This window comes from Carcharhinus amblyrhynchos, chromosome 7, assembly GCF_965287045.1.
Source record: "Carcharhinus amblyrhynchos chromosome 7, sCarAmb.v2.hapA, whole genome shotgun sequence".
NCBI classification, from domain to species: Eukaryota; Metazoa; Chordata; class Chondrichthyes; order Carcharhiniformes; family Carcharhinidae; genus Carcharhinus; species Carcharhinus amblyrhynchos.
Window position 1 is genome coordinate 33,893,624 of NC_137330.1, and position 105,056 is coordinate 33,998,679.

Consider the following 105,056-nt stretch of genomic DNA (forward strand, 5'->3'; position numbering starts at 1 on the left):
GACTGCACTAAAAACAATCCCACCCAGACCCTATCCCCACGTATTTACTCTGCTAATCCCCCTGACACTAAGGGGCAATCCACCTAACCCGCACATCTTTGGAGTGTGGGAGGAAACTGGGGCATCCAGAGGAAACCCAAGCAGACACAAGGAGAAGGTGCAAACTCCACACAGACAGTGACTCGAGGCCGGAATTGAACCCGGGTCCCTGGCGATGTGAAGCAGGGACCCAGGTTCAAACAGGACCTTGAGAAATGTCCCGTTTCACCACAAGTAAAACATTTAGCAAATGGGAATTCTAGTGCTAGCCACCTTGCCACCCTTAAGTCATTAAGCCTGCTGGATAAAATGAAAGAGTAGAAGCTATGATAAGAGAGATGACATCAGTAACTATTTTCCAAGATAGAAACCAACAACATATCCATTGCGGTATTTCATTAATTCAATACATTTCAGAATTGTAATCGTACTGTTTGTTATGAGACATAAAAGACTTGAAGGGTGAGACATGACTCAGGAGACATAATTTGTGTGGGGGGGAAAGACCAGTAGTCAGGATTGACAAGTCTATCTTATAATCAGCAAAAAATACCAAAATGAAGAACAACGGGAGCAAGGTAATCACAAGAACAGAAATTCATGTAAAAGGTCAGCCTGGGCAGTGGTTGGAACAAAGGAGCGCTGGTTATGTAAGCAGTTGGAAGGATGAATATGCAACTTTTGTAAACAAACGTAGCTCCCAATCTCCTGTACCTTGAGAACAATCTTGAGTGCTTCACCCCTGTTTGCAAGCTTGAATAAACCACCTTGTTTGAAAAATCGTCCAGCATCAAGTCCATTGTCTAATCCTCCTTCAGTTTGGCACTAAGAGCAGGGTGCCATCCTGGGAGTCAACACCGACCGAGGTCTAAGGATAGGTGAGTATCTTTATTTACCATCCCATTAGTTTGGTGGGAGAATTCAGGCAGTGGACTCCATAAGTGATGGTACCAAAGAACTATAGGTGAAGGAGTCTGGACCGGTGAAGGGACGATACTCAAACAACTGCAACACGCAAATTACATCCACCATGTTCTTGTGGTGGGTGGGAGAGGAAAAATGAAAGTATAAAAAGGCAGTGATTGTTGCCAGTACCTTATGAAAACAAATATTATAAAGATCGGAGATTAGCAACAGTACATGAACAGCACAAAAATTTGAATAAAACAGAGGTGATTTTGGATGGCTTGGTGATCCGAACTGGAAGTTTAAAAACTCCAGCACTTTTTAGATGGCAAGTGAGGCTGAGAGAGCCACACAAAGGGAGACTAATCCGTGCAAAACTTGGGTTTAGGAATGGGTCGGCAATCCAAACCGGAAGTTTAAATTACGAGCAGGGCCAAGGCAGCCACGCAAATAGGTAGAAATAAATTGCGTTTGATGGTGATTTGCGCCTAGAAGTTATAAATTCCCATTGAATAAGGCCATAAAGTACATAGGTCTAAGAAACAAGGCAATAAGGAAAACACAGGAAGGACAACCAAAATGGGGAAAGGAAGGACGTATAGTACAGACAATAGTGGATAACAACAAAGATTTGATTAAAAAGGTGACAATGAAGAGATTTAATCCAGATATGCCACAGGAGCAAATGTTCTTATATTTCTGAAATGAAAGTATGAAAAGGCAGTGATTGTCACCGCCATCTTATGAAAACAGAAATATGATACAGATCAAAGAATAGCAGCATAAACACCACAAAATTTGAATAAACCACAAGGGTGATTTGTCCCCACAAGAAAGGAGATGATAGCAATCTACCTGGGGAAGAATATAACTATGGAGAGGGAGAATTATAGGCGGCACGGAGGAGATAGCCAGCCCCCACCTTATGATAACAACCCAACGCCGCAGAAAATGTTACTGGTTAAAATTGTTGCAAAAACAGACCCACAAAGCAATACCTCTGTTTGTTAGGAGGAACAATCCTTATTAGACTCCAGCAAACAGACTTTGTTGGACTCCCTGCCCAGACTTGAACTTAAAAGTGTGAGCACTGAGTTTGGGAATAAGATGCAACAACTTAAGGAAATCTATTGCCTGACCCTGGACAATTTTGTTCTCTTAGTTAAGGCAAAGGCATCTAAGGGGTCTTTGACCAACTTCCTCCCATGCATCAAGATAGGCAGTGGAGAATGAGGAGGGGTCAGACTAATGACCAGAAATTATGGAACCATAGGCAGTCATGGGAGAAGGCCATAGGAAGACCCCAGACCAACTGGGTTTGAGTTACGCTGATCAAGCAGAAGCTGGGAGAAAAGGCTCATGATTATGCAAAGGGGAAGTGGAACACATACTGGGTGCATGGGAGAATTTCTGATCCCTCTAAGGATGATGATGCATTCGTCAAACAGATGCATTTGGGGGGACATCTTCAGAGGATTATAGCTCTTGGTATCTCGATAGCAGGGACTTTCGACAAAGTATGAATGGGGCTATGTCAGCAGAATTTCAGGAGAAACAGCAGCAGGGAACTAAGAACCCATAACTGCTGTAGAAGATGCTGCTGATGTAGCAACAGTTATATGTTATAACTGTGGCAGGAAGGTTACACCTGGTTCGGGAATGTAACCAGACTGTGGCACCAAACCCAAAGACCCATTGTGGTAATTGTAGAAAATTGGAATACGTCAGAAATTATTCCTGGGTGAAGGGCGGAGGAAAGGAAGGTCAGGGACCCAAACAGCAGAAGAACAACACCATTAAAGCCCCTGCTAGCGGCCCCAAGTCCAACAAAACACCAACACAGACGGAGAGAGTATAGTTCAGATCATAACCTCCGAGCTCAAGAAACTTCTTGAACAATGATGGGTAGTGGCCCTCAGGAATATTTGTGGCAGCACTGTTAAGGGGCTGGCAGTGTCAGTTTTTAGTTGAAACTTGGGCATCCATATCTATCACTTCTATGGACTGACTCCTGACCCCCAAAACTTGTAGATTATAGGGAGATGGGGAAGCTCGAAAATATTTTGCCAACCTGTTGCACAAGGGATTGGGTGGGTGGGGGGGGAAATAAAGTAATTGTACAGCTTTGGGTTTGTAAAACACATGAGGATAATATATTAGACATTGATATTTTGGAACAATTAGAGGCAATTATTAATATTACCACAGGGGACATCCGGTGGAACACAGAACACAGATACATATAGGAAAGGATGAGGCATTGGAGCGGCTATGACAACACTCAGAAAGTGGGACACTGGGAATAAGTGAGAGAAATTGGCCCTCTTGCACTGTAACGTATGGTCCACACAAAGAGGACTGTACCAACATGTCTGTCACCCCAGTTGAAATCTTGGGGGACATACATCCCCCACACGGGCAATATCCTATTAAAAGGAAAGCGCTGGAAGTGCTGAAACGGATAGTTCAGACCTTAGTGAAAGGCAGTTAACTGTGCTGCTTGGGCTATAACCCAAATGGGACAGACTATCCTTCACTCACCCCATTGTATTGTTGAGCTTCTGGAGGCAGGAAGGCTGAAGGGTGTTACTGCTGCCAGGCTGATTAAGTGGGAGGCAGCCCTATTACCAGCTGTCAAGTCTGCCCAGGGGTTGTGAGATTCCAACCTGAAACTGGCCAGCCTCATTCCCATGGAAGATGATGTGCACGAGTGCGAACATCTGATGGAGAAAGAGGGGGAGGGTGGTATGAAAGAGGAGCCCATAGAAAGCCCAAATGTAACCCTCTATGCGAATGGTTCCAGAAGGTGCTTTGATAGAGTCCATAGGACAGCATGGGCCGTGGTTAACCAGGAAGGCACCCTCACCAAGGGAGATAGATTGGACAACAGTCAGTCAGCCCAATTGATTGAATTGAAGGTCTTCAAGGAAGCACTCTTCCTATCTAAGAACTAACGAGTCAACATCTATCTAGACAGTCATTATGTCTTTGGGGTAAGACACGATTACAGCAGGTGAGGGCAAAGCAAGGATACGTTAACTCTTTCAGAGAAAACATATAGCATGGGAATCTCATCAAGAAGCTGGTGGAAGCTGCCAAGAGCCCTGAGGAAGCAGCACTCATTAAGATTAAAGCTCATAGGAAAATTGTAATCCCCGAACAACAGGAAAGACATGGGTGAATGCAGCTGCCAAAGCTCTCCTTGAAAGTGAGGAGCCTGAGTTACGGGCAGCACCCACCAACAAAAGGAGGAATAGATTACTGAATGGGATCTTAGGCAAGTGCAAGAAAGTGTAGAGAATGCTGAAAGACAGGAATGGGAGAAGCAGGGAGCTATAAGAGGAAAAGATGGAATGTGGAAAAAGAATGACAAAATTATGGCTCCACTGCACATCCTCAGGATTCTCTATGAGGTGTGTCATGGAAATAGCCATACTGGAAGGGACAAGGGTCTGGTATTAAAAGGGAATGGGATGCCACATGGCTACATTTTGCCAGGATTGCATCCCAGGTGCCCAGACCAATCCAGGGGAGGTCTATAAGATAAAAATGAAACACTGAGCCAGACACAAAAGGTCCAGATAGACTTTATCGTTCCCCAGTGGAATGCCGGAGGGAAGCAGTTTTGTTTGGTCTTGATATGCCAGGTCGTTCACCGGATAGGAGTCTATCCACCAGAAACTGTTCCACTACCACAGGAGCCAAGATTCCAGCAGAAGAAATAATCCCAAGGTGAGGTGTCCTGAGCCACCTGGAGAGCGATAAAGGAATGCACTTTATTGAGAAGGTCCTTAAGGACACCCATAGGCTCCTCAGTATTAAACAAAAGTTCTGCATCCATTATCACTCACAGAGCTCAACTTTGTTGAAAGATGCAAGCAAAGCCTCTAGACAGCCCCTACTAGGGCCATTCTCAAGCAAGGATGGAAAGGGGTGCAACATCTCTCCTTCATGGGCAGCACGGTGGTTAGCACTGCAGCTTCACAGTGCCAGGGACCTGGGTTCAATTCTGGCCTCATGTCACTCTGTGGAGTTTTCACATTCTACCCGTGTCTGCGTGGACTTCCTCCAGGTGCTCCGGTTTCCTCCCACAGTCCAAAAATGTGCAGGGTAGGTTAGTAGGCCATGGCAAATTGACCCTACTGTCAGAGATTAGCAGGGTAAGTATGTGGGGTTACAGGAATAAGGTCTGGGCGGGATTGTGGTCAGAGCAGACTTAATGGGCTAAATGGCCTCCTTCTGTACTGTAGGGATTCTATGATTCCATGTCATCCTCACGAGAATGAGGGCCACCAATAGTGAAGAGATTAGATTCCCCCCATTTGAGCTGATGACGGGCAGAGTTATGCAGCTGCCAGAAGGAGTTATTACAGGAAGTACAGACCTGAGCTGTGTCAAAGGGGTAATCTGGGACTACATCAGGGAAGTTAGCAAACACTGCACGACCTTAAGGGACAAATTGCTGCCCAGCAAAAAGTTAGGGATTTGGAACTAGAACAGGCAGAGGTCAAAGGAACAATGCCAAAACCTGGAACAAAGGTTATGGTCAGTCGACAGACCAAAGGCCATGGACTGACCCCGATTTGGGACAGACCCTACACAGTAATAACCGTTCAGGATGCATGTGTTTTAATTGATGAAAATGGTGAAGGGAAATGGAGAGATTTGACGCAGTTAAAACCATATTCTAACTGATCTATTTTCTCTCTCTTTGCAGTATTATTTTCTTAACTTACTCATAGTCCGGTGGTGCACCCGATACATTTCTTTTCACAGAACATGGGCTCCCAACACTTAATTCTACACCATCTCATGAGGGACTTCATCCTCCACGTCGCAAGTGCAATGACCAACCACATTGCTCCTGATACCCTCAGTGCTATTGTCAATACTATTGCTTATTAAATGTTTTTTGTTGGTCTGTTCCACGGGAGAATGTCACATGGAATGGATTGTTATGGGTTCAAAACCTTTTTGTGTTAAAACTCCAAGTAGATGTGAGTTGTATGTCTCTGTATATGCCTTTGTGTTTATGCTCAGCATTCTAATGTTTCTAGTTGTTGGGACTGTTCTCCTGTTCCAACTCAGTCTGAGGATGCTCCCCATTAAGGCCTGTAGCCCTTTTAACCAAACAGACAGTACACTGGTAGGGGAGGCAGTGGTGCAGGGGTATTGTCACTAGAATAGCACCCAGAGACCCAGGGTAATACTCTGAAGGATCCAAGTTCAAGTCCCACCACCTCAAATGGTGAATTCAGTAAGACGTCTGGAATTAAAAGTCTAACGATGACCATGAAATCATTGTTGTAAAAGCCATCCGGATCACAAATGTCCTTTAGGAAAGGAAATCTTCCAGCCTTCCCTGGTCTGGCCTGCATGTGACTCCACAACCACAGAATGTAGTTGTCTCTCAAATGCCCTCTGAAATGGAGGCTAGCTAGGGATGGGCAATAAACGCTGAGTACAGCCAGTGACGCTCACATCCCATAGAAATGAATAAATAAAATATGTAGGTAAAATTCCTACCCATTATTTTCAGACATGCTTAATTGCCTTTACTGATAAGCCACAAAGGTGGGCACAGTAAGTAGTCTCACAACACCAGGTTAAAGTCCAACAGGTCTATTTGGTGGCACGAGCTTTCAGAGCATTGCTCCTTCATCAGGTGAGCATTCATCACCTGATGAAGGGGCAATGTTCCTAAAGCTCGTGCTACCAAATAAACGTGTTGGACTTTAACCTGGTGTTGTGAGACTACTTACTGTGCCTACTCCAGTCCAACGCCGGCAACTCCACATCAAAAGGTGGGAGTCAACAGGATATTTTTTGCCCGCCTTCATATCCTGGTTCCAACTTCTTTACAATGTCTCTCACTTTCCACCAGCTATCCACCTAACTTCCACTCCAAATGGCAGTATTTATTTTCTCAATAGCTCCCTGGTCCCCAGTCGAGGATAGTGGGATGGAGCCGTTGGAATAGGACATCCGATCTTTCACACAGTAAACGGCCCTGTCCTTGGGTCTTTTGTTAACCTCTGTCACACCACCCTTTGATTGATACGACGTCTCCAAGCCACCCATATGGTATGGTTTAAGGGCCTATAATGACACGTACTTTATCTGTGGCCATAAAGACTACTTTTCTCTGCCCAAGGCTGGCAGGGATCCTGTTACCTGGGTTTCGTGAGCCCCTAGGTCTACCATTCGCATGTGCTCCCCTGCAGACCAATTAGGCTCAAATACTCCGTTTCAGAGATGAGGGGAAGCCATCGCTTTCCCCTCATATGGTGCAGGCATCCCAACTGGCGAAATGATCAACCTCTATCCTGGAGAAGGTGGCTAAGGAAACAGCAAACGGTTTATCAGATATCAATGACAAACTTGCGGCCATCATGACACTTGTCCTGCAGAACTGTATGGCCTTGGATTACCTTTTGGCCAAAAAAGGGGGCACATGAGCGTTAATTGGTTCTGAGGGCTGCATTTACATAACTGACAGTTCGGAGTCAATTGCTAACTTGGCAGATTACATTAAGGAGGAAGCTAAGAAACACCATCAGGATCCCCCTTTCACCCTCTAGGGTGAGCCACAGGTGGCTGGGCTCATTGTGGACCAAATCCTCCAAGATTTTATTGCCATTGTCTTGGTGCTTGCCCTCATTCTCATCCTTTTCAATTGCTTTAAATGTTCTTGTGCCCGATTCTGCTCCCCGCCCCCTGTTGTTCCTGTTATGGCTTATGGTGATGTCTTTGTCAGCCGGGTGTAGGTGTTGGCCTACCTTGGGCTTAGCCAAGGACCAAGGGGGGGATTTGTTCGGGAACATAAAAAACTTTAATGGTTAAAGGGGAGACATAATTGCGTTAGGAGACAGACCAGTAGTCAGATGTGACAAGTCTATCTCATAATCAGGAAAAGGTACCAAAATAAAGAACAATGTGGGAGAAATGTAGTCTCAAGAACAGAAAGTCATGTAAAGGGTCAGCCTGTGTCGTGCTTGGAGCAAAGGAGAACTGGTTATGTAAGGAGTTGGGAGAATGAGTATGCAACTTCTGTAAACATATAAATGTGGCTCACAAACTCATGTACTTTGAAAAGTACCTTGAGAAAAGTTTTGAGTGCTACTCCCCTGCTTGCAATCTTGAATAAACCGTCTCATTCGAGAAGCCACCCTGGAAATCTGGCTCCTGTAAACTCATGCTAAACAGTGGCCTGCAGGTTCCCAGCAGGACCATTTTTCTCCGGCTGGGAGATGCGCGCGGGTTGTAAAAACTGTCAGGGAACCTGCAAAATGGCTGACACGTGCATCTCAAGGCCTGACCCACCAGAAAAGTTGTGGGTCACAATGGGAGAATCGTGAACTTAATTTCCTCACAGCAGCTATGTGCCGCCAATTTTGGTGGCAGAAATGAAGCCTGAGCTGCCCTTATTAAATTCCTCCCACTGTATCTCATTAATAGATCAGCAAGATTCAATTCCTCCTGAATTAACATATTGTGAATATCTACAATAAAGTTTGTCTTGAGGCAATGATCTGTGTGGGAAGTTCTATGTTATGATGCAAGGGGAAAGTGTTTGCTTTGAGGTTTGAAATTGTGACCTGTTTTGGTCAACACTTTCCGAAGGGAAACCTTTGCAGAAATGAAATAAGATCTCCATCTTCCAATTTCTATTGAAAATGAACGGTATAAAAGAGGTTGGTTTTGCGATCCTGCTGCTGGCACCACAGCGACAAGTTCCACTGTTTCTCGAAGGTTCTACAATTGAGAAATGGGAAAGGCCAGCAGGATGTGAATTAGAAATAGGGGAAGGGCAAGCCAGTTTCTGGGGCAATGTTTAGACAACAGAGCAGGATGAGACAAACATCAGCACAGGATATTCTTTAGCTACATAGGAAATTGATCTGGGCCAGGGCAGAGAGATTCTGTTGGACTACAGGGGAGATGATGGTGGAAGGAAAGTATTGGAGCAGAATAGTGAGCCTGATGGTGTTGAAGGCTGTGGAACTACTGAGAAAAGGAAAAGGGATATCACATCATTAATAGAAGAATGATAGTCATAGAATCCCTTCGCTGAACAAAGAGGCCGTTTGACCCATCAAGCCTGCAACGACAATCCCCCTCAGATCCTATCCCTGTCAGCCCACATATTTACCCTGCTAAACCCCCTGACACTAAGCAGCAATTCAGCATGTCCAATCAACCAAATCCACATTTCTTTGCACTCAGGGAGGAAACCGAAGCATCAGGAGGAAACCCACACAGACACTTGGAGAATGTGCAAACTCCACACACACGCTGACTTGAGACCAGAATTGAATCCTGATCCCTGGAGCTGTGAGGCAGCAATGCTAACCACTGTGCCACCGTGCTGGCCATTCTACAGAGTGTGACAATATTAAGTTGTTTTCTCTTCATGCTTGAGCTCACTCTGATTTATACAATCTATCAAGCTAATCTGAACAATAATAGAATGTAGAATCATTTGACCTATAGAATGTGATGATGGAATTGTTTTCTTTTCAATGCAGTTACCTTGATTCAGATCAGTTGCTGACACAGCAGTGAAGGCTCCACCTTTATCTCGGATTCAGGAGGTACACAGTATTTACAGTTAAAATTAACTTCTTGTAGATCTATTAATTATATTTCATTAATGATCAGCAAAATTAAAGTGTTAATTGATCAATGTTTTAAACGTTTACACTAGAGTTAGTTTGTTTTGGCATGAAAACTTGTTCATTAATATTGTATTCTGATGAGAAGGGTGATTCTTTTCATTGCCAGATTTGACAGAGCTTTTTGAGTGAAATTTAAGCAAAAATGGAATAAAGCACAATACTGCCATCACCCTCACCTCCACAGCCTCATCCCACCCCGATTCCCGCCCCCACCTAATCTCATTTGTGATTGAAAAAAACTACTATAATAGGGAAGGTTGTGTTGTTCGAACATTGTTTCTCAGAAATATATCATAGTGATGGCTTACGCTGTTACTCCGAGGTTCTCAAGAAGGGAAATGGGGAAAGCTCTTCAGGACTTAGATGAAAAATAGTCAGCCGAGCAAAGATCCGTGGGGGACTCCAGAGGTAACAGCTCAGGGTGGACGAGAAGAGAAACTATTGTAGGAGATTCTCTGGCTACAAGTATATTAGTAGTAGATTAGGACAGAGAGATTTTCCTAGACCACAACGAGTGGTGCTGGAGGAGGATGGTGTAGTCAAGAAAGCGTGTCAAAGGCAGAAGGTCAAGAGAATGAGGAGGACTGTAATTGGGGAAACAAACAGGAAGAGCCTGAAAGTATAATTGTTCTTGATTTTGAGTAATCCATCAAGTTAATTTGAACAACAATAGATTATAGAATCTCTTGACCTGCAGAATGAGGTGGTGGAATTGTTTTCTTTTGAACGTACAGGTAGTTTTCAAACCAATTATTGATCACCTCAAACCAGTGATCAGCTCCAACTCAATCTTAATATGTAGTTACCAGGAATGTATAGTTATCATAGAAATCATAGAACCATTTGGCCTATCGAGTCTGCACCAACCACAATCCCACCCAGACCGTACCCCCGTATCCATACATATTCATCCATTAATCCCTCTAACCTACACATCTCAGGACAGTAAGGGGCAATTTTAGCATGGCCAATCAACCTAACCTGCACATCTTTGGATTGTGGGAGGAAACCAGAGCACCCGGAGGAAACCCATGCAGACATGAGGAGAATGTGCAGACTCCACACAAACAGTGACCCAAGACGGGAATTGAACCCATGTCCCTGGCGCTGTGAAGCAGCAGTGCTAACCACTGTGCCAACTTGCCTCCCAAAATTACGTCTTTATATATCTACTTTATTTTGTTACTGGTATTTCATTAAAAGGTCAACGAAAGTCAATTCTTTAGTACTTAATATATGTTTACAATGAATTTTGTCTTGGAGTGAAAATAGATGTAGAAAGATACATATGATGATGTGCGGAGAGATTGCTTCCTTTGGTTTGAAAGCATGACTGATTTTCATTGGTCCCCCGTGTCAAATATGCTCAAAAATGGAGCAAAACCTTCAGTTACAAAATCCCGACCCATTGCTCTGGAAAATAACCACAATAATAGGATTGGCTGTCTTGTATCACTGCAGCTATGCAGAGAACACTACAGAAAATACTCTGATGCGCATTTACACCATTATCCGAGCACTTTGGCAGGAAATCAGGGATATGTTGTGCAAGTTCCCGGCTGCACACTGGCACTGAAAAAGGTTGAGACTGGGGCTGTTCCCTCACATTTCGCTGTCACTGCCAGCAGCGAGCTGTTGGTTTGGGAGCTTTCTCTGTAACTTTCATCACCCACCATTCTCTGGTGATGACCACCAAAACCCACAACAGCTAAGAATGACCACCAGGAACCCGTGCACAGCAAACATCATCTATTTATCAGGTACTGAGCTTGCAATTGAGGGAAGTTCTGCCTTTCAGATGGTGCAGGTTGCCATTTGTTTCCTCGTCTCCCCTCTGATACCAAGTTTTGCTTTTTGCTGATCAGTCTAGGAAAAGCACTAACAGTCACAACAAAAACCTGTAATGTGGCTGTAGGTGATACCGCACTTATAGTGAGATGCAAACCCAAGAAGGAGGCCCAATCTAGTTCACCAGAGCCCAGCTCATGGCCCGCGATTACCATGGCAATAAACAGCTTCATGCGTCTTTCTGATGTCACAATGGCAAGGTGCATGTTCCTATGTCATAATGGCAAAGTGCAAAGATTCTGTTTTAGAACTCGCAATGTATCCAGTACCAGATAATCAGAAACTTGGGGAAACTTAAGCTGTTGTCTTTAGTCCTCACTACAAACGTCTTTCCTTAGCTACTGACTTTAGCCATCTCCCGGCCAACACATGAGACTGTTTGCAGTTTGGGTGTCTTATTTGATCCTGAGGTGAGTCACTGACCACATAACTGTGCCATTATTGAGATGATCTATTTCTATTTTCCATCTCAGCAGCAAAGATTACCCCTATCACCCTTCCAAATTTCAACCAGAATTCAACATAAATTTGCAATGAAAAGTCTAAGAATGACCACAAAACCATTGTCAACTGTCGTAAAATCCCGTATGATTCACTAATGCCCTTTAGGGAAGGAAATCTGCAATCCTTATCTGGTCTGGCCTACCTGTGACTCCAGATCCATAGTGATGGCTTGACTGTTAAGTGCCCTCTGGACTGGCCTAGCAAGCCAGTTAGTTCAGGGCAATTAGGGATGGGCAATAAACGCTGACTCAGTCAGCGATGCCCACATCCCATGAACAAAAAAAGGCTCTGCTGCCTGTGTGATAAATTGTTCACTCATTACCCTGAGCTCACTGACATACAGAGCTTTCCAGCTCAGCAATGTCTCAATTTTACGGTTCTCAACATTGTTTTCAAATCCCTCCATGTGCTGCCTCTACCCAGCTCTATAATCTCCAACAGCTCTCTTCCAGATATCTGTGCTCATCAATTATGGCTACCTGAGCAACTCCAATTCAAATAGCTCCATCATTGGTAACTGTGCTTCCAGAGCTTAGGCTGGGGCCCATTTGATAAGAGGGAGGCTGCAGGGTGGGGACATTGCTACCGTCCTCTGATTAAGTATGAGCAGAAATGTTTGCAGGTGGACTTTTCCCCAGGAAGCCAGGAGTCTCAGCGAGCGGGTTACCACTGTGAATTAGAGACTTAGGCTGTGATTCTCCCAAAAGTGCTGAATTGGCCAGAAAACTGTTCTAACTCCCGACTGTTTTCTCAGTTCAGCTTCTCACCCAAATCTCCACAGAGCTTCAGTCGTGAAAATCATTAAACACTCGGGATGGGGCCAAAGAGCCTGAAATTGGTGGGATGAGTGGGAAGACGCACGTGCGCACATCGCTGGGAGATCGTGGAAAAGACATCCCAGCATCCAGATCACTGTCATCCAAACCCCACACACATCGCTGGCCTCATCACTGGCTCCCACAAGCTGCCCCCCCGCAGCCCCCTCCCCAACCACACACACACACATCGCTGGCGTCATCGCAACCCTCCCATCTCACCTCACACACTGACATGGCTGCCAGCTCACTTCATGCCCCCATGGATCCAGGTAAAGCGGGAACACAATCCCTCCATCCCTTGAACATACTGTCCTCACTGCTGCCCTGCAGAGAACTAGCATTGTGCTGACATGCACAATCCCAGCTTGTGATCATTCCCTGTCTTGAATGGGAGCTCTAAGTATTGCACCCCGCTGGACACAGCCATGTATTGAATGACATCCAATCAGTATCCTGAGGGATGAATGACACTCAAATGAATGCAGTCTTCAAAAACTTTCACAGTTTCCAACTGGCTCTTGACTAGCCACACTCACTGCACCTGCACTCTCCTAATAAGCCAGAGCTGTATATAAGCTGCAGGAATGGATGTACAGACAGTCACACCACAAAGATGGCTGCACGGAAACCGGCTCCCAGATTTTCGGAGGCAGACCAGGAGCACCCGCTAGATGCTGTGGAAAGAAGCATCATAGTCTGTTTCCTGGGCAGGGCCATAACGCAAGGGGTGCATCGTGGTGAACATCAGGACCCTGACACCGTGTTCTGGCCAGCAGAGTCAGAAAAATATGTACAACCTTCTGCGAGCAGCAAGGGTGAGTGAGCATTCCTCTTGGAGTCACTCTCACGCTTGGCATGGATCTCAAACACTGCTCTTCAGGTGTCTAAGCAGTGTTTGAGATCCATGCCAAGTGTGAGCGTGATTCCAAGAGGAATGCTCACACCCTTGCTGCTCGCAGAAGGTTGTACTTATTTTTCTGACTCTGCTGGCCAGAACACAGTGCTTAGGCACCTGAAGAGCATGCAACAAGTTACCCTTCCCCCAGGAACAAAAACGAACCCCTTCGCCTCATGCCTGAGCGAGCACCACTAAAGTGTCACTGGCATGTACACAACGCACCAACACAGAGACAATCATAGTGGTGGGTACCTTTGGTGTTGATGCTTCTGGGTCATGATCTGGTGAGCACATCACAGCTGCAGATGCACATCGGATGGAGGCAGCCACTTCCGAAGGCTCAAGCACTCGGAGGTCTGCTGGAGGCCAGGATTCAGCTGTCCCCAAGCCAGCTGCTGGACCTCTGGATTTGCTCCTCGCAAGGCTGGTGGAAATGGATTAGGAAACCTGGGGAGTTGTGGAAGGGCTGTCAGCAACCATGTTGCAACTGCAAAGCTGTTAGGGGAGTCAAACAGAGTGCCGTTGGAGGAGGTGGTGCCGACACCATGAGACCCAGGCCAACTCAGCAAGGATGGCGACTGCAGTGGAAAATCTGGCTCAGGGATCTGTTCTCATGGGTGATAGGCTCCAGACCACCCTGGAGACACTATGGACCACAGGCGAGTGTGTTTCTGGCATCCAGGAGGTACAGCTTTCGATGGCTACGTGTGTCAGGGGCACGTGGGAGACACTGCTAGTCATGCTGCGTCTCTCACTGGCAGTCCAGAGACGCAGCAGGCCTTGGCTGTGAGCCTTGACAACTTAGCCCCGGCTCAGAAGGCTACTGCTGACGGCCTGCAGAGCCTGCCTTGCTCACAAAATGCTTTATCGGAGGGGCTCCCAAGCTTGGCCCAGTCTCAGAGGGCCAGGGCTGAGGGATCACACACCATGGGTAGACACATCTGGGCCTCCAGGACTGGCAGAGCCAAGTGATGCCAGAGCTTCTGGAGCTCAGTCCAGCTGCCCTGGCATCCCATGGAGTGCCCCAGGCATCCCAAGGGAGGAGGAAGGGTTTGAGGCCATGTCACAGCCTTCCACCGAGGAGATCCCAGACCTCGGATGTCCAGAGTCCTTCGATTCTCCCCTTCCTCACACCAGGGCATCTCAGGGCCAGCGAGATGAACAGGGAGGCACCAAAACAGTGCTGTCTGCAAACCACCCAGGGGATACCCACCAAGGGTATCACAGGCAACGGGGCGTCCTCTACTTCTGATGTGCATCCTGGGGTCGCACCTAGAAGAAGCAGTAGACAGCACAAAGTTAGAAAGTTGTATTTCATCAGAGGGGGCACGGGTGAAGGTCAGCATTAATCAGGGTTTGGTAATCATTTATGTTAACAGCACGATAAACTGTTAATTGCACATCATGCTATGACTATGTCTCTGATTTCCCAGCTCAGCGTTACTGATTCCCAAACACAGAGGTGCTGTCTGTTGAGCCTTGCCTACTCAGCCCATGTTTCAGAGTGCCTGTGCTACCTTCCCCAACTCCACCATGCCCTTGTTGCAAGCATCCCCACCATTAATCCCCCACATCTCTTGGTCAAAATACATGTATCCCCAGTGCTAACAGCTAGCTGGACCAGGATGGCAGTGTGCATTCGGAGTACAGGTAGGAGTCTGACTTGAATTGCACCAGAGGCAAGATCCCAGTGTGCACAATAGAGAGTCGTCGTCATCCTCCAGCCTTCAACCGAGACTCACAACCATTGCCAGCCCAAGGCACATTAATAATGTTGGATGCTCCTGGGGGAAAGGGTGGTGGGATGACAGTAGCAGGGGAAGAGTGATGTGGGGATTTGAGAGCCCAGGTTGGTTTGGAGGTCGAATAGTGGCTGCACTTGCTCATGGGGTGCGGTGGGTGTGGGTTGGTTGCCGCCCCCTGACAGCTCAGCACCAGCTAGGTGAAGCGGGCTGCAATCAAAGCGTCTCTCACTGCCCTTCCCTGCCAAACACCTGCCATTGCCACCCGCTGTCTTTCCTCCAGCTCTCCATGTGGTGGAGTGCCCTTCTCGACCTCTCGCTCCTCCTCCTCCTGCTCCTTCTCCTCCTGCTGCGGCTGGTCTCCCCGCTGCTCGGTGATGTTGTGCAGAGAGCAGCAAACAATGCTGATGCATAAAGCTCGCACAGGATCATACTGGAGGGCTCCCCCAGAGCAGTCCAAGCAGCGGAACCGCAACTTCAGCAGGCCAATGCGCCGTTCAACGATGGGGCAGGTGGCTCCATGGGTCTCATTGTCACGCACTGCGGCCTCGGTCTCAGGCCGCCGCACAGGCGTCATCAGCTATGATCTTAAACACCACGGAAAATATCCGAATGATCATTTACGCCTTGACTCTTTGGCAGGAAATCAGCGATATGTTGTGCAAGTTCCCGGCTGCATGCTGGCATAGAAAAAGATTGAGACTGGGGCTGTTCCCTCCCAACTCGCCATCACCGCCAGCAGTGAGCTGTTGGTTTGGGAGCTTTCTCTGTAACTTTCATCACCCATCATTCTCTGGTGATGACCACCAAAACCTACAGCTAAAAATGACCACCAGGAACCCGTGCACAGCAACCATTTTCTATTTGTCAGGTACTGAACTTGCAGTTGAGGGAAGTTCTGTCTTTCAGATGATCCAGGTTGACACTTGTTTCCTCTCTCCCCTCTGATACCAAGTCTTGCTTTTTGCTGATCAGTCTAACAAAAGCACTAACAGTCATGACAAAAGCCCATGTTGTGACTGTAGAAGATACCACACTTACACTGAGAGGCGAACCCGAGAAGGAAGGCCAATCTGGGTCACCAGAGCCCAGCTCTTGGCCCACTATCACCGTGGTAACGGACAGATCCACACCTGTTTCCTGTGGCATTATGCAAGGTGTACAGATTCTGTCCCTGGCGCTGTGAAGCAGGAATTAACCACTGTGCCACCATACAACCCTAACTATGCTCCCAGCCATTGATTCTCTCTCTCCCTCTCTTTCTCTCTCTCTCTCTCTCTCCCTCCCCCTCCTCCCTCCCTCCCTCTCCCTGCCACCACCACCTTTTGCTGGGAAAAGCTTTTTTCTGTCTATCCATTCCCCTCATAATTTTATACATCTCAATCATGCCCCCCCTCACCTCTGTTCCAAGGGAAGCAACACCTATCTATCCAATCCCTCTTCATAACTAAAGGTATCCAGCCCAGGCAATGTCCTGGTAAATCTCCTCTGCACCCTTTCCAATGCTAACACTTCCCTCCTCTAATGTGGAATGCAGAATGCACAGTACTCTTGCTGTGGCTTAATCAATGTTTTATACAACTCCAGCATAACCTCCCTGCTCTTAAATTCCGTGCTTGGTTAATAAAGGCAAGAATACCGTATGCCTTCTTAACCACATTACCCTCTTGTCCTGCTACCTTAAGGGATTGGTGTACGTGCACACCAAGGTCTGTCTGATCCTTGGTGCTTCCAGGGTCCTGCCGTTCATTTTTTAGTATTTTTCAGTAATTATTTTTAGAGCTCAGCATTTTTTAAAGTGTGTAATTATAGATAATACCACCCTGCCACCATCAGAGTTTGTGTTAAGTTGATAAACAATCAATCAACATGGAAACTAAATATTCCCTTGCTGTGGACTTGAATGCTGGCATCAACTATTTTACTTTACAGCAATAGAGACTGAGTGATTCACTCATTTTTCATTTTGTCTGTCGTAATTAGGCCTTCCCATTCAATTAGCTATAGTAAATTCTATTCAATGCTGACTGTAAATGCATTTGACTAGGGGCCACGACAGGCAGTTCAGAGAACGTGCAAGCAATGATGGCAAAAATGGAGAATGAGTAGATAAAGGTCAGCAGTCACATAACTGAGTATAAACAAAGCGGTGACAAGACAGGAGAAATAGAAGCATGGGCACAGTGAAAGGAAAAGGATGGGAAAGCAAATCGAAAAATGGCATTGTCCTTGTGGATTCACACTTTTCATGTCCATATTAATATGGATTCACAAATAATAATATCACTATAGTATTTTAATAACCATCTAGCCTGGTCCAGGGAGCCTGCATTGTATCAGGGTTCTGCATTTGACAAACTAGTTGAGAGGAAGTAGGCGTGGAGGGGTGATTGTGGGTGTGGGCTAACCCCAAACAAAACAAAATGCTGTAAGAAGAATGTGCAACAATTCTGCAAAGATGCCCGCTAAACACAAATGTTCACTGATTTCCTCTTTGGAGATAGTGTGCAAAATGATCTTATCATTTTCTTGACAAGACAAGACCCTTCAATATCTTAGTGGAAAGCACATTAGAGAAAGCAATTTTTGCACCTGTACTACATACGTTTTGATAACCTTTATTCCTCGGTGAAACAAAAATGAGTTCTTCAATTAAACAACAGCCTAGTCCATTTACTTAGTCCCAAAAGCCTGTCTACATTCGTAGAAAGGAAGTTCGATCTATATTTTCATTTGGAATCCGTGGGGATTTTTCCTCTGGGCACAATGCATTGCTGGGCGGGATCAATGGTAATGTTCCATCACAGTCTGAAGATTCATATCTGTATTTAGTGTTCAAGTCAATGAACATGCCTGTACAATATAAATGTTCTTGTGGTTAGATTAAGAAGGCAGTGTTTTTCAATTATCTGTCTTTCTCTCTCTGCTTTATAATTTGGCAATGGAACTCCAATCTGTAACAAATTGTAATAAGTAACCTTGTTTCTCCTATATTGTATAGAATAAAGTAAGAAGTCTCACAACACCAGGTTAAAGTCCAACAGATTAATTTGGTATTACAAGCTTTCGGAGTGAGGACCTGAAGGAGCAGCGCTCTTAAAGCTCGTGATTCCAAGTAAACCTGTTGGATTTTAACCTGGTGTTGTGAGAATTCTTACCGTGCCCACCCCAATCTAATGCTGGTATCTCTGCATCATGTACAGAATAGAAGCAGAGGACAAAAAAAATGATGTTGTGAATTATTTACTTAACGCGAGCCACCAAAATGTTGGTGGGAAAAGGGAAAGGAGTTGTCATCATTCGAATTAATATATCTTAATTATAAGCTGTATATTTACCTGACCTTTAGTTATCAGGGAGACTACAGCCAGAATTCTCCATTTTGCCTGCGGTCTGTTGCTGTAAACAGAGATTTGGCTGAGCGCCAAATTCTGTGTTCTCACTGGCAGCAGTGAGGGATGTGCAAGACTGGAGAATTGTGGCTTGCATATTTTTTAATCCATTTCTTTTATTTGGCCTCCCCCCACCCCCACTTGATTTAGATTTTGTAACCAATGTGCCAACTATAGTCACTAGCTCTTACCCATCTTCAATGCAGCTTCTGGAAGATATGTATTCCAAAACATGAATTGTGCCCCAGTCCATTAAATTTATAATTTGACATCGGCAAATTGGCTCTCAATGCTAAAGTTGCGTTCATTCAGATAATATGCCTGTAAAAATGAGCGTTAGTTATTCCATAGGATTCTTGCTTTGGCCAATTACTGCAGGTACATAACTGATCCAGACATGTTAAACAAGAATAAATGCTTCCTTGAGTAGTTGACTGTGCAAAGATAGAATCACTGCAGTGCAGAAGGAGGCTATTTGACCAATCGACTCTGCACCGACTCTTGACATAATACCTTACCCAGGCCCACCCTCATTTCTTGGGGCAGTAGCAGTGGTGTAGGTACTATGGTAGAGACAGCTTGATTCTTTGCAGAGCAGCCTTTGACAACTGAATAATGATAATCCACCCATACCACTGGTTACCTCGTGGCAGAGGACACAAACAACTGGAAACCCCATTGACAGAAATGGGAAGAGAAGATCCTGCTGCCAGATAATGGCGAGCTGCCACAAAACACATAGAAGGGGTGTGCAAATGCCCATCCAACGTTTATGTAACAGTTCGATGAAAAACAAAGATAGTTAAGAATCAATTATATTGCAGTGGGTCTGGAATTATGTTGATTTGATTTATTATTGTGACGTATTATTTCACAATGAAATGTATTGTTTGTTGTGCACTGTAAAGACAAAGCATACTGTTCATAGAGAAGGAAAGGAGAGTGCAGAATGTGATGTAGAGAAAGATCAACTTAGTGCGAATTACATATATACCAAGCAAGGTCAGCTAATTTTCTTTCTGAAAGGGCATTAGGGAACAAGATAGGCTTTTAGCTCCATTTTGCTTATCTTTTAATCACCATTATTGATACTGTCTTTTTATTCAAAATGTATTTAATTAACTTAAATTCTTAGCTGTCATTGTTGCATTTGAACTTGTGCACTCTAATTCATTCATCCATATCTCTGGATTACCAATCCAGTAACATAACCATTATGCCATCACCCTCTCAATTGTGTTTCTCTGGAAAATGTTTGTGAGTAAAATGCCGCTAAATATAAGGTATAAAGAATGTCATCTCACTATATTTCTCTGAATTTTCCATTGCAGATCCAATCAAAAGTACCTATTAAATAAAATGTCTACTTGTCAAAATCTTGAACCTGTAAGTAACCTTTTACCATTGCATACATAGATCTCTTGCATTGTTAACTGCTGCCCTAAAAATAATGTGCTTGGTGTTAGGAACAGTTGTTGGAGATATTACTGCTAGCAGGTCCAGTTATTAACCACAATGAACTTAGTTCATTGAGCTAACATTCAATTTTACTGGGGCAAAATTCTCAAACACAAGGAAATAAAACTGAAAATATTCTCATCTTCATTTCTGACCATGTTCTTTTCTGACACTGCATAAATTTCAGTAAAAGAATGGATATTTAAGTTTCATCCATAAGGTGCTGTGAAGTTTTGTTTCTTGCCATTTCTCCAGCCTTCCACTCTGAATCTTCATGAAAGCTATCACGTTACAGTATTAGAATGAATTCTGGTAAACCTTACGGACACAAGGGTGCATTGAATCTAATGCAGGTTAAAAATGGTGAATTGCTGTAGTACTCTAATGATTGTGCCTGCCGGTGATAGTGTGAACATTTGTGTAGGGCTTCTAATTCTGTGAGTGAGTTTATAAACCCTTCATGTCAATTCTAATTGCAGCAATAACATTTGACCCTGGGCGATCCCAAAGCATTGCATTTCCCAGAGAACAACAGACATCATGGCAAAAATTGGTCTGTTGCACAAGGACTTGGAAGAGCACAGAAATACATCTCTAGCCCCTGTGTTTTGCCTGTTGCCGTTTGTTTAGTAGCAGTATTGTGATTTGTTCTAGGCATCTCTTTCCACCAGTAATTGATAAATGGCTGCTTTAGCCAAAGAGCCATTCTGTGTGCCACTGTTTAGCAACTCTTGATCCACTTCCATGACCTTTTAGCACTGCAGCCCAACAGCTGTGTTCTAATAGCCCTAAAATTACTAGCAGTTAAAGCCAATTATGACTCTGTTTCTTTTTAGTTTCACTCATCAGTCTCATGGCAGCCATGTCACAATTTATTCCAAGGATGTTTCAAATGTAATTTACTTTTTTAATGGAACAACTGCAGCACTGTCAATGCGAGCATTTATTTCCATCCGTAATTGTTCTTGAGAAGGTTGTAATTAGCCACCATTGTAAATACAACTGAATGACTTGCTAGGCCATGTCAGACGGCAGTTGAAAGTGAACCACAATTGCTGTTATTCTGAAGTCACATATCGACCAGATCAGGCAATGAGTTCCCTAAAGGACATTTGCGAAGAGATGATATCTTTATGATGACCAGTAGTCACCATTACTAGTATTAACTTTATCAGGTTTCTTTCCTTCTTTCTCCTCCAACATCTACAGGTGTACAAGGCAGACCTTCACCTGTTCCGATAGTGCATTTTACCTGGAACAGATCATGAATCTGTCACCAGCAGCTTTTAGTTTGAGAGGCACCACTCCACACCAAGCACTGCAGGATTCCAGGAGTCAGTCCCATTTTTACTGCCTGCCATTCACACATTGGAAGGAGTTTGCTGGTTAATGCTTAACCTGTTGGCCATGTTGCAACACACCTTCCTTGGCCATTAAATCCTGGATTGTGACACAAACTTAGAGCTTCTGGCTCAGAGATAGGGATGCCACCCATAGTACCTCATGATCTCCTCTCAAGATTTGTTTAGTTGAATTGCTCACTTTCCTTTCCAGGGTTTAATTTTCTCGTCTCTGTATCAGGTCACTTTAAATTCATGGATAATTTGTTTTCAATTCATATAGTTTTTACATCTGAAAGCTCTGTCCTTCCCTCTCTCTCATCTCTCCTCCTATTCTTGTCACACTACAACACAGGATCAAGCCTTTCGGCCCACCAAGCCTGTTCCGATCACATAATCCTATCTAGACCCACTGCTTGTGTCTCTCTATTCCTCACCTGTTCATGTCTCTATCCAGATAACTCTTAAATGTCGCTAATGTAACTGCCTCCACCACCTCACTTGGCAGTGCATTCTAGGCCCCCTCCTCCCTCTGTGAAAAACATCCACTGCACATCTCAACTGAACCTTTCCCCCCTTACCTTAAACTTGTGCTCCCTTGTAATTGTTGTTTCTGCCCCCCAGAATTTTATAAACTTCGATCAGGTCGGCCCTCAGCCGCCTTCTTTCTAGGGAGAACAATCCCAGTTTATCAATCTCTCCTCATAGCTAATACCCTCTATACCAGACAACATCCTGGTAAACCTTTTCTGTACTCCCTCCAAAGCCTCCACGTCCTTCTGGTAGCGTTGCGACCAGATTGGACACAGTATTCCAAATATGGACTCATCAACGTTTTATACAACATAACTTTTATACTTGATTCCCTGGCTGATGAAGGCAAACATGCCATATGCTTTCTTCACCACCTTTTCCAGCTGTGCTGCCACTTTTAAGGATCTGTGGACCTGTACTCCCAGATCTCTCTGTGTGTCTATGCTCCTGATGGTACTGCAATTTATTTTATAGCTCTCACCTGAATTGGATCTACCAAGATACATCACCTTGCATTTGCCCGGATTAAATTCCATCTGCCATTTCTCCACCCAATTTTCCAGCCTATCTATATCCTGCTGTATTCTCTGACAAACTTCATCACTATCCACAAGTCCAGCAAACTGGTCCAGCAAACAGTTTGGGTACACTGAGGGAGAATTTAGCATGGCCAACGTACCTATACAGGGCTATGGGAAAAATGCAGGAGAAGGAAGGTTTAATGGAATGCTGGTACAAGCCTCATTTTGGGCTCTATCATTTGATGATTATGTGATTGTCAGCATAGCAAGAGGATTCAGTTTGGACAAAAAGCAAAATACACTGAAGCTTGAAGTCTGAAATCACAGAAAGTGCTGCAAAACATCATAGAGAGAGAACACAGTCCTGTCAATGATCTTTCATTACAATGGAGAGATATTAGAAATGAACTACTTTTAAGAAAATAAAGAACGAAGGAAAAGATGGGTCACAAAAGAACAAAAGAGAAGGATGTGAGTGTAGGGCAGAGGACATAGTGCTTAAATAACAAAGGGGATGGTGATGCAAGACATGTGGAAATGAAAGAAATATAGATACAAATGATGAAGTTGTTAGCAACAACGGCAGTAGCAGAATTGAATTCTGGACAACAGGCAGTTGACACCAAGACTTAAGTCAGAAACAAAGGAATTTATAATGTGGGAACAAAGAAATAGCTGACCAACTAAATACATACTTTGGTTCTGTCTTCACAAAGGAGGACACAAATTACATACCAGAAATGTTGGAAAACACAGGGTTTGGTGAGATGGAGGAAGTGAAGGAAATCAGGATTAGTAGAGAAAAGATGTTAGGGAAATTGATGGGAGTGAAGGTAAATAAAGCCTCCGGGCCTGATAATCTACAACTCAGAGTACTTAACAAAGTGCCCTGAGAAATAGTGGATGATTTGGTGGTCACCTTCCAAGATTCTAGAGACTGTGGAACAGCTCCTACAGATTGGAGGGTAGCTAATATAACCTCGCTATTTAAAAAGGGAGGTTGAAAGAAAGCAAAGAATTATAGACCAGTCAGCCTGACGTCGATAGTGGGGAAAAATTCTAGGGTCCATTATAAAAGATATGGTAGCAAACTGTTTGGAAAACAGTGGCAGGATCAGAAAATGTCAATATGAATGTACAAAAGGAAAATCATGCTTGGCAAATCGACTGGAACTCAACAAGAATGCAGCTAGTAGAGTTGATGAGGGGGAGCCAGTGAATATGGTGCAGTTGGACTTTCAAAACTCTTTTGACAAGTTCCCGCGTAAGAGATTAGCGTGTAAAATTAAAGCACATGGGATTAGGGGCAGTGTATTGAGATGGGTAGAAAACTGGTTGACAGACAAGGAATAAAGATTAGGAATAAATGGATATTTTTCCAAGTGGCAGGCACCAAGTGGAGGTGTGGCAGGGATCAGTGCCAGGAACCCAGCCAGTCAGAATGTACTGCATGATCTAGATGAGTGAATTAAATGCAGTATCTCCAAATTTGCAAATAGCACACAAAGCTGGACGGGAGGATGAGCTCCGAGGAGGGCTTAAAGATGCTTCAGTTATCCACCTAACTTCTAAGGAATGGCAAATGCAGTATAATGTGGATAAATGTGAGGCTATCTACTTTGGTAGCAAAAACAGGAAAACAGATTATTATCTGAATGGTTATAGTTTGGGAAAAGGGAATGTGCAATGAGAACTGGGTGTGCTTGTACACTAGTCATCGAAAGTAACCGTGCAGGTGCTGCAGGTGGTGAAGAAGGCAAATGGTATGTTGGCCTTCATAGTGAGAAGGTTTGAGTATAGGAGGGGTGTCTTGATGCAATTATACAAGACCTTACCTGGAATATTGTGTGAAATTTTGGTGGTCTTATCTGAGGAAGGGTGCTCTCGCTATGGAGGCAGCACAGCAAAGGTTTACAAGAGTGATTCCTGGGATGGCAGGACTGACGTTAAGAGGAGAATTTGAGTCTGTTGGGATTATATTCACTAGAGTTTCAAAGAATATGGGGGGATCTCACGAAAACCTATAAAATTCTTACAGATCTATACAGGGTAGAAGCTGGAAGGATGTTCCCAATGATGGAAGAGTCCAGAACCAGGGGTCACAGACTAAGGATATGGGATAGACCATTTAGAGCTGAGATTAGGAGGAATTTCTTCACCCAAAGAGTGGTCAGCCCATGTGCAATAATTCTTGTTCACATGTGAAGAATAATACTTTTTATGGGTAAAGTCTGCACTGAAAGTTGCAGCCTCAAAGCTGCAGTCAGCTCCCGAGAAAGTTCCAGAACAGTAAACAAAGCTCACAAGTGATCCCCACCATTCTCCCTTCTCGGTTTCCCAGGTCATGTGACTCTTACACTCTGCACTTGGATCCTTAAAGGGACAATTAGCCCACTGTTGAATTCATTATCACAGAAAACAATTGAGGCCAAAGCACTCTATGTTTTCAAGAAGTAGTTAGATATAGCTCTTGGGGAAAAAGGGATCAAATGATACTGGGGGGAAAGCAGGAACAGGTTGCTGAGTTGGATATTCAGCCATGGTCATAATGAATGGTGGAACAGGCTTGAAGGGCTGAATGACCTCCCCCTGCTATTTTTTATGTTTCTATGTTTATTTTACAAGATGAAATTTTGGGGAGAATCCATTTTCTTCACATGTAGTTTCCTTCAAGCTCAGGAGATGCCAAGAGCTTGGCCGAAATTTTTCAACTGTTGTCACTCGTGGAATCTTCCGATCCTGCTGATGCCAAATTCCCACTCTGGGTTTCCTGGTGGTGGGGCTGCATAGAACGGGAAACCCCATTGACAGCGATGGGATCAGAAGATCCTGCTGCCGGCCAATGATAGGCCATCTCTGCAGCCACGAAACATGTGGCATGGATGTTGGAAAATCCCATCCCCATGTCTGTCCAGGAGGCCGGGCTGGTTTGTTGTCACTGATTCTTTGTTGTTCCCTGACACTTCAACAGTCACGGGCATTCAGCCTCTGATCTTTGGGTAAGTGTTCTCCAAGGCAGCATTCACGACACACGACAATGCAGAGTTGCTGAGCAGTGACTGATAGCCAAGTTCCGCAACATGAGGACGGCTTCAACCCAGATCTTGGGTTCATGTCACACTATCTGTAACCCCTACGACTTGCCTGGGCTTGCAAAATCTCACAAACTGCCGTGGCTGGAGACAATACACACTTCTTTAACGTGCTTGGCCCTCCACTCACATTGTCTGTACCTTTAAGACTTGATTACCTGTAAGGACTCGCATTCCAACCATTACCTTGAAATTTGTGTTTGTGTCTGTCGATGCCCTGTTTGTGAACACAAGTCCTCCTCACCTGATGAAGGAGTGAGATTCCGAAAGCTTGTGCTGCCAAATAAACCTGTTGGACCTGGTGTTGTGAGACTTCTTACTGTGCTTACCTCTGAAGAGCCAGAGACAGGAAGACTTGGGCCATGGATATTCCAGCTTACTTGCTGTGAACATACTTTATAGAATGAATTAACAGAAACTAAAACATTTCCATTTTTCAATGCAAATTGAAAATGAGAAAATTATGTGAAAAAAAATTACACAAATGTAGGAAATGTCACTGAGGAACTGAAAGCTGTGATATGCAACACTTTTCAGAATTTCTGGCCATACGTACACAGGAACAAGGCTGTAATATATAGCATAATCATATATAGCATAATAATAATGTATAGCATGGCTACCGTTAACTTAAACCTACACCTCAAGGAATTATGTTCACTGGACAGTAGAATAGGAGATGGGTTTAGCACTTAGAAGTGGTGTCCAAGTCAACATGGCAGAGGCAGTGCAACCTCATCCTATCCTCTAGCAAATGTTCACACTCCTCGTTGACATGACAAGTCTATCTACTTGTACTCAGCTGGAGCCATTGTCAAGTTAGTCTGGTGAATTTGGCTCTCTGGTAAGAAGTTTGTCAAACTGACATTGAAATATAACAGAAAAAAGAGAAGGCAGTAGTTTACCATAACCTATTTCCAAGAAACTGGGTATTGTATCTTTGACTTTAACCAAGATCTGCACTCCCTCTCTCTGCAGCAGCCTGTAATAATTAAGAACACACAACTTGGTCAATCCAGCTGTGTGAAAAAGGGTAACAATTTAATTATTTCCCTCGAGGAAACAAAGTGAATCCGAGTGTACTAAATGAATTTTGATGAACTGAGCTTTCCTACTGAGTGCAGAAACAGTATTGCCTAATAATTCTAACTTCACCTTATCAAGTTTGTAAGTTTGTACTCCTTATAACTTCGGAAAGACTCAAGAGGCACGTAAGAACACATGTAAACATACTAATATTTGCTTCATGTCACAAGGTGGGAAATGTAGCTGAACCATGTTATTGAGCACTGTCAGTTAAGTAGCACTGACTCAGAGAATTGTTACAGCGCAAAAGGAGGCCATTTGTGTCTGCTTTGGCGACTCCACCAAACCTGAGAAGTAATCAAAATGAATATTGCCCCGTGTTAATTCCATCTAATTAGTTTAAAAGCTCTGACTATTTCTGTTCCTATTAACTTGTGTATTAATTGTATTCACTTGTTGCTCTTGCATAGATTGATGCCAGCCTTTTGGAGAATATTCTTCCTAGGTGTGATTCGTACTAGAGGGCAATAATAACCCTGGCCAACAATTCCAAAAAGTCCACACCAGAAGTTGTGAGTATAGCAAATAGATGTAGCCATAGAATTTAGAGGCTAGTGTTGAAATTTGTTAGCGAAACTAAGGGAATATGGACTGAATATGAATATGGACAAGATGAAAGAGAATAAAACTTGTTTGTATATCACAAGTCCCAAATGTTGAATCATGAAAATTATTCCATTTTAGTTTGATTCTCTTATTTTAAGAATGAGCATCACACCTAAACAATACCAGCCAGAGAGTGATGTAGGACTGACACCATTTCAATGGACTCTAGAGAAATATTGAATTTTCATGATTCAATATTTGGGACTTGTGATATACAAACAAGTTTTATTATCTTTCATCTTGTAATCAGTCCATATTCCCTTGGTTCAGCTAACAAATTTCAACACTAGCCTCTAAATTCTATGGCTACATCTATTTGCTGTACTCACAACTTCTGGTGTGGACTTTTTGAAATCGTTGGCCATGGTTATTATTGCCGTCTTGTACAAATCACACTCAGCTTCGAATGGAAATCGATGAGTGAGGTTGATGAGTCACTAGAACAGGAATAAGTTACATATGGAACAAGAAGCAGGAGTAGATGATTTGGCCCTTCAAGCTCACTCTGCCATTTCTGTGTTTTTCTTAAATAATTGTAATAGTTTTGAACATTTTTGTCTGTGTTACTAACGTTGTATGATGTATTGGCATTAATTTTGTAGAAGCGTATCAGATATGCAGTAAGGCCAGCACCAAAGAGACCTTTAGAGTCTTGCATCAGTAAAAATCCTGCAGCAAGGCGCATTTTCCTGTATTTACAAAAGACGGCACTAACAGTGAGTACTTTCAGCTGTAAAATGTAGAGACTAGTACTGTGCTTAGTGAAAGTTAAAGCTGTACCAAGTGAATGTACACTGATAACAAGATTAAAGAAAATAAGTCCAAAAAGATGCAGGTTAGATTGATTGGCTGTGTTAAATTTCCCCTTAATATTCTGAGATGTGTAGGTTAAGGGATTAGTGGGGTAAGTATGTGGGGTAACAGGGAAAGGGCATGAGTGAGGTGCAATGGCCAAATGGCTTCCTTCTGCACTGTAGAGGTTCTGTGATGACCTTGATTGTGCATCACATGTCCCAGATACTGTAACCTTAGAATCATACAATCATAGAATCCTACAGTGCAGAAGGTGTCCGTTCGGTCCATCGAGTCTGCACCAACTACTATCCCACCCAAGTCCTATCCGCATGCATTTACTCTAGCTAGTCACCTGACACTAAGGGGCAATCCACCTAACCCACACAACTTTAGACTGTGGGAAGAAACCAGAGCACCTGAAGGAAACCCAAGCAGACATAGGGAGAACGTGCAAACTCCACACAGTGACCTGAGGCCAGGAATCAAACCTTAGTGCTGTGAGGCAGCAGTGCTAACCACTGTGCCACATGAAATTTGGTTACATGAAAATAGTTTCCTTTTGACTGTGAGTTTCTTAATTTGACAAATAATTCCACATAGCAACCTAAACAGTGCCAGCGAGAGCTAGTGTAGGAGTGACACTGTGCCATAAGTGGGCTGCTTTAAATGGACTCAATACCATTATCTGCTCACAAACCTTACACAACTCAATAATTGAGGTGAATGAGTCACTGGGCCACAAAAGATTGACCTTGACTGAGGCTAGAATTTTCCACTGCCACTGAACTGAATGGCGTTTTGGCTGAGCACCAAATTCTCCAGTCTTGCTAGCAGCAGCGTGGGCATGGATGAGATCAGAGAATCCCACCCATTGTGTCCCCTATCTCTAATTTAATGTCAGCTGCCCAACTCTAACCTGGGACACTTGCACTGCATTGAAGAGTCAATGACAACAACGGCCATCACTTCTCTGTGGTTAATCGCTGGACAACATTTCCCAGTAAAAGGGATTCTGTGGGAGGCAAATGCTTTCACTTCTTAAGCTCTAGTATTTGAGAATAAGTTTAGTACAAAATATGATTAAATTTGGGGATATCTGTACAGAAAGATTTACATTGTGGAGTATACGAGAGAGGATAGACTGGAATTTTCTGTGAACGTCAGTGGGCATAAAATAAAATCATGTTCCACCTGCCAGCCACAATGGAGGGGTTTTTGTGCTGTATCATATGCTCCAGACTGCATTAATTAATCACCCATAGGGAACACGGTGTTTCACCGGTGGGCAGCATCTGATTCCCCCATCTCTCTGTGACTTTAGCACTCCCTATTTCCAGACACCGTGTTTAACCAGTGCCCCTGCACTGTGTTCACACTGTTTGCAGTCCAAGACAGTTCCAATGAAGACATGGCTTCCAAAAGCGGAAAGCATGTTGTGCCCAAATTCAGTGATTTGGTTTGATTTACTATTGTCGCATGTATTGGTATTAAGTGAAAAGTATTGTTTCTTGCACGCTATTCAGACAAAGCGTTCATAGAGAAGGAAACAAGAGGGCAGAATGTAGTGTTACAGTCAAAGCTAGAGTATAGCGAAAGATCAACTTAATGCAAGGTAGATCCATTCAAAAGTCTGATGGCAGCAGGGAAGAAGCTGTTCTTGAGTTGGTTGGTATGTGACCTCAGAGCTTTGTATCTTTTGTCCCGACGGAAGAAGGTGGACAAGTGAATGTCTGGGGTGCATGGATCCTTAATTACCCTGCTGCTTTTCCAAGATACAGTGTAGTGTAGACACAGTCAGTGGATGGGAGACTGGCTTGCGTGATAGATTTGGGCTACATTCCCAATGTTTAGTCTTGGGCAGAGCAGGAGCCATACCAAGATGTGATACAACAGAAAGAATATTTTATATGGCGCATCTGTAAAGGTTGGTGGGAGGCGTAGCCGATATGCCAAATTCCTTTAGTCTTCTGAGAAAATAGAGGTGTTGGTGGGTTTTCTTAACTATAGTGTTGGCATGGGGGAACCAGGACAGGTTGTTGGTCAGGCGTGCCTCACTGCTGTGCCTGTTGTAGGCAGTCAAGGCGCAGCGTGATGTTCTGCACTGCTGAGCAGGCTAAGACCATAAAACATACGAGCAGACTTACACCACTTGGCCCATTGAGTCTGCTCTGCCATTCAATTATGGCTGATATCTGTCTCATCCCAATTTTTCCCCATAATCCCTGATCCCCTTATTAGTCAAGAACCTATCTATCTCTGTCTTAAAGACACTCAATGACCTGGCCTCCACAATCTTCTGCAGTAAAGAGTTCCACAGATTCACCATTCTCTGGCTGAAGAAATTCCTCAACTCTGTTTTAAAGGACCGTCCCTTTAGTCTGAGGTTGTGCCCTCTGGTTCTAATTTTTCCTATTAGTGGAAACATCTTCTCCACATCCACACTATCCAGGCCTCGTGGTATCCTGTAAGTTTCAATAAGATTCTCCCTCCTTCTTCTGAAGTCCAGTGAGTTCAGACCCAGAATCCTCAACCATTCCTCCTACAAGAAGCTCTTCATTTCGGGGATCATTCTTGTGAGCCACCTCTGGACTTTTTCCAAGACCAACAGATCCTTCCTGAGATACAGGGCCCAAAACTGCTCACAATATTCCAAATGGGATCTGACCAGAGCCTTACACAGACTCAGAAGTACATTTCTGCTCTTCAAGCTGTATTCTAGCCCTCAAAACGTGAATGCTAACATTGCATTTGCCTTCCTAACTGCCAGCTGAACCTGCACATTAACTTTAAGAGAATCTTCAACATGGACTCCCAAGTCCCTTTGTGCTTCTGACTTCCAAAGCATTTCCCCATTTAGAAAATAGTCTATGCCTCCATTCCTCCTTCCAAAATGCATAACGTCACACTTTTCCACACTGTATTCCATCTGCCGCTTTTCTGCCAACTCTCCTGTCCAAATTCTTCTGCAGCCCCCCGCTTCCTCCATACTGCTTGTCCCTCTACGTTCTTTGCACAGTGGTTAGCACTGCTGCCTCAGAGCACTAGAGACCCGGGTTCGATTCCCAGCTTGGATCACTGTTTGTGTGGAGTTTGCCGTTCTCTCCGTGTTTGTATGGGTTTCCCAGGGTGTTCCGGTTTCCTCCCATAGTCTGAGAGACATGCTGGTTAGGTCCATTGACCTGAACAGGCACCAGAATGTGCTGACTCGTGGAATTTCACAGTAACTTCATTACAGTGTTCATGTAAGTCTTACTTATGATCAATACATAAACTTTTTAAAGAAGGTAAGATGGAGTTAGCTCTGCACTCTGTTAAGATGTGGATCAGGTTTGCGTATGTGGGCTTTCGAGTGTGAGAGTGATGCCAACACAGTGCAAGATAGGATAAAACATCTTGGTCATTTCAAAGACCTCAATGTTAAAACCATTTGACCTTTCTCTATATTCTTCCAATTCATTCCCAGACCGCAGAAAGGCTCTTTCTGCAACTGGGTGACAGGAGTTGTGTAAAAAATTTGGAGCTGATTCTTATCTCTTTATTGCCCTGGTTTTAGACATATACTGGTTGGTAACAGAACCAAAATCACATAATGCTGAGTTGCCAACTTGTCGCTGGAATTCTTTCCATTCCAATTTTCATAGCACCTCATCTTAGCCGGCCAGAGTTTCTGCCAGAAAGGGCTGGAGGTCTCATTTATATCAGCAAATTGGGTCAGGACATTGACTCCATTTTCATCCTAGTCTCTGCATTGCTACCACCTTCAACCCAGCCACAAACTCTGGGTGTTACAAGTCTAGAGCATGAACCTTAGCTTCAAATAGGGAAAGCTAGAAGTCAGTTTGGTTTTTATTTTGGCTGCAGTCACTTACATGTTTTGAACCTTAACTTCCATTATGACACTTCCTTGTGGTTGAAGGGGGCAGGGGCGGAGATTGGAAACAACTCCCTTGCTGTTGTAAACTGCTGCTTCATTTCACTCCCAGAACTTTCACCCACCTCTTCTGAGGTGCTGCACCTGACTGATTTCTGATTAGCTGCCCCATCAGATTACCTACCCTTCCAACCACCGAGCTCTGATGAACACACTGTGGTTGGTGCTAGCAGTTCACCCATTCAGTGTGAATGAGACCTGTCCTCAAAAACTGACTGGCTGGAGCAGGTGGACCGGCCCACAGCCCACCCAGTGTACTCTCAGTTTGCAAATGGCCCCCAGTATCACTTTACCTCTGAGCTTTGAGTTTGAATCCAGTTTAAACAATTGGGCTAAGAAGCTTCTTATGCTGCATTCTACCCATAATTCAGTTGCACGGTCTTAACATAATTCCTGGTGAGTGAGAGTCCACAGCATCAATTTGCCATTTGAAAAACCACAGGGATATACAATCTGATGTAAAAATGCTAACAATCTGAGGGTGCTGTTCTGAGGTATTAAAATATTAAAATTGTGGCAAGAGTAGAGGAGCACTATTGTTTTCACATTGTTGTACTAGGCAGTTAAGTGTTCCAAGTGGAAAGTAGCTGGAAGCCCAGTTTGGCGAGAATGTGTCTGTTCCATCCCTTACCAATAGAGAAATCTTCCTCCCAGTTTATTTTGTCCTGGGAAGGCAATGACATCAGTTTTCATGCTGTAGAGTGCAAGGCTATTTCTCCCAAATGCCTTCTGAAATTTGCATGTAGCAATGCAAGAACTCATTGTAAACCCATTGAGCTCAGGAGAGAGTCAAATTCATTCCATTTGTGTCCAATTCCAGATCAACCAGAACCACCAGCTGTTGAATAAGTCATTGGCCATCAACAGCGTGCCGAACAGGTTTGATTCTGCCTTTCAATTATCTTAATGAACAATGTTTGCATTTTCATAGCTGCTAACAGATAAAATTAATAAAATACACATTCAGTTGCCTACAAGAGTTATAAACATTTGCGTTACTAGTTTATTGTAAGTATTCATTTCAATTTACAATAGAAAAGATTCCGGAAAGCCATATTAACTCAAAGATATTTTTATTTGTTTATGTGAGCAAGGTAACGCCCAACTCTAACTGCACTTGAACCACTGAATTCTATGTCATACAGGCACTCTCACAAGAGTTCAAGGGATCTAACCCAGTGACAAGTGAAGAAATGACAGTATAGGGCCTGATTTAACCATTTTCATTCAGAGTGCTGAATCTGGGCGTAATTCAGATCCGACTTAGGAATCTGCTTTTAGGTGCCTCCATACGCACTCAGCCTGAAAAAAAAACCGTGGGTCAGATTTTCACACCCAGAACGATTGGAGCGCTGAAATTTGAAGAAGTGTCAGATTGCTCCCGGGCCGCAGAAAGCGAAGAAAGTGGCTCAGGAACAAAAATCAGGAGCGATGGTCCCCACGGGCATCATTGTCCCCCTTATCCATCAACCCACCTGCTACCCAGACTGATCGTGACTCCCTGCCCCTTTTACTCCCAGCACTGATCATCCACAGAGTGGCAGCTGACCATCCTGTTCCCCCCTCCCCCCCGCCTACCAGAGATCCATCTGCCCCCCTCCCCCACCAGCGAGTGATTGGGCCTCCACCCGTCTCCCCCTGCCAGAGAAACATCTTACCCCCACCTGCCCCCTCAGAGAACAATCTGGCCTCACTCCCCCCCCACCAACCCCCCCATAGGAACATCTGACCCACATCCTCCTCTCTCCCCACCACCACCAGACAAGGATCCCCCACCCCCCCGCCCACCAGAGATACATCTGACCCGTCTCCTCCTCCCCCCCCAGACCAGTCAACAATCAAGCCTCCCCCCTCACCCATAAGACAATGATCGGCCCTCACCTCCCACCACCAGACAACAATCGGGCCTCTCCACCCGAGAATGATCTGAGCCGCCTCGTCCTCCTCCTTCCCCACCACAGATCTGCGTCAGAGGGCCCTATTTTACCATTGCATCATGGTAAAGTCAGATGTGAGGCCATGAATGCGATCTGCACCCACATCCGCGTAGACTGCCACTTCATCGAAACCCGGGAGTCGCAGCGATCCGAATCGCGCCAGAAACGGGTGCAACGTCGATTTAAATGTATTTCAATTGAATTAATGAGCTGCCCACCCAACTTTATCAGCATTTCCCCCATTTACCGCTGCATTCACCAATCCGGAATCACGCCAAAATGAACCTGCTGAATAAAAGTCTGAATCGGGTGCTCCAGCTGGTGAAAAGGCGAGTTCAGAGCTTCCAACAGCTCTCAGACTCAGATCAGTGTTTGGGGGTGGGGAGGGAGGCGGGTCAGATCATTCTCTGGTGGGGAGGGAGGCCTGATCATTCTCTGATGGGGTGGGGGGGGGAGGGAGGCCAGATTGCTCTCTGATTGGTGGTGGGGGGGTGTGTGTTAGACGGATCTCTGGTAGTTGGGGGGCAGGAGTTCGTCATCAGTCTGGGCAGTGGGGAGGGGGTTGGTGGATAAGGGCGACAGTGATGACTAGACTATCACTCCCGCTTTTCGCTCCCAGGCCACTTTCTCCATTTTCTGCGGCCCAGGAACGATCTGACACTGGCGCGCTTTTTCAAATTTTTTCCAACTGTGCATGTGCAGTTCAGAGCTCTGATTGTTTCGGGCGTGCTAAGCCCCGCTCACAGCATGATTCAGATTCTGAGTCAGAAAGCCATTGGAAGCTCTGAACGCACCTGTTCAGCAGCTGGAATGCCCGATTCAGACTTTTATTCAGCAGATTCATTTCAGCATGATTCCAGATCGGCGAAAAAGGCGGTAAAGGTGGAAATGTTGATAAAGTTGAGCGAGCAGTTCATTAATTAATTGAAATACTTGCAAATGCATTTAAATCGCTGTTGCGCCTGTTTCGGGCGCGAATCGGATCGCCATCATTCCCAGGTTTCAGTAAAACGGCCATCTGCATGGCACAGATCATGTTAATGGCCTCACAGCTGACTTCACCATGTTTTCACACCCAAAAACGGGCACAACACAATGGTAAAGTAGAGCCCATAGTTCCAAGTCAGAATGCTTTATGACATAGAGGGAACTTGGAGGTTGTCGTTTTTTTTTGTGCATACCCTAGATTTGTTCTTCTAATTGATAGAGTTTGTAGATTTCAGAGGTGCTGTCATACTCATAGAAGTTTACAGCATGGAAACAGGCCCTTTGGCCAGCTTGTCCATGCCACCCTTTTATTTTTAACCCCTAAACTAGTCCCAATTGCCCACATTTAATCCATTTCCCTCTGTACGCATAATACCCATTTAACTGTCGAAACGCTTTCTAAAATATACAATTGTACTACTACCTCTGGCAGCTTGTTCCAGATACTCACCACCCTCTGTGTGAAAAAATTGCCCCCTGGATCCTTTTGTCTCTCTCCTCTCTTACCTTAAACCTATGCCCTCTAGTTTTAGACTCCCCCAGCTTTGGGAAAACATATTGACTATCTAGCTGATCTACACTTCTCATTATTTTATAGACGTCCATAAGATCACCCCTCGGCTTCCTTCGCTCCAGAGAAAAAAGCCCCAGACTATCCAGCCTCTCTTTATAACTCAAACCATCAAGTCCCGGGAGCATCCTAGTAAATCCCTTCTGCACTTTTTCTAGTTTCATAATACCCTTCTATAATAGGGTGACAGAACATTGCACCATATTCCAAATGGGGCCTTACCAATGTCTTGTACAACTTCAACAAGACATCCCAACTCCTGTATTCAGTGTTTTGACCAATGAAACGAAGCATGCTGAATGCTTTCTTCACCACTCTGTCCACCTGTGACTCCACTTTCAAGGAGCTATGAAACTGTACCCTAGATCTCTTTGTTGTATTACTCTCTCCAACGCCCTAGCATTAACTGAGTAAGTCCTGCTGTGGTTCAGTCTACCAAAATGCATCACCTCGCATTTGTCTAAGTTAAACTCCATCTGCCATTCATCAGCCCACTGGCCCAGTTGATCAAGATCCTGTTGCAATCCAAGATAACCTTCTTCACTGTCCATTATGCCATCAATCTTGGTGTCATTTGCAAACTTACTAACCATATCTCCTATATTCTCATCCAAATCATTATATAAATGACAAATAACAGTGGACCCTGCACTGATCCCTGAGGGACACCATTAGTCACAGGCCTCCCGTTTGAAAAACAACCCTCTACAACCACCCTCTAGCTCTGTTAGTAAGCCAATTTTGTATCCATTTAACCACCTCACCCTGGATCCCGTGAGATTTAGCTTTGTGCAACAACCTACCATGTGGTACCTTGTCAAAAGCCTTGCTAAAGTCCATGTAGACAACATCAACTGCACTGTCCTCATCTACCTTCTTGCTTACCCTTTCAAATAAATCAATCAAATCAGTGAGACATGAAGTCAAAGACGTGTTGCTGTATTCACCAAGACCTCTGTCAAAGAGGACTTGGCGAGTTACAGCAATGCATCTTGTCGATGATACACACTGTGGTCATTGTATGCCAGTGATGGAGGGGTTGATGTTTAAGGACTAGATCAAGCAGGCTGCTTTGTCCTGCATGACCATTGCAAAGATCCGTTGATCTTGTCCGGGATTCTCTGGTTTTGGGTGAGCGCGGTCTGAGAACCCCATCTGATTTTTAAATTCTGTTTAATATTTATCAATGTTTAATGCAGTGGATCTAATGATAATACGTTTATTGTTCTTATATTGGGGTTTACTACACACAATTCTTTGCAATTCATTTTGCACGAAGTGAGTAACATTTTTAATTTTAAATGTATACAATTGGCAGACTTCAGGAAACTGATTTTTTTTTTGAAGCTTCATAAATCTTGTGATATGCCATGACAATTATATTAATTTTGTCTCTTCCTGGAATTACTTTATAGCAATATGCACTTTGCTGCAAATATATTGCCATCACTCACTCCCAGGTCAAGTTGCAAGGACAGGATAGCAAAGACTCCCATAAAACATCAGGTGAGTGCTGGTCACATCTCAGCAAGGGAGGCAGAAAACTATATGCAGGTATGCAGTGGCAGCTGAATCAAACATTGACTGTGTTCCTTTTCATGAGATCGAGATACTTTGTTGTCTGACAATACCCTGTGGAGATTTTTCCCCCCGATTCCCAATGATTTCAATTTTGCCAGGGTTCCTTTATGCCACACTCGGTCAAGGACAGTCACTCATCTTCCGTTGTGAGTTCTGTTCTTTTGGCCATGTATGGGCCAAGGCTGTAATGAGGTCAGAAACAGAGTGCCACTGGCATAGCTTAAAATAAGCATCAATGCACAAGCCATTGATAAGAGCCACATTAAGTATTATCAACGACAACTTCCATCACTTTGCTAATGATAAAGAGCAAACTGATGGGACACTGATTGGCATCATTGATTAGAACATAAGAAATAGGAGCAGGAGTAGGCCATCTAGCCCTTCGAGCCTGCCCCGCCATTCAATAAGATCATGGCTGATCTGTCGTGGCTCAGTTCCACATTCCCGCCCTCTCCCCATAACCCTTAATCCCCTCACTTATCAAAAACCCATCAACCCGCGTCTTAAAAATATTTAGCGAGGCAGCCTCAACCACTTCAACAGGCAGAGAATTCCAGAGATTCACCACCCTTTGAGTGAAGAAGTTCCTCCTCAACTCCGTTCTGAACCGCCCCCCCTTTATCTTGAGGCTGTGCCCCCTAGTCCTACTGTCCTTTCTGAGCAGGAAGAGTCTCTCCACCTCTATCCTATCCATCCCACTCATCATCTTATATGTTTCAATGAGATCTCCCCTCATTCTTCTAAACTCTAACGAGTACAAGCCTAGTTTATTCAGCCTCTCCTCACAGCTCAACCCTCTCAACTCTGGCATCAGCCTAGTAAACCTCCTCTGCACTCCCTCCAAGGCCAAAATATCCTTGCGTAAGTGCGGCGACCAAAACTGCACACAGTACTCCAGCTGCGGCCTCACCAATGCCCTATACAGCTGCAGCAAGACCTCCCTACTTTTATATTCAATCCCCCTCGCTTTGAAGGCCAGCATCCCATTCGCCTTCCTGACCACCTGCTGCACCTGCAGGCTGGGTTTTTGCGACTCATGCACAAAGACCCCAAGGTCCCTCTGCACCGTCGCCTGCTGCAGTTTTTCGCCACGTAAGTAATAGTCCTTCCTACCATTATTCCTACCAAAGTGGACCACCTCGCACTTGCCAACATTAAATTCCATTTGCCAGTTCCTGGCCCATTCGCCCAGCCTATCTAGATCCTTCTGCAGACTCTCCACACCCTCCGCGCAATTTGCCGTTCCACCAATCTTGGTGTCATCAGCAAATTTCGACACCATACACTCGGTTCCCTCCTCCAGATCATCCGTATAAATGGTAAATAGCTGAGGCCCCAGCACCGACCCCTGGGGCACTCCACTAGTCACCAACCGCCAATCCGAATAGCACCCATTGACCCCCACTCTCTGCCTCCTATTTGACAATCAATCCTCTATCCACGCTAACACCCTACCCCCAACTCCATGCCCCCTTACCTTCTGCAATAACCTCTTGTGAGGTACCTTGTCAAACGCCTTCTGAAAATCAAGAAAGACCACATCCACCGGCTCTCCTCTATCCACCGCCCTAGACACATCCTCATAGAACTCCAATAAATTTGTCAGACACGACTTCCCCTTAACGAAACCGTGCTGCATCTGCTCTATCAAGCAATTCCCCTCAAGATGCCTCGCTATTTCCTCCTTGATGACGGATTCTAACATTTTACCTACAACAGACGTTATTCATTATGCTTTTCTTGGACAGGGCATCAATGTCAGGTAGATGCTAGTGCTGTATTGGAATAGCTTGGCTAGGGTCGCAGCAAGATCTGCAGTACAAGTCTTCAGTACGATTGCTGGAATATTGTCAGGGGTCCATAGTTTTTGCAGTATTCCATTGCCTTCAACTGTTTCTTGAAGTCCCTTGGAATGACTTGAATTGCTGAAGATTGGTGTCTCTGCTGCTGGGGACACCTGGAGGAGGCTAAGATAGATCATTGGCAATTTTGGCTAAAGATTGTTGAATAAATGGACGACCAAATCCTTTTTGAAAGGGAGCAGAGTAATACTTCTAATTAGAAATATTTTAAAGTTTTAACCTATTGTTTTATCAATAATTCTGCTGCAGCTGTTTAAGTAACAGCAGCTTTTCACTTAAATTTATTTAAGTTAGCATTCATGCATTGATGATAAAAGGAGATCCTGGCAAAGAAACATACTTGATGACGTGAGCAGGAAACCTGCTAGTATGAGACTAAATGTAGGCTGTCATGAAATATTGGTCAGATGTGAAGAGTATAACTGGGAACTTTTGCAATGTTGCTGTAAAGATGGATCATAATAGCTGAGGCAGCTTGGATCTGACAAAAGGCATTTCATTTCATAATATTTCTCTTTAATAGAAGAAGATCAGTGACAGTGGTGACCATTCTGAGGATAAGGCTGTTGCTCCAACACCTCATCAAGAAGGTGAAGTTTATTAAGTAACTTTATGAAAAGTCAGAGTGTTTATAAGCTACATGCTACCCAAACTTAGATTTATCTCACCTTCAGTTATCAGGGAGACTACAGCCAGAATTCACCAACCTTGCCTGCAGTCTGCTGCTGTGAACAGAGATTAGGCTAAGAGTCAAATTCTCTGTACTCACTAGCAGCAGCAGAGGGATGTGCAAGACTGGAGAATTTCTTTCTACTCCCCCCACCAAACTCCAACCCCCCCTCCCCCCCCAACCAAATTCATTTTGATTTTGTGACCGATGTGCCAACTGTAGATACTAGGTCTTACCCATCGTCAATGCACCTTCTGGAAGATATGTATTTCCAAAACATGAATTGTGCCCAGTCCATTAAATTTATATTTTGACATCTGCAAATTGGCATTCAATACTAAAGTTGCATTCATTCTGATAATATGTATGTGAAAATGAGTGCTTGTTGCTCCATAGGATTCTTGCTTTGGCCAGTTACTGCAGCTATGTAACTGATCCAGACATGTTAAACAAGAATAAATGCTTCCTTGAGTAGTTGACTATGCATAGATAGAATCACGGCAGTGCAGAAGGAGGCCATTCCACCCATCAACTCTGCACCGACGCTTGACATTACATCTTACCCAGGTCCACCCTCATTTCTTGGGGCAGTAGCAGTGCTGTAGATACTACGGTAAAGACAAGTCCGTTCTTTGCAGAGCAGCCTTTGACAATTGAATAATGATAATCCACCCATACCACTAGTTACCTCATGGCAGAGGACACAAACAATTGGAAACCCTATTAACATAAATGGGAAGAGAAGATCCTGCCACCAGCTAATGGCGGGCTGCCACAAAACACACAGAACGGGTGTGCAAATTCCCACTCAATGTTCATGTAACAGTTCGATAAAAAACAAAGATATTTAAGAATCAATTATATTGCAGTGGGTCTGGAATTACTTTGATTTGATTTATTATTGTCGCATATAGTGAAAAGTATTGATCCTTGTGCACTATAAAGACAAAACATACTGTTCATAGAGAAGATCAGGGGAGTGCAGAATGTGGTGTTACAGTCATAGCTAGGGTGTAGAGAAACATCAGCTTAGTGCAAATTACATATATACCAAGCAAAGTCAGCTAATTTTTGTTCCTAAAGGGCATGACGGAACAAGATAGAGCTAAAAGCTCCATTTTGCTTATCTTTTGGTCACCAAAATGTCTTTTTATTCAAAATGTATTTAATTAACTTAAATTCCTAGCTGTCATTCTTGCATTTGAACTTTTGCACTCTCATTCATTCATCCAAATCTCTGGATTACCAATCCTGCAACATAACCACTATGTCACCACATTCTCAGTTGTCTTTCTCTGGAAAATGATTGTGAGTAAAATGCTCTAAATATAAGGTATAAAGAATGTCATCTCACTATATTTCTTTGAATTTTCCATTGCAGATCCAATCAAAAGTGCTGTGCAAATTTGCCAGCCTGTTTTTAAAAATCCTCTACTTGTAAGTAGCCTTTTACCATTGCTTAGGTAGATCTCTGCCATTGTTAACTGCTGCCCTAAAAATAATGTGCTTGATGTTAGGAACAGTCGTTGAAGATATTATTGCTAGCTGGTCCAGTTATTGAAATAAGATCCAATTTTACTGGGGCAAAATTCTCCAACTCAAGGAAATTAAACTGAAAATATTCTGACCTTCGTTTCTGACCATGTCCATTTCTGACACTGCATAAATTTCAGTAAAAGAATGAATATTTAAGCTTCATGCATAAGGTACTCTGAAGATTTGTTTCTTGCCATTTCTCCTGCCTTCCACTTTGAATCTTTATGAAAGCTATCATGTTACAGTATTAGATTGAATTATGGATACAAGGGTGCATTGAATCTAATACATATTAAAAATGCTGTAGCATTCTAATGATTGTGCCTGTCGATGACACTTTGAACATTTGTGTAGGGCTTCTAATTCTGTGTGACTGAGTTTATAAACCTTTCATGTCAATTCTAATTGTAGCAACAACATTTGACACAGGGTGATTCCAAAGCATTGCATTTCCCAGAGAACAACAGACATCATGGCAAAAATTGGTCTGTTGCACAGGGACTTGGAAGAGCACAGAAATACATCTCTAGCGCCTGTGTTTGCTTGTTGCCTTTTGTCTAATAGCCATATTGTGATTAGTTCCAGGCATCTCTTTCCACCAGTAATTGATAAATGGCTGCTTTAGCCAAAGAGCCATTCTGTGTGCCACTGTTTAGCAACTCTTGGTCCACTTTCATCAACTTGCAGCACTGCCACCCAACAGCTGTCTTCTAATAGGCCTAAAATAACCTGCGGTTAAAGGCAATTATGACTCTGTTTCTGTTTAGTTTCATTCATCAGTTCCGTGACAGCCATGGGGAATGGGGAACAAAGAAATAGATGACCAACTAAATACATACTTTGGTTCTCTCTTGAAAAAGGGGGACATAAATAATATACCAGAAATGTTGGAAAACACAGGGTTTGGTGAGATGGAAGAAGTGAAGGAAATCAGGATTAGTATAGAAAAGGCGTTGGGAAATTTGGTGGGATTGAAGGTGGATAAATCTCCAGGGCCTGATAATCTACAACTCAGAGTATTTAACAAAGTGCTCCGAGAAATAGTGGATGATTTGGTGGTCATCTTCCAAGATTCTATAGACTCTGGAACGACTCCTACAGATTGAAGTGTAGCTAATGTAACTTCACTATTTAAAAAGGAAGGCAGAAAGAAAGCGGAGAATTATAGACAAGTCAGCCTGACGTTGATGGAAAAACTCTTGGGTCCATTACAAAAGATATAATAGCAAACTGCTTGGAAAACAGTGGCAGGATCAGAAAGTGTCAACATGAATTTATGAAAGGAAAATCATGCTTAGCAAATCGACTGGAACTCGAAAAGAATACGTAGAGTTGATGAGGGGGAGTCAGTGAATGTGGTGCATTTGGACTTTCAGAACTCTTTTGACAAGTTCCCATGTTAAGAGATTAGTGTGTAAAATTAAAGCACATAGAATTAGGGGCAGTGTACTGAAATGGGTAGAAAACTGGTTGGCAGATCAGGAATAAAGATTAAGAATAAATGGGTATTTTTCCAAGTGGCAGGCAACGACTAGTGGAGGTATCACAGGGATCAGTGCCAGGAACCCAGCTACTCACAATGTATTTGCATGATCTAGATGAGCGAATTAAATGCAATATCTCCAATTCTGCAAATGACACACAAAGCTGAATGGGAGGGTGGGCTCTGAGGAAGGCATAAAGATGCTTCAGTTATCCAATCAGCTTCTAATGAATGGCAAATGCAGTATAATGTGGATAAATCTGAAGCTATCCACTTTGATAGCAAAGACAGGAAAGCAGATTACTTTCTGAATAGCTATAGTTTGGGAGAGGCGAATGTGCAGTGAGATCTGGGTGTGCTTGTACACCAGTCATCAAAAGTAACCGTGCAGGTGGTGACAAAGGCAAATGGTATGTTGGCCTTCATAGTGAGAAGGTTTGAGTACAGGAAGAATGTCTTGATGCAATTCTACAGGACCTTGGAGAGGGCACACCTGTAATATTGTGTGCCGTTTTGATCTCCTTATCTGAGGAATGATGCTCTTGCTATGGAGGCAGCACAGCAAAAGTTTACCAGTGCTTCCTGGGTGGCAGAACTGACATTAAGAGGAGAAATTGAGTCAGTTAGGATTATATTCACTAGAGTTTTTAAGAATGAGTAGGGATCTCACAAAAACCTACAAAATTATTACAGACTGATGCAGGATAGACGCCGAAAGGATGTTCCCAATGATGGGAGAATCCAGAACCAGGGGTCACAGACTAAGGATATGGGATAGACCATTTCGAGCTAAGATTAGGAGAAATTTCTTCACCCAGAGAATGATCAGCAATAATGTGTGCGATAATTCTGATTCACACATGAAGAGAAAAACAACACTTCTTATCGGTAAATTATATGCTGAAACATGCAGCCTCAGAGCTGCAGTCAGCTCCCGAAAAAGTTCTGGAACAGTAAACAAGTGATCCCCACCATTCTTCCTGATAGGTTTCCCAGGTCATGTGACTCTTACACTGCAGTTGGATTCTTAAAGGGACAATTAGCACACTGTTGAATTCATTATCACAGAAGACAGTTCAGGCCAAAGCACTCTGTGTTTTCAAGAAGTAGTTAGATATAGCTCTTGGGGAAAAAGGGATCAAAGGATACTGGGGGGAAAGCAGGAACAGGTTGCTGAGTTGGATATTCAGCCATGGTCATAATGAATGGTGGAACAGGCTGGAAGGGCTGAATGGCCTCCTCCTGCTTCTATTTTCTATGTTTATTTTATAAGATGAAATTTTGGGGAGAATTCATTTTCATCACATGTAGTTTCCTTCAGGTTCAGGAGATGCCAAGAGCCTGGCCAGAATTTTTCAACCGTGCTCGCTCGCGGAATTTTCCATTCCCACTGTTGCCAAATTCCCACTCCGGGTTTCCTGGTGGTGAGGCTGCATAGTACGGGAAACCCCATTGACAGCAATGGGATCAAAAGATCCTGCTGGCAGCCAATGACAGGCCGCATCTGCAGTCACGAAACACACAGCATTTATGTTGACAGGGCTAGAATACAAGAGCAGAGAGGTACTGCTGAGGCTGTGTAAGGCTCTTGTCAGACCCCATTTGGAGTATTGTGAGCAGGTTTGGGCCCTGTATTTCAGGAAGAATGTGCTGGTCTGCAGGAGTCCAGAGGAGGTTCACAAGAATGATCCCTGGAATGATGAACTTGTTGTATGAGGAATGGCGAGGATTCTGGGTCTGTACTCATTGGAGTTTAGAAAGAAGAAGGGGGATCTTATTGAAACTTACAGGAGTTGTGTAAAAAAACTGGGGCTGATTCTTATCTCGTTACTACCCTGGTTTTAGACATATACTGGGTGGTAACAGAACCAAAATCACGTAATGCTGAGTTGCCAACTTGTCGCTGGAGTTCTTTCCATTCCAATTTTCATTGCACCTCACCTTAGCCGGCCAGAGTTTCTGCCAGAAAGGGCTGGAGGCCTCATCTATATCAGCAATTTGTGTCGGGACATTGGCTCCATTTTTCATCCTCATCTCTGCATTGCTACCACCTGCTTCAATTAGGAAAAGCTGGCAGTCAACTTGGTTTTTATTTTGGCTGCGGCCGCTTACATGTTTTAAACCTTCACTTCTAATATGTCACTTCCCTGCCGTTCAAGGGTGTGGGTGCGGAGATTGGAAACAGCTTCCTTGCTGTTGTAAGCTGCTGCTTCATTTCACTCCCCGGAACTTTCACCCATCCCTTCTGAGGTGCTGCACCCGACTGATTTCTGATCAGCGGCTCCATCAGATTAGCCACCCTCCCAACCATCGAGCTGCTGACGAACACACTGTGGTTGGTGCTAGCAGCTCACCCATTCAGTGTGAATGAGACCTGTCCTCAGAATGTGACTGGGTGGAGCAGGTGGACTGGCCCATAGCCCACCCAATGTACTCTCAGTTTGCAAATGCCCCCAGTATCACTTTACCTCTGACTTTTGAGTTTGAATCCAGTTTAAACAAATGTGCTAAGAAGCTCCTTGTACTGCATTCTACCCATAATTCATTTGCACGGTCTTAACATAATTCTTGGTGAGTGAGAGTGAGGGATATACGATCTGATGTAAAAGTGCTGACAATCTAGGGTGCTGTTCTGAGGTATTAAAATATTAAAATTGTGGCAAGAGTAGAGGAGCACTATTGCTTTTTGCTTTGTTGTACTAGGCAGTTAAGTGTTCCAAGTGGAAACTAGCTGGAAGCCTAGTTTGGTGAGAATGTGTCTGTCCCATTCCTTACCAATAGAGAAATCTTCCTCCCAGTTTATTTTGTCCTGGGAAGGCAATGACCTCAGTTTTCATGCTGCAGAGTGTAAGGCTATTTCTCCCAAATGCCTTCTGAAATTCGCATGTAGCAATGCAAAAATTCATTGTAAACCCATAGCACTCAGGAGAGAGTCAAATTCATTCCATTTGTGTCCAATTCCAGAACAGAGATTCGACCGTCCAGAAAATCTGCAATATGTTCTCTCAAGCATCCATCGAAAACACGCGAAAAAGGTTTGATTCTGCCTTTCAATTATCCTAATGGACAATGTTTGCATCTTCATAGCTGTGACAGATAAAGTTAATAAAATACACATTCAGTTGCCTACAAAAGTTATAAACATTTGCATTACTAGTTTATTGTAAATATTTATTTCAATTTACAACAGGAAAATTTCCAGAAAGCCATATTAACTCAAAGATATTTTTATTTGTTTATGGGATGCCAATATCCTGAGCAAGATAACACCCAACTCTAACTGTATTTGAACCACTGAACTCAATGTCACACAGGCACTCCCACATGAGCTCAGGGGATGTAACCCAATGACAAGTGAAGAAATGACAGTGTAGGACCTGTTTAACCATTTTCATCCTAAATGCTGAACCTGGGCATAATTCAGATCTGACTTAGAAATCTCTTTTCAGGCGCCCCTATACGCACTCAGCCTGAAAAAAAATTGCGGGCCTGAATCGCGCTGTGGGCGGGGATTAGTGCACCCAAAACAATCGGAGCTCTGAACGGCACATGCACAGTTGGAAGTTTTAAAAACGCGCCCATGTCAGATCGCCCCTGGTCCGCAGAAAGTAGAGAAAGCGGCTTGGGAGCGAAAAGCGGGAGCGATGGCCCAATCATCACTGTCTCCCTTATCCACCTACCCCGTCCCCGCTACCCAGACCGATCACGACCCCCTTACCCCCCTCCCTACCGGAGACCGATTTGGCCTCCCTCCCTCACTCCATCAGATAATGATCGTGTCTCCTTCTCCCCTTCCCCACCAGATAATGATTTGACCCGGCTCCTCCTCCCCACAACCACCGATCTGAGTCAGAGGGCCCTATTTCACCGTTGCGTCACGGTAAAGTCGGGTGTGAGGCCATTAACGCAATCCATGCCCTCATCCGCGTAGATTGCCACTTTACCGAAACCTGGGAGTGGCGGCTATCTGAGTCGCACCCGAAACGGGCACAACAGCAATTGAAATCAATTTGCATGCATTTCAATCGAATTAACAAACTGCTCCCCCAACTTTATCAGCATTTCCCCTGTTTACCGCCGTGTTAGCCGATCCAGAATCAGGCAAAATGATCCTACTGAACAGAAGTCTGAAACGGGTGCTGCAGCTAGTGAAACGGCGAGTTCAGAGCTTCCAACAGCTCTGTGACTCAGATCAGTGTTTGGGGGTGGGGAGGGATGCAGGTCAGATCATTCTCTGGTTGGAAGGGGTGGAGGGAGGCCCGATCGTTGGCTGGTGGTGGGTGGGAGGAGGGAGGCACATCAGGTCATTCTCTAGTGGGCGGGGGTGGTGAATGAGGCCATACCATTCTCTGTGGTAGGGGGTGGGAGAAGTGAGGTGAGATCGTTCTGTGAGGGGGGAGTGGAGGTGAGTGAGGACAGACCATTCTGTAGAGTAGGGTAGGAAGGAGGAGGTGACAAAAATGGCTGACAAGGGAAAGGCCATGGACGTCATCTATATGGATCTTAGTAAGGCGTTTGACAAGGTCCCTCATGGCAGGTTGCTGCAAAAGGTTAAATCTCATGGGATATAAGGAGAGGTGGCCTCAACAATTATGTTAATTTTTTCTGTCACTGGAATTACTTTATAGGAAAAGGGCCACATCTGCAGAAGTATCATCTGGAATCCCTGCCAAGAGAAGATGCAGTTGTAGAATAGCAACGACGCCAGTAAAACATCAGGTGAGTGCTGCTCACTTCTCAGCTTGGAGGATGAAAAACGATGAAGTCCTATACAACATGCACGTATGCAGAGGCAGCTGTATCAGCCATTGACTGTGTTCCTTTTTATGAGAGCGAGATACTTTGTTATCTGACAGTACATTTGTAAATGAAACAGAACTGTTTTTAGTCCTATTGCAATGTGCAGGAACTGGAGCAATTTCACTACACCATCTGTATTAATGCTATGGTTGCTAGTTCAGGCCAAAAGCCAGGTATTTCTGTGCTTTGGTGAGTGGCTCATTTCCTGACCTGCACCATCAATAATGACAAACACAACAGGGGCATGGGCACACCAACACAAGACGCCTATTCATGTCAATCTACATCCTGACTGGGAGAGTTATCGCCATTCCTTCATTAACGCTGAGTCAGAATCATGGAACTCCCTACCTAATGATAGATTTGTGGGAATAACACCACCAGATGCATTGCAGTAATTCAGGAACAAAGATCACCGCCACTTTCTCAAAGACAAATCGAGATGATTTTGCCAGAATGTCCAGATCCCAAAATTGAACTTTTCAAAAACAAAATTCAATGTATCAATGCAATGTGGAAAGTGAAAATGTCAAATTTGAGCAGTTGCGACCACTCCCAAGTTGTGTTTAGAATTATTCATGGGTCACAGAATAAGATGCAGTTCTTCTTCATGGATATTGTGGTGCATAGCATGAAAATATTTAAGAGAAACTTGGGTCTCGGCATGGTGGCACAGTGATTAATGCTGCTGCCTCACAGCACTAGGGGCCTGGGTTCGATTCCCAGCTTGGGTCACTGTCTGTGTGGAGTTTGCATGTTCTCCTGTGTCTGCGTGCGTTTCCTCTGGGTGGCCCGGTTTCCTCTCACAGTCTGAAAGATTTGCTGGTTAGGTGCTTTGGCCATGCTAAATTCTCCCTCAGTGTACCCGAACAGGCGCTGGAGTGTGGCGACTATAATGCATCTTGTAAATACTAATATATATACTGCAATGCAGTATATATATGAATGGCTGCAGTGCATCTTGTATAAAGACTGCTACCACTGTGTAAATGATAAAGGGAATGAATGTTGAAGTTGGTGGATGGTGTGCTGATCAAGTAGTGGGCACAGTGACACATTGGTTAGCACTGCTGCCTCAAAGCTAGAGGGACCCAGGTTCGATTCCCAGCTTGGGTCACTGTCTGTGTGGCGTTTGCACGTTCTCTCCGTGTCTGCATGGGTTCCGTCCATGTTCACTGGTTTCCTCCCACAGCCTAAAAGACGTGCTGGTTGGGTGCATTGACCATGCTAAATTCTCCCTCCCTCCCGAACGTGCTGGAGTGTGGCGACTTGGGGATTTTCGCAGTAACTTCATTGCAGTGTTAGTGTAAGCCAACATGTAACACTAACAAATAAATAAACAAAAGTGGACTGTTTTGTCTTGGATGGTATTGAGTTCTTTGCGAGGTATTGAGCAGCACTCATCCAGGCAAATGCAAAGTATTTTGTCACATACCTCACTTGTGCTCTGAGGAATCTGGAGGAATTCAGGATTCCCAGTCTCTGAACTGCTCTTGTAGCCATTGTATTTATATGGCTGGTACAGTTCAGTTTCAGGTCAAGTAAAGACCCAGGATGTTGATAATGGGGAACTCAGTAGTGATAATGGCCATTGAATTTCAAGGAAAGATGCTGAGAAATAGAAACAGAGTGCCAGTGGCATAACTCAAAATGAGCATCAGTGTGCAAGCCATTGATATGAGCCGCATTTAGTGTTATCAATGATACTTTCCATCACTTTGCTGAGGGTGCATTGAATCTAACACATGTTAAAAATGGTGAATTGCTGTAGCATTCTAATGATTGTGTCTGTCGATGACACTTTGAACATTTGTGTAGGGCTTCTAATTCTGTGTGACTGAGTTTATAAACCTTTCATGTCAATTCTAATTGCAGCAACAACATTTGACCCAGGGTGATCCCAAAGCATTGCATTTCCCAGAGAACAACACACATGATGGCAAAAATTAGTCTGTTGCACAGGGACTTGGAAGAGCACAGAAATACATCTCTAGCGCCTGTGTTTGCCTGTTGCCTTTTGTTTAGTAGCAGTATTGTGATTAGTTCCAGGCACCTCTTTCCACCAGTAATTGATAAATGGCTGCTTCAGCCAAGGAGACATTCTGTGTGCCACTGTTTAGCAACTCGTGGTCCACTTTCATCAACTTGCAGCACTGCCGCCCAACAGCTGTCTTCTAATAGCCCTAAAATAACCTGCGGTTAAAGGCAATTATGACTGTTTCTTCTTAGTTTCACTCATCAGTTTCGTGACAGCCATGGCAATAATCTACAACTCAGAATACTTAACAAAGTGCTCCAAGAAATAGTGGATGATTTGTTGGTCATCTTCCAAGATTCTGTAGACTCTGGAATAAGAACATAAAAAATAGGAGCAGGAGTAGGCCATCTAGCCCTTCGAGCCTGCCCCGCCATTCAATAAGATCATGGCTGATCTGTCGTGGCTCAGTTCCACATTCCCGCCCTCTCCCCATAACCCTTAATCCCCTCGCTTATCAAAAACCCATCAACCCGCGTCTTAAAAATATTTAGCGAGGCAGCCTCCACCACTTCAACAGGCAGAGAATTCCAGAGATTCACCACCCTTTGAGTGAAGAAGTTCCTCCTCAACTCTGTTCTAAACCCCCCCCCCCCCCCCCCCTTTATCTTGAGGCTGTGCCCCCTAGTCCTACTGTCCTTTCTGAGCGGGAAGAGTCTCTCCACCTCTATCCTATCCATCCCATTCATCATCTTATATGTCTCAATGAGATCTCCCCTTATTCTTCTAAACTCTAACCGTACAAGCCGAGTTTATTCAGCCTCTCCTCATAGCTCAACCCCCTCAACTCCGGTATCAGCCTAGTAAACCTCCTCTGCACTCCCTCCAAGGCCAAAATATCCTTGCGTAAGTGCGGCGACCAAAACGGCCCACAGTACTCCAGCTGCGGCCTCACCAGTGCCCTGTACAGTTGCAGCAAGACCTCCCCACTTTTATATTCAATCCCCCTCGCTATGAAGGCCAGCATCCCATTCGCCTTCCTGACCACCTGCTGCACCTGCAGGCTGGGTTTTTGCGACTCATGCACAAGGACCCCGAGGTCCCTCTGCACCGATGGCTCCTACAGACTGAAGTGTAGCTAATGTAACCTAGCTGTTTAAAAAGGAAGGCAGAAAGAAAGCAGAGAATTATAGACCAGTCAGCCTGACGTTGACATTGGGAAGAATTCTAGGGTCCATTATAAAAGATATAAAGCAAACTGTTTGGAAAACAGTGGCAGAATCAGAAAGTGTCAACATGAATTTACAAAAGGAAAACCATTGTTGACAAATCGACTGGAACTCGAAAAGAATGCGTAGAGTTGATGAGGGGGAGCCAGTGAATGTGGTGCATTTGGACTTTCAGAAGGCTTCCAACAAGTTCCCACGTAAGAGATTAGCGTGTAAAATTAAAGCACATAGGATTAGAGGCAGTGTATTGAAATGGGTAGAAAACTGGTTGGCAGACAAGGAATAAAGATTATAAATAAATGGATATTTTTCCAAATGGCAGGCAGCGACTAGTGGAGGTATCACAGGGATCAGTGCCAGGAACCCAGCTAATCACAATGTACTTGTATGATCTAGATGAGTGAATTAAATGCAATATCTCTAATTCTGCAAATGACACACAAAGCTGGATGGGAAGGTGAAAGAGGAGGCTATCCACTTTGATAGCAATAACAGGAAAGCAGATTACTTTCTGAATGGCTATACTTTGGGAGAGGCGAATGTGCAATGAGATCTGGGTGTGTTTGTACACCAGTCATCAAAAGTAACCGTGCAGGTGGTGACAAAGGCAAATGGTATGTTGTCCTTCATAGTGAGAAGGATTGAGCACAGGAGGAATGTCTTGATGCAATTATACAGGACCTTGGTGAGGCCACACCCAGAATATTGTGTGCCGTTTTGGCCTCCTTATCTGAGGAATGATGCTGTTGTTATGGGGGCAGCACAGCAAATGTTTACCAGAGCGATTGCCAGGATGGCAGAACTGCCATTAAGAGGAGAAATTGAGTCGGTTAGGATTATATTCACTAGAGTTTCAAAGAATGAGTAGGGATCTCACAAAAACCTACAAAATTATTACAGACCTATACAGGGTAGATGCCGGAAAGATGTCCCAATGATGGGAGAATCCAGAACCAGGGGTCACAGACTAAGGATATGGGATAGACCATTTCGAGCTGAGATTAGGAGAAATTTCTTCACCCAGAGAATGATCAGCAATAATGTGTGCAATAATTCTGATTCACACATGAAGAGAAAAACAACACTTCTTATCGGTAAATTATATGCTGAAACATGCAGCCTCAGAGCTGCAGTCAGCTCCCGAAAAAGTTCTGGAACAGTAAACAAGTGATCCCCACCATTCCCCCTGATAGGTTTCCCAGGTCATGTGACTCTTACACTGCAGTTGGATCCTTAAAGGGACAATTAGCACACTGTTGAATTCATTATCACAGAAGACAGTTCAGGCCAAAGCACTCTGCGTTTTCAAGAAGTAGTTAGATATAGCTCTTGGGGAAAAGGGGATCAAAGGATACTGGGGGGAAAGCAGGAACAGGTTGCTGAGTTGGATATTCAGCCATGGTCGTAATGAATGGTGGAGCAGGCTGGAAGGGCTGAATGGCCTCCTCCTGCTTCTATTTTCTATGTTTGTTTTATAAGATGAAATTTTGGGGAGAATTCATTTTCATCACATGTAGTTTCCTTCAAGCTCAGGAGATGCCAAGAGCCTGGCCGGAATTTTTCAAATGTTGTCACTCGCGGAATTTTCCGTTCCTGCTGGTGCCAAATTCCCACTCTGGGTTTCCTGGTGGTGGGGCTGCCTAGAACATGAAACCCCATTGACAGTGATAGGATCAGAAGATCCTGCTGCCAGTCAATAGCAGGCCACATCTGCAGTCACGAAACACACAGCATTTATGATGAGAGGGCTAGAATACAAGAGCAGAGATGTATTTCTGAGGCTGTGTAAGGCTCTTGTCAGACCCCATTTGGAGTATTCTGAGCAGGTTTGGGCACTGTATTTCAGGAAGGATATGCTGGTCTGCAGGGGTCCAGAGGAGGTTCACAAGAATGATCCCTGGAATGATGAACTTGTATGAGGAATGGCGAGGATTCTGGGTCTGTACTCATTGGAGTTTAGAAAGAAGAAGGGGGATCTTATTGAAACTTACAGGAGTTGTGTAAAAAAACTGGGGCTGATTCTTATCTCTTTACTGCCCTGGTTTTAGACATATACTGGGTGGTAACAGAACCAAAATCACGTAATGCTGAGTTGCCAACTTGTCGCTGGAGTTCTTTCCATTCCAATTTTCATTGCACCTCACCTTAGCCGGCCAGAGTTTCTGCCAGAAAGGGCTGGAGGTCTCATCTATGTCAGCAAATTGGTTCGGGACATTGGCTCCATTTTTCATCCTCGTCTCTCTGCATTGCTACCACCTGCTTCAATTAGGAAAAGCTGGCAGTCAGCTTGGTTTTTATTTTGGCTGTGGCCGCTTACATGTTTTAAACCTTCACTTCTAATATGTCACTTCCCTGCTGTTCAAGGGTGTGGGTGCGGAGATTGGAAACAGCTTCCTTGCTGTTGTAAGCTGCTGCTTCATTTCACTCCCCGGAACTTTCACCCATCCCTTCTGAGGTGCTGCACCCGACTGATTTCTGATCAGCGGCTCCATCAGATTAGCCACCCTCCCAACCATCGAGCTGCTGACGAACACACTGTGGTTGGTGCTAGCAGCTCACCCATTCAGTGTGAATGAGACCTGTCCTCAGAATGTGACTGTGGAGCATGTGAACCGGCCCACAGCCCACCCAATGTACTGTCAGTTTGCAAATGGCCCCCACTATCACTTTACCTCTGACCTTTGAGTTTGAATCCAGTTTAAACAAATGGGCTAAGAAGCTTCTTATACTGCATTCTACCCATAATTCATTTGCACGGTCTTAACATAATTCCTGGTGAGTGAGAGTGAGGGATATACGATCTGATGTAAAAATGCTGACAATCTGAGGGTGCTATTCTGAGTTATTAAAATGTTAAAATTGTGGCAAGAGTAGAGGAGCACTATTGCTTTTGCTTTGTTGTACTAGGCAGTTAAGTGTTCCAAGTGGAAACTAGCCAGAAGCCCAGTTTGGTGAGAATGTGTCTGTTCTATCCCTTACCAATAAAGAAATCCTCCTCCCAATTTATTTTGTCCTGGGGAGGCAATGACATCAGTTTTCATGCTGCAGAGTGTAAGACTATTCCTCCCAAAAGTCTTCTGAATTTCGCATGCAGCAATGCAAGAACTCATTGTAAACCCGTTGCGCTCAGTTGAGAGTCAAATTCATTCCATTTGTGTCCAATTCCAGAACAGCGATTCAACTGGCCAGATAATCTGCAAGATGATGGCCCAGATATCCGTTGGGAACGTGCGGAAAAGGTTTGATTCTGCCTTTCAATTATCTTCATAGCTGTGACAGATAAAGTTAACAAAATACATATTCAGTTGCCTACAAAAGTTATAAAACATTTGCATTACTAGTTTATTGTAAATATTTACTTCAATTTACAACAGAAAAATTTCCTGAAAGCCATATTAACTCAAAGATATTTTTATTTGTTTATGGGATGCCAATGTCCTGAGCAAGATAACACCCAACTCTAACTGTATTTGAACCACTGAACTCAATGTCACACAGGCACTCCCACATGAGCTCAGGGGATGTAACCCAATGACAAGTGAAGAAATGACAGTGTAGGACCTGTTTAACCATTTTCATCCTAAATGCTGAATCTGGGCATAATTCAGATCTGACTTAGAAACCTGCTTTCAGGTGCCCCTATACACACTCAGCCTGAAGAAAAATTGCGAGTCTGAATTGTGTTGTGGGTGGGGATTTGTGCACCCGAAACGATCGGAGCTCTGAACTGCACATGCACAATTGGAAAAAACTTTTAAAAACGTGCCCATGTCAGATCGCTCCTGGTCCGCAGAAAGTGGAGAAAGCGGCTTGGGAGCGAAAAGCAGGAGCGATGGTCCGGTCATCACTGTCTCCCTTATCCACCTACCCCGTCCCCGCTACCCAGACCGATCACGACCCCCTGCCCCCCTTCCTACCAGAGAGCGAACTGGCCTCCCTCCCCCATCCCCCACCCCATCAGAGAATGATCTTGCCTCCTTCCCCCCTCCCCTACCAGAGAATGATCTGACCCTCTTCCTCCTCCTACCCCCAACCACTGAACTGAGTCAGAGGGCCCTATTTTACCATTGCATCACGGTAAAGTAGGCTGTGAGGTCATTAACGCGATCCGTGCCCACATCCGCGTAGATCGACACTTTAGCAAAACCCGGGAGTGGCGGCTATCCGATTCGTGCCTGAAATGGGCACAACGGTGATTGAAATCAATGTGCATGTATTTCAATTGAATTAATGAACTGCTCCCCCAACTTTATCAGCATTTCCCCTGTTTACCGCTGCGTTCGCCGATCCAGAATCGCACCAAAATGAACCTGCTGAATAAATGCCTGAATCAGGTGCTCCAGTTGGTGAAAAGGCGAGTTCAAAGCTTCCAACGGCTCTCTGACTCAGATCAGTATTTGGGGGTGGGGAGGGAGGCGGGTTAGATCAATCTCTGGTGGGGAGGGGGGAGGGAGGCCTGAACGTTGGCTGGTGGCGGTGGGGAGGAGGGAGGCACATCAGGTTATTCTCTGGTGAGGGTGGTGAGTGAGGTCAGACCATTCTCCGTGGGGTGGGGCAGGTAGTGCGGCCAGACCTTTCTGTGGGAGGGTGGGTGGAGGTGAGTGAGGACAGACCATTCTCTTGAGTGGGCAGAAGAAGGAGGCACGTAAGGTATATCTCTGATGGGCAGTGGGGGTGGGACGGAGGCCAAATCGCTCTCCAGTAGGCCATGGCGGGGGAGGGGGGGAATGAAATCTCTGGTGGGGGGCAGGGGGAGCAGGGGGTTGCGATCAATTTGGGGAGCGGGATGTGATGGGTGGATAAGGAGGACAATGATGCCTGTGGGTATCTTCATCTGCTTTTCGCTCCCAGGCCACTTTCTCCAACTTCTACAGCCCGGGAGCGATCTGACACGGGCGCACTTTTTCAAATTTGATTCCAACTGTGCATGCGCAGTTCAGAGCTCGATCGTTTTGGGCATGCTAAGTCCTGCCCACAGCACAATACAGACCCGCAATTTTTTTTTCAGGTTGAGTGCGTATGGGGGCGCCTGAATCTACCAGTCTATCAAAATGCATCACCTCGCATTTGTCTAAATTAAATTCCATCTGTCATTCGTCAGCCCAACTGATTAAGTACAATCCAAGATAACCTTCTTCACTGTCCATTATGCCAGGAATCTTGGTGTCATTTGCAATCTTATTAACCATGCCTCCGATATTCTCATTCAAATCGTTCATATAAATGACAAATACCAGTGGACCCATCACCGGTCCCTGAGGGACACCGTTGGTCACAGGCCTCCAGTTTGAAAAACAACCCTCTACACCACCTTCTGGTTTCTGTTATCAAGCCAATTTTGTATCCATTTAGCTACCTCACCATGGATCCCGTGAGATTTAACCTTGTGCAGCAATCTACCTTGCGCTACCTTGTCAAAGGCCTTGCTGAAGTCCATTTAGACAACATCAACTGCACTGTCCTCGTCTCCCCTCTTGCTTACTCCTTCAAATCACTCAGTCAATTTTGTGAGACATAAAGTCAAAGACGCATTGCTGTAACTCACCAAGACCTCTGTCAAGGCCACTGTATGCCAGTCATGGAGGGGCTAATGTTTAAGAACTACATCAAGAGGGCTACTTTGTCCTGTTTGGTGTTGAACATCTTGAGTATGATTGGAGCTGCATTCATCCTGGCAAGTGGAGAGAATATTCTATTGCATCCTGACCTGTGCCTTGTAAATTGTGAAGAGGTTTCAGGAGTCAGGAGATGATGTACTCACAACCCAGCTCCACGTTTGACTTGCTCTTGTAGCCACAGTATTTATATGACTGGTCGAGTTCAGTTACTGTTCAATAATATATCCCAGGATGTTAGTCGTGAGGGATTCAGTGATGCCACTGCCAGGCCATGCAGGGATGACCCTGATTGAACACTATTGTAATGTCACAGCACCATGAGTGCCATGCAGGAAGAAGCTCGCAGAACAGAAAGACCCCAAGAGGTGGAAGTAGGTGCCCAAAGACAACAACAAATTACTAGTCGATTGAATGAATCTCTCTGTCTCTGTTCAAATTTTAATTCCCCATCTCTATGATTTAACACATCTTTTCACTGTTCACCTGTGTTAATGCCTGGCACCCACTGGAGGGGGAGTTCTCCCATCCTGCCTGCCATGGGAATCGTCATGGGTGGGAGGGGTGGACCATGCAAAGGTCCACTGACCGCAGGCGGGATTTTCTGGTATTTCAGGTGAGCGTGGTCTGAGAATCCACCCGATTTTTAAATTCTGTTTAATATTTATCAATATTTATTGCTGCGTAGATTAATGTACCTGATCTAATGATAATATGTTTATTGTTCTTGTATTGGGGTTTACCACACAAACTCCTTTGCATTTCATTTTGTTTAATTCTAAATGTATACAATTGGCAGACTTCAGAAAACTGATTTTTTTTTTGAAGTTTCATGGATCTTGTGATATGCCACAACAATTATATTAATTTTGTCTGTTCCCGGAATTACTTTACAGGAAAAGGGCTCAATCTCCAGAAGGATCGTCTGTAGCCCCTCCCAAGAAACGACGCAGATATGGAATAACATCAACCCCAGTAAAACATTGGTTGGGTGCTAGTCACTTCTCAGCTTGGGGGGTAGAAAACAAAGTCCGATACAACATGCAGGTATGCAGTGGCAGCTGAATCTGCCATTGACTGTGTTCTTTTTCATGAAAGCGAGATACTTTGTTATTTGACAGTACATTGTCAGGTTGTAAATGAAACAAATCTGTTTTTAGTTTCACTACACCATCTGTATTAATGCCATGGTTGCTAGTTCAGGTCAAAAGCCAGGTATTTCTGTGCTTTGGTGAGTGGCTCATTTCCTGACCTGCACCATCAATAATGACAAACACAACAGGGGCATGAGCACACCAACACAAGATGCCTATTCATGTCAATCTACATCCTGACTGGGAGAGTTATCGCCATTCCTTCATTAACGCTGAGTCAGAATCATGGAACTCCCTACCTAATGATAGATTTGTGGGAATAACACCACCAGATGCATTGCAGTAATTCAGGAACAAAGATCACCGCCACTTTCTCAAAGGCAAATTGACATGATTTTGCCAGAATGTCCAGATCCCAAAATTGAACTTTTCAAAAACAAAATTCAATGAATCAATGCAATGTGGAAAGTGAAAATGTCAAATTTGAGCAGTTGCAACCACTCCCAAGCTCTGTTTGGTCGCAGAATAAGATGCAGTTCTTCTTCATGGATGTTGTGGTGCATAGCATGAAAATATTTAAGAGAAATTTGGATCTCAGCACGGTGGCACAGTGATTAACACTGCTGCCTCACAGCACTAGGGACCCGGGTTCGATTCCCAGCTTGGATCGCTGTCTGTGTGGAACATAGGAACACAAGAAATAGGAGCAGGAATAGGCTATCTAGCCCCTCGTGCCTGCCCCGCCATTCAGTAAGATCATGGCTGATCTGTAGTGGATCAGTTCCACTTTCCTGCTTTCTCCCCATAATCCTTAATTCCCTTGTCTATCAGAAACTTTGTTTCTGGTAGACTGGAGTTTGCATGTTCTCCCTGTGCCTGCATGCGTTTCTTCTGGGTGCTCCGGTTTCCTCTCTCAGTCCGAAAGATTTGCTGGTTAGATGCAATGGCCATGCTAAATTCTCCCTCAGTGTACCCAAACAGGTGCTGGAGTGGGGCAACTATAATGCATCTTGTAAACACTAATACATATACTGCAATGCAGTATATATATGAATGGCTGCAGTGCATCTTGAGTAAATTAATGACTGCTACCACTGTGTAAATGATAAAGGGAGTGAATGTTGAAGTTGGTGGATGGTGTGCTGATCAAGTAGGCAGCACAGTGGCACATTGGTTAGCACTGCTGCCTCACAGCTAGAGGGACCCAGGTTCGATTCCCAGCTTCGGTCACTGTGTGGCGTTTGCACCTTCTCTCCGTGTCTGCGTGGGTTTCTTCTGAGTTCTCTGGTTTCCTCCCACAGTCTGAAAGACGTGCTGGTTGGATGCATTGACCGTGCTAAATTCTCCCTCCCTCCCGAACGTGCTGGAGTGTGGCGACTTGGGGATTTTCGCAGTAACTTCATTGCAGTGTTAATGTAAGCCGACATGTAACACGAGCAAATAAATAAACAAAAGTGGACTGTTTTGTCTTGGATGGTATTGAGTTTTTTGCGAGTTATTGAGCAGCACTCATCCAGGCAAATGCAAAGTATTTTGTCACATGCCTCACTTGTGCTCTGAGGAATCTGGAGGAATTCAGGATTCCCAGTCTCTGAACTACTCTTGTAGCCATTGTATTTATATGGCTGGTACAGTTGAGTTTCAGGTCAAGCTAAGACCCAGTATGTTGACTTGTGGGGAACTCAGCAATGATAATGGCCATTGAATTTCAAGGAAAGATGCTGAGAAATAGAAACAGAGTGCCAGTGGCATAACTCAAAATGAGCATCAACGCGCAAGCCATTGATAAGAGCCACATTTAGTATTATCAATGACACCTTCCATCACTTTGCTGGTGATAAAGAGCAAACTGATGGGGTAGTAATTGGCCATTTTGATTCATCGTGCTTTTCTTGGACAGGGCATCATGGTCAGGTAGATGCTAGTGCTGTATTGGAATAGATTGGCTAGAGTAGCAGCTAGTTCGGGAGCACAAGTCTTCAGTACGATTGCTGGAACATTGTCAGGGTTCCATAGTTTTGCAGTATTCCAGTATCTTCAGTTGTTTCTTGATGTCCCTTGGAATGAATTGAATTGCTGAAGATTGGTGTCTGTGCTGCTGGGGGACCCCCGGAGGAGGCTAAGATGAATCATTGGCAGTTTTGGCTAAAGATTGTTGAATACATGGATGAACAAATCCTTTTTAAAAGGGAGCCAAGTAACACTTCTAATTAAAAATATTTTAAAGTATTAACCTATTGTTTTATCAATAATTCTGCTGCCAGATGTTTAAGGAATTGCAGCTTTTCACTTAAATTTATTTAAGTTAGCATTCATGCATTGATGATAAAAGGAGATCCTGGTAGAGAAATATACTTGATGACGTGAGCAGTCATCCTGCTCGTATGGGACTAAATGTCGGCCGTCATGAAATATTGGTCAAATGTGAAGATTATACCTGGGAACTTTTGCAGTGTTGTTCTCAAGATGGGCCATAATAGCTGAGGCAGCCTGGATCTGACAAAAGGCATTTCACTTCATAATATTTCTCTTAAATAGAAGAAGACCAGTGGTGGTGGTGACCAATCTGTGGATAAGGCAGTTGCTCCAACACGTCATCAAGAAGGTGAAATTTATTATGTAACTTTTTGAAAAGTCAGAGTGTTTATAAGCTACATGTTACACAAACTTTTATTTATCTCACCTTTAGTTATCAGGGAGGCTACAGCCAGAATTCTCCAACCTTGCCTGCGGTCCGCTGCTATGAACAGAGATTAGGCTAATTCTCCGTTCTCACTGGCAGCAGCAGAGGGATGTGCAAGACCGGTGAATTTCTTTTTACTTCCCACCCACCACACCCAAGCCCCCGGACACAAGACCCCCCACCCCCGCCGCTGCCCCATTTCATTCAGATTTTGTAACGCATGTGCCAACTGTAGACACTAGCTCTCACCCCATCATCAATGCAGCTTCTGGAAGATATGTATTCCAAGACATGAATTGTGCCCCAGTCCATTAAATTTATAATTTAACACCTGTAAATTGGCATGCAATACTAAAGTTGCGTTCATTCTGATAATATGCATGTGAAAATGAGCACTTGTTCCTCTATAGGATTCTTGCTTCGGCCGGTTACTGCAGCTACGTAACTGATCCAGACATGTTAAATAAGAATAAATGCTTCCTTGAGGAGTTGACTATGCAAAGATAGAATCACTGCAGTGCAGAATGAGGCCATTCCACCCATCGACGCTTCACCGATGCTTGACATTACATCTTACCCAAGCCTACCCTCATTTCTTGGGGCAGTAGCACTGGTGTAGATACTATGGTGAAGACAACTTGATTCTTTGCAGAGCAGCCTTTGACAACTGAATAATGATAATCCACCCGTACCACTGGTTACCTTGTAGCAGAGGACACAAACAACTGGAAACCCTATTGACAAAAATAGCTGCCACAAAACACACAGAACGGGTGTGCAAATTCCCACCCAACGTTTATGTAACAGTTCGATAAAAAACAAAGAAACTTAAGAATCAATTACATTGCAGTGGGTCTGGAATTATTTTGATTTGATTTATTATTGTCACATGTATTATTATAGTGAAAAGTATTGTTTCTTGTGCACTATAAAGACAAAGCATAGCGTTCATAGAGAAGAAAAGGAAAGTGCAGAATGTGGTGTTACAATCATAGCTCGGGTGTAGAGAAAGATCAACTTAGTGGGAATTACATATATATCAAGCAAGGTGAGCTAATTTTCTTTCCTAAAGGGCACTAGGGAATAAGATCGGCTTTAAGCTCCATTTTGCTTATTTTTTGATCACCATTTTTGATACTGTCCTTTTATTCAACATGAATTTAAATTCCAAGCTGTCATTGTTGCATTTGAACTTGTGCACTCTAATTCATTCAGCCAAATCCAGTAACATAACCACTATGCCACCACACTCTCAATTGTCTTTCTCTGGAAAATGATTATGTGTAAAATGCTGCTAAATATAAGGTATAAAGAATGAGATCTTACTATATTTCTTTAAATTTTCCATTGCAGATCCAAGCCAAACTATAGAAGCGGTGCACAAGCATGTTTCTAAAAATCCTCCTGTAAGTAGCCTTTTACCATTGCGTAGGTAGATCTCTGCCACTGTTAACTGCTGCTCTAAAAATAATGTGCTTAGTGTTAGGAACAGTTGTTGGAGATACTATTGCTAGCTGGTCCAGTTATTAACCACAATAAACTTAGTTCATTGAGCAAAGATTCAATTTTACTGGGACAAAATTCTCAAACTCAAGGAAATTAAACTGAAAATATTCTCACCTTCATTTCTGACCATGTCCATTTCTGACACCGCATAAATTTCAATAAAAGAATGAACATTTAATTTTCATGCATAAGGTGCTCTGTAGTTCTGTTTCTTGCCATTTCTCCTGCCCTCCACTTTGAATCTTCATGAAAGCTATCATGTTACAGTATTAGATTGAATTCTGGTAAACGTTATGGACACAAGGGTGCATTGAACCTAATACATGTTAAAAATGGTGAATTGCTGTAGCATTCTAATGATTGTGCCTGTCGGTGATACTGTGAACATTTGTGTAGAGCTTCTAATTCTGTGTGACTGAGTTTTTTCATGTCAATTCTAATTGCAGCAACAACTTTTGGACCAGGGCATTACATTTCCCAGAGAACAACACACATCATGGCAAAAATCAGTGTGGACAGCGATGACCTCATTGGCAGCGATGGGATCAGAAGATCCTGCTGCTGGCCAATGACAGGCCACATCTGCAGCCATGACATACACAGCATTTATGTTGAGAGGGCTAGAATACAAGAGCAGAGATGTTGTCAAACGAGGGGCGTGCACACGGTGGGTCGTGCGTGGGCTACTCTTGGAGGTTCCAGGAGTGGCCTAGTACTTCGTGTCGGTGTGTGTGCTTGATCCTGGACCGGTAGAAGGGCGCTGCAACAGCTCGGTGACTAGCACTGCTAGCTGTGCAGATACATGGATTTGGGCCTGTGTCTGTGGGAGTTTGTGCATTCTCCCTGTGGATGCGTGGGTTTCCTCCGGGCGCTCCGGTTTCCTCCTACACCCCAAAGATGTGCTCTTAGGCTGATTGGTTTTACCAAATTGACACTATTCTCCCCTGAATCTGGCTAAGTCAGGGGTTCTATTCGTAGACACGCAGGGTAGAATAGGTGTAGGGTGATGCGGCGGCGCGGGCTTGTTGGGCCGAAGGGCCTGTTTCCCGTGCTGGGTTGTTCTTTGTTCTTTGTTCTTTTATGTACTTCTGAGGCTGTGCCCCAAATGGGCTCTGGTCAGACCCCATTTGGAGGATTGTGAGCAGTTTTGGGCCCTGTATCTCAGGAAGGATGTGCTGGTCTTGGTGGAGTCCAGCGGAGGTTCACAAGGATGATCCCTGGAATGAAGAGCTTGTTGTATGAGAAATGGAGAGGATTCTGGGTCTGTACTCATTGGAGTTTAGAAGGAAGAGGGGGGATCTTATTGAAACTTACAGTATACTGCTTGGCCTGGATAGAGTGGACTTGGAGAGGATTCTTCCACTAGTAGGAAAACTAGAAGCAGAGTAATTAAATGTGTGCTTTGCTGAAGTGCTTTCACAGAAGATAAACTCTGAAGACTTTCTTGGCGGTTGCTTTACTGGCTATCTGATTCTCGTCTACAAAATTGATGCCAATGCATCATACATGGTTACATCATTACTGCCTCGTTCCTGTGTAAGTATGGCCAGAAATCCTGAAATATGTTGCATATCACAGCTTTCAGTTCCTCAGTGTCATTTCCTACATTTGTGAAATTTTTTTGACATAATTTTCTCATTTTCAATTTGCATTGAAAAATGGAAATATTTAAGTTTCTCTTAATTCATTCCAAAAGTATGTTCACAGCAAGTAATTTGGAATATCCATGGCCCAAATCTTCCTGTCTATGGCTCTTCAGAGGTGGGACATACATTAGGAGATGTCCTGGTGGATCAGTGGGAATATCCCAGGGAGTTTGAGCTTCTGATGTGCTGATTCCCTGCTGCCACGGAAATGGTGGGTGACATGGGTGGGTGACCTGCCTAGGTGGATAAGTTGGAAATGTAGGTGAGAGGGTAACGAGGGACAAGCAGGCTGATAGATGGTTTGTGCCGAGTGGGTAATGTGCAGTAGGTGGGCAGGAATCACTTGAGTCAGTGACAACAAACCAGCCCAGCCTCCTCTCCTGGACAGATACGGGGATGGGATTTTCTAGTTCTAGTTTTCTGCTTCCAGTCTTTCCTACTAGTGGAAGAATCCTCTCCAAATCCACTCTATCCAGGCCTGTTGGTATCCTGTAAGTTTCAATAAGATCCGCCCCCCCCCCCCCCCCCACCTTCCTTCTAAACTCCAATGAGTACAGACCCAGAATCCTCAACCATTTCTCACACAACAAGCTCTTCATTCCAGGGATCATGCTGGACTCCTCCAAGACCAGCACACCCTTCCTGAGATACGGGATCCAAAACTGCTCACAATACTCCAATGGGATCTGACCAGAGCCTTTTACAGCCTCAGAAGTACATTCCTGCTCTTGTATTCTAGCCCTCTCAACATAAATGCAAATATTGCGTTTGCCTTCCTAACTGCCGACTGAACCTACATGTTAACCTCAAGAGAATCTTGAATGAGGACTCCCAAGTCCCTTTGCGCTTCTGATTTCCAAAGCATTTCCCCATTTAGAAAATAGTCTATGACTCCATTCCTCCTTCCAAAATGCATAACATCACACACTTTTCCACATTGTATTCAATCTGCCACTTCTTTGCCAACTCTCCTAACCTGCCCAAATCCTTCTGCAGCCCCCCTGCTTCCTCAATATTACCTTGACGGCTTGGGTCACTGTCCATGTGGAGTTTGCACATTCTCCCCATGTTTGTGTGGGTTTCCCAGGGTGTTCCAGTTTCCTCCCATAGTCTGAAAGACATGCTGGTTAGGTGCATTGACCTGAACAGGTGCCGGAATGTGGTGACTAGTGGAATTTCACAGTAACTTCATTACAGTGTTTATGTAAGCCTGACTTATGACCCACACATAAGCTTTTAAAAAAAGGCAAGATGGAGTTAGCTCTGTGTTAGGATGTCGGTCAGGTTTGCGTATGTGGACTTTCAAGCGTGGGAGTGATGCCAGCACAGTGCAAGATAGGATAAAACATCTTGGTTATTTCAAAGACTTCAATGTTAAAACCATTTGACCTTTCTGTGTATTCCTCCAATTCGTTCCCAAACCACAGAAAGGCTCTTTCTGCAACTGGGTGACAGGAGTTGTGTAAAAAAATTGGGGCTGATTCTTATCTCTTTACTGCCCTGGTTTTAGACATATACTGGTTGTAACAGAACCAAAATCACATAATACTGAGTTGCTAACTTGTCGCTGGAATTCTTTCCATTCCAATTTTCACAGCACCTCACCTTAGCCGGCAAGAGTCATGGGTCAGGACACTGGTTCCATTTTCATCCTAGTCTCTGCTTTGCTACCACCCTCAACCCAGCCACAAACTCTGGGTATTGTAAGTCTAGAGCATGAACCTTAGCTTCAATTAGGGAAGGCTGGAAGTCAGTTTGGTTTTTATTTTGGCTACGGTCACTTACATGTTTTGAACCTTCGCTTCTAATATGTCACTTCCTTGCTGTTGAAGGGGGCAGGGGCGGAGATTGGAAACAGTTTCCTTGCTGTTGTAAACTGCGGCTTCATTTCACTCCCAGAACTTTCACCCGCCCTTTCTGAGGTGCTGCACCTGACTGATTTCTGATTAGCTGCCCCATCAGATTACCTACCCTTCCAACCATCGAGCTCTGATGAACACACGGTGCTAGCAGTTCACCCATTCAGTGTGAATGAGACCTGTCCTCAAAAACTGACTGGGTGGAGCAGATGGACCGGCCCACAGCCCACCCAGTGTACTCTCAGTTTGCAAATGGCCCCCAGTATCACTTTACCTCTGAGCTTTGAGTTTGAATCCAGTTTAAACAATTGGGCTAAGAAGCTTCTTGTGCTGCATTCTACCCATAATTCATTTGCACGGTCTTAACATAATTCCTGGTGAGTGACAGTCAAAAGTCTGACAACACCAGGTTTTAGTCCAACCTATTTATTTGATAATATACTCACAAGCTTTCGAGGGACACCCTCTTCGTCAGGTGAATGGAGAGAATGGAGAACTCTCCATTCACCTGACGAAGAGGGTGTCCCTCGAAAGCTTGTGAGTATATTATCAAATAAATAGGTTGGACTAAAACCTGGTGTTGTCAGACTTTTTACTGTGTTTACGCCAGCACAGAGTGACAGTCCACAGCATCAATTTGACCATTTGAAAAACCACAGGAATATACAATCTGATGTAAAAATGCTAACAATCTGAAAGTGCTGTTCTGAGGTATTAAGATATTGAAATTACTGGCAAGAGTAGAGGAGCACTATTGCTTTCGCTTCGTTGTACTGGGCAGTTAAGTGTTCCAAGTGGAAACTAGCTGGAAGCCTAGTTTGGTGAGAACGTGTCTATTCCATCCCTTACCGATAGAGAAATCTTCCTCCCAGTTTATTTTGTCCTGGGAAGGCAATGACATCAGTTTTCATGCTGCAGAGTGTAAGGCTATTCCTCCCAAATGACTTCTGAAATTTGCATGTAGCAATGCAAGAACTCATTGTAAACCCACAGCGCTCAGGAGAGAGTCAAATTCATTCCCATTTGTGTCCAGTTCCAGGTTGCACCATCCGCCACTGAGGATGCGATCGGCCAAGAAAATCGCAAGCTGGTGGCTCCGTCAACTATCAACTTCATGCCGAAAAGGTTTGATTCTGCCTTTCAATTATCCTAATGAACAATGTTTGCATCTTCATAGCTCCTGACAGATAAAATTAATAAAATACACATTCCGATGCCTACAAAAGTTATAAACATTTGCAGGACGTGTTTATTGTAAGTATTTATTTCAAATTACAACAGAAGAAAATTCCGGAAAGCCACATTAACTCAAAGATATTTTTATTTGTTTATGCGAGCAAGATAACGCCCAACTCTAACTGCACTTGAACCACTGAATTCTATGTCATACAGGCACTCTCACAAAGGGATTTAACCCAATGACAAGTGAAGAAGTGACAGTAAAGGACCTGATTTAACCATTTTCATTCTGAGTGCTGAATCTGGGCATAATTCACATCCGAATTGGAAATCTGCTTTCAGGCACCCCATACGCACTCAGCCTGAAAAAAAAAATGTGGGTTTGAATTGCACTGTGGGCGGGTCTTAGCACGCCCAAAACGATTGGAGCTCTGAACTGCACATGCACAGTTGGAAAAAAATTTGAAAAAACGCGCCAGTGTCAGATCGTTCCTGGGCCGCAGAAAATGGAGAAAGTGGCCTGGGAGCGAAAAGCAGGAGCAATGGTCCAGTCATCACTGTCCCCCTTATCCACCAACCCCCTCCCCGCTACCCAGACCGATCACGACCCCTCCCCCCCAACTCCTTACCAGAGAGCGATCTGGCCTCCCTCCCCCCCACCCCATCAGAGAATGATCTGGGGCCGCTCCCCCAGTCCCTCCCCCCCGCCCCCACCCCCACCCCCCCCAAGAGGATCATCTGACCCGCCTCCTCCTCCCTTCCCAGACAGCGATCGACAATCCTGTTCCCCCCACCACCAGACAACGATTGGACCTCCATCCCTCCCCGCTTCCCCACCAGAGAATGATCTGACCCACTTCCTCCAACTGTCCCCCACCACCAATCTGAGTCAGAGGGCCCTATTTTACTATTGCGTCATAGTAAAGTCAGGTGTGAGGCCATTAATGCGAAAAACTGCAGCATGCTACGGTGCAGAGGGACCTCGGGGTCCTTGTGCATGAGTCGCAAAAACCCAGCCTGCAGGTGCAGCAGGTGGTCAGGAACACAAATGGGATGCTGGCCTTCATAGCGAGGGGGATTGAATATAAAAGTACGGAGGTCTTGCTGCAACTGTACAGGGCACTGGTGAGGCCGCAGCTGGAGTACTGTGTGCAGTTTTGGTCGCCGCACTTTTGCAAGGATATTTTGGCCTTGGTGGGAGTGCAGAGGAGGTTCACTAGGCTGATACCAGAGTTGAGGGGGTTGAGCTATGAGGAGAGGCTGAATAAACTAGGCTTGTACTCATTAGAGTTCAGAAGAATGAGGGGAGATCTCATTGAGACATATAAGACGATGAATGGGATGGATAGGATAGAGGTGGAGAGGCTCTTCCCGCTCAGAAAGGACAGTAGGACTAGAGGGCACAGCCTCAAGATAAGGTGGGGGGAGTTTAGAACAGTTCCTTCACTCAAAGGGTGGTGAATCTCTGGAATTCTCTGCCCGTTGAAGTGGTGGAGGCTGACTCGCTAAATATATTTAAGACGCGGGTTGATGGGTTTTTGATAAGCGAGGGGATTGGGGGTTATGGGGAGAAGGCGGGAAAGTGGAACTGAGCCACGTCAGATCAGCCATGATCTTATTGAATGGCGGGGCAGGCTCGAAGGGCTAGATGGCCTACTCCTGCTCCTATTTCTTATGTTCTTATTAATGCGATCTGCGCCCACATCCACACAGATAGCCATTTTACCGAAACCTGGGAGTGGCAGCTATCCGATTCCTGCCCGAAATGGGCACAACAGCGATTGATATCAATTTGCATGTATTTCAGTTGAATTAATGAACTGCTCCCCCAGCTTTATAAGTATTTCCCCCTTTACCACCGCGTTCGCCAATCCAGAATCAGGCAAAATAAACTTACGGAATAAAAGCCTGAATCGGGTGCTCCATCTGTTGAAAAGGCGAGTTCAGAGCTTCCAACGGCTCTCTGACTCAGATCAGTGTTTGGGGGTGGGGAGGGAGGCGGGTCAGATCATTCTCGTGGGGAGGGGTGAGAAGGAGGCCCGATCGTTGGCTGTTGGTGAGGGGGAGGAGGGAGGCGCATCAGGTCATTCTCTGGTGGGGAGGGAGGTAGAGGGCGGGGAGGTAGGAGGGCCAATCGTTGTCTTGTTGAGTAAGGGGTAAGGAGGAGGCGGGTCAGATCATTCTCTGATGGGGGCGAGGGGAGGGAGGGCTGTTCGTTCTCTGAAAGGGGGTGTGAGTGAGGCCAGACCATTCTCTGGAGTGGGGGAAGGAAGGCGGCGGGTAAGATATATCTCTGATGGGCAGTGGGGGTAGGAGGGAGGCCAAATCGCTCTCCAGTAGGCAAGGGGGGGGCAGATGGATGTCTGGTGGGGGGAGCAGGGGGTCACAATCAGTCTAGGTAGCAGGGTGTGGTGGGGGGGCAAGGGGTCACAATCGGTTTGGGTAGCGGGTGTGGTGAGTGGATAAGGAGGACAATGATGCCTGTAGGGACCTTCACTCCCACTTTTGGCTCCCGGGTCACTTTCTCCACTTTCTGCGGCCCGGGAGCGATCTGACGCAGGCGCACTTCTTCAAATTTGATTCCAACTGTGCATGCGCAGTTCAGAGCTTCGATCGTTTTGGGCATGCTAAGTTGCACCCACTGCGCGATTCAGACCTGCAAATTTTTTTTCAGGCTGAGTGCGTATGGGGGCGCCTGAATCTACCAGTCTTCCAAAATGCATCACCTCGCAGTTATCTAAATTAAACTCCATCTGCCATTTGTCAGCCCAACTGATCAAGATCCCGTTGCAATCCAAGGTAACTGTCTTCACTGTCCATTATGCCAGCAATCTTGGTGTCATGTGCAAACTTGTTAACCATGCCTCAGATATTGTCATTCAAATCATTGATATAAATGACAAATAACAGTGGACCCAGCACCGGTCTCTGAGGGACACCGTTGGTCACAGGTCTCCAGTTTGAAAAACAACCCTGTACAACCGCCTTCTGGCTTCTGTTATCAAGCCAATTTTGTATCCATTTAGCTACCTCACCAAGGATCCTGAGAGATTTAACCTTGTGCAACAATCTACCATGCGGTACCTGATCAAAGGCCTTGCTAAAGTCCATTTAGACAACACCAACTGCACTGTCCTCATTTACTTCTTGCTTACCCCTTCAAATAAATCAATCAAATTTGTGAGACATGAAATCAAAGACGCATTGCTGTAACTCACAAGAGGACTTGGCGAATTACAGCAATGCACCTTGTAGATGTTTCACACTGCGGTCACTGTATACCAGAGATGGAGGGGTTAATGTTTAAGAACTACATCAAGAGGGCTGCTTTGTCCTGAATGGTGTTGAACATCTTGAGTATGATTGAAGCTGCATTCATCCTGGCAAGTGGAGAGAATATTCTATTGCATCCTGACCTGTGCCTTGTAAATTGTGAAGAGGTTTGGGGAGTCAGGAGATGATGTACTCACTACACAACTCCATGTTTGAATTGCTCTTGTAGCCACAGTATTTATATGACTGGTCGAGTTCAGTTACTGTTCAATAATATATCCCAGGATGTTAGTAGTGAGGGATTCAGTGATGCCACTGCCAGGCCATGCAGGGATGACCCTGATTGCACACTATTGTAATGTCACAGCACCGTGAGGGCCATGCAGGAAGAAGCCAGCAGCGCAGAAAGACCCCAACAGGTGGAAGTAGGTGCCCAAAGACAACAACAAATTACTAGTCGATTGAATGTATCTCTCTGTCTCTGTTCAAATTTTAATTCCCCAACTCTATGATTTAACATGTCTTTTCACTGTTCACCTGTGTTTATGCCTGGCACCCACTGGAGGGGGGAGTTCTCCCATCCTGCCTGCCGTGGGAAGCATGGTGGGTGGGAGGGATGGACCATGCAAAGGTCCATTGATCTTGGGCACGGTTCTATGGTTTTCATGTGAGCGTGGTCTGAGAATCCCACTCGATTTTTAAATTCTGTTTAATATTTACAAATATTTATTGCTGCGTAGATTAATGTACCTGATCTAATGATAATATGTTTATTGTTCTTATATTGGGGTTTACCACACACAATTCTTTGCATTTCATTTTGCATGAAGTGTGTAACATTTTGTTTAATTCTAAACGTATACAACTGGCAGACTTCAGAAAACTGATTTTTTTTTGGAGTTTCATAGATCTTGTAATATGTCATGACAATTATATTAATTTTGTCTGTTACTGGAATTACTTTATAGAAAAATTATCTTTTCTCCAAGAATATTGATACCACTCCCTCCCAGGAGAAGTTTCAATTATAAAATAGCAAAGACTCCCGTAAAACATCGGATGAATGCTGGTCATTTCTCAGCTTGGGGGGTAGAAGACGATGAAGTGCTATACTACATGCAGGTATGCAGTGTTCTTTTTCATGACAGCGAGATACTTTGTTATCTGACAGTACATTGTCAGGTTGTAAATGAAACAAAACTGTTTTTAGTCTTGTTGCAACGTGCAGGAACTGGAGCAATTTCACTACACCATCTATATTAATGCTATAGTTCCTAGTTCAGATGAAAAGCCAGGTATTTATTTCTATGCTTTGGTGAGTGGCTCATTTCCTGACCTGCACCATCAATAATGACAAACACAACAGGGGCATGGGCACACCAACACAAGATGCCTATTCATGTCAATCTACATCCTGACTGGGAGAGTTATCGCCATTCCTTCATTAACGCTGAGTCAGAATCATGGAACTCCCTACCTAATAATAGATTTGTGGGAATAACACCACCAGATGCATTGCAGTAATTCAGGAACAAAGATCACCACCAGTTTCTCAAAGGCAAATCGAGATGATTTTGCCAGAATGTCCAGATCCCAAAATTGAACTTTTCAAAAACAAAATTCAATGAATCAATGCAATGTGGAAAGTGAAAATGTCAAATTTGAGCAGCTGCAATCACTCCCAAGTTGTGTTTAGAATTATTCATGGGCCGCAGAGTAAGATGCAGTTCTTCTTCATGGATATTGTGGTGCACAGCATGAAAATATTTAAGAGAAACTTTGGGTCTCGGCATGGTGGCACAGTGATTAACACTGCTACCTCACAGCACTAGGGACCTGGGTTCGATTCCCAGCTTGGATCACTGTCTGTGTGGAGTTTGCACATTCTCCCTGTGTCTGCATGGGTTTCCTCTGGGTACTCCGGTTTCCTCTCACAGTTTGAAAGATGTGCTGGTTAGGTGCATTGGCCATGCTAAATTCTCCCTCAGTATACCTGAGCAGGCGCTGGAGTGTGGTGCATGAAGTGCATCTTAGTATATACATTAATTGCTGCAATGCATCCTGTATATATTAGTGGCTGCTACCTCTGTGTAAATGATAAAGGGAGCGAATGTTGAAGTTGGTGGATGGTGTGCTGAACAAGTGGGCAGCACGGTGGCACAGTGGTTAACACTGCTGTCTCACAGCTCCAGGGACCCAGGTTTGATTGCCAGCTTGGGTCACTGTTTTTGGGAGTCTACATCTTCTCTCCACGTCATTCCCTCTGTGTTCTCCAGTTTCCTCCCACTGAAAGGTGTGCTGGTTGGGTGCATCTCCCAGCCTCCCGAACATGCTAGAGTGTGGCGACTTGGGGATTTTCACAGTAACTTCATTGCAGTGCTGATATGTGACACTAATAAATAAACAAACAAAAGTGGACTGTTTTGTCTTCGATGGTATTGAGTTTTTTGTGAGTTATTGAGCAGTTCGCATCAAGGCAAATGAGAAGTATTTTGTCACATGCCTGACTTGTGCATTCTAAATGGTGGACAGCCTCTGGGGAATCTGGAGGAATTCAGAATTCTCAGTCTCTGAATTGCTCTTGTAGCCACTGTATTTATATGGCTGGTACAGTTCAGTTTCAGGTCAAGCTAACACCCAGGATGTTGATAGTGGGGAACTCAGCAATGATAATGGCCATTGAATTTCAAGGAAAGATGCTTAGATTACCTCTTGTTGGAAATGGTCATTGCCTGCACTTGTGTGGCATGAATGCTCCTTATGATTCATCAGTCCCAGCCTGACTGCTGTCAGGTATTGCTACATTTGGACATGGACTGTGATCAGTATCTCAGGTGTTGCACATGATATTAAACACTGTGCAATCATCAGCAAACATCCACACATCTGACTTTATGATGGAGAAAGGTCATTGAAACAGCTGAAGATGTTTGGGCCTTGGACATTACCCTGAGAAATCCTGTAGTGATATCCAGGGGACTGAGACCATTGGCCTCCAACAACAAAACCATTTTCCTTGTGGCAGGTATGAGTCCACCTTTTGGTGATTTTTACCCCTGATTCTCAATGACTCCCTTTATGCCACACTCAGTCAAGGATAGTCACTCATCTTCCCTTATGAGTTCAGTTCTTTTGTCCACGTATGGGCCAAGTCTGTAATGAGGTCAGAAACAGAATGCCACTGGCATAACTCAAAATGCACAAGCCATTGATAAGAGCCACTTTAAGTATTATCAATGACACCTTCCATCACACTGCTGATGACAAAGAGCAAACTGATGGGGTAGTAATTGGCCACATTGATTCATTGTGCTTTTCTTGGACAGGGCAGCAATGTCAGGTAGATGCTCACGCTGTATTGGAATAGCTTGGCTAGGGTGACAGCTAGTTCTGCAGTACAAGTCTTCAGTATGATTGCTGAAATGTTAGGGGTCCATAGTTTTTGCAGTACTCCCGTACCTTCAGTTGTTTCCTAATGTCCCTTGGTAGGAATTGAATTGGCTGAAGATTGGCATCCGCAGCTGGGGACCCCTGGAGGAGCTAAGATGGATCATCGGCAGTTTTGGCTAAAGATTGGTGAATAAATGGATGAACAAATCCTTTTTAAAAGAGAGCAGAGTAATACTTCTAATTAGAAGTATTTTAAAGTATTAACCTGTTGTTTAAGGAACAGCAGCTTAAATTCATTTAAGTTAGTTATTTATGCATTGATGATAAAATGAGATCCTGGTAGAGAAATATACTTGATCACGTGAGCAGAAATCCTGCTAGTATGGAACGAGATGTTGGACATCATGAAATATTGGTCAGATGTGAAAAGTACAACTGAGAACTTTAGCAATGTTGTTCTAAAGGTGGATCATAATAGCTGATGCAGCCTGGATCTGAAAGAAGGCATTTTATTTCATTATATTTCTCTTTCAACAGAAGATCAGTGATGGTGATGACCAATCTGAGGATAAGACAATTACTCCAACACCTCATCAAGAAGGTGAAGTTTATTAAGTAAAAAGTCAGAATGTTTAAAAGCTACATGTTACTCAAAACTTATATTTACCTGACATTTAGTTATCATGGACACCACAGCCAGAATTCTCCAACCTTGCCTGCGGTCCGCTGCTATGAACAGAGATTAGGCTAAGCATCAAATTCTCCATTCTCACTAGCAGCAGCAGAGGGATGTGCAAAACTGGAGAATTGCGGCTTACATATGTTTTAGTCCATTTCATTTTATTTACACCCCCCACACCCATTTAGATTTTAGATTCTGTGACCAATGTGCCAACTGTATACACTAGCTCGCAGCTCCTCATCATCAGTGCAGCTTCTGGGAGATATGTATTCCAAAACATGAATTGTGCCCAGTCCATTAAATTTATAATTTGACATCTCCAAATTGGCATTCAGTACTAAAGTTGCATTCATTCTGATAATATGCATGTGAAAATGAGCGCTTGTTGCTCCACAGGATTCTTGCTTTGGCCAGTTACTGCAGCTACATAACTGATCCGGACATGTTAAACAAGAATAAATGCTTCTTGAGTAGTTGACTATGCAAAGATAGAGTCACTGCAGTGCAGAAGGAGGTCATTCCACCCATTAACTCTGCACCGACACTTGACATTACATCTTACCCAGGCCCACCCTCATTTCTTGGGGCAGTAGCAGTGCTGTAGACACCATGGTAAAGACAACTTGATTCTTTGCAGAGCAGCCTTTGACAATTGAATAATAATCCACCTGCTCCACTGCTTATCTGATGGCAGAGGACACAAACAATTGGAAACACCATTGACAGAAGATCAGCACACAGAAGGGGTTGGAAATTCCCACCTAACATTCATGTGACAATTTGATTAAAAAAAAGATAGTTAAGAATCAACTATATTGCAGTGGGCCCAGAATTATTTTGATTTGATTTATTATTGTCACGTATATTAGTATACAGTGAAAAGTATTGTTTCATACGCACTACAAAGACAAAGCATACCGTTCATTGAGAAGGAAAGGCGAGTGCAGAATGTGGTGTTACAGTCATAGCTAGGGTGTAGAGAAAGATCAACTTAGTGCCAAGCACATAATATACTAAGCAAGGTCAGCTAATTATCTTTCCTCAAGGGCATTAGGGAATAAGATAGGGTTTTAGCTCCATTTTGCTTATCTTTTGATCACCATTATTGATACTATCTTTTTATTCAAAATGTATTTAATTAACTTAAATTCCTAGCTGTCATTGTTGCATTTGAACTAGTGCACTGCTAGATCCACGGTACGGGTCAAGATAGATGGGCTGGATCGGTTTTATCAGACCATTCTTTTATTTTCCAGAGGAGTTATTAATCTATCCGTATCACAAAGTATTTATGTGTTTGTGAAATCCAATGCTTTCTTTTTTATGATTACCTTTCAAGCCTGAGTTGCTTGGCTGAAGTCACTTCCTAACCACTCACAATGGTTAGTACTTTACATTTCATTATGCTCGGTATCATATTACTCTTTATTTTTTGTTTCTTGAGGCTTTTGGTCTGATTGTAATGCTGATACCAACGCAGGATTCAATGCTATGAGAAACATCTCCAGCATACAATTAACCTCTTTCACAGCAGCAAATTTTGAGGATGTTCATGTGTCCCACCTTGGAGAGGCAGGACATTTAATTAACAGAATTTGAATTGGGCTCCCCCATTGATTTAAAATTCCCTGCTCATGTTTCCCAAGGGTCTTAAATTTCTCCCCACCCCACCCCACCACCACCCTTGCCCCAATCTCTGACCAAACCACCCAGTCCCATTTTTTGAACTTTCAAGCTCTGTTTTTGAGTTTGGCAAGAACCATCTGCAAATATGTGTCCTTCTGCCAACAGTGTTCCAATTTATTGGCCCTAATACCAATTGGTCTCTCTGACTTTGGTTGAGCTTTACATATAAAGTTTATATTTGTGAACATGTTAAAATCTATTAATATCTGTGACTCAGAACTTTTTGCGTAAAGAATGTTGTCAAACCCTCCATTCTTTTTTTTAAGCTGCCGGATCACCACAGCATTTCCAGAATTCCATCAACAACAGTGGAGACCGGAAGAAGAGATATACCATTGCATCATTCAGACCAAGTCAGATCAAAAACAAACTGAAGCACTTTGCAACCTGGATGATATCCAAATCAAGATCAAACCGAAAGATTTCGTTTTACACTAAACGTGTCTGGGACCTGTTTACCCAAAGAATCCGATGGCTGTGATGAGAGAAGGCCACCCAAACCAACAGAGGTGTGGATTTGCAACGCATGTTGACTTATAAATGAACAGCAAACACTGACGTGTAGGGGCTGTGAAATGCTGAGACATGGAATAATAACACCATGCTACAAAAGGATCCAGTCAAACAATGTTCACCGTTGCCAAGCATTTCCTGTTCTGGAATTACAAGTAGATAGACACTATGGTTAAGTTAATAGATGTACCCTTATAATTTAATGTTACCAATTTGATAGCCTTAAATATTTTAGATTTTTTTTAGGTAGTCCGTTGTTTGTACATAGAATATATTTTTGAAATCAGGCAGCAAGACTCATGATACCACCTGACTGAAGTATTAGTCCTCAAGTTAACAAGTCACAGTAAACATTAGGAAGCATCACATGTGGATTTGAAGCATGAGAACTGCATCAAGAGGGCAAAAGATCAATAGTGATAGGTCAAAAGTAGCTCACTGCTGGGACTTGCACTGTTTACCTAAATTTGCAAGTGCTTCCAAATTTAAAAGCAAATTGAAATCATGGAGGATCTAAACCAAATGTAAGAGATTGGAAATCTGGACATATGATTGTATTTATTAACAGTAAATGCCATTTGACAAAGTTCTGAAACTAGTGAAGTAAGCAGTGGGAATATAAACAGAATAGGCTATAAGAGAGAGAGATTTGAGTGTATTGACAGTTAGCTGACTGAACCCAGTGAGATAGTGTGTAAGGAGGGCTAACAGCAGCCTGGGATGTATAGTTAGGGGTAAGCACATAAAGAAGTCTCACAACACCACATTAAAGTCCAACAGCTTTATTTGACAGCACAAGCTTTTGGAGTGCTGCCTCTTCATCAGATGATGGGAGATGTGTTCACTAACAGGGCATGTATAGACACAAACTCAATTTACAAGATAATGGTTGGAATGCAACTCTTTACAGGTAACCAAGTCTTAAAAATATAGATAATGTGAGTGGAGAGAGATATATATTGTCTCCAGCCAGGACAGTTATGAGATTTTGCAAGCCCAGGCAAGTTGTGGGGGTTACAGATAGTGTGACATGAACCTAAGATCGTGGGTCGAGGCCGTCCTCATGTGTGCGGAACTTGGCTACCAGCTTCTGCTCAGCAATTCTGCGTTGTCATCTGTCGTGAAGGCCACCTTGGAGAAGGCTTACTTGAACATCAGAGGCTGAATGCCCGTGACTGCTGAAATGTTCCTCGACTGGACGGGAACACTTCTGCCTGGTGATTGTCGAGCGACGTTCATTCATCCATTGTCATAGCATCTGCACGGTGTCTCCAATGTACCATGCCTCGGAACATCCTTTCCTTCAGCACATCAGGTAAACAACATTGGCCGAGTCGCAGGAGTATGTACCGTGTTCCTGGTGGATGGTGTTTTCTCGTGAGATGATGGCATCTGTGTTGATGATCCAGCACATCTTGCAGAGGTTGCTGTAGTAGGGTGTGTGGTGTCGTGGTCACTGTTTGCCTGAAGGCTGGGTAGTTTGCTGAGGACAATGGTCTGTTTGACGTTGTGCAATTGTTTGAAGGCGAGAAGTATTGGTGTGGGGATGGCCTTGGCGAGATGTTCGTTTTCTTCAATGACTTGTTGAAGACTGTGGCGGTTTCTCCACTCTGGGGAAGTACTGGATGACGAAGAGTACACTGTCCGCTGTGTCCCGTGCTTGTATTCTGAGGAGGACAGTGCAGTTTTTCGCTGTGGCACATCAGAACTGTCAATTGATGAGTCAAGTGCCATACCCTGTGCTTGTGAGGGTGTCTTTCAGCGTCTAGAGGTGCATGTTGCGATCCTCCTCATTTACATAGAAACATAGAACAGTACAGGCCCTTCGACCCTCGGTGTTGTGCCGAGCTATGTCCAAACCCAAGATCAAGCTATCCTACTCCCTGTCACTCTGGTGTGCTCCATGTGCCTATCCAGTGACCGCTCGAAAGTTCCTAAAGTGTCCAACTCCACTATCACAGCAGGCAGAGCATTCCATGCCCCAACCACTCTGAGTGAAGAATCTATCTCAGACATCTCTCCTATATATCCCAACATGAACCTTATAGTTACGCCCCCTAGTAACAGCTACATCCACGTGAGGAAATAGTCTCTGCACATCCACTCTATCTATCCCCCTCATCATCTTATAAACCTCTTAAGTCGCCTCTCATCCTCCTCCGCTCTAAAGAGAAAAGCCCCAGCTCCCTCAACCTTTCCTCATAAGACTTACCCTCCAAATCAGGCAGCATCCTGGTAAATCTCTTCTGCACTTTCTCCAATGTTTCCACATCCTTCTTATAGTGAGGTGACCAGAACTGAACACAATATTCCAAATGTGGTCTCACCAACGTCCGGTATAGTTGCAGCATAACTCCACAGCTCTTAAACTCAAACCCCCCTGTTAATAAACACTATAAGCTTTCTTCACAGCTCTATCCACTTGAGTGGCAACCTTCAGAGATCTGTGGATATGAACCTCAAGACCTCTCTGTTCCCCCACATTCCTCCGAACCCTGCCATTAACCCTGTGATCCGCATTCAAGGTTGTCCTACCAAACTGAATCACCTTGCACTTATCAGGGTTAAATTCCATCTGCCACTTTTCTGCCCAGCTCTGCACCCTATCAATGTCTCTTTCCGGTGTGCAACAGCCCTCCACCTCATCCACTACTCTACCAATCTTGGTATCATCAGCAAATTTACTAACCCATCCTTCAGCCCCCTCTTCCATGTCATTGATAAAAATCACAAATAGCAGAGGACCCAGCACCGAACCCTGTGGTACACCACTGGTAACCAGCCTCCAGCCTGAAAATTTTCCTTCCATCACCACCCTCTGTCTTCTATGAGACAGCCAGTTAATTGTCAAATCAGCCAAATTTCCTTCTATCATTGTTCTATCATCCTCATTGTTCAAATGGAGCAAGGCAGAGAGGAGTGATTTGTGGCTGGAGAAAAAAGTGAAGGGATTGACTTTTTTCCCCTTACTTTCTCACGGGGTTTCTTTTTTCCCTAGTTTAAGTGAAAAGCAGAATAGGCCGACCGCGAGATGATCTGGGAAGAATTTTTAAGCACGTGGGAGGTTTAAAAATCAGGCTACACTATCCAGCGGGCAGCGTCGTTTGCAGGCAGTGGAGTAAGCAGGCAACAAAGTGAGAGCTGAAGGGCTTTGGCTCAACGGGCTTAGGCGGAAATGGGTGAGGCAGGGTAGGTTTAGTCCTTAGTTTGTAAAAACTTAAAAACTAAGTAAACAAAATAAGGATGGAGGGTCAGGTGATGTGTTGTTCCTGCATGATGTGGGAACTGGTGGACCCCAATGTGATTCCCAGTGAGCATGTCTGCACTAAGTGTTGGTTGCTTGAGGAACTCTGGCTTCGGGTTGATGAGCTGGATTCTGAGCTTCGAACACTGCGACACATCGGAGGGGGAGAAGTACCTGGATGCTGTGTTTCAGGAGACAGTCACACCCCTTAGACTAACTAATTTGAATTCAGCCAGTGGTCAGAGACAAGAGGGTGTGGCTGTGAGTGAGGCAAGTAGAGGAATCCAGGAGGTAGAGTTCCAGGAGCCTCAGTCCCCGAACCTGTCCAACAGGCCCGGGATTCTTGCTCCTTGTGTGGACGGAAACAGGGACTGCAGGGTGGATGAGCAAACTGTCCGTAGGGGATAACTTCTATGATGTGTAGAGTGGAAGCTGCAGAAGTGGAGCATCGTGAGGTTATCCATCGGCTTGCGTCACAGTGGAGTACCGAGGTGACTGTCTTTGATGGAGCTGCATGTGTCCAAGAATGCAACTGATTCCAGAGAGTAGTCCATGGTGAGTCTGATGTTGGGATGGAAGTTGGTGATGGCATCTTAGAGTTGTTTCAGTGATTGTTCAAAGGAAGAAAATGTCATTGTTGTATCTAGTGTAAAGCATCGGCTGAAGGTCCTGTGCGGTGAAGGGGTCTTGTTTGAACCTATGCATGAAGATGTTGCCATACTGAGGTACGAATTTGGTCCCCATGGAAAACAGTGACCACAACAACTCTGCCACGGCAACCTCTGCAAAACATGCCAGATCAACGTGGATGCCGTCATCTCACGAGAGAACGCCATCCGCCGGGTACACGATACATACGTTGTCTAGCTGATACGCTGCAGGAAAGGATTCCCAAGGCATGGTACATTTGGGGAGACCATGGAGATGCTACGACAGCAGATGAATGAACACCGTTCAACAATCACCAAGGAGGAATGTTTCCTTCCATACGGGGAATACTTCACATTCACATGCGTTCAGCCTCTGATCTTCTGGTAAGCGTTCTCCAAGGCAGCCTTCACAACATACGACAACGCAGAATTGCTGAGCAGAAACTGACAGCCAAGTTCCGCACACATGACGACAGTCTCAACGGGGATCTCGCTTCATGTCACACTGTCTGTAACCTCCACGATTTGCCTGGGCTTGCAAAATCTCACCAACTGTCCTACTGGAGACAATACACACCTCTTTAACCTGTGCTTGGCCCTCTCTCCTCTCACACTGTTCGTACCTTTGAGACTTCATTACCTGTAAAGACTTGCGTTCCAACCATTATCTTGTAAGTTGAGTTTGTGTCTCTATATACCCTGTTTGTGAACACAACACCCAATCATCTGATGAAGGACAGTGTTTTGAAAGCTTGTGCTGCCAATTAAACCTGTTGGACTTTAACCTGTGCTTACCCCAGTCCAACACTGGCATCTCCACATCATAGGGGTAAAACTGGGGATAATAATCAGACACTTGGATTGGAGAACTATGTACAGTTTCAGTCACTGTACCACAGCAAAGGTATCCAGATATTGGAGAGTCAGCAAAGAAAAGGGAAATCAAACTAATGCCTGACTTCAATCATATGAGCTTTGAGAGTTAAAAAGTCTGTAGTTGTTTTCTCTGGAGGATCGGAATCCATGCAGAATATTCAAGGACATGTATAAACTCTAGTAATAGTTGAGGTTTCCACATGTGAGTATGGGCTCAAACATGAGAGAGATGCTACATGGAAGTTTTAGATTTAACTACTTGAGGGCAAATTGAAACTTAAGAATAATTTGATTCTATTTCTTATGCTGATCAATAAAAATAGATAGGCACTTTATTTGGATAGTATTTAGTATTTAGGTGTTGTACGGAAATCAGGGGCACCAAACAATAGGAATGAACAGGAAATGATTTGATGTATTTCAGTTGTCTACTTTGTTGATAGAATATCTTTAAAATAAATTGTTGAAGTTACACGTGTCATCTATTTTGTGTACTAATGGCAAAACTTCTGCGCTTCATCCTAAGATCAGAGTAATTAGTTTTACATTATTACTTCAAACATCATTTGAAGCCACACAGATGCATTTTTGTCACAATTTGCAACATAATCTTGCACAACATCTACAGATACACACTTTTAATACACAATTTTTCTCTAGAGAAACTCAGGATGGATCCTCACAGCTGCATTTGAATGGCAGAGTGTCGTCTTTAACTTATTTAATCCTTTTTAGTCTTCCACATGATGTAAAATGTGCTGAAGTTAATTTAAATCAAGCTGAATATAATATTTATTCTGCTGTGCCAAAAACTGCTTCACAATTGAGAGGAGTGTGGAGGGATATGGTCCAGTTGCAGGTCAGTGGGATTAGGCAGAAAAATGGTTAGGTACAGCCAAGAAGGGCCAAAAGGCCTGTTTCTGTGCTGTAGTATTCTATGGTTAAATAAAAGGGGAGAAAAATGCACTGGGGCATTGGATTCATGTTTAAGTGAAGGGAAGGTGATGACCTAATGGTATTATCGCTGAACTATTAATTCAGAAACTCAACTAATGTTCCAGGGACCTGGGTTCAAATCCTGCCATGGCAGATAGTGGAATTTAAATTCAATAAAAAAATCTGGAATTAAGATTCTACTGATGACTTTGTCAATTGTCAGGGAAAAAAAATCTGATTCATTAATATCCTTTTAGGGAAGGAAATCTACCGTCCTTAACTGGTCTGAACTACAACGTGATCCCAGTGCTAAAATAATGTGGATGGGCAATAAATGGCCAGCCAGCATCGCCCATGTCCCATGAATGAATTTTAAAAATTGCAATATTGATGGTGAATTTTAGTAATTGTCCCTCACTGAAGAGGATGAAATTGGGTAGAGTTGTGAATTCCTTCATGGGATAGGGGTGTCCCTGACCTGGCTGGAATTTATTGGCCATCACCAGTTGCCCTTAAGATGATAACGGCAAGCTGCCTCTTGAACCTCTGCAATTCATGTGTTATAAGCACGCCCACAATTTGCAGTGGAGTCACTTTGCTGATGATAAAGAGCAAACTGATGGGGCAGTAATGTCAGGGGGATTAACTGGGGTTAAATGCAGGGTGTTATGGGGATAGGGCCTGGGTGGGATTGTGGTTAGCGCAGACTCAATGGGCCAAATGGCCTCCTTCTGCATTGTAGGATTCTATGATTCTAATAGAATATTTGTGGAAGGGAAGGGAGAACAGAGCAGAGTCACAGATAGAGATTAGCTCAGGGAATTCAAACAAGATCATGTCTGGGCAAGTCTTATTGAAAGCAAAACTTTTGCATCGCGGATTGAAAATCAGAATATAGCTGACATGCTAAGATCATGATAACCTTGAGAATGTGGAAATCATAATCACCTTCTGAGAAAACCTACTGAAAAACTTACATGCAGAAAACAGTACAGTAACCACCCCTCAGTTTGCCAGTGCAGGAGATGCACCTACATCGTCTAGAAGAACTGAAACTAGATTCTCTGACACTCCACCATCTTGTTCAAAACCAAAGCCATGGGTGTCCTCATGGGAAAATGGGCACAAAGGAGGTATCTCAGAAGAGAAGGTGACTGTCTGAATCCAGGGATGTGAAGTTCTTCATGGGTCAGCTCAATTTCAATTGATGATGGTTAATTTTGACATTTTTGTTACAGCTTTATATTTATAACAGTTATAGAATTCCTATAGTGCAAAAGGAGGCCATTCAGCCCATGGAGACTGCACTAAAAACAATCCCACCCAGACCCTATCCCCACGTATTTACTCTGCTAATCCCCCTGACACGAAGGGGCAATCCACCTAACCCGCACATCTTTGGAGTGTGGGAGGAAACTGGGGCATCCAGAGGAAACCCAAGCAGACACAAGGAGAAGGTGCAAACTCCACACAGACAGTGACTCGAGGCCGGAATTGAACCCGGGTCCCTGGCGATGTGAAGCAGGGACCCAGGTTCAAACAGTACCTTGAGAAATGTCCCGTTTCACCACAAGTAAAACATTTAGCAAATGGGAATTCTAGTGCTAGCCACCTTGCCACCCTTAAGTCATTAAGCCTACTGGATAAAATGAAAGAGTAGAAGCTATGATGAGAGATGACATCAGTAACTATTTTCCAAGATAGAAACCAACAACATAGCCATTGCGGTATTTCATTAATTCAATACATTTCAGAGTTGTAATCGTACTGTTTGTTATGAGACATAAAAGACTTGAAGGGTGAGACATGACTCAGGAGACAATTTGTGTGGGGGGAAGGACCAGTAGTCAGGATTGACAAGTCTATCAGCAAAAAATACCAAAATGAAGAACAACGGGAGCAAGGTAATCACAAGAACAGAAATTCATGTAAAAGGTCAGCCTGGGCAGTGGTTGGAACAAAGGAGCGCTGGTTATGTAAGCAGTTGGAAGGATGAATATGCAACTTTTGTAAACAAACGTAGCTCCCAATCTCCTGTACCTTGAGAACAATCTTGAGTGCTTCACCCCTGCTTGCAAGCTTGAATAAACCACCTTGTTTGAAAAATCGTCCAGCATCAAGTCCATTGTCTAATCCTCCTTCAGTTTGGCGCTAAGAGCAGGGTGCCATCCTGGGAGTCAAGACCGACCAAGGTCTAAGGATAGGTGAGTATCTTTATTTACCATCCCATAGTTTGGTGGGAGACTTCAGGCAGTGGACTCCATAAGTGATGGTACCAAAGAACTATAGGTGAAGGAGTCTGGACCGGTGAAGGGACGATACTCAAACAACTGCAACACGCAAATTACATACACCATGTTCTTGTGGTGGGTAGGAGAAGAAAAATGAAAGTATGAAAAGGCAGTGATTGTCACCGCCATCTTATGAAAACAGAAATATGATACAGATCAGAGAATAGCAGCATAAACACCACAAAATTTGAATAAACCACAAGGGTGATTTGTCCCCTCAAGAAAGGAGATGATAGCAATCTACCTGGGGAAGAATATAACTATGGAGAGGGAGAATTATAGGCGGCACGGAGGAGATAGCCAACCCCCACCTTATGATAACAACCCAACGCCGCAGAAAATGTTACTGGTTAAAATTGTTGCAAAAACAGACCCACAAGGCAATACCTCTGTTTGTTATGAGGAACAATCCTTATTAGACTCCAGCAAACAGACTTTGTTGGACTCCCTGCCCAGACTTGAACTTAAAAGTGTGAGCACTGAGTTTGGGAATAAGATGCAACAACGTAAGGAAAGCTATTGCCTGACCCTGGACAATTTTGTTCTCTTAGTTAAGGCAAAGGCACCTAAGGGGTCTCTGACCAACTTCCTCCCATGCATCAAGATAGGCAGTGGAGAATGAGGAGGGGTCAGGCTAATGACCAGAAATTATGGAACCATAGGCAGTCATGGGAGAAGGCCATAGGAAGACCCCAGACCAACTGGGTTTGAGTTACACTGATCAAGCAGAAGCTGGGAGAAAAGGCTCATGATTATGCAAAGGGGAAGTGGAACACATACTGGGTGCATGGGAGAATTTCTGATCCCTCTAAGGATGATGATGCATTCGTCAAACAGATGCATTTGGGGGGACATCTTCAGAGGATTATAGCTCTTGGTATCCCGATAGCAGGGACTTTCGACAAAGTATGAATGGGGCTATGTCAGCAGAATTTCAAGAGAAACAGCAGCAGAGAACTAAGAACCCATAACTGCTGTAGAAGATGCCGCTGATGTAGCAACAGTTATATGTTATAACTGTGGCAGGAAGGTTACACCTGGCTCGGGAATGTAACCAGACTGACTGTGGCACCAAACCCAAAGACCCATTGTGGTAATTGTAGAAAATTGGAATACGTCAGAAATTAGTCCTAGGTGAAGGGCGGAGGAAAGGAAGGTCAGGGACCCAAACAGCAGAAGAACAACACCATTAAAGCCCCTGCTAGCGGCCCCAAGTCCAACAAAACACCAACACAGACGGAGAGAGTATAGTTCCGATCATAACCTCCGAGCTCAAGAAACTTCTTGAACAATGATGGGTAGTGGCCCTCAGGAATATTTGTGGCAGCACTGTTAAGGGGCTGGCAGTGTCAGTTTTTAGTTGAAACTTGGGCATCCATATCTATCACTTCTATGGACTGACTCCTGACCCCCAAAACTTGTAGATTATAGGGAGATGGGGAAGCTCGAAAATATTTTGCCAACCTGTTGCGTAGGGGATTGGGTGGGTGGGGGGGGGGGGTGGAAATAAAGTAATTGTACAGCTTTGGGTTTGTAAAACACATGAGGATAATATGTTAGACATTGATATTTTGGAACAATTAGAGGTAATTATTAATATTACCACAGGGGACATCCGGTGGAACACAGATACATATAGGAAAGGATGAGGCATTGGAGCGGCTATAACAACACTCAGAAAGTGGGACACTGGGAATAAGTGAGAGAAATTGGCCCTCTTGCACTGTAACGTATGGTCCACACAAAGAGGACTGTACCAACATGTCTGTCACCCCAGTTGAAATCTTGGGGGACATACATCCCCCACACGGGCAATATCCTATTAAAAGGAAAGCGCTGGAAGTGCTGAAACAGATAGTTCAGAACTTAGTGAAAGGCGGTTAACTGTGCTGCTTGGGCTATAACCCAAATGGGACAGACTATCCTTCACTCACCCCATTGTATTGTTGAGCTTCTGGAGGCAGGAAGGCTGAAGGGTGTTACTGCTGCCAGGCTGATTAAGTGGGAGGCAGCCCTATTACCAGCTGTCAAGTCTGCCCAGGGGTTGTGAGATTCCAACCTGAAACTGGCCAGCCTCATTCCCATGGAAGATGATGTGCACGAGTGCGAACATCTGATGGAGAAAGAGGGGGAGGGTGGTATGAAAGAGGACCCCATAGAAAGCCCAAATGTAACCCTCTATGCGAACGGTTCCAGAAGGTGCTTTGATAGAGTCCATAGGACAGCATGGGCCGTGGTTAACCAGGAAGGCACCCTCACCAAGGGAGATTGACTGTTGTCCAATCTGTCAGCCCAGTTGATTGAATTGAAGGTCTTCAAGGAAGTACTCTTCCTATCTAAGAACTAACGAGTCAACATCTATATAGACAGTCATTATGTCTTTGGGGTAATACACGATTACAGCAGGTGAGGGCAAAGCAAGGATATGTTAACTCTTTCAGAGAAAACATATAGCATGGGAATCTCATCAAGAAGCTGGTGGAAGCTGCCAAGAGCCCTGAGGAAGCGGCACTCATTAAGATTAAAGCTCATAGGAAAATTGTAATCCCCGAACAACAGGAAAGACATGGGTGAATGCAGCTGCCAAAGCTCTCCTTGAAAGTGAGGAGCCTGAGTTACAGGCAGCACCCACCAACAAAGGAGGAACAGATTACTGAATGGGATCTTAGGCGAGTGCAAGAAAGTGTAGAGAATGCTGAAAGACAGGAATGGGAGAAGCAGGGAGCTATAAGAGGAAAAGATGGAATGTGGAAAAAGAATGACAAAATTATGGCTCCACTGCACATCCTCAGGATTCTCTATGAGGTGTGTCATGGAAATAGCCATACTGGAAGGGACAAGGGTCTGGTATTAAAAGGGAATGGGATGCCACATGGCTACATTTTGCCAGGATTGCATCCCAGGTGCCCAGACCAATCCAGGGGAGGTCTACAAGATAAAAATGAAACACTGAGCCAGACACAAAAGGTCCAGATAGACTTTATCGTTCCCCAGTGGAATGCCGGAGGGAAGCAGTTTTGTTTGGTCTTGATATGCCAGGTCGTTCACCGGATAGGAGTCTATCCACCAGAAACTGTTCCACTACCACAGGAGCCAAGATTCCAGCAGAAGAAATAATCCCAAGGTGAGGTGTCCTGAGCCACCTGGAGAGCGATAAAAGGAATGCACTTTATTGAGAAGGTCCTTAAGGACACCCATAGGCTCCTCAGTATTAAACAAAAGTTCTGCATCCATTATCACTCACAGAGCTCAACTTTGTTGAAAGATGCAACCAAAGCCTCGAGACAGCCCCTACTAGGGCCATTCTCGAGCAAGGATGGAAAGGGGTGCAACATCTCTCCTTCATGGGCAGCACGGTGGTTAGCACTGCGGCTTCACAGTGCCAGGGACCTGGGTTCAATTCTGGTCTCATGTCACTCTGTGGAGTTTTCACATTCTACCCGTGTCTGCGTGGACTTCCTCCGGGTGCTCCGGTTTCCTCCCACAGTCCAAAAATGTGTAGGTTAGGTTAATAGGCCATGGCAAATTGACCCTACTGTCAGAGATTAGCAGGGTAAGTATGTGGGGTTACAGGAATAAGGTCTGGGTGGGATTGTGGTCAGAGCAGACTTAATGGGCTAAATGGCCTCCTTCTGTACTGTAGGGATTCTATGATTCCATGTCATCCTCACGAGAATGAGGGCCACCAATAGTGAAGAGATTAGATTCTCCCCATTTGAGCTGATGATGGGCAGAGTTATGCAGCTGCCAGAAGGAGTTATTACAGGAAGTACAGACCTGAGCTGTGTCAAAGGGGTAATCTGGGACTACATCAGGGAAGTTAGCAAACACTGCACGATCTTAAGGGACAAATTGCTGCCCAGCAAAAAGTTAGGGATTTGGAACTAGAACAGGCAGACATCAAAGGAACAATGCCAAAACCTGGAACAAAGGTTATGATCAGTCGACAGACTAAAGGCCATGGACTGACCCTGATTTGGGACAGACCCTACACAGTAATAACTGTTCAGGATGCATGTGTTTTAATTGATGAAAATGGTGAAGGGAAATGGAGAGATTTGATGCAGTTAAAACCATATTCTAACTGATCTATTTTCTCTCTCTTTGCAGTATTATTTTCTTAACTTACTCATAGTCCAGTGGTGCACCCGATACATTTCTTTTCACAGAACATGGGCTCCCAACACTTAATTCTACACCATCTCATGAGGGACTTCATCCTCCATGTCGCAAGTGCAATGACCAACCACATAGCACTGAGGGTATCAGGAGCAATTGTCAATACTATTGCTTATTAAATGTTTTTTGTTGGTCTGTTCCACGGGAGAATGTCACATGGAATGGATTGTTATGGGTTCAAAACCTTTTTGTGTTAAAACTCCGAGTTGTATGTCTCTGTATATGCCTTCGTGTTTATGCTCAGCATTCTAATGTTTCTAGTTGTTGGGACTGTTCTCCTGTTCCAACTCACTGAGGATGCTCCCCATTAAGGCCTGTAGCCCTTTTAACCGAACAGACAGAACACTGGTAGGGGAGGCAGTGGTGCAGGGGTATTGTCACTAGAATAGCACCCAGAGACCCAGGGTAATACTCTGAAGGATCCAAGTTCAAGTCCCACCACCTCAAATGGTGAATTCAGTAAGAAGTCTGGAATTAAAAGTCTAACGATGACCATGAAATCATTGTTGTAAAAGCCATCCGGATCACAAATGTCCTTTAGGAAAGGAAATCTTCCAGCCTTCCCTGGTCTGGCCTGCATGTGACTCCACAACCACAGAATGTAGTTGTCTCTCAAATGCCCTCTGAAATGGAGGCTAGCTAGGGATGGGCAATAAACGCTGAGTACAGCCAGTGATGCTCACATCCCATAGAAATGAATAAATAAAATATGTAGGTAAAATTCCTACCCATATTTTCAGACATGCTTAATTGCCTTTACTGATAAGCCACAAAGGTGGGCACAGTAAGTAGTCTCACAACACCAGGTTAAAGTCCAACAGGTCTATTTGGTGGCACGAGCTTTCAGAGCATTGCTCCTTCATCAGGTGAGCATTCATCACCTGATGAAGGGGCAATGTTCCTAAAGCTCGTGCTACCAAATAAACGTGTTGGACTTTAACCTGGTGTTGTGAGACTACTTACTGTGCCTACTCCAGTCCAACGCCAGCAACTCCACATCAAAAGGTGGGAGTCAACAGGATATTTTTTGCCCGCCTTCATATCCTGGTTCCAACTTCTTTACAATGTCTCTCACTTTCCACCAGCTATCCACCTAACTTCCACTCCGAATGGCAGTATTTATTTTCTCAATAGCTCCCTGGTCCCCAGTCGAGGATAGTGGGATGGAGCCGTTGGAATAGGACATCCGATCTTTCACACAGTAACAGCCCTGTCCTTGGGTCTTTTGTTAACCTCTGTCACACCACCCTTTGATTGATACGACGTCTCCAAGCCACCCATATGGTATGGTTTAAGGGCATATAATGACACGTACTTTATCTGTGGCCATAAAGACTACTTTTCTCTGCCCAAGGCTGGCAGGGATCCTGTTACCTGGGTTTCGTGAGCCCCTTGGTCTACCATTCACATGTGCTCCCCTGCAGACCAATTAGGCTCAAATGCTCCGTTTCAGAGACGAGGGGAAGCCATCGCTTTCCCCTCATATGGTGCAGGCATCCCAACTGGCGAAATGATCAACCTCTATCCTGGAGAAGGTGGCTAAGGAAACAGCAAACGGTTTATCAGATATCAATGACAAACTTGCAGCCATCATGACACTTGTCCTGCAGAACTGTATGGCCTTGGATTACCTTTTGGCTAAAAAAGGGGGCACATGAGCATTAATTGGTTCTGAGGGCTGCATTTACATAACTGACAGTTTGGAGTCAATTGCTAACTTGGCAGATTACATTAAGGAGGAAGCTAAGAAACACCATCAGGATCCCCCTTTCACCCTCTAGGGTGAGCCACAGGTGGCTGGGCTCATTGTGGACCAAATTCTCCAAGATTTTATTGCCATTGTCTTGGTGCTTGCCCTCATTCTCATCCTTTTCAATTGCTTTAAATGTTCTTGTGCCCGATTCTGCTCCCCGCCCCCTGTTCCTGTTATGGCTTATGGTGATGTCTTTGTCAGCCGGGTGTAGGTGTTGGCCTACCTTGGGCTTAGCCAAGGACCAAGGGGGGGGATTTGTTCGGGAACATAAAAAACTTTAATGGTTAAAGGGGAGACATAATTGTGTTAGGAGACAGACCAGTAGTCAGATGTGACAAGTCTCTCTCATAATCAGGAAAAGGTACCAAAATAAAGAACAATGTGGGAGAAATGTAGTCTCAAGAACAGAAAGTCATATAAAGGGTCAACCTGTGTCATGCTTGGAGCAAAGGAGAACTGGTTATGTAAGGAGTTGGGAGAATGAGTATGCAACTTCTGTAAACATATAAATGTGGCTCACAAACTCATGTACTTTGAAAAGTACGTTAGAAAAGTTTTGAGTGCTACTCCCCTACTTGCAATCTTGAATAAACCGTCTCATTCGAGAAGTCACCCTGCATCGAGTCCATTGTCTTCTTACCAGTAAACTGATCTGACTGTCGTCCTCCTTCAGTACTGTATTCACTTGAAACTTCTAACAGTGAAATTCAGTATCTTTGACACCAAAACAGGATCCATGATGCTAAAAATCACAGGTGCTAAGTAGCAACTTCACCACCGACTGCCTGGCCTGACCTGCACCAAATGCTATCGTGGTGAGGGCATTAGGGGCCTTTACCAGCGGTGTGCAAAGTAGACAGCTGCTGACATCAGTCAGATGATTTGATGCCAGTATTGCCCTTTTGGACCTCCACTGCTCAAGCTAACACCCTCTCAACCTCACTCGGCTGAACAGTCATTTAACAGTAGGATGACTTCCTAACACTGCTATTTAAACTTGTAAATTAGTTGCTGATTACATTCCACTGGCTCTGTGAGATTGTGAAAATGCTGGGTGTTTGGAGCAGTTGGTCACAGTTGAAGTTTGCAGGTGTAGAAGGCTTTGATTATGATGGCTAGTGGCTTCAGCATGATTTGGACAGGCTGAGTGTGCAGGCTTATGCATGGCAGACATAGTATAATCTGGTGAAATGTGAGGTTATCCACTTTGGTGGCAATAATAGGAAGACAGATTATAACTTGAATGGGTGTAAATTGAGAGAGGTGGATATGCAATGCGACCTTGGTGTCCTTGTGTATCAGTTGCTGAAAGTAAGTGCACAGGTACAGCAGACAGTAAAGAAGGCAAATGGTATGTTGGCCTTCATAGCGAGAGCATTTGAGTATAGAGCTAGGGATGTTTTGCTGCAATTGTGTAGATCAATAGTGAGGCCACATGTGGAGTATTGTGTGCCGTTTTGGTGAACTTTGAGGAAGGATGTCCTTGCTATAGAGGGATTACAGCAAAGATTTACCAGGCTGATTCCTGGGGTGACAGGTCTGAGGAGAGACTAAGTCGGTTAGGGTTATATTCACTGGAGTTTAGAAGACTGAGAAAGGATCAGGGGAGTGCAGAACTAGGGGTCATAGTTTCAGGATAAGAGATAAAGCTTGTAGAACTGAGGTGAAGAGAAATGTCTTCACTCAGGGTGGTGAATGTGTGGAATTCACTACCACAGAATGTAGTGCCCGGTTTCTCACCTCTCACGATTTTACAGGAGTCAGATTTCCAGCAAGAGACTGAATAAAATATTTAAATATATTTAAATGATACTTTACATGTGATTAGCAAGCCCATGCTCAATCGTCCAGGCTCACTTGCCTTCATGGCCTCGTCGAGAGGAGTTCTCTCCAGCGAGGAGAGCACCTGCTCCACATCAACAGGGGACAGTCGTGTTGCTCTCACTAGTAGAACCGGAGGACATTGAGGCCCCCTAAGGGAGGCCAAGGGCAGGGAGGATGCCCACTGGGTAGTGCTAATCTGGCAATGCCAGCTTAGAATCTTGGCACCAAGCTTGACACCTCAGCAATGCCCACCAGGCACCTTGGCACTGCCCACTGGATAGTGCCAGCAGGTGGGGCCTACAGGTCTGGGCTTATGGGGGCAGGGCCTAAAGAGACAGAGTCCGAAGGGATAGTGACTCGGGGTTGGGATCTGAAGGAATGGAGTTTATTGAGGAATTGAGTGGTTGGAATGGGTGGGGCTTACGGGTTGGGGCCAGGCTGGGGTGGCCCAATCAAGGAGTGGGGAGATCCCATGGCAGCTGTCACTCTGAAGGTCCAATCAGTGGGGTGAGGGAAAAGGGGCCCACTGCCACTCTGCAAGTGATCGGTGGGGTGAAGCGGGGGGTGGAGGGTGGGGGGGCGCTCACTGCCACTCTTCAGATGCTCAGTGAAGTGAGGGAGGGGAGCCTGCTGCTACTCTGAAGGCAAATCGATATGGGGTGGTGGGGGTCACATGATCAGTCTGAGCCATGTGGGGACAGCAGGAGTGATATTTCTGGGTGACATGAGGCTTGCAGTTGACTGAGAGCCCCTGCAATTGTGGGGAAATGCTTTGTTCAGGCTGGCTGCAACAGCAGAGGCATGACAGCTCTCTCTCTCTCTGTCAGACCTCTCCTGTTGCTATTCTGCAATGCAGACAGAGGTCTGCACAATAACTCCCTCTGCAGCCTGGCTGGTGAAATAAGCCCCATCCACTGCGTGTAGCAGATAGAAATGGTCTAGTGATTTCTGCATGCACTATGTACACAAGATTGGGTGTAAAAGCCCACCCAAAAAACAACTCTCTCATTTTCACACTAGCTGGACACTTAGAACTATTCTGTAAAATTCCACCCAATAGATCTCAGCTACAGACAATAAGAACTTCCATGGAATGACAAAACCAAAGTGGTTATCTTTAAAGATCTGTCAATGTTTGACTGACAGGTGCACCCATTTTTCAAACACTGGATACAGTGTTTTTGAAGCTCCTTTATGCTGAATGTTCCAGTACGGTCTTTATCTCCACTAAAAATATCACACGTTTACTCAGAGCAGGGTGTGCATCTTTTAAATTGGCAGTGTATTTTCATAAGTGAAATACATAGGCTTAAGCACAATTCTGTGCAGTAACCCCTGCTCCTGGCCTTAGATCTATGCCCTCAGTGAAGGGGCCAGTCACCCAAGGGTAAAATTCCTTCCTATCTACCCCTTGGGCAGCACGGTGGCACAGTGGCTAGCAATGCTGCCTCACAGCATCAGGGACCCAAGTTCAATTCTGGCCTCAGGTCACTGTCTGTGTGGAGTTTGCATGTTCTCCTTGTGTCTGCGTGGGTGTCCTCCAGGTGCTCTGGTTTCCTCCCACAGTCCAAAGATGTGTGGGTTAGGTTGATTGGCTATGAGAAATTGACCCTAGTGTCAGGGGATTAGCAGGGTAAATTTATGGGAATAGGGCTGGGAGAGGATTGTGCAGACTCGATGGGGCAAATAGTCTCCTCCTGCATTGTAGGGATTCTGTGATTTTATGACCTATAGCCCTCATAATTCTATAGACTTCAATGAGTTCTCCCCCCAGCCTCTCTGCTCTAGGGAAAACAACCCCAGCCTGTCCAGCCACTCCTCATAGCTGAAATGCTCCAGCCCAGGGAACATCCTGGTGAATCTTATCTGCATACTTGAGTGAAATCACATCCCCCCTATGATGTGGAGACCAGAACTGCACATGTACTCTCACTGAGGCCTAATAAGCATTTTATACAACTCCACCATAACTTTAAATTCAAGAGGCAAATATCACATATGCTTTCTGAACCACCTTATCTACCTGTCCTGCTGGAACTGGAGAGGGGAGAAAGAGTCAGAGAAGCAGAGGATACATTTTACTGGAGAATAAAGGTGATGGAAAGATTCAAAACATAGAGTTTCTGAAAAACTGCAAGTGACTCATTGTCTAATAATGAATTAAAAGTACAACAACTATAGCACCTTCGGCAGTGAAAAATCCAGAATGCTTCATAGAGATGCAGGAAACAAATGCTGTGTTGGAGAGGGGTCAAATAAACAGGGTTTAAGATGTGGAGAGGCAGAGCAAGTAGATTATTTTGATAGATCCTTTATTAACAGGCCCTGTAATAGTCCAAATAAGGCTGTTCACCCCCAGCTCGATTGCTCCCTTTCCCAGCAGTCTGCACTGACCATGAGCTAGATTCTGGGGTCACTGATACATTCATTGGGTGGCAGTGGGGTGAAATTCTCCACCTATCCAGTCACTGCAGTGCTGAGCCAGACAGTATCCAGAACATAAAATACTCAACTCCTTATACAGACAAACAGGATGAATGCAGAGTGGCACAGTGGTCAGCACTGCTGCCTCACAGCATTGGGGACCTGTGTTCAATTCTGGCCTCCATTCTCTGTCTAGAGTTAGCACATTCTCTGCGTGGGTTTTCTCTGGGCGTTCTGATTTCCTCCCACAGTCCAAAGGGTGTTTCATCAAACCCACACCCAAACTGCTGGGGCTGCTGGACAGATAAACAGCCTTCAGGAAACAAACGTGACGTTTGGAAAGTGAAAGTCCCAAAGGCCGAATCAGATCTCACGGAAATGAAAGCAGCACTCACTCTTCCTGCCAGACTCTCCAACTCCTGCTTTCTCGAGATGAGGTTTGTTACTTTTCACAGCGAAACCACAAAAAAGTCAAAACAGAGCAGGCTGACCATGACTCAGCACCACCACCGTAAATATAGTCATAGCGGTTTACAGCATGGAAACAGGCCCTTTGGCCCAATCTGTCCATGCCGCCCTTATTTTTAAATCCCTAAGCTAGTTCCAATTGCCCGTGTTTGGCCCATATCCCTCTATACCCATCCTACCCATGTAATTGTCTAAATGCTTTTTAAAAGACAAAATTGTACTTGCCTCTACCACCACCTCTGGCAGCTGGTTCTGGATACTCACCACCCTCCATGTGAAAAAATTGCCCCTCTGAACACTTTTGTATCTCTCCCCTCTCACCTTAAGCCTATGCCCTCTAGTTTTAGACTCCTACCTTTGGGAAAACATATTGACTATCTCGTTTCTCATTATTGTATAGACCTGTATAAGATCACCTCTCAGCCTATGATCCAGAGAAAAAAGTCCCAGTCTATCCAGCCTCTCCTTATAACTCAAGTCATCAGGTCCCCATAGCATCCTAGTGAATCTTTTCTGCCCTTTTTCTAGTTTCTATAATAGGATGACCAGAACTGCATAGTATTCCAAATGTGGCTGATCATTTCTCAACAGGAAATGCTAAAGTAAACCTTAACATACAAATAACATTATAATACCAAAAAATACAGGACAGCATAGTGGTTAGCACTGCACCCTCACTGCACCAGGGACCTGGGCTCAATTCTGGCCTTGGGTCACTGTCTGTGTGGAGTTTGCACATTCTCCCCGTGTCTGGGTGACTTTCCGCCTGGTGCTTCAGTTTCCTCCCACAGTCCAAATATGTGCTTGTGGTTGATTGGCCATGTTAAACTAACCCTCATGTTAGGGGATTAGCAGAGTAAATATGTGGGGTTACAGGAATAGGGCCTGGGTGGGATTGAGGTTGGTGCAGACTCGATGGGCCAAATGATCTCCTGCACTGTAGATACTCCATGATTCTAAAAAAAAAAGTACATTATAATATGGGGAGGCTGTGGTATGAGGGATTATCACTAGACAAGTAAGTTAGAAACCCTGCATAATGCTCAGGGGGCTAACAACAGATGAAATTTTAATTCAATAAAATTCTGGAGGTCCAAAATAATAATGGCCATGAAAGCATTGTACAAATCTATCTGGTTCACTAATGCCCTTTAGGGAAGGAAATTTGATCTATCCTTACCTAGTCTGGCCTACATATGACTCCAGGCCTACAGCAGTGTAGTTGACTCTTAGATGTATTCTGGCATGGCAATAACTGCTGGCCCATCCAGTGACACCCTCATCCCCATAACAAATAATGAAAAAAAACAAACTTTCAAAGAAAGCTAGCAAAAATGGTCCTCGATTTCAAAATCTAGGGATGGGCTCAGAAGAATAAAGCCTCGCATAGATACCTGTGCCATCACTGCAGTGAGAGGTTCTCCAAAAGCTGGGGGTGAAGCTGCCCCTAGTGCACTCCTTTTGTGCAGTCGAGGGGAGACAGGACAAGCTCATCCCAAGGGTGGGCCACCTGATGGAGGAGCAGCACTCCGAAAGCTAGTGGTGTTTGCTACTAAATAAACCTGTTGGACTTTAACCTGGTGCAGTGTTAAAAAGTGGAAGCCCAGGCAGACTCATGTCACAAGGGAGGAGGTGGCCAAGGGGACATTGCAGTGTGGACACCGTGAACAGGACCTGGTCACAGTGCCACAAAAGATTCAGTGGCCTCAAGAGGTCAGCAATGGTGAATATGAGCAATATTGGATACAGGTCTAAGCAGGTGAACGCAGTGGCTTTTCAAGATTAGTTGCTCATCCCAAGTTGCATGTTTTCACAAGGACACAGCTGTCCTGAACCATGCCATTGTGCATTCCTTACTGTTATAATTTTAAACTGCAATGGTTGACAAGATGACCTCTGACACCTGAACAGAGTCTTCAGTCACACTAATCCAATGAAGGGGTTGGGACAGGGCACGTGACAGTTTGAGATTGTTCATAACTTTCTGTAAAATGTAAAAAAGCAGCACAGTGGCACAGCCAGTGGTGCTGCTGTCTCAGTGTGAATGATGTGGATATGCTGGCGTTGGACTGGGGTAAACACAGTAAGAAGTCTGTCAACAGCAGGTTTAAGTCCAACTGATTTATTTGATAGTAAACTCGTGCTTTTGAAGTTTACCTCTGTCAGGTGAGCGAAGAGTTGAGGCCTCAGTGCCAGGGATCCAGATTTGGATCAGGCATTGGGTGACTGTGTGGAGTATACACATTCGCCCCATTTGGGTGGGTTTCCTCTGGGTGCTCCAATTTCCTCTCAGTCCAAAGATGTGCAGGTTAGGTGCACTAACCCAAACAGGAGTGTGATGACTAGGGAAATCTCAGTAACTTAATTGCTGTGTTAATATAAGCCTTATCTTTGGCTAATAAATAAACTTGAAGTTTTAACTTTAGGTTAGGTGGGTTGACCACTGTAAATTGCCCCTTAATATCCTAAGATGTGTAGGTTAGTTGGATAAGCCATGGTAAATGGGATGGGGGAAAAGAGAACCTGGGTAAGATATTCTGTCAGGGAGTCAGTGCAGACTCAATGGGCCAAATGGCCTCTTCTCTATTGTCAGGATTCTATGATTAAAAATGTGACCAGTTTGGTAACTGTAATAAAGATTAGAAGTCATTGTGTAATTGATGTTCTTAATGAATATCTTCACCAAACATATTAAACATGTAATGTTGAAGGCCCTGAACCAAGAGCCCCTTGATCAAGGATCCCTGCTGGTTCAGGGAAAAGGCCATCAGTTCCATAACACAGCATCTTGTGGGCAGCCTGCTCAGCTGATCTCAGATAGATGTACGATTCTGCACCTTGGATCCTGTTCTCAGAGGTGATGCAAAGCGAGTAGGTCTGAGCACAGCTCAGGAGTTGGTGCAGATGGGAATTCTCATCCCAGGGCCCCTCAGAGGTTGGGTTGAGGGCGAAATAGAGCAGCTCCGAGTTATTGCTGCACTCGATTGCAAAGATCCTTTTGGCCCATTCCCTGTACAGCGCCGGTCCCAGTGACTGGGCCATCTGGAAGCACAGTAAGAAGTCTCACTTCTTGGTTAGAGTCTCACTAGTTACAGTCCAACCAGTTTATTTGATAGTCATCTTACAAGCTTTCGGGAATGGTGTTCCTTTGCCAGGTGTGTGGAAGGTTCTGATCAGAGAAGGGCATATAAAGTCACACGCAGTTTACAGATCTGGAAGCTGTAGCGGACATTCATTGTGGCTGCAGTGAGTGGAGAGTACAGCCCCTGACTCAGCTCCCCAGCCAAAGGACACTTCATCAAACCCCACACCCAAACTGCTGGGGCTGCCAGACTGGTAAACAGCCTCCAGGAAACTAACACAATGTTTGGAAACTGAAAGTCCCAAAGGCCAAATCAGATCTCAAGGAAATGAAAGTGGCACTCACTCTTCCTGCCAGACTCTCCAACTCCTGCTTTCTAGAAATGGGGTTTGTCACTTTTCACAGCAAAACCACAAAAAAAGTCAAAACAGAGCAGGCTGACCATGCCTCAGCACCACAGCTGTAATTCTGGTCATTTCTCAACAGGAAATGCCAAAGCAAACCTTAATAACATACAAATAACATTATAATACCAAAAAACACAATTACAATATGGTGCTGGCTTCTTGACTGCCATGGGAGTGCATGATCAACCATGATCATATTAAATAGTGGTGCAAATTAAAAGGATAGGTTTATAGGAATTTTATAGTTCATTAAAAATTAAATTAATTAGAGTGAACATGGAGAGGATGTTTTCACTAGTGGGAGAGACTAGAAAGCAAGAGTAAAACATCAGAGTGAAGGAATGCTCCTTTAAAACTGAGATGAGGGGGGATTTCTTCAGCCAGAGGGTTGTGAACCAATGGTACACATTGCCACAGAGGACTGTGGAAGCCAGGTCATTGAGTCTTTAAGACAGATAGATAGGTTCTTGATCAATAAGGGGGATCAGGAGTTATGGGGAGAAGGCAGGAGAATGGTAGCAAGAATCATATCAGCCACGATTGAATGGCAGAGCAGACTCAATGGGCTGAATGGCCTAATTTTGTTCCTATATCTTATAGTCTTACGGTCTAAAACTGAGGAGTATGCAGTTAGCTGTTCCTTGGTTGGTCTCGATGCAGTGATTCCATGTTATGTCCATATTGTTCAGCAGTCTTCTGGTGACTAATTGCATGGAGCAGATTTCCACATTATTTCTTCACCAAAGTTCTATACAACTCAAACATGGCCTCTGTTTTTGTAATTTGTACTGATTGTACAAAGCGAGTGTGCCATATATCTTTTTCACCACACTATTAACCTGCCTTTCCACCTTCAGAAGTTTATGGACAAACATGTGTCCTTGTTCTTCAGAACTTCCCAGGGTCAAACCATTCATACTAATACCTCCTTGTCAAATTACTCCTTCCAAAGTATATCACCTCACTTTTCAGGGGAAAATTCCATCTGCCACTTATCTGCCTGTTTGACCAGGTCATCTATATCTTCCTGTAACCCAAGATACAACTTCTGTTAATTACCCAGCCAGCTTGTGTGTCATTGGCAAACTTACTGACTCTACCCCTACATAGTCATTCATATAAAATTTATATAGAACTAGAGGAAGAAATAGTTCTTGTGAATTCTACAGTGTGAGAGACAAAACAGTGAGAAAGATAAAAGAGCCCATTGTCATTTTAATACAGTTTTGTAACATCTAAAGCTGAAACTTCAGTTGAGGAGATTGCACATAATGTCCATTTCTTTCTTTTCTTCTTTCTCAAAGCCTTTTCATCTTGCACTAAATCAGAACAAGAATACACATGTAAAGGGAACCACAATTTCTACTTCATGAGAAGAGAGAGTGCTAATTGATTGGCAAGTTGATTGACGTTGGTGTCTATGGCCAGCCAAGAATTCAATCTTCCAGTTTTTGGACCATAGGCTTAAGGCATCTCAAATGCATATGTGGTGAAATGGTGTGACAACAATAATCTCTCCCTCAACGTTAATAAAATGAAGGGGATAGCCATCAACTTCAGAAAGCATAATGGGGACATGCCCCTGGCTACCTCAATGGGGATGAAGTGAAAATTCAAGAACTTCAAGTTTCTAGGTGTCCAGATCACCAACAAGCTGCCTGGTTCCCCATGCTGATGTTTTGTCAAGAGAGCCCACCAATGCCTCTACTTTCTCAGGAGGTTAAGGAAATTGGGCATGTCCACTACAACTCAATTTTTAGAGGCAAAATAGAAAACATTTTTCCAAATGTATCAGTGGTTTTGCTCCTGTTGTGACCAAGACAGCAAGAAACTACAAAGGGTTGTGAATGTAGTGTAGTCCATCACACAAACTAGCCTCCCATCTATCATGCTGCCTTGGAAAAAGCAGCCAGCATAATCAAGGACCCCTTGCACCTTCTTCCTAGTAGGAAAAAGATACAAAAGTTTGAGATTATGTACCAACTAAGTCAATAACAGCTTCTTCCCTACTGCTATCAGACTTTTGAATGAACCTATTTTATGTTAACTTGATATTTCTCTCCACCCTAGATACCACAGTAACACTGCATTCTGCACTCTCTCCATTCTTTCTCTCCTATGTGCTCTGTGAATGGTATGCTTTCTGTATAACATGCAAATACTTTGTATAAATGGGACAATAATAAAATCAAAAATATCCATTTTTTAATTGCTCCATTCAAAAATTAAATGGATCACCTCAAAGGAAAGAGCTCCTCCTTACATGTGAAATGGAACCTTGTCACAATACATGAAAGTGACAGACAGCATCATTTAATCAGGTTATATTTTAGATTATTTGATTTGACCTCTTGTATTGAAAAGGTTCAAACATCATTCAGACAGCATAAGGATGAAGGGCCACTTAACTCAGGTAATAGGAAATGCAAATTAAAATAATTGGCTGCACAAATGCTTTTATGGAGCAGCAAACTGACTCCCCTTTAATGAGTTTGAGTCAAAAGTTGTGTATAATTCATGAGATACAATCAATATTATGTCATCCCATTGTCTATTGTGTCATCTAGCTTACCTCTGTTTACTTAACAAATGGATTGCTTTGCAAGGCAATTTACCAAATGAGAATGTTTATTTTCAATGTACACATTTTTCAGTGAATCTAGTTGAAGTATAAAATGATATTTCTGAAGAATCAAATGCTTTCTCATTTTAGTCACAGTGCCTCTATCAAGCAGTCCTATGTCAGGTATGCCATAGCTCTGCAATATTGCATAGGACCTTGGTCAGCCCCTACTTGGATACTGTGCTCAGTTCTGGTCACCTCACAGGAAGGATGTGGAAACCATTGAAAGGGTGCAGAGGAGATTTACAAGGATGTTGCCTGGATTGGTTGACATGCTTACAAGGGTAGGTTGAGAGAGCTCAGTCTTTTCTCCTTAGAGAGATGACCTGATAGAGGTGTATAAGATGTTGAGAGGTATTGAGCAAGTGGATTCAGAGACTTTTTCCCAGGGCTGAAATGGCTGCCACAAGAGGACACAGGGTTAGGGTGCTGGGGAGTAGGTATGGAGATGTCAGGGGTAGGTTTTTCACTGAGGGTGGTGGAATTGGCTGCCGGCGGTGGTGGTAGAGGTGAATTTGCTAAGGTCTTGAGACTTTTGGACAAGTACATGGGACTTAGTAAGATGAAGGGTTATAGGTAAGCCTAGTAGGTAGGGATATGTTCAGTGCAACTTGTGGGCTGAAGGGCCTGTTTGCGCTGTAGTTTTTCTATCTATTGCTGCAGACGAAAGTGACCTTTCAATTTCAAACATCATTATGGTTTCACTGTGATAAATGGTAGTTTTTCCTGTGGTTAATATCATCTGAGAACAGTGTTCAGAACCAAATTATGGAAAACCTTTCCAAATAGCAGAGAGCAAAGACTTACTTTATCATCTGAACCAGGCTCAAACATATGTATCCTAGTGGTACTCTGACTTATATTGTAGCACTCAAAAAAAAACTTAAGTTCTAATGTCTTGTCTGATTTAATTATGTATTCCAAAGTAAGATTTTTTTTTAAAGCTTAGTGTATTCCTTCTGAGAGAGAGATCAGTCTGAATTGTTTTGTGTAGAATATGTCATAACATGTGCTATACATTTACACACATTTAAATACTGGGGAAAAATCATAATGATAAAACCAGGAATAGGCCATTCAATCCATTATGGATGTGCTGATGATCTAGGTACCAGCAACTTAAACAAATCCACTCTGCTTGCTCCTCATGGTGTTAATTATATATACACTTATTCACAACACTGTTGCGTTTTCTTACAATGTGCATAGAATGAAGTCATTTATTGCCTTGTTTCTGTAACATTTTCATAATAGACCCATTTCAAATGAGCACCCAAGGTGTGAGCAAAAAATGGATTGCCTGATTCTCATACTCATCTCCTTGTAAGTATTGAAATATATAAAAAACGTAAGGACATAAAAACTAGGAGCAGGAGTAGACCATCTGGCTCCTGGAGCCTGCTCCACTATTCAATAAGATCATAGCTGATCTTGTCATGCACTCAGCTCCACTTAACCACCTGCTCACCATAACCCTCAATTCCTTTGCTGTTCAAAAATTTATCCTTGCCTTAAAAACATTCAATGAGGTAGCCTCAACTGCTTCACTGGGCAGGGAATTCCAGATTCACAACCCTATGGGTGAAGAAGTTCCTCCTCAACTCAGTCCTAAATCTGCTCCCCCTTACTTTGAGGCTATGCCCTCTTGGTTTAATTTTACCACCAGTGGAAATAACCTCCCTGCTTCTGTTATCTATTCCCTTCACAATTTTATATGTTCTGATCAGAGCCCCTCATTCTTTTAAATTCCAATGAGTATAGTCCCAGTCTACTCAGTCTGTTCTCATAAGTCAACCCTCAACTTTAACTTAATCTTGGCCATTGTTAACTATTCTACTGAATATAATGTGTTATGGAGATTGATATTGTTAATAAATGACTTGTACCCTGTTATTTGGTCCTATTATTTAATCAGAGGGGATGATCTTACCATTGTGTCATGCTGGCTGATGGACAGGGTGAGCCAGTAAGATCGAGAAAGCCAAGAAATCAGATTTGTGCCAGATTTCTCATCTCTTGTGATCTTATCAGCACCTCTGATTACATTATTTAAATATATTTAAAAGCTCATTTTAATAGAAAAAGTGAGCCTGGGACACAAAGGTCTGGGTTCACTTGCCTCTTTGGCCTTGCCAGGGAAGAATCCCTGCAGTGAGGGAATGGGGACTAGAACCAGAGGCCATTGAGGCCCCCCAACAGGTCAGGGAAGTGGGGTACCCCTTGGACAGTGCCAGCCTGGCACCCACTGGGAAGCAGGCAATGGTAAGGATGTGGGGCCTAAGGGGGTTGGGAAGATCAGGGACAGGCTTTTTGGTGGTGGGTGGAAACCAATGTGTGCTCTCTAGTCACGATCAGTGTGGGGGAAAAGGGAGGACTACTAATGCTCAGCAGTTGTGATCGATGGGGAGGAGGGAGGTGGCATTTGGTCCGGTTGGGGGAAAGTGTTGGTGATCGGTCCTGATGGAGGTATGATCAGCCACAGAACCTATCCTAGTGGGAGGGTGTGATAGGCCATGAAAGCTGGCTTTAACTAACAGACAGTGACAGATTCTTGTACACACAAAAATCTGCATTATGTGCAATAGCAACATCTGGTGCTATCAGCCAGCTTTAGGGTGACTTAGGCCCTGTCTACAGGCAAGAAACTGGTTTGTCAAGATTTTTTTTTGCCAAAGTCAGGTAAAATTCAATTTTTAAAGTTGCCCAAAAAAGTATGAATTTCTCCCATTTTCACATTCATTTGTGAGCAAGAACTTTTTGATAAGATCACCCCCAGTGCTTGTGTTTTTGCAGTGACATTTTTCCCCAGAGGGAATACTTTACAGGAATGACTAGATTTAATTTTACTGAGACAAAATACTGAAAATGTCAACATGTTGTCTTCAGATTAAATAAAGCAAGAAAGAGTTCCATTTGTGACTTCTTCTTGACCATGTCCATCTTTGACAAGGGAGAAATTTCAGTAAAAAGTAACATTTATGCTTCTTGCACAAAAGTAGCATGAGTTGTGCTTCTCCTATTTCTCCAACCTCTCATAGCTCTTCATGTCTATCTAACTGCAGTATTTTAACATTTGGCATAGGGTGATCCCATAGTGGTGCTTTTCCCAGAGAACAATAGATGTCATGGTAAAGCCAAGTTTGTTGGTCAGGAATATGGATGTGCAGAGAAATGCATGTTTCCCCTCCTGAGCTTCTGTCTTGTTAGTTTTTGTCAACTCATTTCCCAGTTTCGTATGCATGTCCTTGTCCATCTTATCCCCTACCATTTTCATCACTGACTTGAGTATGGTTGCTTCTCATCACCAAACCACTTTTAAAATATTGTAATATGGCTTCAATGCTCTTTTCTTCTCCACCCTGTAAATACCTGTTACCCTCTGAAGTGGGGAAAATCATAAAGATGGGTACCTGACACAAAACAGTGGCCTGGCACATAAAATGGTCAACTGAGAAAGAGACATTAAGCAGGCACTAACTTTAGTGCAGACAGCTACTTTAAATAACTGTCTGCATGTTTTAATTTCAAGTTAAACATGCAGGAAACAAATACTGCAGGAAGCTAGTAAGAGCTTGAGGCACTTTAAAGATGGACAGACTTAGGACAATAAGGTCTGATAAAGAAGTTAACTATAAATGGGAACAGGAATACATAAATGCAGGAAAACAATTACTGTATGTATAGACCAAAACTGTCATTGATAGAGGAAGTGTCCATTGTATGAAATAATGTGATGTTAAATGATAATGTCTGTAGTTGTCTGATTGTAACAATGTGTTAACTATTGATCCTACTCAACTATAAGATGTGTTAAATAGCTAATATCTGGACTATCCATTGTCTGAAAGTATAAAAATGAACCACTCCTATCATATTATGATAAGGTAGCTGTCAAGTACTGTGGAGTACCAGTGCTCCCCCCCCCCCCCCACCCCCCAAACGTCATGTCCTAAATAAAGCTGTACTGTTGAACCTCCAGTCTGACTCATGGTAGTTTTCCCACACCTCTTACCTCCTGACACATTCTAGCCTTTAGATCTGCTCCTTTTTTCTCAAAATGAAAGCCTCTACCATGCTCTGCCTCATTCAACTGTCCCAACCCTGGCACACTTTTCCTACTCTGACTTTCTATCTGCACAATCCCATCTCAGCCCTGATCCAATAATTTTCCTTTCTTGCATATTTAACTTGAAGACATTCATTCTTGTTTTTCTGTGCACATCTCCATGGAGAACAATAAGTTTTAAAAATAGTGTCATTCCTTTGAAATTTGTTTCACGAACACATCTCAACAAGAATTTTAGAAAAAAGCAATCTCTTTGGCTATGAACATGTAGTCGGCAGAGCAGAA

The 105,056-nt window shown here is 44.1% G+C and overlaps 1 protein-coding gene across 1 annotated transcript; it reads left to right on the top strand.

The window, feature by feature from the left end:
* The first annotated feature begins 16,430 nt into the window (after positions 1-16,430).
* Positions 16,431-76,485, top strand: LOC145345361 (uncharacterized). Its single transcript, XM_080193178.1, has 17 exons — positions 16,431-16,615; positions 20,157-20,211; positions 28,065-28,178; positions 33,009-33,067; positions 37,099-37,189; positions 39,653-39,719; positions 41,181-41,236; positions 45,783-45,853; positions 47,447-47,537; positions 53,991-54,061; positions 57,334-57,484; positions 60,070-60,136; positions 61,568-61,620; positions 66,259-66,350; positions 70,646-70,799; positions 73,605-73,668; positions 75,702-76,485. Exons 1-17 carry the CDS (start codon positions 16,431-16,433, stop codon positions 75,914-75,916), a joined length of 1,656 nt encoding a protein of 551 aa, XP_080049304.1. The 3' UTR covers positions 75,917-76,485.
* Positions 76,486-105,056: the final 28,571 nt, after the last annotated feature.

Bases quoted from the DNA above. Each gene is read 5' to 3' on its own strand.
- LOC145345361 (XM_080193178.1), top strand. From the start codon at position 16,431: ATGACAAAAGCCCATGTTGTGACTGTAGAAGATACCACACTTACACTG. The intron at 33,068-37,098 runs GTTTGATTCTGC...ATTACTTTATAG, and splicing joins ATCAACAGCGTGCCGAACAG to CAATATGCACTTTGCTGCAA. The intron at 61,621-66,258 runs GTAAGTAGCCTT...ATTTGTGTCCAG, and splicing joins ATGTTTCTAAAAATCCTCCT to TTCCAGGTTGCACCATCCGC.